The 144,179-nt window shown below is 37.0% G+C and overlaps 9 protein-coding genes, 1 long non-coding RNA gene, 2 other non-coding genes and 2 pseudogenes across 14 annotated transcripts in view; 6 read left to right on the top strand and 8 right to left on the bottom strand.

Moving 5' to 3' along the window:
- The window catches only part of LOC137731706 (uncharacterized), a 2,068-nt gene extending 1,675 nt beyond the window's left edge, over positions 1-393 (top strand). The window contains exon 2 of the mRNA XM_068470893.2: positions 1-393. This exon is cut by the window's left edge and continues 914 nt beyond it. Coding sequence (XP_068326994.2) covers positions 1-163 — 163 coding nt within the window. The 3' untranslated portion in view covers positions 164-393.
- A 1,025-nt stretch (positions 394-1,418) lies between these two features.
- Positions 1,419-2,710, bottom strand: LOC137730657 (membrane protein PM19L). Its single transcript, XM_068469629.2, has 3 exons — positions 2,477-2,710; positions 2,029-2,206; positions 1,419-1,929 (listed from the first exon to the last, which is right to left on the bottom strand). Exons 1-3 carry the CDS (start codon positions 2,604-2,606, stop codon positions 1,698-1,700), a joined length of 540 nt encoding a protein of 179 aa, XP_068325730.2. The 5' UTR covers positions 2,607-2,710; the 3' UTR covers positions 1,419-1,697.
- A 25,607-nt stretch (positions 2,711-28,317) lies between these two features.
- Positions 28,318-35,389, top strand: LOC137731730 (histone-lysine N-methyltransferase family member SUVH9-like). Its single transcript, XM_068470923.2, has 2 exons — positions 28,318-30,743; positions 34,887-35,389. The coding sequence occupies exon 1, from the start codon at positions 28,632-28,634 to the stop codon at positions 30,681-30,683; it is 2,052 nt and encodes a 683-aa protein (XP_068327024.2). The 5' UTR covers positions 28,318-28,631; the 3' UTR covers positions 30,684-30,743; positions 34,887-35,389.
- A 138-nt stretch (positions 35,390-35,527) lies between these two features.
- On the bottom strand, positions 35,528-38,692 carry LOC137731731 (uncharacterized). 3 transcript variants are annotated; one of them, XM_088687751.1, is made up of 5 exons: positions 38,391-38,690; positions 36,460-36,530; positions 36,062-36,197; positions 35,852-35,921; positions 35,528-35,754 (listed from the first exon to the last, which is right to left on the bottom strand). In XM_088687751.1, exons 1-4 carry the CDS (start codon positions 38,545-38,547, stop codon positions 35,890-35,892), a joined length of 396 nt encoding a protein of 131 aa, XP_088543877.1. In that variant the 5' UTR covers positions 38,548-38,690; the 3' UTR covers positions 35,528-35,754; positions 35,852-35,889. The 3 variants fall into 3 exon arrangements, with proteins under 3 accessions (XP_088543877.1, XP_068327026.2, XP_068327025.2); XM_068470925.2 differs by lacking the exon at positions 35,852-35,921 and having other exon boundaries at positions 38,391-38,687; XM_068470924.2 differs by lacking the exons at positions 35,528-35,754; positions 35,852-35,921 and having other exon boundaries at positions 35,946-36,197; positions 38,391-38,692.
- A 2,890-nt stretch (positions 38,693-41,582) lies between these two features.
- Positions 41,583-42,774, bottom strand: LOC137732481 (transcription factor MYB101). Its single transcript, XM_068471795.2, has 3 exons — positions 42,441-42,774; positions 42,197-42,326; positions 41,583-42,110 (listed from the first exon to the last, which is right to left on the bottom strand). Exons 1-3 carry the CDS (start codon positions 42,601-42,603, stop codon positions 41,684-41,686), a joined length of 720 nt encoding a protein of 239 aa, XP_068327896.2. The 5' UTR covers positions 42,604-42,774; the 3' UTR covers positions 41,583-41,683.
- Positions 42,775-49,210: 6,436 nt separating this feature from the next.
- On the bottom strand, positions 49,211-51,762 carry LOC137731842 (uncharacterized). Its single transcript, XR_015957755.1, has 3 exons — positions 51,048-51,762; positions 50,480-50,643; positions 49,211-50,370 (listed from the first exon to the last, which is right to left on the bottom strand). It is a non-coding gene; the product is annotated as an uncharacterized LOC137731842 (transcript).
- A 1,854-nt stretch (positions 51,763-53,616) lies between these two features.
- On the top strand, positions 53,617-59,015 carry LOC137731843 (glutamyl-tRNA(Gln) amidotransferase subunit B, chloroplastic/mitochondrial). Its single transcript, XM_088687667.1, has 9 exons — positions 53,617-53,844; positions 54,239-54,905; positions 55,247-55,455; positions 56,187-56,327; positions 56,414-56,617; positions 57,111-57,308; positions 57,385-57,453; positions 58,313-58,429; positions 58,543-59,015. Exons 2-9 carry the CDS (start codon positions 54,275-54,277, stop codon positions 58,621-58,623), a joined length of 1,650 nt encoding a protein of 549 aa, XP_088543793.1. The 5' UTR covers positions 53,617-53,844; positions 54,239-54,274; the 3' UTR covers positions 58,624-59,015.
- A 25-nt stretch (positions 59,016-59,040) lies between these two features.
- LOC137732772 (F-box/kelch-repeat protein KIB1-like) lies at positions 59,041-60,330 on the bottom strand. The gene has a single exon (XM_068472046.2). It carries the CDS (start codon positions 60,328-60,330, stop codon positions 59,041-59,043), a length of 1,290 nt encoding a protein of 429 aa, XP_068328147.2.
- Positions 60,331-60,801: 471 nt separating this feature from the next.
- Positions 60,802-61,752, top strand: LOC137732771 (mitogen-activated protein kinase kinase 9 pseudogene; annotated as a pseudogene).
- A 2,352-nt stretch (positions 61,753-64,104) lies between these two features.
- On the bottom strand, positions 64,105-64,793 carry LOC148690045 (uncharacterized). Its single transcript, XR_015957657.1, has 3 exons — positions 64,657-64,793; positions 64,363-64,430; positions 64,105-64,294 (listed from the first exon to the last, which is right to left on the bottom strand). It is a non-coding gene; the product is annotated as an uncharacterized LOC148690045 (long non-coding RNA).
- A 20,541-nt stretch (positions 64,794-85,334) lies between these two features.
- LOC137732769 (uncharacterized) lies at positions 85,335-91,694 on the bottom strand (annotated as a pseudogene).
- A 10,325-nt stretch (positions 91,695-102,019) lies between these two features.
- On the bottom strand, positions 102,020-102,101 carry TRNAS-AGA (transfer RNA serine (anticodon AGA)). Its single transcript has one exon. It is a non-coding gene; the product is annotated as a tRNA-Ser (tRNA).
- Positions 102,102-103,222: 1,121 nt separating this feature from the next.
- Positions 103,223-104,282, top strand: LOC137730716 (uncharacterized). Its single transcript, XM_068469676.2, has 2 exons — positions 103,223-103,620; positions 104,117-104,282. The coding sequence occupies exons 1-2, from the start codon at positions 103,238-103,240 to the stop codon at positions 104,280-104,282; spliced, it is 549 nt and encodes a 182-aa protein (XP_068325777.2). The 5' UTR covers positions 103,223-103,237.
- Positions 104,283-119,813: 15,531 nt separating this feature from the next.
- LOC148690044 (uncharacterized) lies at positions 119,814-120,377 on the top strand. The gene has a single exon (XM_088687443.1). It carries the CDS (start codon positions 119,814-119,816, stop codon positions 120,375-120,377), a length of 564 nt encoding a protein of 187 aa, XP_088543569.1.
- Positions 120,378-144,179: the final 23,802 nt, after the last annotated feature.

Here is a 144,179-nt window from a genome sequence, read left to right as displayed (position 1 = left end):
TGAAACCACAGAGAAGATGAAAGCAGATAAACAGAAGAAGAGATCAGATAATATATCACAGAAAAAGCAAGAGAAGATAAACCGGAAAATCGCAAAAAGAGAGAAAAAGCTCATGCGGCCAGGGTTTGAAGGTCGCAAGGAAGGTTTCATCACCGAAGGTTAAGCATAGTATGGCGTCGTTGTGTGCCTATTTCGGAAAGAATTAGTTTAAGCATCATGTAAAAGTTGAGGGGAAGTTGATTTGAGGCGTTCTGTTCTTAACAGAGCCAGCCCTTTTCTTCTCCTCTAAGTTTTGATTTCCTTCTATTTGTCATTTGTACTTTGAACTGGTTACTGCTTAAGAGCTGATTTTTTATAGATGAATGTGATTCAAGGAAAATTACTCTTCGCTAATTACTCTTGCCATCTGATGTTCTATGCAAACACGTTTTTTATTTTTCCTTATACAACAATATATTTATACGAAGGAGAAGGGGAATAAATTAATATCGAACTCTGATCATAGTTTGGGGGAAGGACTTGTGAAAAATGAGAGAAAATTGGGCTATAATTCATAATTGTCCTGTTTCTGGGCTTAGTATAAATTTCGTTAATCACAACGCTCATAAGCTTCATAAGCTTCTAGGTTATGAATGACTTCATAATCCCTTGAGGGAAGAAAAACTAGGGTATAGAGAGAGAAACTTTACCACATGTTTGGGGGACTTCAATTGACGTCTATAATCTATTACATAAGTCCATTTATCTGAATATTCAAGGATAAAATCCCAAATTCTTTTCCCTTTTTCTCAAGGAAAATACACAACTCAAAATGATGCTCTAGCTTTGGAGTTGATAATGAAACTATATGGGTTTAGGGACTATCTCGTACCGAACTGGCTTTAATAACTAAGCTGAATTAGTTTGACGTGAACTAAACTGTAATAAAATTGTGAAATGTCTGGTGGAGTGTCTATTTAACAATGCGGAAGTCTACTTCCTTACATTTAAGCCCTTGTCAAGGAGAAAACTTGATCAATCGAAAATAGAATTTTGCGACTCCATGTATCAATTGAAACATGAAACTCTTGCTTTAATCCAATTAGATTTGGACACATGTCCAAATAATTAAAATTGTAAACACAAATTTTACACATGTTTAAATTTAATTGGGCTAAATTTTCAACAGCCAAGTATTGTTCATCGGAGAAGGATTGGGATGAGGATTTCCAAATCCCTTTTCCTCTTTTAACGCAATGGATGTTTGGGTGACTTTTCGGGCGCAACGACAGCAACCTTTTTTGTTTTTGCTCTTTCTTCTCGTTCTTTTTGTTTCTCTTTATCTTTTTTCCCCTTCTTTTGATCCCAATCAAATGATGATCCAGATCGGACGATACATAATTTCTCTACTCAGAGAGGTTTACGAACACAAACTTAAATTAATTTGAAAGGATGTTAACCATGCGTTGATTAATTAAAAACCATGCATACATTATACACATGATGTACACGACGTCGTACAAACATGCGCACAACACACCACTTGGGTTACTGACCACATCCCCTAACCTATCCAACCCACAAAACCACAAAGTAAAAACTTAAAATTCCCCATTAAATTATGAAACACAAACCCCCTTTCCCAAAAGGGAAGGGGAAACGAAATCCACATTAAATTATGTGGGAGTCGCGCTGCTACGATATCCCTAGCTATGTCCTTAAACAACCCTAGACGCAGGGACTCCTCCAGTTGTGCCCTTGTGTATCGGATCGCCGGCAGCCGGGTAGTCGGTGTCACGGTAGCCCGGGCCATACTTGCTGCTGAAGACACCCGCATGAAGCAGCAAGAGGTACAATAGCTGAGTGAATGTCAAGACTATTACGAAAGCCTCCAAGAGCCTCAGCCTCCATCCTCTAAACCCTCCAATGCTTATCTGCTTGCATGCCAGCCTGTTGACAAACACCACGATTATCATCCGATTGATCTCAATATAAACGATATTAAGTGTGCTTAAGTGCTATGTGATCAAGTCAGATTCTGAGATTTACCCAAAGGCCAGTGCCGTGAGAGCCCATGCCACGATGGCTGATGATCCTGCTGCAGCTAGGCTATCACTCCTCCAAGCTCTGATGTGGTTTGCTCCGGCCAGCTTTGATGCTATGCCCATCACTCCAGCCAATATGGAGAATATCAAAAAGAACATTGTTGCACCATTTCCTCCAAAACCTGAGCAAAATTTTTACACCGAGTTTAATTTCAAAAAACGAATATAAAAAATTAAATTACTACTAGTTCTCAACTTTTTACAAAGACGATATTCAAAACTTATCAATAAAGAACTAATCCACTCTAGTCTATAGAGAACGGGGTAGTCGAAGACTCAGACTGTCCTAGCCAACTGGCCAAAGTTGGGTTGGCAATTAACTAGGCGTTAAAATCACCAGTAAACAAGAAAACCCACAAATCAAAAGAGAGGTAGTTGATGAAAAAACATACTAGGGTGATTGGTCTGGCCATTGATGAACCTGTTGAGACACCAACTAGCAAAACCGACAACGATCAAATACATGATCAAGTTCAGAAACAGCAATGGAGCTGCCACGTTCCTTCCCACAGTCTGAGCCATCGATCTCTCCCTCAAATTTCACAACCACAAAGAAAAAACAGCAACAGTTCAAACAGCAAGCAGCTAGCTCTCACCCTTTGATAATGAAGTAGTAGTTGTAGTTCCTGGTAAGAACAAGGAGGTTGGCCTAGCTCTATATAGAAGCGGCAACCGATGTCAATGGTGTTTGGACATGCATGCGATACGTGTAAAGCAGTCAGATATGCATGTGGATCATTGGTTAACAGCTTAACAGGTGGTGGGACACGTGTCTTGATTTAGCCACTCTACTTCCCATGAAACCCTCTTTCTCTTCCCAGCTTCAAAACATTAAACAAACGGTGCATTATCCACAACACCATAGATATTTCTAGCACACATCTCAGCTACACTGCATAGCCATGTCAAACACCCTTGTGGGCCCACCAATCAACGGTGGAGATCATGATCTCCATGCATCGACGGCTGTGATGATGAATGTTTCAAAATAAAGCCATTGTGGTATGGGGTACTTATAAGAGCAAGCCCATCGCGGGCAGTTACTCGGGGGACGGAGGAGAGAAAAGGGGCCCGAGCCCCGTGGATCGGCTCCAACATGGGCAAGCCCGAGTGAAGGTGGAGGCCCGAGCTCCAGGCTCGTGGAGAATTGCCAGCTCGAGAGCCTGAGGCCTTGTGACGCCAGCGCTGACGTCAGCTTGGCGTAAGGTCTTATTTAATTTTTTTTCTGTCAGGTGCGTGCACCCTACTCGCACGTGGGGGCGCGTCGCCGACACAAAATCAGAAAAAAAATTTGCTTTTTCAGTTACCGTTGGGAAGCCACGTGGCTTCCCACGGTCCGTTCGATCTCAACGGATATTTAATTTGGACCGTTCGATCTCAACGGTAAAAAAAAAAAAAGAAGTCTTATTTAATATCCACCGTTCGATCTAAAGATCAATGGTGGATATTAATATGTTTTATAAATAAAAAAATAAAAGAAAAAAATAGTTTTAAAATTAAGAAAAGTTATCATTGTGACACATGGCACAATCTGGAGTGTTGAAATTCTAATTTTTTTTATATCCAACGGTAGAGATTAATTAATTGAATAAAAATTTAAAAAAAATTGTAAAAAATTGTAAAAAATTTAAAAAAAAAAATTGTTTTTACTTTTCTATAAATAACTTCTCATTATCATCTACCTTACACAACAATTTCATATTTTCTCAACTACTTTCAATCACATTCCTTTCTTTGTCTCAAAGTTTCAATCCATTTTTTTTCAACAAAATGACCACTGGTGCAGGTACGAATTAGTTGCTTCTTGAAGATGTTGCGTTGTGTACTAGCTGGGTTGAAGTTACTCATAGTTCGCTTACGGGTAATGAGATGCAGTTGCGAGAAATGTGGAGTCTTATTCATACCAATTCTTCCTCTTCCTGATCGAGTTCCCACATCATCCTTGAGGAAGAAGAAGACATTGTAAGAAAGAAACAGAAACTATGAATAATGATACAGATTTTTGTGAAGAAGAAAACATAAACTATGAATAATGATAGAGATGTTTTTGTGTAGAAGGAAGCAGAAACTATGAATAATGATAGAGATCTTGAGAAAATTGGTGTGAGATTTGTGAGGATAGATGGTGGATTCAGAAAGGATTAGGTTGTACATAATGCCACGTGGCATGTCGTCATTCGTTAACAATCTGATGGAAATCTATCCTCAAAGATTGTAAACAGATTATGACACATGGCGCGACGTGATTGGTTAATAATCTTATCAGAAATCCATCACCAATAATTGTATTTTCGGATAATGACACGTGGCATAACGAGTACGATTAAAAAATTTATCGGAAATCCATCCCCAATAATTGTCTTTTCGGATTTTATGACAAGTGGTGCAACGACAACGATTAAAAATCTTATTCGAAATTACAAATAAAATTATTTTGTATTATTTAATAATATTTCGGATAATGACACGTGGCGCAACGAGAACGATTAAAAATCTTATCCGATATTACAATTAAAATTATTTTGTATTATTTTATAAATAAATAAAATACTAATATTTTATTGCCTATTGCCAGGGCTATTGAAGTGTAACGATGGAGATGCAAATGCTATTGCCAGGGCTATTACTTTTCATTAAAGGCAGTTACTGTTCATAAGGTGGATTGAATAGTGCATAGCCTGGGGGGAGGGCTCCAACGCTGGAGTTGCTCTAAGATACTCATACTTCTGATCATCACAACTCCATATAGAAGGAGTTACAAACTATTTTTTTTTTATTTTTCAAATTTTTAGTAACCGTAAACTGTATCAAAATTTTGATTTTTTTGAGCTCTTCACTTGTGGCGCAGGTGCAAAATGTAGCTGAAATGATGTGCAGATTTAAATTCAAAAGTTGCAGATTAAAGAAAGTAGACAAGAATTTTCAACTAAAGTTGTAAATGCAATAGTTAAGAATGCACGTACATAGACTTGACTAGGCAGAAATCACTAATCAAGATATATGAAAATGCAAGTTTGAAATGCAAATGCACGAAATAAACCTGCCAAAGGAGAGAGAGGCTTGAATACTTTTAAGATCAAGAAATCAAGATTCAAAGATAATATGCCACCAATCACAGGACTCTGAATTCCGTTTCTGGAACTCTGTTGCTGCACTGAATCATCATATTTTGGAAGTAGATTTTTATTTTTTGGTTCTCTGTGCTTTGCGGTTTTGTGTACAGATTTAGCTGAACATGGGGAAATCACAGCTGGTGTTCCTGGAAAAGCTGATGCCAAGTGAGCTTCCGTTTTTATTTTGCCGTTTTGCTGTGAATTTCTTCAATTTTCGTGATTTGATTGGTGATCTCAATATGAACCCGTCAGTTTTGAATTTTGGTACATTGAATTACAAAAGCTAATGAATCCCATGCTTAAGTTGTTTTATTTCAACATCTGTTCAACTTATTGAAATCCTGTGATCAGTTTTTTCCCCTGAAAACTTTGTGATCAATTTAATCCTGTTAGAACATGTAATATTTCTTTGTTCAAAATAGATAAATTTTCAATTTTGGTTAGTTGGTGGGGCATTTGGAGTGCTTAGCTAAAGGTTAAATTTCTTGGGATGCCTCTTTTAAAAGCAAAAGGAGAGATTGAAGCACTTTGTGCCCATTTAAATGGCGACAATCATGTAGATGTTTTCATTACGTTTGACAGTGATGCGTACCTCTTTGAGGCTAAATGCGTAATAAAAAATTTTCGATCTAATTCCAAACTAAGTATTAATGTCTTAGTAAGTTTAACTGTCCTCGACTTGAGCAATTGTTTCTGCTTTTTCATATTTAACTTTTATTCTTTTCAATTCATATCTCTTCTCTTGCCAGTTCTCAGGGCTTGTTATATTTTTAGGCACTAAGAGAATCTCATCGGTATGCAGGAACCAATTGAATGGCACTATATGTCAGATATCGAAGAGGAACTACTCGATTGCTCCCTCTCTTTTGGCTGAAAATGACCATGATGTCAAACGTTTAGTGAAGATGAGATAAATAGGTATGATACTAACTGGTTTTACACATGGTTTCTTTTTTGCTTAAAATGTTTTTGGAAAAAAAAAAAAATTAAAGATCACATTTCATGCAGGTTAGGTGAAATAGGCAGTGGTGATGCTTCTGTCTTTCAAGGTGGTATGTAATTTGTGAATGATAGGGTACCCAGTTGGATGAGAGCCCATTAAAGACAAAATTTTCTCATTGTTTTTTTTTTCTTTTTGTGGGCATCCCAGCAGCAAAAGAGCTCATTTCAAGTCAACTCAGTTGGTGACGGCTGCATAAAAGTTAGAGAGGTTCAAATGTAGTTGCTCTTCATGTTATATGGTACACTGATCAAATCACTCGAATTCCCTTATTTTATATATATAGTCGTTGTTAGCACTGACATCATATTCAATTTTTTGTGTCTATCCCCTTTTTTGTCTTTCTTTTGTTTATATGTTTTTTTTTTCTTTTGCTGAATTATTACTCTTTGAATTGTTTTGAGGATACTTAATAGTTCAAATGTTGTCAGTGAGCTTTTACGTGCATTTTTTGTTTGGTTCTTTTTTCAATTGCACTTTTGTGTGCATTTTTTGCTTGTAAGAAGTATCTTGGCATAACCCAATTTTTACATGAATCTAAGTTTTTCAAGAATAGCAAAGGAGAGAAAGGTGTTTGTTGTGTTTGGTGTAAAATTAATTTTTTTGTATTCCAATTATCTAGATGATGAATTGGTTTTTTTTTGTTTTTTGCCTAATCGGATAAATGGTTCCTGTGGTGATAGGGTAATTGGAAGATAACCCTCGTGGTAAAAAAATAAGGATTTAAACCCTCGTGGTGTAATCTGTTAGCAAATTTAATCCAAAAATGAATTTTCCGTTAAATTCAGGGATAAAAATGTACTTTGACGTGTGCCTTGTTCTTTCTCATCTCTATGCTCTCTCTGTAATTTGTGTTTGAGCAGCCATGTGAGTTTGAGTGATGAGAATGAGTATGAGAATGGTGGGAGTGGACATTACCGATGGGAAGCCAAAGTCTTGAATCAACTCAAGGAAAAGCTGGCAAGGATTGAGTTCATGTGGTTGTTTCGGAGGAACATGACTGGGTTTTCCTAGGGATTTATGATGGATTTAATGGCCCTGATGCTTCTGATTACTTGCTTTCCAATTACTTTGCTGTGCACAAAGAACTCAAAGGTTGCGTATGAATCAAAATCCAACCACTAACCATAGATCCACATTTTCTGCCAGAATAACACTGAATCCTCACTTAAAAACTTTAACAAAAAAAAAAAGAAAGAAAAATTACTATACCAAAATGAATCATTTACTTCATGATTTCCATAGATTGAAATCAAGAGAGATGGCCATAAAACCAACAACTACGACTACTCGAAACACTCGAAACAAGTTTTTGATTCATAGAAACCAAGACTTAATTAAGCAAAAACCAAACAGACCAGCAGCATATGCAGAGAGATGGTGAAGTGGAAATGACTAGTTCAACCCTTGTTAAGGCACTCCCTCGTGAAATGGTCGAACTCAGCGCACTGGTAGAAGCCTCCAGAAGCACCTCCGCCTCCCATCGAGTAATGTCCACTCCCACCATTCTCGTTCTCATTCTCATCACACAAACTCACATGGCTGCTTAAACACAAATTACAGAGAGAGCAGAGAGATGAGAAAGAAGAAGGCACATGCCAAAGTACATTTTTATCCCTGCATTTAACTGACATTTAACGGAAAATTTACTTTTGGATTAAATTTGCTAACAAATTACACCACAAGGGTTTAAATCCTAATTTTTTTATCACGAGGGTTATCTTCCGATTTCCTTATCACCACAAGGACCATTTATCCGATTAGCCTTTTTTTTTTCTTTTTTTCTATCAGCATTTATTTTTGTGTTGTGTGATTAGCGGTTATGCATAATACTATTTACAATGTGTGCATTTTTAGTATTGATAGTAATGTTATAAATAATTAGATGGCACGAATGTTGTATGAATCTTGATATATTTTACAAATAATTTGTATTTAAATTATCTAGATGAGGTTGAATAGCGAAAGGCGAAATGTACACTTAACTGGAAGAAAGATTGTGTGACATAGATCCAGGTTGCGAATTTGTATGCTCATGTGGAAAAATGCTCTGTTGGTCGGACGACATTGACTTAACTAATGGACATGGACAGAAGACATGGTACGGTAAGTATAGTAAATCTTCTGTCCGTGTTATTATGCAGTTGTCGGTTCTTTTCTTGGTCCTAGGCATACCATCTTATCATTATCTATCTTAAAATAATAACAAAGTTTCCATTGCACTATAAATAATGACCTTTATGGGATTTTCGGAACTATCCTTAGAACAATAGTTTAGGATATCCGTTGTACTACTGATGCAAATATGAAGTACAACATTTTTCTTACGTATTAGACCGAATTGGTTGGAGCATGACGCAAGTGTCAGTACAGCTGGATTTTTATTTGCTCAAACACAAATTTTGTGCATACCTTCTTGTTGTTTTATACAAAAATTACTGGATTTATTTATCCTAAATTCACTGTTGTTGTTAATAATTGTACCTGTTAACGTATATACTATGAGCTTGTAAGAACAATATTACATAGAGAATTTAGAGAGAGAGAGAGAGAGAGAGAGAGAGAGAGAGAGAGAGAGAGAGAGAGATGTTTTATGTATTGATGACTTAACAAAGAAGTTATTACATGAATGAGGTATTTATACAACTCACAAGATTCTACTACAGTAACTGCCTATCTAGGATTTAGACAAGTGTCAACATCTCAAGTGCATTATCTCTATCATCGCCCCCCCCCCCCCCCCCCCCACAAACTCATGCTTTGATAGCCCAAGCATGAGATTGCTGCAATGAAGTGTGAACAAAGGTGCACTAAGTCCCTTAGTCAAGATATCGGCAAACTGCTCCTTGGAAGACACAAACTGCACTTGAAGTTTGTTTGAAGCCACTCTTTCGTGAACAAAATGTACATCAATCTCGATGTGTTTAGTCCGTTGATGTTGTATGGGATTGAAGGACAATGCTATTACAGAGAGATTGTCACAAAATAACGCAGGTGGTGATGATACTGTGATTTGCAGAAAACTCAGAATCTATTGAATCCAATCAAGTTTAGCTACAATTGTAGAGAGGGCCCGATATTCAGCCTCAGTAGAAGACCGTGAAACTGTTTGTTGCTTTTTAGAAGACCATGATATAGGATTGCTGCCTAAAAACACCACTAAACCAGTAGCGGACCTCCTGTCATTAGGGTCAACTGCCCAATCAGCATCACTAAAAGCCTTTAGGGTCAAGTCTCCTCGAGAATAGGTAATACCACACTCTTTAGTTCCTTTCAAATAACTCAAGATTCTTTTAACAGTAGTCCAGTGAGAAACCATGAGATATTGCATAAATTGACATACCTGATGCACAGAGAATGCAATATCAGGTCTAGTGAATGTGAGATACTATAAAGCACGTACAACACTCCTATATAAACCAGGATTTGAATATGGTTCTCCATCATCCTTCAGTAATCAATTATAAGGCAAGCAAGGTGTGTCACAGGATTTGGATTCAAACATTTCTGTTTTCTGCAATAAATCAGTAACATACTTGTGCTGAGACAAGAACAAACCAGTGGAAGTTGTAGTGATTTGAATACCAAGAAAGAAATGGAGAGGACCTAAGTCCTTGATATCAAACTCAGAAGTCAAATCAGAAATCACTTGTCGAATGGCCTGAGATGCAGTACCTGTTATGATAATGTCATCCACATAGAGTAGGAGAATGACAATATTAGATCCCACAGGTTTCACAAAAAAGGAAGAATCCGAGCAAGTGTTCTTGAACCCCAATTTAGGTAAAAATGTGGTAAACCGTTCATTCCATGCATGTGGAGCCTGTTTTAGGCCATAGAGAGATTTATGCAGTTTACATACTAGGTGAGGATTAGTAGAGTCCTCAAAACTAGGTGGTTGGGCCATATATACCTCCTTTTGAAGTATGTCACGTAGGAAAGCATTCTTGACATTAAGTTGCCGGAGAGACTAATTGAAATGAGCAGCAAGTGCAAGAACAATCCGCATTGTGGTAGGTTTAACCACAAGACTAAATGTATCATAGTAAACAATGCCAGGTTCCTGACTAAATCATTTGGTTACCAATCGGACTTTATGTCATGCGATAGACCCATCAGAATGTCTTTTGATTTTAAAAATCCATTTGCAACCAACAAGATTCTTGTCCAGTGGCAGTGGAACTCCAGGTATTATGAGTATACAATGCCCTAATCTCTTATGTCATACCCTGTAACCACACTGAACTTTTAAGAGCAATTTTGTAACTGAGAGGTTCAGTTTGAGACAAGTCACTCTCATTGGAAACTGATAAGAATGCCTTTTTCTTGATAATGCCACTTTTGCTTCGTGTCTGCATAAGATGCAGATTGAGAAGAGGAATATCCAATACTACTTGAAGATTGTTAGGATTATAGTCAAGTGCCATAGGGATATGAAAAAAATCACTTGTTGCACTAATAATGGACTAAGAGGAAGCAGGAAGAATGGACAATGATGTATCAGATGGAGGGCTACTATGAGGTGGTGATCTGGGAGAAGAGGCATTGGAATGAATGTGCATTGGTGAATCAGATATAGGGCCAGGAGATGATAGTACTGGGGATGGGAAGACAGATGAATCAGGTGACATTACCACATTATCATAAGTAACAACTGGTGTTTAACTCACAAGTTGTGTAATAATAGGAATGACCTGTGACTTTGTGGTTATCAATAAGTCTGTGTAAGAAAATTCCTTTTCAAAAAAGACCATATGTCTAGATACATATATTATGTGCCTAGATACTTCAAAACACATAAACCCTTTATATTTGGATGCATACCCCAAAAGACACATTTAATGGCTTTGATTTGAAGCTTAGAGGTATTGTAAGGTTTAAAAAGTGGATAACAAGCACAACCAAAAGTTCTCAAATGAGAGAGAATTGGAACACAACCAAATAACAGTTCAAATGGAGATTTATTTGATAAATTGGGTGTAGGCATTCGGTTAATAAGATATATGGCAGTTTGATAGGCAAAAGACCAGAATTGAGAAGACAATTTTGCAGTTTGTAACAAAGTAATGGTAGTTTCAATTACATGCCTATGTTTTCTCTCAGCTACCTCATTATGTTCAGGTGTATGAGGACAAGATTTTTGATGGACAACACCTCTATCTGACAGAAAAGACTGCAGTTTATTGGAAATGTACTCAACCCCTCCATCACTTTGCAGAATTTTAACCTTGGAATTAAATTAAGTGAGTACATATGAATAAAAGGAAATGAATGTGGCACAAAGGTCAGATTTATTTATTAAAGGAAATATCCAGCAATATCTGGTACAATCATCAATGAAAGTGGCATAGTATCTAAACCTATCTACTCAAGTACATGGTGCAGGACCCCAAAGGTCACTGTGTACAATCTCAAATGGTACTACAGACTTATTGACAGTAGACTGAAAGGGTAATTTGCAAAACTTTCCTTCTAAGCAACTCTGACATATACTAGGATTAGACTCTTTAGTACATGCCAGGTGTGATTTTTGTAACATAAGAGAGACAATGGAATTGGATGGATGCCCTAACCTATTATGTCAGGTAGTTGAATTGACAAGTTGACCAAGTAAAGCTTTGTGTTGTACAACTGGTTAATTGGTTGCAGAACAAGGATGAGCTAGGGAGGGGATTGGATAGAGTCCATTATTGCACAGTCCTTTGTATAATAGCCTCCCCTGTGGCCTTGTCCTGAATCCAGAAACAAAAGGCATAAAAAATGAGCCAACAATTATTATCCAAGCATATTCTATGTACAGAAAGAAGGTTCTGTGTAAGCTTGGGAACATACAACATAGAATTCAGCTTAATTGGGTGCACAGAGGGTTTTAAAATAATGCTACCAACATGAGAAACAGGCAAACCTTCACTATTTGCTTTCTGAATGGTTTCATTAGAGGTGTATGGTGATGCCAAAAAGAGATTGTTGAGATCTGCAGTCATATGATTTATTGCACCAATCAGTTAACCAAATCTTAGGAATGGATTAAGATACAATCTATGATGATGGCTGAGAAACCACTGTATGCATAGCTTGCATAGGTGGAGAGAAAGCTTGAAATTGATTACCTGATAACTGAGAATGATGAGAAAATCCTTGTGGAGAATAAGACTGCATATGAGAAGACTAGGAAGTGGAACCAGCTCCAATGAAATTGGGACCTTTCTCATTGTAGAAACAAAACCAGGTACTATGATTAAACCTGCCACAGATTTGACACTTGGGTTTCTCGGGTGGTTTAGATCCACAAAAAGCTGCAGAATGACCATCAACATTGCACAGTTGACAAGTAAGCATTATTGGAGCAGAGGGGCTGGATGAGTATTGGTTGGGAAACTGACCAAGTACACCAAGAGATGGTGTTTGCAAAATATGTGTCTAAGTAGGATAGTATGATCTTGGTTGAAAAGAACGAGCATTTTGATTAAACCTGCCCTTGCCCTTATTCCTATTGTTATGGAATTGCTTAAATCCACCAGATATAAAACCAAATTGTGTAGGCCATTTCTGAGAAGAATTGGGATGATTAGCCACCATAGCAGTCATAAAAGGTGAATTCATATTGGACTTAATGACAACTTCCTCAACAAGCAATTGAGACCTGAATTCCTTTAAGGAAATAACATTCTCTCTTCCTCTTATAACAGTTCTAAAGGTATTGTATTCTACTGGTAATGTATTAAGTGCAAGAATAACAATATCTTCATTAGCAAAGTACACCCCAGCAGTAGAAAGATAGTCTCTGGCCTCCTTAATCCTTTGCAAGTACTGAGCAATAGAATTAGATCCCTTTTTAATGGTTTGAAGGTTAGACTTCATTTGAAATATGCTAGCTTTAGAAACAGTGGAAAACTGCTCCTTCAATCGAGTCCACAAATCTTTAGAACTAGTGCTGCCAATAGCACATGACATAGATACAGGAGATAATGTAGCTATAATAAGCTACATAAGTGCCCTATCATGCATCATCCAAACTAAATATGCATCATAATCAGTGGAAGAAGAGGAATTCAAAGAATTCACACCAGATTCTCCAGTCTCTAAGGAAATTCGAGATGGACAAGGATAAGATCCATCCACAAATCCCATAATTCCATTACTTTCCAACAATAATTACATTTGGAAGTGCCAATTCAGATAGTTCGTATCATCAAGTTTAACATGTATAGATGTAGAAATTGAAGACACAAGTGCAGTTATAGGGGATTGAAATATCTGTAATTGAGAAGAAGTAACCATTTTTCCCTTGAAAAGATAGAGATGTTTCATGTATTGATGACTTAACAAAGAAGTTATTACATGAATGAGGTATTTATACAACTCACAAGATTCTACTACAATAACTGCCTATCTAGGATTTAGACAAATGTCAACATCTCAAGTGCATTATCTCAAGTGCATGTAAAGATTGGATACTCTGAGGAGTCACTCTTCTATATCTGGTGAAGATGAATTACAATAATGCATGAAATTAAGTGGCCATGACATTTAAGGAAGAACTTATACTTCTGCCACAAGCTAGGTGCTTATCTAAAACATATATAATTACTTACATAAGTTGATTGTCTCTATTTCAACTTAGCATCATTCTTAATGTTCAATTGCCTGGAAAGGGTTCTTGAAGTTGTATTTTGGAATTAGTTTTCTTGATTCAGAAAAAAAAAAAAAAAAAAAAAAAGGTCAATAATTACCTGCCTACACTCCACATGTATGTAAATAGTATTGCTTATCATATATATTTTTACATTATACAGTTTTGAAAAGAATTACCCTATAACCTTCCCCCTGATCTTAAGCCTATGCTTATGTGGTTATACATATTTGAAGGCAATAAATTCAGACATGCAAGATTGTGAGATCAAACCCCAAGAAAAAAGCTGGAGCAAGGATCCAGATCACAAAGGGGCCAAGGCAGAGTCATGAGATCCCCCAAGGAGCAACTTGAGGAAAGTGTCGATCAGAACTTTTGTATAGAACAATTTTTCAAATGTATTAAGTGTAAATAGTAATGTTTTGAAACACAATCTTTTATATCTTGCAAACATAATCTTTTATGCAATTTTCAATTGCAAACGTAATTTTTCATACAATTTTCAATTCCGCAGCAACGTGCGGGCAAAATTTTCTGGTGCAAAACTAGATTCCACTTCAACGTCTCTCACCTCTTTCTAAAGCTTGCAAAAGTTGTGGTAATTTGGTATATGTCAAAACAATTGTTTCCAAACATAGTGGACATCGTGTTAATTTTATTCCAACTTAAACATCGATTGTATGAAATTACATGTTCACCAATAATTCTATCTAATTTTGTAACTGATGTCATTATTGTCTTCGTTTAACAAGTTTTTAAAATTTGTGCACCAGGCAAGAATTTGAGGATTAAAGGTGAAACTACCACTAAAATTCACCCAAAAAATTTGTCCTACAGCAAAAGAACACGAATGCCATAATACGTATAATGTATAGATGAAGCTCACATATTGTTTGTGTGAATAATTAAGGTGGTTGCATAGGAAAGAGAACTTTTTTTCCCTAAACAGAAAAATGAACGTTTTCATTTTTGAATGTAACAGCCAAGTTTTGGGAGTATTTTAATGAAAATAAAGAAACATATATGAGAAATGCTAAGGCGATTCTCAAAAGTGGGACTCTTTATGGACTTTTTACCTCCTCATGTTTTTTGTACAATGTTTTATAATTTGAGATAGGAATTAACATTAAACTGTGAGGTGATAGAAAGTCTAAGGAGAGTGTTACTTTAAGAAAGTCTACTTAGCATTTCTCAGTACATATTGATAATTCCATTTTTTTTGTTTTCCACTCATTTTTTTATGGGAAAAAGCACCCTCTTTCTCTATTAAATATACGTATAACAATCGAAATTATTTTTTCATTTAATGTATAATAATTATGACACAACCTAATGAGGAAATTACAACTAGTATTTAGATGAAAGGGGTGTACACTGACTGATCAACATTTGCTATGCCGTGGTAAAAAAATTATACAAAACAAAAGTCAATAACCCCACCTATTAGCTCAATAATCTCAACAAATTTGTTTGGTCAAACGATAGATTTTGTTATATTAAATGTTGGATTAACCATCAATAAGATTTGAACCCAGATCGTCATGCAAAAGCTCAATTTCTTTCCACCACTGTAATAAAGGGCCACTTGCTAATCTCAACAAATTAAAATCCAAATCACAACTACAAAGGTTGGTTTGCTTTAGCTTTTGCAAATTACCTACATAAGATAAAATTATTGATACCAATTTCTTATGCGCCACTGAATGAACCCATAGCCTATATATACCAACCAGACAGAATAATAAAGGGAGTTTTAACGAAAAGGGTCTGACACTATTCATTCTTAATGAAAATGACATTTTGTGTATGAAAAGTCTATAATGGATCAAGCTCTTTTCTTTATTTACTCTTATGCCATTATTTCATTATTGTAGTGGGATCCACAATGATGTTGACATTTATGTCTCATCAAAATACATTATTTTGCATGATGCTATTCAACTTATGCTAATTTGCTGCCAGTGTTTCATGCTTCCATCATGTTGTCGATGTTGTGCAGCTCTTCTTCTATCAAATTGTTCCAGTACTGTTCATCGCCTTCTATTAGCTCTACCTCTCTTTTTCTATCTACTTTTACTTTGTAGTACATTTTTGTTGTTTTTTCTTTGAAATTTTGAGGCTTCCAATAGGGCTGATGACTGATCATTGTCTTACTGTAAATGTACATTTCTTCTTCTTCTGCTACTAACACCATATCATGTCTAAAATCTTCAAACTCATCTAAGGCTAACATTTGGATTTCTCAGAATTTTAGAATATTTTTGTATGAAGGAGTCCACCTTTGTGAGGAGATAGGGGATAGTCTGAAGGACTCCTTATTAATCATGGTTATATGTCTAACTTTCTCCTTATGCATATGTACATACCAATCTGGAGGATTACTAATAAAACTTATGCAAATTTCTTTCCACATTTCCAAATAATCTTCTGCTACTTTTATAAGTTTTTCAAGAAATGATTCTAGTTGAGAAATATGGTTAATGAATATTTTATCAAGATAGCAAAACTCTAATAGTAAGGTAGGGGTAACTTCTACCACATTATGCTTTTTCTGATGCTCATAACTAAAATGTCATGGTTTAAAATCTCTTATGTTAATCCTGACCACAGCTATGTTAACCTCTGGTTTACAAATACAATTCTCTATACTATCACAAAAACATAGTGGATACATCTTTGTAATAGTATACATCCCTGGTTTTGGATCAAAGATGGATTGATACAAAGCATATTGTAACTGTAATTGTAACTCTTTCATGGACTGTGATGCTCTGCTCATAATCTCATTTTACATATCTAGTGGCATTATTCTTAATTTTGCGTTTGAATTTTTTTTTTCTAATAGGATATTATCTATTATTAAGTCTAAAGATATATTCCTAAAAATACTTTCATATCTTTCATGTTTTTCTTCTTTACTCAGATGCTGATGCTACTCATTATTTTGATGCTGCTTCATTTCAATGTCTTCTTGTAAGAGCTCAATCTTAATCTCTTCTATGAACTCATTAGCCTCTTATTCTATGGGTTTAAAAACCTCTTTTTCTTTATTCTTATGCTGATCAGTTTCCAAACCTATTTTCAATTCTCTTTTCAGAGTGTTACTTGCCTTCTGGTGCATTCTAAATTGGAGTTCTTGGTTCATTTTGGTAAACTTACTAAGTAAGGACTTATGATTTCTAGAAATGATTTGAAGATTATGCTCAAGAGAATGAATATGATGCTGGCTTTGATGGATACTAAAATTAAAACTATTAAACTTTTGTTCTAAGGCTCTTTCATGACCTAACCTCATGTTTAGCTGTTTGATTTGAATATTCCAAAAATTATCTAGGAGAACCTGTTATCTATCAGAAAGACCTGGTATTCTTGATCTATACCTCAGAGTTGGATTTTTGATTCCTTCAACAATATTGCTATTAAAGTTGAAAGTTGGTACTGGTGATGATGCTGGTCTGCTTATGCTATTTTGGAATCCATTAAATGGTGGAGGTCTATGGTACATCATTATGCTATTGAAGTGTGCTATTCTACGTTGTGGTCTTATGCCAATTGAGGATGATGGTCCACGATATTCCATTCATGTTCAACAAATTAATCTTGATAAGATATCAACTAATGTATTGTCATTACCTTTTATATGTTCAAAAATTGGTTTAAAACCATTTCCAGTAATTGAATCAATAAAATTAACCCATCTTCGGGCTGCCTGTTTATTAGGATGTATTTTATTATAATGAGGAACTATATTTTGACAATCAGTTCTAATCATAAATACTTCATTATCTAAAAATAAAGAAAATGCCTCAAGTGAGTTAATTATTCCTAAAATTTCTAAATCCGTTGACAGTAATCTTGATCGTACATCACTAAATTTTCCTGTTGAATATTTACAAACTTGTTCGTCAGACTTTGGAGACTCCTTATGCTTTTTCTGGTATAGTATACATGCCTATCCTAATGATGAAGCATATGTTTCAACTATTTTGTAACTATCATTTAATGGTAATGTTAATGACTTAAGTTTAATAATTTCTTTCTTTATATTTTGAACTAATTTAATATCTTCACTATTAAAATACTTTTGTCGAGTTTTGCTAGTTTTACTGCGTAATACTACTATTTTTCTTCCTAAATTAGGGATAAAATTTCTTGCATAATTTAACAGTCTTAAAAATGCTTGTAACTGTTTTTTATCTTCCAACTTATCTGGAAATTCTAAAACCTTTTTAGCTATATGATCTTGTAATTGTATTGTACCTGACTTGATATACATTCCTAAAAGTTCTATATCTTGTTTTTCTAATGATATTTTATTTTTGCTAATCATAATTCCATTATTGATAAATTCTTGTAAAACTATCTCTAAGTGCTTTCTATGTACATTTCTATTTTTTCTATGTATTAAGATATCATCTACATAAACACTACAAAATTTATCATATATTCTTGAAAATTTGGTGTATCTTTCTTTGAAAGATTGATGAAACATTTTTAAGTCCAAATGGCATAACAAGCTACTCAAAATGTCATTCTGAACACGTAAAAGTTATCCACCCAATTGATTCTTCTACTAATCGTATTTGCCAAAATCCTGATTTACAATCAAATTTCCTAAAATATTTGCTCTCTTGAATTTTATTTATAAGCTCATTCTTATTTGGTAACTTATAACTATCTTCATATGTATTATCATTTAATCTCTTGTAATTATAAACTATTCTAACCTTACCTCTCTTTAGTGCTGAATGTTTTCTTACAATAAATGCCGATGATCTATGTTTAGACTTAGAGGGTCTAATTACTTTTAAATTTAACAACTCTTTAATTTGTTACTCAAATTCTTATTTATCTATTAAACTACAAGGCATGTCAACTGTCTTAATGGTTAAATCTGGATTAATTATATCTAATTTTGCTATTATTTTATTTTTACTCTAATGTAACTGTGGGTCTTCTCCTATAATTCTAGTTTGTTCTACTAATTGTAACAATTCTTCTAAACTCTTTAGTCTATCTAGCTGTAATATTTCCATACGGTTTCCTTCTTCTAAAATCGAATATTCATGTTCAAATATTTCTTCATCAAACTCTTCTATATTATTATCCTCATCATTTTCTTTTGAGCTTTCCAAATAATAACTATCTTGACTACTAGATTCTTCTATACTTATACTTTTGTATGCTTATACAGTATTACTTTGGTCAGTTATTGTAATACGTCTTTCGAAAAATATTATGTTAGGATTTATAAATAAAAAAACCTTGCAAAATTTTCAAAAAATTTAAACCTAAAATGAATGGTTATGATCCTACTAGTGAAACAAATGTTAATAATAAATTAAATTGTTGTTTTTCTACTTTAATGGACTCGTTATTAATACAGTGTGTTAAATAAACTGGTCTATCATCAAACTGCATTATTCTTACTGCTTTTGCTAATTTTTGTCTATATTTTTCTGGAACTAATTCTTCTCTTATAACACTCTTTGTACTCCCTGTATCTATCATAGCTAGTGTTTGTATCTTATGTTCTTTTGCTAATTCTATTTCACAATTTATGATAATTAAAGAGCTATTTTTTGGCTTTTCTATACTATGAACAATATTTCCTAATATTTCAGTACTTTCTTGTGATTCTGCTGAATTAATTCTAATAACCTATTACTATAACACTTTTCACACAATATTGAATATATATTATAATATTTATTGGGAAGCATTATTAGCACTCCAAAAATCTCATTCTACACTCCTCACAAGTGTATTTTTCTTTCTAAATATAAAAAGTTTGGAGTGTAGAATGAGAATTTTGAAGTGTCAATAACAATTCTCTATTTATTTGCAACTAATTTACTACACTTATGACATTTTCTGGCCAACCTAAATTAATGTATTTATATTCTTCTTCATGTTGTTTTTCTATGAATGTACACATATACTCTTCTAAATCACTATTTGTGCTACTTGAATCTTCTGAATCTGAATCTATCATATTTATACTCTCTATACTATAAGTACTCTCATTATCATTTAAATTATCTAAACTATATATTGACTGTATATCTTCATCTTCTTCTAACTTAAACAACTCCATCAAATGTACTTTATCTCTCAGCTGGTTACCTAATTTTGGACATTTAGGTCTAATGTGTCTAGCTTCTACACATGAATAATATTTACAACTACTCTTATCTTTTGGCACTTTATATTTTCTAATCCAAGGTTTACCACTTCTTTTCCTAGATTGTTTTGGAATATATTTTCTCTTCCTAGATGTTCTTGAAGGTCTTATTATGAAATTCTTATGCTATTTGTAGGGTTTATATGACTTATATTTCTTTTTGTATATTTTCTTATGCTTATTTTTCTTATGGCAACCATACTGCTAAGGTAAATCTATATTTACAACTCATGTAAAATTGCTTTCTAATCTGTCTCTTAACTTTTATTTGCTACACTCTTGTCTAAGTATATCATATATATATGTTGAATTCTAGATCCTATTGCAATACTATTTTTCTTTGGATGCTTTTGTCATTCATTCCAAATTTTTTCTCCTATGGTCCTTTTATTTTTGTCATATAAGTATCTAATAAATTAGTATCACTAATTCTACCGGTTCTTCCTAAGTATTTAAAGAAATATGTTGTATACTTAGCTATATACTGTAAATCACAAATTTGTAATTGTTCTAAATTTCTAATTGCTCTTATTTGTTCTTGTTCACTTCTGCCATCTAACCTATTATGATCTAAAAATTCTTGTTTAATCAAAGTAACAAAACCATCAATATTAAAATGTGTTTTGGCTGCCTGATGTTGTTCTGGATTTTGAATTTTCCATGATTGGAAATAATCAAAGACTAAGCCATCTAAAGTATGTTCAAAATAATCTAACATATTTTGTGAATTACTAAAATCTAACATTAATGCTACATATACGCAACCATTTTCCTATCTTTCAATTGTTCTCTCCCAATCTTGTGGATTTACGTTATCTAAGTTTAATATATTTCTTGTTATATTAATTTGTTCTAACCTTCTCAAGTATGATATCCTATTTTTTCTAGATGGTTTTATCATATTTTCTTCTATGTAATCTACCTTTGCTTTTTCATTATATTGTTCATTTGTTGGTCTAAAAAATTGTTGATCAGATCTACTTGCGTGTCCTGGATTTTCTACTCCTAATGTACTACTTTCTTCTACTGTATTACATTCTTCGTTCAATTCTAATAAATTATTATATTCATTTGATCCTAAAATATGTTCCATTCCTATTTCTAAAATTAATTTTTTCATCTCTTCATATGAAATTCTATGTAGTCCTAAATCATATGTCTTATATTTTTCTAAGTACTCTTCTTCATCTAAATGATCAATATCTTCTATAAGCTTATCTACAATATGATCAAAATTTTGCTCAACTAAATTAATATCTAAATTTTCAAAAGACGTATGAATACTCTCATTTTCCATCTCACCTTCATCCTCTTCTATTTTTTCTAGTTGCTTGTAATTACTAAACCTAATTGTTGCTTGACCTGCACTAGTTTCATATATTTGTGCTTTATCTGGTTTGTAAATTAGGTAATGTTCACTGAGTTTCTTCTAAAAAAAACTATTATCTACGGGTTTTGCTTCTATCATATTTACATGTTTACTACCAAATGTTTGAACTAAATTTTGAAATTCTAAATTAAACTTATGATTATATCTATCAGACATTTTACCAATATACATTAAGCTAATACACAAATTTTTATACTCTCCTTTCATATTATAATTTTTTGTTCTTATACTTACTTTAATATATTTACTAAATTCATTCATTGTCATAACATAATTTAGAATACATCCTATGACTGCTAAGTTTGAACTTAAGTCTACTTTAGTTGTTGCTATTACTGCTTGTTGGTGATTATCCCATCTATCACCATGTATATATATACACACACACACTAAAGCTTTTGTGCCTACTTGTGCTCTAGTTAATCCTACTATTCCAATTAATATTGTTCCTACATGAATTTGACTATATTGTGATTTTCTCAAATGAGTAATTGCTTGTTTACTAATTAAATTAAAAGTAACTTTTTTTATCAATACAGCTAACTTCATGTTGACTGATGCTGCTTACAATTCTGCTTCTATGTTCAAATAAACCTAATTGATACAAATTATATTTATTTTGCTGTGTTCTCTCAAAACCTCTTCTAATAAATTCTTGTGCTTCTTCTTCATTTGGATAAATATATTCAGCTCTACCTACTTCTTTTCCTTTACTCTTAAAGAGTTCCATTTTTATTATCAAAATGATCTATCTTAGGTCTTCTAATATTATTATTTGCACTTAAAGTTAAATTTTCTAATTTTTCTAACAAAGATGGTTGAAGTGATAAAGATGTGTTATGTAAAACTTGGTTTATTTCTGCTATTTGTTCTTCAACTTGGTCTAATTTTCAGCCAAACTTAAAACTAATTGAATAATTAAATTATTTTGCCTAATGGGAATATTACTAATAATCTATCTATTTTATTATGCAATTTATCTACTTGTTCACTCAACTCTTTTTGCACTAATTGAATTTTTTGAACTTCTAATTTTAGCTGCTTAACTATTTCTAATGATCTAACTTCTAGTTGCTTAGGCTTACTATCTATGAAGTCAATAAGCTCTTTTATCTCTCCTTTGCTAGGAAACCTTTGAATATTTTTATTATTATCTTCTAATTGAGATGTAATATAATCTAGATTTTGTCTAATTGTTTTTATGGAATTTTTCTGAAAATGTTCTACCAACTGGTGTAACAAATGATTATCCAAATTATTTTCTAATTTTACATTTTCTGCTTGACTAATAATAAAATCTACAATACTATTGGCTTGTGGATTTTCTTCACTGTGCAAAATATAATTATGCTTTCTCAATGGAAAATAACAAACTAAACTATTTTGGTCTAAGGTTATTTTTCTTTTTTTGAGGTTCACTAATTTCTAAATTAAGATAATATTTCATAAACTATAGTTTACCTTTCTCTAGAGTTACGGCTAACTGGTTTATTAGAAACTCTCTTCTTTTTTTTTCTCAAGGTCTCTAAAGTTTGATATGTTGCTCTTTTTGCTTCTAAAACTTTATGCTGCACTTCTATGTTATTATATTTACAAATAAATGAAGGATGTTCAAGATAAGCAAGATAAAACTTTTGCTTCTTCAAAGTCCTGCTAATTCTTTTGGATATGTATGCTAATCTTCTCTTTATGCTAGTTATAGTTGGGTGCCTGAGACAATAAATACTTGGTGGTTATGGTTGACAATGTCTACAAGGACAATAATATATGATGTTCTTACAAAATAAACAAGTGTGATATCAGTTGTATCAACGACTTCCGTCCTCAAGGTATTTTACTATTATAATTATACTATTAAAATGCTAAACTTGGCTCTGATACCAGATTCGCAAAGCATACCCACTTAAATAGTTGGATGACCATTATAACAACTAGACATAAAACCTTGCACATACAACTCGACATGTTTCAGCATGACGACCATTCACAATGCAGGTATAAAGCCTTAACGGCTGAACTCAAAGGTACAAAGAACTTAAATGTACCTTGGTTAATGTCCAGTTATTTGTATGACAAACATTCAATTATAACAGAGTGCTCGAACAAAGTATGATCGTCAGTTTAGCAGATTAATAATATAACTACAATAGTGTTTTCCTGTTTTGGACTAGAAGTCTATTTAAACAAACACGCTAAAGAAAGAAAAGAAAACTTACTTAAGACTTGGAGATTGCTTGAATATGTACATTTGAACTTTTATTGATATATTGAATGTTTACAAAGAAAGTGTTTACAAGGATGCTATGAAGGCTACAAATGAAGATGGTGTGAGTATATGGTGAGAGTAGGGTGTTCAGGTGTTGAAATGGTTTGTGTTGAGGTTGTGGTTACAATGAATAGAATTTCTCCTTATATACACTAAATGAGGATACTAGCATACAAAATTCTTTACAATTGAATGGTGTGCATTATCTTCCATTTTTTTGGCACTGTTTCTGAATCTGTAAACATTGTTTCTGATTTTGACGGGATCTTCTCTTTTCTTTCTTTTGCTTTGATAAAGGCCATGTGAACCCATGTGAATCCTCCTGCATGGTTTGTCTCCTGGAGCCCATGCCCTTACTTTATCATTTTGCATTCAATTGTTACCTAAAGGTTTTCAAGGGTTGCTACATGTTTTGTTTCCCTGGAGCCCTCCTTTGTCATCTTTCTTATGCCCATTTTGGGTATTATCAAAAAATTCTGTTCTGATAATTAAAAGGAAAGTTTTTTGGGGGTTTTGGTTAGTTTTCCAAATAATCAAAGACTCTCACAAGGGACGTCTTAGAAATTTTCTTAAATTCTGCGGTGCAAAAATTAAGGGCCAAGTAACTAGCCACTTTCTGTGCATCCTAAAAATTGGGGAATGCGGTTAAAATAAAACAACATGAATCAACCACTACAAAGGAACATGAAGTGAGATAATGGGACTTGCAGCCCCAGCTTTTTATGCCTATAAAAGGCCTAGAATCCCATCATAATAGGTGGAGAAAAAGAGAGAGGTATGAGATCGTTCTATATTTTATACACATTCTAAACAAAGACTAACTTGAGCGTCGAAGTGTTTTCTTACAGATCCCATGTGCTCTCATTGATGGCGAGTGATGGTGCCTAAAGTTTCTCAATGTGTTCAAGATTACTTGTTGGTGGAGTATTAGAGTACCCAAAATTTTTCGCGCCAATAGTTGGAGTCGTCGTGGAAACTTTATGAAAAGTCATCTTGAGAAGCAATAGATATTGTCATGGTATTGGATTCAGTTTAAATCAACATGTAGAAAACCCTTGATGTGGTTGACAACCAATTGAGTGGGGGCACAGGCTAACACTAATATTTATGGAGAAGAAGAAACTACATATAACATGGAATTTTCAAATTCTTTTGCACCAATTGGATTGGCGGCAGAGGGATGCACTAGGATAATCCTTCAAAAGATTCGATTTATTTATTAATTTTTTGTAGAGGCGGATTAGGCGAGATTAGCTCTTTGTCAACCGTCGCGTGCGAGGCACCAACCCTCTCTCAAAGGAGAAAAGACCGTTGCACCCAGAAACCCCCCGCCCGTCCCCCCTCTACAAGATTTTATTAATAATAAGAAGTAAAAAGAAAAAGAAAAACAAACAGATGGACTAGGCCAATACCCGCTAAAACCAATTAACGAAAATGATATGGACTAGTTTAAGATTGCTTAGCTTCTGTCACCTGAAATTGATTTCCCATAATTCAGCTGCTTCTATTTCATTCCCAAAATCCCTCTTCCATAGCAACAATTTGCTGCTTATGAGCTCGAATGGAAGAATGGAAGCCCGACACAGTCTATTCTATAAGACGCAGCAGCAAAATCGGGTACCAAGTCCCACCACGTAAAGTTATTATTCATTGCACCAAAATTAGCAAAAGTATCCGCCAACACAATTCCCTTCCCTGAAAATATGCGAAAAACGCAAATGCAAGCGAGCAATATGCCATAAACAATTTGCCCAAGAAACTTTAAGAAACCATGGAACATCCATGGAGTGAGCTGATATTAGGCTGATGACATGCATAGAATCTGTCTCTAACCAACAATCTTTGCAACAATTGCACTTAGATAAGAAGACGAGGATACAAACGCTCCTAAAAAAAGACCACTGAACTCCTGAAAATAGTGTTCTGGACACAATGAACTCCTTGTCTAACAATCGTGGCGTAAAAAACAAAGCGGATAATCTGAGCATTTTAGAATTCCTTTCGGCACTGATATGGTGCCGAGTTGATGAGGCTTTAGCCTTAAGAGAATTAACATTGAAGAGAGAATTTGAGAAGTAGCAGGGGTACAAGAACGCATTGTTTGTGAAACCAGCAGTTAGGGTGGCTTAAAAAGTTCAAAGCAGAAGACAAGCTCAAGCAGGTGAATGTGTATGGTGGAAGACAATTTAGAGACAAATAGGCATTAGCTGCAGCGTTGCTCCAACCAATTAGACCACCTGAAGCCCGTGTCGTCATTTTTGAATCCAGAATGGGGGCACAAATTAAAGCCTCTAAACCGATAAGAATTCTTAGATCCTCTCCTTTATGATTCATCATTACAGCTCTTCATGCGATAATACCGAATAAGCGCAGTGTTCAAATCATTTTCACGAGGAACTAAATGCATGGATTGCTATGTCATGTTTTGTTTATAGAAGTAACGAGTTAATGCTTTGTAGCAACACAAATGCTTCTTTTTATCTATAAAAATTTACTAGCTTCTCATGAGCTTATTGATATTAAGACCGATAGGGAAATGCTTTTTTCGTAATGATATCATTATGCGTCGACCCTCAAGAGTCAGGGGAACATTTTTTTGCTTCATTCTCCAATTAGACAATCTCACTATTATAATTTCAATCATCAGTGCTGCTCTATTTTGCCAATTACAACCAGACTTTGTTGACTATCCACACAACTTTACTATGGGACTTGGATCAAGACATGTCTTGCACGGTGCTCAAATTCATTTCATAAGAATTCTAAGATAATTATATGTAGACACAAATGCAATCTTAGTCTAGGGGCATCTTAGCCCCTTCATCGAACTATCGTCATTCTATGATGGCTAGTGCACATCCCTTTGTTGCATATGAATTATTCGCATGGTGAGACAAGCCACGACTTACTTGAAATACCAGATTTATCAAGCTGTTACATCTTGCTTGTGGCAAATCTCATATGAAAATATTTAACTTCTCATGAATCGAGGGCAACCACTATTCAAATGAGGAGAATTATTATGCATTGTATTTTGTTCAACAAACTAATTATATTATTTTATTGCTTACAATTAAACTTTTGCTTAGTCATTGACAGACGGTAGCAAATCATTGTATTTGGACTTTGGAGGCATGTTAGCATTGCACAAATTCATAGTTGAGGATCACAAAATTGTGGGCTGAAGACCTAGAACGAAATAAATTCTGAAGGCTTGATATTGAGGGTTGAGGACCTTAGATCGAATTATGGCCAAAGCCCAAGACCGAGGGTTGAAAACCCAAAACCCATGGTCGAATAGCTAAAGGTTAAATTATGACCGTATGATCATAGCGGAAGGTTAAATTATGACCGTGCGATTGTAACAAAAGGTTAAATTATGGCCGTGTGATCGCATACGAAGGCTAAATTATGATCGTGTGATCGTAACCAAAGGCTAAATGATGATCGTATGATCGTGTGATCATAGTCGAATATTAAATAATAACCGTGTGATCATAACCAAAGGCCAAATTATGACCAACTGATCGTGGCTGAAGGATAACATACGACTGTGTGAAAGTAACCAAAGGCTAAACTATGATCATAGCCACATGCTAAACTCATGATAATATTTCAAGTCACATGATTTTTTGCAAGAGAAATATTTTTCCTCTATAAACTAAGATGATTCGTGTTTGCAGAGAAAAAAAAGGGGCATATGTGGTGCAAGCATTAAGAGCCAAGTAACTAGCCATTTTTCATGCATACTAAAAATTGGGGAGTGCGGCTAAAATAAAGCAACATGAATCAACCACTACTAAGGAACATAAAGTGAGATAATGAAACTTGGAGCCCAAGCTTTTTATGACTATAGAAGGCCTAGAATCCCACCAGAACCAGGGGGAGAAAAAGAGAGGCATGAGATCGTTCTATATTTTATCAACATCCTGAACAAAGATTGACTTGAGCATCGAAGTGTTTTTGTACAAGTCCCCTCCACTCTCATTGATAGCGAGGGAAGATGGTGTCTAAGGTTTCTCAATGTGTTCAAGATTAATTGTTAGTTGAGAATTGGAGTACCCAAAATTTTCCACGCCAACACACTCCTCTTACATTTAGCATTCATATTATATAAAACAAAAAAGAATTAAGGGGTCTATATAAGAAAATGAATGTAGAACGAGAAGTGTGTGAAATCACTATCTATCTTGAAGATAACCTTGATGTATTTTTTTGTGGTAAGCTTGATGGGTTTGAGGTGGTTCTCAACATTAAACCGTTGATACTTTACGTGTAAATTGAATAAATGTCAAAGTAATGAACTGTAGTGTGACACAATTATAACCTCACAAATAGTCAAATTGACCATAAACCTAAATGATGTGTATAATACTCAATCTAATATTTAATATTGACAACTTGGTTCAATTTTGATATAAAATTACAAATTAGCCAACTATGTTTAAAAGAGTAACATATAATAAGATAAACGTTCACAAGAGCTTTCTTCTCTTGAACAACTACCATTTCATCTTTATTTTATGGTAATTTTATTTTATCTACGATAATATTTTACACGTATATAACATGCTCTGAAAGTGCTAGAACGATCTCAATAGGACCCATAGATGATGATGTAACACATGTACGCGGTCCATATTTTTTGTGCGAATGGTCCATATGCTGGCCTAAAGCGTTAGCATCCAATGCTAACATAAATTGCAACAAATTTTGGGTGAGAGGGGCAATTCCGTAAAGCAAAAGTCAGTTTCATCCAATTTCCTACCAAAACTGGATGTAAAAAATTTGACAAAAAGGTTACATTTCAAAATCCGCCATGAAAGTAGCTCCTCCAAATTTCTCAGCAGAACCCTAAACAAACAAAAGGGACACCCACCGCAGCCACAGTCTTCCATGCCCAACCTCTACAACCACCACACTCTCCTCCCACTCAGACCCACTTCATTTCAGCTGACGAAATGGGCTCTCTCATCCCAATTATAGACCTCAACAACCTCCCTGAATCCCCCGCCGGCTCCACCCCAAACACCGCCAACTCCGCCGTAGCCTTGAAAGTCCCCAAAATCGAACCAAAGCTCGAACCTTTCGACGAACCACTCGATACCCACCTGCCACAACTGCCCCAACTGCCTCCAGAACCCTTCATTCCCACACCTACCCCCAACTCTCTCTCTAATTCCCAAATTACCCCATTCTCCGACCTGAACCACACCCCTGTATCTGAATCCTCCGCCGCACCTTCCGACCAGGAGAATGTGTACTCGGAGTTCCATCGAATTTCCGAGCTTTTCCGGACAGCTTTTGCTAAAGGGCTCCGGAGTATGGCCGACGGCGAGGTCGAAGTTTTGGACCCGGATGCGCGAGCAATTGTGCCGGTTCCTCAAGAAACCCAGCTATCAGAGGCCGTCGTTGCGCGGCGGAAATACCCCAAGCGGTCCTCCGAGCTCGTCCGGGTCACCGATCTCAACATCGAGGACCAGAGGTACTTCCGTGACGTGGTGAGGAAAACCCGAATGCTATATGACTCGATTCGAATACTATCAGTGGCAGCGGAGGAGAAGCGGAACCCGGGAAACGGGAAGCGAGTCCGAGGCGACTTGCAGGCCGCCACGGCGCTCAGGGATCGTGGGCTGTGGCTCAATCGCGATAAAAGGATCGTGGGTTCGATTCCCGGGGTCTACGTTGGCGATCTCTTTTTTTTCCGCATGGAGTTGTGTGTGGTTGGTTTACATGGCCAAGTCCAAGCTGGGATTGACTATCTTCCGGCGAGCCAGAGCTCGAATCATGAGCCAATTGCAACCAGCATTATCGTTTCGGGTGGCTATGAGGACGACGAGGATGCCGGCGATGTGATTATCTACACCGGTCATGGAGGACAGGACAAGTTTAATAAGCAATGTGCTCACCAGAAGCTGGAAGGTGGGAATTTGGCATTGGAGAGGAGCATGCATTATGGGATTGAAGTGAGAGTTATCCGAGGAGTCAAATGCCAAGGTGGTATTTCGCAGAAGGTTTATGTTTATGATGGCTTGTATAGAATATTTGATTGTTGGTTTGATGTTGGCAAGTCGGGGTTTGGTGTTTATAAGTTTAAACTTCTGAGAATAGAAGGGCAAGGTGAGATGGGTAGCGCTATTCTTAAGTTTGCGGCTAGTCTGAGGACTAACCCCTTGTCTGTGAGGCAGTCAGGTTATCTCAGTCTGGATATTTCTAATAAGAAGGAGAATGTTCCAGTTTTGCTTTTCAATGACATTGATTCTGATCAGGACCCCATTTACTATGAGTATCTTGCGACAACTGTGTTTCCAACACAAGTGTTTCATCAGTCTGGGAAGGGAACCGGGTGTGATTGTATTGACAGTTGTTTTGGTAATTGCTTTTGTGCTATGAAAAATGGAGGCGAGTTTGCTTATGATGACAATGGGTGTCTTTTGAGAGGGAAGCCTGTGGTTTTTGAGTGTGGGCCCTTCTGCCATTGTCCCCCAAATTGCCGGAATCGTGTCACGCAAAAAGGTATGAGAAATAGACTGGAAGTGTTTAGGTCAAGGGAAACAGGTTGGGGAGTTAGGTCATTGAACTTGATACATGCTGGTGCCTTTATATGTGAGTATACAGGGGTTATTCTCACTAGGGAAATGGCTCAAATATTTGCAATGAATGGTGATACCTTGGTTTATCCACATCGGTTTTCTGATAGATGGACTGAATGGGGAGATTTATCTCAGATAGATCCTGGTTATGTACGTCCAACTTATCCTTCGATCCCACCATTGGATTTTGCTATGGATGTATCCAAAATGAGAAATGTTGCTTGTTATATGAGCCACAGTTCCACTCCGAATGTTATGGTGCAGTTTGTACTGTATGATCACAATAATGTGATGTTTCCTCATCTCATGCTATTTGCAATGGAGAACATCCCTCCTATGAGGGAGTTGAGCCTTGATTATGGGGTGGCTACTGTGTCTGAGGCTGATGAATGGACAGGGAAACTTGCTATCTGTAACTAATTTTGATGGGGTGATGATATTTAAATCATGCAGACAGTTACGGGAGTAAGACATACTGAGGTAAAACCAACTCCTTTCTCAGTAAAAGCATTCGTATCTTTCTTATTTTATGGTTATGCGTCAGATCAGCTTGCCCTGTGTTTCTGTGCTTTGTTGTAGCTCTTGTTCAAACTTCGATGTCACCTTGTCACCTATTTATTGGTGATGGGTGTGTAATTCTTTGTGCAATGATATACTCTAGTAATCATATGATGATGCGTACTATTAGGAGGAAGGGAAGGGGCCTTTATTATTTCTCTGTGATGGAGGTGATTTGTCTTGTTACATATAAAAGCTAGTCATGCTAATCTGTGTACTTAGGATTCACCTTTTCTGTTTGCGTTTCTTTGGAGCACGGTTGTTCATTAATTTGTATTGTAGGGTAATATCATGATTCATGGGCCATGATTCTGGCTGTAAATTATACTCACAGGTTTTGTTTTATAATATTTTGAATGCTCAAGGATTTTCTTATAATATTCTGAATGCTCGAGGAACAAAAGTTGCTCAATCTCTTTCTTTATTGCTTCTTGTATGTGTCTGGCATAGTGCTTTTAATTTTGTTGCATTAGAAATTGGTGTTTGGACAGTTGCGGGGAATCTAGTTAGTGCTGTATAAATTTTTTACTAGAACAGTTTTTCACCAACATTTAGTTTTGACTGCTGCAGTATGACACTTTCAGTATCAGATATTTCCCATTGCTGTTCATGACCCAAAGGAAACAAATATTCACCAACCCCCTTTTGGGTTACGATGAAAGGGATTTGAACCCTTGACCTAGCCTAATCCTAACCCATTTCCCGACCCTCTCTCACGACTTGGGCTAACCCCAACGGAATAAAATTTCTGTATTAGTAAAACACAACTATTTGGGTTTATGTCTTAGATATTTCTCTCCCGCCGATAAGTTTCAGCTAGAAGGTTTATCGAATGTACTTAATCTCAGTGGCCGTGGATTCCACTGCTTTGTATTTACTAATTCTTGTCGAATTATGCTTTGCAATAGCAAGACATTTAGTTTAGGATGGCAGACTTGTGTTCGATTTTTAGAAGAGTTAAATAATTTGCTTTTCAGTCCTGATTAGTGGTACTCTCTTTGGTACATTCAAACACATTAAATTAAATATTTTGCCCCCAAAATTATATAGTTTTCAACACACAATGGTAATGACACTATTCCGATATTTTATTTTGCTAGGGTTGTAAGTATTTGGTGCCTCTAGTAATTGACCCATTGCTTTGCATTTGAGTCTTCATGTCATTCTATTATTAATGAGCTCGGATAGAACAATATGGGGTATGGGTATTGAGTGCACTTTTGGGTTCTGAAACCATTTGGGTTGGAGTTCATATGTGAGATATGCAACCCGAGTATTTATTGTGGAATAATTGTACCTTGAAGCAATTGTAGGAGAAACTTTTAAAGAAGATAATTTTGTTAGCAAAATCTTGTACTCTTAATTTCACTTTGTATTGTAAACGTAATACTTATTATTGACGAAAGGAAAGTGCGATCAAAGTCCACATGGTATACAACCCCCCACCTAAAATACAAACCCACCCACCCCAACCCTGAAGAGAGTGGGTCCATACAAACTGCAATGAAAGTAAGACTGCACTTCCCTATCCCTTGAACGGAGAAAGAAGGGGGTCACTAAATATATAGCCTCGTCCAATGTAACTGAAGCCCAAAATGATACGGCCTAATATATAGCCTCATCCAATGTACTTGGAATCAATTATCCAGCACATAGGAGAAAGCCAGCAAATAGGAGAAAGAAACTATTTGATTAGTGCAGTATTTCTAGTATTTTCTGAAGTGGAGTTTGGTACAGGGAAAGGTAAAAGGGATTCATGTTGAATAGATTTGTGAAAGTCCATTGAAGGGGAAATGCAGTGGTCTACCTATTAGTTATGGTTGAATTTAATAAAGGGAAATAATTTGTGGATACTTGAAATTTACGTTCTTTACCTATGAAATTTGAGTTAATTTAACCATCCTGGAGCTTTAATTGATTGACGGGAACAATACTGAATCATACTTCTTGCTTAGATACACTCTAGAAGCATCAGATTAGTGTTAGATAGCTGTACATTATATCTATCTAACTCCTACTTGTGTTTGTTTAAAAAGTTGCGGTGTAAAGACAAAAAGTGCTTTAGCATGTTTAAAAAGTTGGAAGGCAGAACACAATAAGACTCATGACATTGAGCAGCTGTGGTGTTTGTTTGGGGTATTTTGAAGTTATTTACTTAAGTTGTGCAAATTAATGCTAGGCTGCAACTAAATGTAAACTTACTAAATGTGCATCGGGATTTGGGGAAAGGGTACATGTATGGATTTGCCCATAGAATAACCTTGAAATTCTTTGGAAAATATCCTTTGGCTGCTTCAAAATGTACCAATTAGTATTCAGTTTCCTTTTTCGGTTACTAGTATTCAGTTTCTTTCATCAATGCTATATGCTAGTTTAATATATGTGTGTGTGTCTCTACATATACAAGGAAAAAGGATGCCCATAGTTCGTGAAAAGTGTGAACTTAAGTCACCCTGCAATTAATTTTTAATGATTCCGACTGTTACGTCCTCTTTCAATGGATTACCCTTTAAAAAGTTTAGTGAAATAGGAAACCATTTAGTTATCTAAGTATGATAAAATAGATAAACGAACACAACGTTTCTGATAAACATTGAAATGTTGATGATGATAATCAAATGGCTAACAATTTCTGATTTGGGTAAGTTTTTGTAGAGATGAGATTTGGAGCTTTTCTCATTGAGATTAATGATAGGTTTCATGTACATGAAAATTATACAAGTTCGCTCTGTATTCCCTGCACGTGTCATATCAATTAAAAGAAACAGTGATGTCCTCACACCTCTGCACCAACACCTTAGTTACAGATAACATCTTGTCATCTGAATTGGCTTAACCAAATCATTAAACCCAAATCTGAAAGTCTTGCTTGTGATATTTTGCCTGTGGTAGGAAATTAGGAATCAATGTCAGATTCATGTTTCTCTGTGACAAAGTCATTACTATTAAAATTAAAGTTCTGTAAAGTTTTTGAGGATTATAATAGAGTGTGGGTAGCGGAACTATGGGGTAGAGTAAGATACTGGGCAGCCCTCTGGGCTTCAGTTTCAAATGAGTTCAGGGATAATTCTCTTTCTCATATAGTGTGGGATTTGTTAGCAGCCGTAAAGTTGAGGTTATGTTACTTGTAAATAGATCTACTAGAGAGGTCTTAGCTAGTTTTGCTAGATGGTGGATTTCTTATCCACTATTTTGTAATTCATGTTATTATTTTAGTAAAGTGATCGTTTCTTCTTAAAAATAAAAAAAAAGTTCTGTATAGTTCATTGCAATGGACTAGAATATGCAAGAACTTATTAAATTCTTGTTGTTTGTTAAAACTGATTTCTTTCCTGTATTTTTTTTTTCAAAACCAATCCATTGTTTAGGTTTGTCAAGCTATAAAATCTTTTGCAAGTGAGGTTCCAAATTGTGTTTCATTACAAGACGATAACATTCAGTTGGCTGCACTGCAGATAGTGAATACAGACACACGTGAGTGCACACACATAACTTGTTCCAGGGACCAGGTGCACGTCTTTTTTTAAATTTTCCAATTTATTGAATATGGATAAAGTGAGGGAGCCGTGCGAATCATTCTATGTGAGATAATGACGTGTTTAGAAAGGGAAGTTTTAGTAGAGTTCAATAAATTGAGCAGCTTCTTGGAGTTCTCTTTTGTTTAATGCTGCAGTTCTATATCTATTTATTGTAAATAATTTGAACCAAAACTTTTCAAATGGAAATGTATTCTGTCGGCTGAAAAATGAACTAAATATTGTATCTAGTGACTATTTCTGTAGTATTTCCCTGCTTTTTAAGTTGTAAATAATTCATTAATTTCTGTATATGATACATTGTGCATACTTGAAATCTTACCGGCCTGTACCGTTTGTGTAACAGGATCTGAACCCATTAGTCGGTTCTCTGTTCGATATTATTTTCTATTATCTTGTTATGCGGGTGTATACATAGAAAACGATGTTACTGGATGTGTTTGGTCATTGTTACGTACTCACGATTGCATTCAAAATTTAGGATAGCCAATGGTCTTTGGAGCTCTCTAATAGTTTCCTTATTCTGCAGGTGGCAGTCAGACTACATTGTTGTGGTATCTGGCTTCCTAATTTTCTGGTCCATGAATGTCTCTTCACAAGTAGATGCCGAAAGTGTAAATTTTTCAATCAGATTATCCAAAAGCATTGACGTGGCTCATGTACATGGCAATTGAAGTCGCGAGCTGGTGAAAAAAAGAACTGAAAACTCGCTGACCGAGCCACCATATGCTGCTGTGATGATTTGCTCAGACATTTTAGGCATTTGCCTGTTTCGCGGACATTTCGGACCAAGTCTTCATACACGCAACTGATAGTAGGCATCTTTTGGTTCGGTAAGTTTGTAAGCACAAATGTACTAATCTTCCGTACTTGCAGCGTTGTATATGTTGTCACAGACCGAAATAGCTAAACTTTGTACAGAATTGTATAATTAGTGCCTGCACGTATCACGTATGTTTGGATAGATCGGTTTTCTTTAATTCCTTGATTAATTCATTTGTAATGGAACATGAAGTATTGCGGATTTCACGTTACTTGAAAGCATGCATAAACTGCTGCATTCATGTAAGTTGTATACTTGAAGCAACCGGCACGTCTGAAGAAATTACGTGCCGTTGTGCTGCCTAAAACTCCCATGTCGATGGACAAATTACGAAGGTAAATACAACATTGGTAAAACTTTTGTATCATCATATATTTAACACCTTGTTTGTTATGCAAGCAGAGTTGTAATATTTAACACCTTATTTCGGGATGACTTGGTATCCCAATTTCAGTATAAAGTGAACAATACTTTGTGAAGTACATGGCTCAGGCCTGAGTTGCGAGCGTTCCATTTTTCTCTAGTTGACGTCGTCTTGCTCGTTCCATCTTTCGTTTACGCCACTCTTCCAGGGCTGCAGAACATTATGTATATCGGTAAAATCTAGTTAATAACAATACCAAATAATTTGACAATTTTAATGAAATATTTGCTGCAAGGCTAATATTTACACGAGAAACCATAACCATTGAATCCATCTGCTCTAATGTTACAAGGAGTGAAGGACGTTTGATGAGTTCTCTGAAAGATTGGTTCACATCCAACTTAAAATGCGAGCAACTATCTGATTTTCATAAACAATAGCGGACGCACACAAGTAACATACAAGAACGACAGCCGTTTCAGAGCTTCACAATGAACAAAATATGACATAGTTTCACCTTTGAAGCTGGTTGCATCATTAACATAATGCAGATCCTTCAATCTCTTGGAAAGGTCAACTGCAACGGTCTGCCTTGTGTCTTTCTCTTTAGCTGTTTCTGGTTTTTCATATGCTTCTTGTTGGATTTCCTTCACCTGAAAAGGGAAGAAATTAAAAGAGCATTCAATGGTACACAAAACCATGAATTGCACGAGGTTTACTATTTGCTTGATATCGAAAAAAAAAAAAAAAAAAAAAAACAAGAAGTTCCAGTTTCAATTGAAAGTGCACTTAGCATCAGACAGGCAAGCAGTCAAACATTGGTTCAGTTTGTACATGGGCTCCCTCCATTTCATTTGTGAATAGCAGAAGAATTATAACCGACGCATAATAGTTCTAACACTGAATCAAACTTACTCTTTTTATCAGTTCCAAGGGTCGCATAGCAAAACGAATTTCTTCAGATTCTCTTACATACCTAAGTGCAGCTGCGCACACACAGGAAAAAGACTAAAGCAAACCAACTTAAAGTCAAGAATATATCATAATCATATTAGAGCATCATCGGGATTCAACGTGAAAACGGAGTGCCGGCTGTTGACTACCTGACGCACATGAAAAAACAATACTTTCACAGGTTTATGATTATAGTATATTTAACCTGATATAACGAACGCATCATAGTTTAACAACACCATACTGCTTAAATCAAAACTGTATCTTTTAGTCACTCAAATACAGGTCTCATGCTATTATAATGCTTCGTTAATGAAACGCCTTCACAATGACCACTTGGACCACTTTTCCATTAGAATTTACTCATTATTATCATCAAGTTAAAACCCATCATCCAGTCTTGAACCAGGGTCATATACATGTAAAGGGAAAATTAAAAAAGAAAACCTACAAGGTGTACGTCACCAGTTGCACAATTTTAATCCTAAGATTTTAATTGATTTCAAGTTGTATACATCCAAGAGCTTACTGGATTTTGAATTGTATACTGAGCTCTATTGATGCAGGCCAAGGACTAAAGGCGTTATTGCATAAAATTACTGGCAGCTGGGATTTAAGTTTTATAATATAATACATGCATTTTTAGAGTTATAATGCATGTATCTAGCTTTAAATTTGTGGCTTATGGAATTCCTAGGTTAATGACATTTTATGAAATCATTTAGTTTTTTAGGAGTTATATTGTAAGCCTTTATTTTTTATGTCTTTTCATATTTTTCACCTTAACTTGTATTTGTAAAGAAGAAGGGGAGAAGTTGTTTGAATTATCATATTGATATTTGAGTTGTAAACTCGTTTTTATGTGCCCGTCTCTTTGTAAGAGTCTGCTGCTTTGTTCTTTCTAGTGTCTATGTTGTAGGCTGGTACTAGAACCAAAGTTTATAGGGTTTTCAGACCTCTCCTCGCACTAGGAGATAGTGGACCCTACCTATCCATTCTATCTATCATTTTAATTCATTTCTGTCCGCTGCGCCCTGCATCAGTCCCTTTGCCATCTAGGGATGCGAGTTGATTGGTGAGACCACATGGATCATTCCCACAGTTAAAATGCTAAAGGAAATGGCACTATAATCAGTAGTAGGTGGTTTAAGCCTAAATCGCAGAAATTTGACCTGAAAAAGTGAGTAATGAAGTACAAGTAACAGCCTATGATCATGTTTCGAGGAAACAAACACGGGCACACCACTATGAAATATATTTCTACAGGACAGCTAAATGACCCCTCTAAAATACATTTACCTTAGGAGTTCGGACAAGTAGACAAGATAATCCAAGGTCTTCACTGATCTAAACAAAGTGTAAAATTCTACAAACTCTTCTCCAAGAAAGCAAGATAAACTTGGAAGGATTTTGACTTTCAGTTCGACTATTAAATTTCATGGCTTTTCAGTTTTCAATAACCTCCATATGCGATTTAATTTTCAAAACTGAAGCTGGTCCGATCCAGACTAGGAAGATAACCTCACAACATTGCAACTTAAAGATAAAGTCCAAAAAAACCAACTGTGAACTGTACTAAAATACTAAATTTCAAGCACATTCGGAACCTTCGATCACAAAACTCTCAAGCCTAAAATATTAAATTTCAAGCACATTCGGAACCTTCGAAGATCAACATAAAGCTGCACCAACAAGATCACATTACAATTAAACCACTAAACCCCACATTAGAAATCCTAATTCCCTAACCTCAAACGAAATGGGTCACCAATCCAATCAACAACAAGAAGCAAATGATGGTTAGCAAGAAAAAACCAGAAAATTTTCAAAAAGTGAGAAAATTTAGATAAAGAAAACCCATTGCCAGCTTGTAGAGAGAGAGAGAGGGAAACCTGAATTGAGGTGAGAGGCGGAAAGTTCGGAGCGAGAAGAAGCAGAGGAAAGAAAGCCCTGAAGCAGTAGAAGCGCCGTAATCAGGTTGAGCAAGCACATCATTATGGTGGCGATCCTGAACGAGAGCCTCGGCAGCCATGATTGCTGTCCCTCCATCGGATTTTTGTTTGCAGTCTCTTTTGGTAATTAGCTGCCGATTGAGCTGGTACAAATTAGTAGGCAGAGAGAGAGAGGACAGAGAGAGACGAATAGGGTTGATTTGGTATGAGATCCCAAACTGAAAATGAGATTCTCCAAACCAAAAATTTTTGGTATGGAAATTTGAAGACTAATCTCAACTAAAATTTTGGTATTCTCAATTTTTTGGATTCTTAAAATATTTTTGGTATTTTGTGATGGTTTGGTATTTCTAAATTTCATACAATTTGAAATAGCAATCATTCATACCAAGTTAAATTAACATGCAACTAAAATAAAATAAGTAACAAACCCAAAATAAAATAAAAAATAAGTTATAAATTTAACATGTTCGAAAACTAACAATACAATTTTTTGATTTTGTGTTGAAGAAATAGATACATTTGTTGGAGGTTCATACCGGTAGATGTGGCGATAAAGGGATATAGATACTACTTGTAGACCACACTAATTATATTGCTACTAGTAGTTAGCAACAATTCAACTGTATAATAATATACATACATATATATGATTTATTTTCGGATATGGAATTACCGAAAGATTGAGTAAACAATGCCGAATCTCGTACTGAAATTTTAGGATCAATTCGGTATTTTATCCCAAAAATTTTGAAAATTTTGGTTTGGGATCAGGATTTTTTTGGTTTGGTTCAGAATTTTCGGAAATTTTTTCCAGCCCAGAGACGAAGATCAACAAAAAGAGAGCGGGGTCTCCGGCATAATTGTGACTCCAAATTTGTCCTTGACCGTTCACTTTCACTTGATTTCTACTCAAAGTCAACCAATTCCAAATTAGAGGTAGGTCCTTTGTTTTGAGACAGGAAAAATATGAAAACAAAATTAAGAATGAGGAATGTGTGATTGTCTAAATCATTTGTAGCTTGTATTTAGGATAATATAAGATCTTTTCTTTTTAGGATTGTATTTTTGCAATGCAAGGAATTCTTATTGATTTACTATAAATAAGGTACTGTTTGGTACGTGGGACGGGACGGAACAGAGTGGGACAAGACGTTCCGTCTCACGTTTGGTGCGCCTAAAACAGGTGGAACGAGCTGTTCCACGGGACGAGTTTTGGGTGAATTTTCGTTCCACCTCACCTCCCTAGAACGACTCGTTCCACATCCGTGGAACACAAAATTATAACCCCTTCATCTTCAATCACAGGAGTACCACGTTTCAATTATTCTTATGTAATTAAATTTTGATTTTATTGAGTTGATATACTTGTATTGATTTAATCTATTTTTTATGTTGAAACGAGATACAACATGCTTTGAAGATGGAAATCCAAAATCCGAAGGAGGAACTCCTAGAAACCCTAAACCCTAATTTAGGCCTTTGCTTGGCGGAACTTGGGTGGTTCGTCAGGCAAACATTTACACAATACACGCCATTTTTTCCCTTGGCCCCAAAATGTTACCTTACATATGTACTCTTGCCCTGTGAAAAAATTTCGTTGTGCAAAGCCTTGGGCAAAACCCTAAATGTTGACCAAATTTCCCGACCAACATAAATTTTCTTCTAGTAAACAAAAACGACCCAACTAAATATGGTTTGTCGGGCAAATAGTATTTTCTAGGGGTGGGTTCAAAAAACTGAAAACTGAAAAAAAAAACCAAACCAAACATCGAACTGAAACTGAAAAATCAAAAACCTAAAAAAAAACTAAATCAAAAAAGAAAAAATTGAACCAAACCTTATTGGTTCGGTTTCGATTTGGAGGTTCGGAAACCGAACCAAACAGAATTGAATCCCTTTACACTGTATGAATGTATGCCCATGATGTTTCTTTTGTGAAACTTTGTTGCCAAGTTTTAAACTAAGCCTAGGGCTTTTTCAAGGAGCATACTTGGTTCAATTAGGGAGGATATTTGATTGGTTATAGAGGAAAGTTTTGGAACGCTTTGGAATTTGGAAGAATTTCTCTAATTGTTTGCTATTTGAAGGTGATCATTTTTCTTTGCAAATGACGTTGTTGATAGAATACGATTGATTTATATAATCTTGTATATATACAGCTACCTTCCCACTTTCCTCATTTTTTTATTATTAGTCTACTGATGCAAGCTACTTTTCTTAATTCCATATTAAAAAATATCAAGTTTTATAAAATATAAAAACAGAAATCATACCGAAACCGAACCGAAATTTTGGTTCGGTTTTGATTTTGGTAAAAAATTGAACCAAATGAAACCGAACCCACCCCTATTTTCTGATAGTAAAATCCAGCCATCCACTGAAATGGTGCATCCCATTCTTCGGTGCATTATGAAATTTTTATAGTCATTTGGCTATTGAACTGTCAACTCACTTGGGTATGACACAATCCAAGTTATTGAACAAACTATAATCAAACTAAGCGAAGCATTATAGGTATTGTGGCAGTATGTTCGTCCATTTGCATCCAAATTCGAACTGTACTTTTAAATATCAAAGTTGTAAAAAGAAAAAGGAAAAATAGTGAAATCGGAGTGGGAATCGTATTTGTCCATATAAATTGAAATGAAAACCAGTTCTTATCTTGGAACAAGACCTTTGTGGTAATAAATCATACAGTAAGATTGCATTTGTCCCAAATCATTACTTAAAATAGCATAAGAAATATAAAGACAAAAATGTCACGAGAAGCTTGATATGACCAAGGTAGTACTAGTACACAAAAGTTTTGAAGACGGCATGGATACTCATGCAACTCAAAGTACAAATGCGTTTTTGATTGAGCAAATGACTTATTGTGTTGTTTAGTATTTTTCCCTTTTTCGATTTTTCATAGATTTTTTTTAATGGGCCGGGGTATGCCTACACTACAAATTACGTCACCATAGTAGAGCGACCATAATTAGGTATCAAACTCATTGTAAATGTATATCGTTCTTGCATCTATGAGATCGAACCTTAGATCTTTTTCAATCAAAGATAACTGATACTATCATGCTTTGAAAGGCGGAAAAGGGTTTATGGAAAATTACATCTCCATGCGAAAACCAGTTAAATTAAACAACTTCCGATTAATCAAAATTGTGTTGCAGCATGCCTGCACCAACTTAAACCCTTATTTGACAGAAGTGGAAAAACCCTAGTTGTGAGAACTAGCTTTGCCTGGTGGTGTTAATAAAGTTTGCATGGACATCATTTAAGTTCCACAAACCATCCCACAGAAAATTGACCTCATTGCTGGAGGCAGCTTCAGGCATAGACACATTGACAATATTGTCATCGAGCATGGAATAGAAGAAGCCTTGCTCCTGATGATGATCAGCTGCGTGAGGCCAATATAAAGGCAGTTTAGTCTCATTTTCGTCCAATGAGGACATGATTCTTTTCACTTCTTGATCCACTTGCAAATTTTGTTGTTGTTGCTGCTGATTATGGGGTTTATGTCTCCTTAAGAGGCGGGTTTTGGCCCTTTCGGAGGCATCAGAAGGTGCTTTCGCCTTTTTCTTGAAATGAGTCCTCCAGTAGTTCTTGATCTCATTGTCAGTCCTTCCAGGCAAACTTCGTGCAATTGTCGACCACCTGATTTTTTTAACACAGAAGTTCAGCCTTGTAGCAAATAATAAGCTCACTGAGTTTAAAAAGGATCGATAAAACTAAATATTGACCTGTTTCCCCATCTAGCATGTAGGTCTAGAATGATGCTCTCTTCATGAGGAGTTATGTGCCCCCTCTTAAGTTCTGGCCTCAAATAGTTCACCCACCTCAATCTGCAGCTCTTTCCATTCCTTTTCAGCCCTATACAACAACGGATCAAACAAACATTTTTATTAGGGTTTGTGGGGAGAGAGAGAGAGAGAGAGAGAGAGAGAGAGAGAGAGAGAGAGAGAGAGAGAGAGAGAAGTTGCATACCTGCAAGCCTAGCCACAGAGTTCCATCTGCCTTCACCATGAAGCCTCACATGCTCAATGAGCAATCCATCTTCCTCAGCAGTCCAAGGTCCCTTTCTCCAAGCCTCATCTTCTATCATCCCCCAACCCCTATGATGTCCTCCTGCCATCATCCCCAAGTACATTTGTGAAGAAATCACAACTTACTGCTTTAACCTTTAAAGTTTGTGTCTTCAAATCCTATGGAACCTATGCTTTATGCTTGTTGTATGTTTATAGAATTGCAGCATTAGTCCCTATACTTTCTTCCATCAGTCAATTTGCTGTCATTTTCAAATCCTCCCCATGACAAAAACACTCTGCCACGCCTTTTCCATTTGTGATTTGTAAAGATTGTTCCTTGATTTCTTTTGTCACTTTATAATCTTATATCCCCACCTTTCTGATTTAACTTAACACCATACAATTCACTAAAATATTGTGCTAGCGACATTGACTGACGCGCTTATGTGCCTAACAGGATACCAAAAGTATGCTATCGTTTTGGGTGACACATTCTAGTAAGGATCTAAATATTTAGTTTAAGTTATTGGATGCTAAGTGAGACGAAAGAGAAAAAAAGAATACCATGGCTTTAAGACACGTACATACAGAACTTGTGCATGTTAGGACAAGAAGAACTAGACGCTAAGCATAGCCTAACAAATTTTACTGTAGAAATAAGTGGGTGGTGGAATTTTTTGAACTTGAACCAATGGATTTTACCAGGTGTTGGATCAGCTTCCCTTTTAAGGAGATTTGTTCCAATTAGCCACTGAAAATTAGAATTAAATATAATCTGCTGATGCCATTAGAATTCTAAGGTATTATATTGATGGTTGTGGAGCGTCATCGAAGGGGACACCTAGTGCTTTTTATTATACAATTGAAATGATATTGTTATGGATCAACTTCAATTTTCATTGATAATGCCAGAGCAAATACAAGATTTGGAACTGAAAAACTAAACTCCATAGAGGGTTTATACAATTACATAGATCTAATTAACAAGTAATGAAACAACGCCACTAACTTTGCAATCTAGTAGTGTTTCTTTTAATTGTAAGTGAGAAGTTTCAAATCCAACTCACATACATGAAATGACAAGTTCGACACTAATATTATTCTATTAAAAGGTAATAAAACAACACTAAATAGAAGCCACACATCATGGATGAAAAATGATTTGATTGAGCTTAAAACACTAGTGACGATAAATACGTCACGCATAATAAAGAATTTCTCTTAAAACTAATATAATTTGCGTTCTATCGATATGAGGCTCAACAAACACTAACATAATATGATGCATCACGTTGTTGCAGGTGAACCCTACCGAATCAAAATCTCAGATTCTTTGATTAATTAACATTTCTAGAAATGCTAATCCGTGTTTGGTACGGATAATCAAGAAAGGCGAAACACCTTAAGCTAGAGTAATGTGATGTGGGTTTATTAATTATTGTACTGGACCACTGCCCTTTTGTTGTTAGTGTATCATTCCAAAGCAGATTAGGATAGAATTTAGGGCATGACGTGGGGTTACTAAAGCCATAATTTTTCACCCAAGAGAGTTTCTAGAAACAATGTAATTATGTTGTTGCCTTTTGAAAACTTAGTGAGTTTGTCATGATCTGTATCTAGTTGTGCTCCACTTATTTATTTATGGATAGAGATGATATCACAAGTGTTTATAAAACTCATGTGGGTCCTTGATATTGTTTGTAGGGTTGAAATTTCACTAGGAAGAAAGCTAATTAGTGTTAGTGAGTCTAATTACTTTGAGTTTTTATTTTGGTGAAAGAGGAAATGAAACCATAATTAGTATGATTATACAAATGTTAATTAAGATATGAAGTTATACGATTGTACGTCAATAAACCAAGATTCAAAGATATGGAATCCATGCAAGTGGTCTTGTATGATTGTCTTTACACAGTGCTTGTATCATAGTATACCATGTAGAAATATTAGAGAGATGGACCGTATGACTCACTTCTAACAACACCGATATTGTCTCCAACTTGATAATTACACCTGCACAATCCGTCAGGTGTAGGGTTTTATCACAAAAGGTTTCGGTGTTAGTTAGAGTGGGGTTAGTATATTTAAACTATTACTTTTCTTTTTGTATGACCGATGTGGGATTCAACACGCCCCCTCACGTGGGACCCAATTAGTGGGTCACACGTGGGAGATCCACACATCAGCAACCACGCGGAGCCAAGAGGACTCCCCCTACACGCGGGGCCAAGGGACTCACCGTCATCGCGCAGGGTCAAGGGGACCCACACATCACGTGGCAGTACAGTACGGGCCCACTTTCTGGCTCTGATACCATGCTAATTAGAGCTTATCTTTGGGGCTTAATTTTCTGATGTCATTCTTCTCACTAAGGCGGAAAATATATAATGTACAAGAGTGATTTACAAGGAAAGAAATAAACATCAAATTACCTGATTACAATCTGAGTATAAGGACTCAAAAAAAGGTAACTAAACTAATTACAAAAAGTTAACTCTCCAACACTCCCCTTCAAGTTGGTGCATAAATGTCGTTTACGCCCAACTTTATAAGAGAGTTGTAGAATGCATGACTTGCAATAGCTTTGGTTAAGATATCCGCTAATTGATCATCTGACTTTACGAATGGGAATTGAATAATATTCACATCCAACTTCTCCTTAATGAAGTGTCTGTCAACTTCCGCGTGTTTTGTGTGATCATATTGAATTGAGTTGTGAGATATCGATAGCGGCTTTATTATCACAAAATAAATCTAAGGCTGAATTCGAAAGATACCCAAGTTCACCAAGTAACCTCTGAAGCAATAATAGTTCACATACTCCTTTTGCCATACCCCTGTATTCCGCCTCTGCACTTGATAAAGCAACCACTTTCTGTTTCTTACTCCACCAAGTCACTAAGTTTCCTCCCACAAATGTAAAGTAACCAGATGTGGACCGACGATCAGTAATGTTGCCTGCCCAATCTGCATCGGTGTAACCCTCTATTTGGCAATGATCATTCTTGGAAAACATGATACCTCTACCTGGTGAGGACTTCAGGTATCGTAGGATGCGTTCAACTGCACCCATATGTGCCTCACTCGGAGAATGCATAAATTGACTAACAACACTTACTGCGTATGCAATATCAGGCCTGGTGTGAGATAAATAAATTAACCTCCCAACTAACCTTTGATAACGATCTTTGTTAGTGGGAACTTGATCAGGGTGCACGACAAGATGGTGATTTTGGACTATAGGGGTGTCAGCCGATTTACAATCAAGCATTCCGGTTTCAGCTAACAAGTCAAGAACATATTTTCTTTGAGATAGAAATATACCCTATTTAAATTGAGCTACTTCTATACAGAAATATTTCAATCCACCAAGATCTTTCATCTCGAACTTAGTTGCTAAGTAATCTTTCAGCCTTGAGATTTCCTCTTTATCATCACCTGTAATAATCATATCATCCACATAAATAATAAGTGCCGTCAATTTACCCATTCGACGTTTCAAGAAAAATGTATGATCAGAATTGCTCTTCTTGAACCCATAGTCCCTTATAGCCATCCAAAACCTACCAAACCATGCCCGAGGTGATTGTTTCAATCCATACAATGCCTTATTCAACTTACACACCAGTCCGGGTTGTGAAACCGATGCATAACCAGGTGGAATATCCATATACACTTCTTCTTTAAGATTACCATGTAAGAAAGCATTTTTCACATCAAATTGCTGTAATGGCCAATCCAAGTTAGCCGCTAACGAAAGTAACACTCTTACCGTATTAATCTTTTCTACCAGAGCAAATGTTTCTGTAAAATCAACACCATACGTCTGAGTGTATCCTTTGGCCACCCATCGTGCTTTGTATCGTTCAATCGACCCATCAGCTTTGTACCTGATGGTGTACACCTATCGACATCCCACTCTCTTCTTTCCTCGGGGTAGCAGAACTAAATCCCATGTTTGATTTTTCTGAAGTGCATCCATTTCTTCCTCCATTGCCTTGGTCCATTGATCATCAGATAGTGCCTCCTTCAATGAACTTAGTGTGCTATCATTGGATATTTGTTGTACAAAAGCTTTGTCGGGTTCTGATAATTTATGTGATGACACATAGTTGACAATGGGATATTTAGAGCATGTCGTTGTTTCCAGTGAATATCGATTGGGTGGCTTTCCCCGGTTGTGCCTAAAAGGTAACTGATAATTCGAAACATCAGATACATCAATAGGGATAGTAGATCTTACCTTAGGAATATTCTCTGGAGTATGGTCATCTGGTGGTGCTATATTTTGAGACGAGGGAAGAGTAGTATCAATAGAAGTTCAAGATCGACAAGTGGCAGCACTGTTGCCGTGGGTGAGCACGGCACTGCAGTGTCTGCCGCTAGTTCTGTGGGCAGCGATGCTGCTTCTGTTGGCTGGGCTGGCAGTGCAGCCACTGCAGGCTCGATTAATAGTGGTAATGGAAGATCAGTGGTAGCAACAACCATGGTCCAAACCTGCTCGTCATGCAGTGTCTCCCCCTGAAGAGGAGGTTTGGAAGAAGCTGAAGAGTAATACATCTCAGACTCGGAAAAAGTAACATCCATGGTAGTATACAACGATACCCTTTCTAATGTAATCCATAACCCATGAAAACACACCAGAGAGCACATGGGTCAAGTTTTGCCCGTTGATTTTTATGTAGATGAACAAAGGCAACACATCCAAAAACTTGCGGTGGGAGCACCAAAACGGACGGTAGAGGCACGAATGTAGCAAGAACTTGCAAAGGTGTAAGAAAATTCAATACTTTGGATGGCATACGGTTGATAAGGTAAGCGGCAGTCTGAAGAGCAACATCCCAAGAGGAGCGGGGAATATCTGCCCCAATCAATAACGATCGAGTTGTTTCTAATAGATGACGATTTTTGCACTCAACCACCCCATTCTGTTGAGGAGTCTAAGGACAAGTAGTCTCGTGGAGGATTCCGTGATTAGTTAAATAATGTGTAAAATCATTATTAACATATTCACCACCATTATCAGAACGCAAAATCCGGATTTTAGTAGAAAACTGTGTCAGAACCATGGTGTGGAATGTCTTAAATGCCAGCAACACATCACTTTTATGCTTAAGAAGGTATAACCATGTCATCCGTCTGCAATCATCTATGAACGTTACAAACCACCTAATACTAGATGAAGTAGTAATAGGAGATGGTCCCCAAACATCCGAATGAACAAGACCAAAAGGAATATCACTTTTATTAGAATTCAACGGATAAGAGACACGGTGACTTTTGGCAAGTACGCAAGTGTCACATTTAAAAGTTTGAAACCGAACAACCAACAAATAAATCTGGAAACATATGCTGTAAATAACTGAAAGACGGATGACCCAAACGGTGATGCCATAACCATATCTGACGCCGTTTGTGATCAACGGCTCTTTGGGCGAGATTGACCCGTCCTGTACTGACATCGTCCACAAAATAGAGATCCCCCCTCTTAGTACCACGACCAATTATCTCATTCGTGAGAATATCCTGAATAAGACAAAATTTCGGATACATAGTACACAACAATTCAATTGCTCAGTAGCTTGGCTAGGAGACATTAATTTATGCTTTAGTGAAGGTACAAGTAGTGTATGTGGCAAAGAGAGGGTAGGCGTGAGGCGGACAGTGCCAGCACTAGTTACTGGTGAGGTGACACCATTAGCATTAGTAATATTTCGTCGAAGTGGAACAGTATCACAAGATAAATTAGTGGGGTCATAGGTCATATGATATGTGGCACCGAAGTTAATAATCCAATCGGACTGAGTATCACAATTATTCATATTAAAAGCATAACCATAGTTACCTGAGGACTCCGGAGGCATGTCGGAAGAACTCGAAACAGGAGGATTCATGGTAGGGTCTGTTAAGGCAGTAGTGTTTACGGTTGTAGTGTTTAGTATAGGGGTAGGATCGGTTAGGATGAAATTCTTTCCACCATGGAGTGCTGGTAGGTTCTTCATGGAAGGGCCGAGTTTGCTTGAGGGAACGGGTAGAGCAGAAATCCTAGGATCTCTGCTATGATACCATGTAAAAATATCAGAGAGATAGGCCATACGACCCACTTCCAATAACACCGATATTGTCCCCAACTTGGTAATTACCACCTGTACAATTCGTCAGGTGTGGGGTTTTATCACAAAAAGTCTCGGCATTAGTTAGAGTTGGGTTAGGATATTTAAACTATTACTTTTCTATTTTTATGACCAATGTGGGATTCAACAGTTTTTGCTAGAAAAAAAAACTTCCATAAGGCTTATTCCTGCTACATGACATCGGTGCTAAATGATAATACAGTTCAGTTAGAAGTTAGTATATTTATATTTGATGAGAACAAGAGTACACATCACCCACTTTTAATGATACTTTCATTTAACAAGTCTCATGACATGAACAACACTGCATAAGATTTTCTTTTTTTTCGATAGTAACTATGACTATGTTGAATTTTTGATAAGTGAATTTAAGAATTACTTACAATTCAATATACTATCTAGCCTCGTAACACATGACAATCTTTTAACATAGTAGTGATGCTCATCACCTAATCTTTTGACATCCATAAAGTGGATATGAATCTTCAAGATTTGTGACCGATGTATTTCTTTGTTCATCTTTGCCTTTCAACTATGGATGCTTACATCTAAATCGTAGAAAACTTGGCAAATGAAAATCATGCCTGGGAAAAAATTGGGCACAAGACAATTAAGAGCTTAGACAGAACCAAAAGCAAATGGCTACGTATAGGTTACAATGAAATCAAGATAATGTGTATAATATCAGATCAGATGCTATGACTGATGACAAACAACAGCCTTGCAAGACAAGTCATCATTTACAATCCAAATACCCAATTCTTGAAGCCGCTTCTGAACTAAATCTGAAGCCGTATCACTAGACCAAAATACCATCTGTTTTCCATCCCCCAATGATTGATTAACATTACTGTAATCGATCTTGAGACCGAAGCTTGTCTCGTCGAGACTCTTGACCTTCACACCCTTCTGTTCCAAAAGCTTTGTCATTATGAAACCAAAACTTATGCTCTGCCTTTTAACTAGCAACGAGTTCGCCATCGTTGCAAATTTGGATATAAAATCATCACCATCAACATTCTGAGCGAAAGATCTCCTGGCAAAGAAAAGTTCCGAGCTCTTCCCTATGTAGAAATCGTATGAGGGATCATACTCAACAAAAAGGTCACTACTGACAGGAAGCATGTTGCCGTCCACCACCCAGGCATTGTACCTAGATTCTAAACACTTTCTTAATACATAGGCCTTGATCATTTCCGCATGTGAATCTTGGAGAGACATCAATTTGTAAGCTCCTACACTCTTCAGAAACTGGTTTGTACCAATCACCGGATATCCTCTTCTTGCCAGATCAAACACGAAATCAGATTCGGGGCCAACAAGTACATAGTGCCATATATTTAGCCTCTCAAAGTGGCAGAACAAGTTCCTTATTGCCAGCTCGGATACCCCAAATAGGCTCACTATGATAACAGTGTCATGTTTCTGCACAGAATTAAGAACAGACCCGAGTTCATCAAAGCTCTCAACAACTGTGTCGGGAAATATTTCTCTGAAACAAAAATCATACCACTTAAGATCACTCAACGGTTGCATATCCCAAAAATCCGAATCAAGAGAACTTTCATACAGTATATGGGAATCAGGCCCAGCTGTTTTCCCATAATTAACACCAGCATCCCTGTGAGAGACACTAAGCGCTCTCTCTTGCAAAAAATTGGTGTAGATATTAAAGTAGCCACGAGTATGAACGAATTTAATGAACCAAGGTGTCCATATCTTCTCTCCCATCTTTTTATACCACCCTGTCGTCACCTGCACATGAATTTATCATCTCAACTGCGGAATGAGCGAGATAATAAAAAGTTAAAATTAGAAAAGAAAAAAAAATCTAGAAATCGAATTTTTAGAAGTAATAAAGTACCATGCCATCAAGAAATGGCTTAATGCCTTTTGCCTTGTGATTGTCATACCACACCCTGAACTCTTTCCAAGGTTTAGGAAAGAGAAGCTGACCCCAAGTGCCAACTAGTTGGTACAAGAAGAGTCGTGTTGTGTCATTCATTTGTAGTTTGTTCCCGTGTTTACCTATAAGCAAACAACAAATCAAATAAAAGTAATCCACTTCTAGTTTGCTACCCATAAGCCAACAACAAATCGAATAAATAGGTTCTCCGTTTCTTTTCCATTTGTTTTCATGAATAAAAATGAAAAAGAAATATGGCAAGCTACAAATTCATTCAAATCCCAATATTCCAAAACTGAAATATAAATTTGATTTTTCTTTGCCTAATACAATCATGCAAACGAGTATCTTACAACATTCTTGGATAATCCACACCAACAAGATCAGAATCAGGTATCAGACAATGCTTAAAGTAGAAGAAATCCAGTACTAGTACTAACCATAAACCCTTTTACATTTTCCTTTTTGGGCAACTAAATTAGAAAAAAGAAAAATAACAGACAAAGAAAACAAAACAGGATGGTACCTGGGACAAACCTTGGTCGCTGCAGCGATGCCCCGTAGATGTAGGGACGATAGTTAGAGGCATTGTAATAGTAATTCACGATCAGACTTGTCAGAAACTTGTAATACAGCGGTGAGACCTCCAAGTCATCTTCCACAACAAAAGTGAACTCGTTGTCAGAGTTGGGCCACCAGGCCTCCAACCATTGGGCCTGCAGGCCGACATTTGCAGTCCGGTAATGGACAAGTTTGCTCCCAAATTTCCACTCAAACTCATCTACAAACTCCAAAATCCGACGCGACTCCTGCAACTTTTGATCAATGTTTGAACTTGAAGGGGCATCCCCGAGGGCAAAATGGTCAACGTAGACGTGGAGATGGACCTCGTCAGTGAGGTAGTTGGCGGCAGCAAGGGAACGTAGGCAGCGAGCTACCGAGTCAAGCCGATTGAAGGTGAGGACCTTGATGATGAAGGTGAAATTTAGGGTTAGGGCTTGGGGGTGAGTGGGGGAGAGAGGAGTGGTAATAGGAGAAGAAGATGGAGAGGATGGAAAGAGACAAGAGGAGGAGTGGGAGGAAGTGTCTCTTCGGTCCCACCATTTTTGTAGGGCTAGAGCCTAGATCTGGGATTTGAAAGTAAAGAAGGGCATTGTTTTTACATTGAAGATGTTCAAATAGCTTTGATGATGTTCAAATAGTTTTTACATTGAAGGTGTTCATATCTTCTCTCCATCTTGGTGTACCTGCACATAAAGTTCACATCTTAACTGAGTAATAATACTAACATTGGTTTTGGGTTCGATTTGCAATAAAATTTAACTATCTAATAAAAAATTTCACATTAAAAATAGGAAGTGAATAAAATAATTTTAACTGTTTTTATTTTTGTTGGATTGAAATATTAACTGTTGAAAAATTAACAGTGAAGTTCATAACAAAACTTTTCGTTTCGACCAAGTTTATAAAATGCTATCCATTATATCAATCGAAATGTCAATTTGTTCCCTGTATAAATTTCCCTACAATCACATCAAATTCCTGAACCAAAAATACATACAAATCTATAACACTGTCAAAACTCATGAGTTAACAAACAAATGTGAATTCAGAGTTGTTTGCATAAAAAGTTCAAAACCTATAAAAACACAAACTGAAATTCTATTAAGCATATGTCCAATTTGGATGCGGATATAGTCTTCTTGTTTAACTCCGATCTCGCATAAGTATCATATTTACAACTATATGATACTTAAAAAGAACACTCATGTTCTCAATCTCTGTATCTGAAACTAACACAACCAAGAAACAAAAATCATAATGCAAATTCAACTAAATAAATGTGGTTAACCAATATTGTCAATCCAACAAACACTAGATTCCATATACATGTTAGTAAAACGCATGTTTTCAGCTCTTAGTCTCCGTTTAATTTTTCATATTTTTATAGCATATGGGCACAAGTTAGTGACAGGCAACAAGATGGTCGAGCCTCCCAAAATGTAATACAAAATTCTGTGACGTAAACGCGGCTGAAAGCTTTACAAATGCATGAGAAACATGCGACCGGAGAGAGGCAATAACGTCTTGAATAATAGATCAAGACAACATATTAAAGCAAGAATTTATGAGTACAACAAAAAATTGGTTCTTTAGTACGTGGTTTCCCTGAACATTGGTTCGAAAAGCACTGTCTAAACAAAACATTACACACAAGTACAGAAGAAAAACCAAATGCACATTAATTTGTACAATTCAAGGAAATGTACAAACCGAATCAATTTTCCAACATGGGAGTACTTCTCAAATCGTGTTGTGGGTTCTCTTTGTTCTAGAAGAAATTGTACATAATGCAATTAGCATCGTTGTCCGACGTTGCCACCAGTTAACCATCCGACAGACACCAAAACCAGTTAAGCATCAGACACACTGACACACACACGCACCATCTATATAAAACACTGCAGAACAACAGAACAAACAATATATGCACACTGTTGTCCACAATTTAAAGAAACTCTACAACTCAAATCGATTTTCGGACAACGTACTGCTGATCAAATTCTGGGTTCTCCTTGTTCCAAAAGAAATTAATGATTTAACCCAAAAATAAATAAATAAATAACCCAAAAATACCAAAAGAAACTCACTTGCCTGTTACTGAGATGCGAGATTGATCCGGATACAGCTGTGAGAAGGAGGGTGAGAGATCCAGAGGGCGACGAAAATCAGAGACGGGGGTGGTGGCGTTTGGAAGGTTTGGAAGGAGACATGGTGATGGTTGTCGCATGTCAACATTATTAAAATACAATCACGGAATCACGGGAATATAAAATGTTCACGTGATTTAAACGTGACTGTACTAAAGAGAAAAGAATAGGAAAACACCATTCAGGGCAAACAATCTGCCTCCGCTCGCAAGTCGCCAGAGAGAGAAAGCTTTGCGACTGTTAGTAAAGATCCAATCCAACGGTGGAGTGGATGTGTGATTAACGCCCACCCAATAATCCTACGGTAGAAACGAACCTCATTTTTTATGGTGATCGCAATTATCCCATGTTTCATATCCCCGACCTCTTCTCTCGCCCACCACACGATCCTATTTTAGCCACTCCACTTGGTCACTCACTCCTTGCCATCCGCCATTGTTGCCTCCCCTTACCTCTCTTAATGCAACTGCTTCCGCCTCCTTCTTCCTCTGTCGACCCTACTCTTCTTCTTCTTCTTCTTCCTCTTGTTTAAGCAGCTGTGAGAGCTGCTCCAACTGTCCAACCGCGAGTCTGAACTCTGAACCAACCTATAACTTCTTCGACGAAGCACAGGTAAGTCTTCCCTTTTCCTCATTTGAATTCTGTTGTTGCCTTTCAAATTGTAATATATTACAATGAACACCCTTTTTTGCATTTTGTGTTGTGTTCTTGGGATAATTGTGATGCCCATCAGTTGTTTGATGGATTGTCTCCGTGGGAAAATCTTGCCTTTTGGCGAAACTGGAACTGAGTTTTGTGTTTGTGTTTGATGGCTTAAATTGGATTATGATGTGCTTTGTTTTCGAATATATTGTTCGAATAGGCGAATGGCACGGTTAGAAACCTAGGATTATATATTACTCCTGAAAAATATTACTTTCATTCAGTTGTAGCTGTTACAGTTAACTTAGACTCGTAGTCTTGCTTTTCAACTAATTCATGCGTTTCTTAATGGTTGGGAAGACAGCCCTTGCATTGTTTGATATCGAGCTGGGTTACGAAGATGGCTTCCACGATCTTTAGAAGCCTTCATACGAACCCTTGTTTGCTCCATCCAACTGCACTACTTAGAAGAAAAGATGTCATTTTGTATTGCACAATGAGAAGTGCACAAACCCAGACAGCCGCTACACAAGATAAGGTTAAGCCACAAGTGAAAGTAGCACCGAATATTCAGAACAAAACACTCGAGAAAGCCTCAAAGGACTATGAAGCAGTCATAGGTATAGAAACTCATGTCCAGCTCAACACTCTTACCAAGGCCTTTTGTAGTTGCCCGTATAATTATGGCTCTCCACCTAACACTAGCGTCTGCCCCGTATGCATGGGTCTGCCTGGTGCTTTACCCGTTTTGAACATGAAGGTCATTGAATCTGCAATTAAAGTCGGGCTTTCACTCAATTGCAAATTGTCATTCAACTCAAAGTTTGATAGGAAACAGTACTTTTACCCGGACCTTCCGAAGGGTTACCAAATATCACAGTTTGATGTTCCAATTGCCACCGGTGGCTACATTGATGTGGATCTTCCTTTGGAGTATGGTGGCGGGCATAGGAAATTCGGCATTACAAGAGTTCACATGGAAGAGGATGCAGGGAAGCTGCTTCATTCAGAAGGTGGAAGTTACTCACAGGAAAGTACCTTTCTTTTCATACTTTTAAATCAACATTGTTCTACATCTTATAAGTTATAAAATAGAGAACCACATTCTGTTTTTTTATTTTTTTTTCTCTGTGGAATTTCTTTATTTCCTATTTTCTTTTATTTGTTGTACTACTTTAAAGGTTTAATTAGATTCGTGTTGTGTTACGGATACTGCGTAAATTCAGTTTTGTATGTCCTTTGAATTTACTGTGGAATAACAATTACTATTTATGCATATATAGAAATCTACTTCTCATAGTTATGTAAGGTTATGAGAGGCTGAGGTTAACACTATCACTTTTCTGGATACTGTTTGTTTATTTCATGCAGGTTGATTTAAACAGAGCCGGGGTGCCCTTGCTTGAGATTGTTTCTGAACCTGATATGAGAACTGGTATTGAAGCTGCAGAATATGCTGCAGAATTACAGAGGTTGGTTCGGTACTTGGGAGTGAGTAATGGGAATATGCAAGAAGGTTCACTTCGTTGTGATGTGAATATCTCTGTTCGACCAATTGGGCACATAGAGTTTGGGACAAAGGTAAGTAGTTACTTTACACATTTTCTGTTTTTTTTTTTTTTTTTTTTTTTTTTCACAATTACAAATCTAGTATAAAGAGAAACACGGGAAAAAAAGAGAGAACAAAGAACTGGGGTGATTTACCAAAATTTCAAAATTTCAGCTATGGAAACTGATTGAAACTGCTGGTAGGTTCTTGGAATAAAGTAGAATTTGTTCTTTGCAAATAGTCCGTACTTTTATAAAGTTTTAAAGGAAATGCCGATTTTTTAGAAAAAGGTAGAATGATATTGGTACTTCTCAATGCATTCTCATTTGTTTCTCAAATTAAAGATGCCTTATTTCTAAAAGTTTCCTGCATTGAAGAATATCCACAGAATGTTATAATTTTTTTACCCTCTGGTGACATCTTCTCAGAAAGGAAGCATTTTGTGTTTCACAAAGATCTTACCTGAATGACATAATGAGTTATGGAAAATACTTTTTAACATAAAGAAACACACTATTAAATAGGTTATGTCAAGCCTTTATATCATCACTGTCAAAGTCACGGCCTTGGATTAGAAATCCACAGTTATAGCATGTACACAACCACTCACCTTAAGAAAGACAGAAGGACTGGAAGAAGGAAAAAAATGTTGCAATGTAAACTGACTGTAATGACTATTTTTCTCTTTGGCCAATTTTTGCTGTAGTACAATTATATATTGTTTTCAGGGACTGATGTAATTCTTCCTATTACATATTGGCAGGTGGAGATAAAAAATTTGAATTCATTTTCCTCTGTGAGCAGGGCAATAGATTATGAAATCTCCAGGCAGGTGCTTCTTCATAGTCAAGGCGAGGACAAAGAAATTGTACAGGAAACTCGTCTATGGGAAGAAGGAGCTCAGGTGATAGCACCTTTATCATCCTTATTGTGTAAAACGTTCCTCTGTGTCCAGCTACGTGCTTCTGTTAACTTTAATGTGCTGTTCAGAAAACAATTACAATGAGAAAGAAAGAAGGACTTGCTGATTACCGATATTTCCCAGAACCAGACCTTCCAGGAGTTTTCCTCACCCAAGACTATGTTGGTGGTATTCGTAATACATTGCCTGAACTTCCAGAAACGAAGCGTCGGAGATATGAAAAGATGGGTCTGAGTATGCAGGATGTTCTTTTTCTGGCCAACGACGTAAACGTAAGTTCTCTGGAATATTGTTCTGAATGCTTTCTCTGTCTTGGAGTTGCTTTAAATTTCTAGAATTTGAGAGTTAAAGGAAGAAACAGAAGTAGAAATTATGAATGCTTGCTCTGTTGGGAGTTGCTCTATATTCCTGAGCTCACATAATTCACACAAAGAAAGAAAGAAAGAAAGATCAGAAGAAAAATTAATATTTACTTACAATGCTAGCAATTGTACCTGGCGGGTTTGATGTCTGGCCATCTTTCTCTTGAGTGTCTATCAGTCTCTTACTGTGTTTTAAACCAGATGTTTTTAGTGTCAATGGCTGGTTCCCTTTTGAAATTGCTAAGAAAAACCTTTAGTTAGTCATTTCATCAGTTCAATGTTCAAGTGGTTGATGATTATCTAAATGGCATGATATGCATGCCTATTATTTTTGTTTTTGTCTTAAAAAATGGCATCATATGTAAGATATGAAGCGGGGCTGATTGCTTTATGTATACCATAGGTTGCAGAGTTTTTTGATACTACTATTACAAAGGGTGCTGATGTGAAGCTAGCTACCAACTGGATAATGGGTGATATTGCTGCCTACATGAAAAATGAAAAATTGACCATCAATGAGATTAAGCTTAGCCCCAAAGAGTTGGCTGAGTTAATAGCTTCCATAAAAGATGGGACTATTAGTGGGAAAATAGGAAAAGAGGTAACGGGTTTTCTTTTCTTCTTTCGGACTACATTTACAATTTTATGTATTTCTAAAAGATCAATGGAATTTGCAGATACTGTTTGAGCTTCTAGCCAAGGGTGGTACTGTGAAGGGGCTGATTGAAGAAAAAGATTTAGTACAGGCAAGTTCACTTTATTACCAGGCTTGTTATTTTTAAGGGAGTTTTAACTAAACACTTCCAGTACTGTTCACTTTTATAGAAAAACCACATTTTTACCTTTTTTGGTACTATTCACTACACCTTTGTTTGTCCTTTTTCCTTAAAACTAAAGTTTTTTTGGACTTTTCGTTAGTTTTCCTTATTTTTAAATGGTCAGATGTTTGAGGTGTGATTCATTCTTATAATTGTCTAAATTTTTTGGTCCTATTATAATTGTCTGTCTTGACTTTGAAACTTAATTGCCCTTATATCCGATGTTCATTAATTTTATCTGATTCTCCGATCCTATGCTAGATTAAAAATGTGCCGAAGGTTGAGCACCTTCTCAAGCATCATGGGCCTTAGCCTAATATAGCATTCATTCTTTTTTTTTTTGTGTTAACTTCAACATCGTCGCAATATTTCTAAAAAATAACAGTGTCGTCTAGATTCTGGATTATTTCCCGCTTACCAGATTGGTAAAATTGGTGGTATTGTATCTTATTTTTGGCATGTTTCGCAGATGTTATCTAGTTTCAGAGGTCAAACGACATTATTTTGATTTGTTTATTTGCCCCTACTTTATGTGAGTTAAAGTAAGGATAACACTGGAGATTCAAATACAATATAACAATTCATCTCACCCTAAAATAACTCATTGATCCTACTAATTTGTCTGCTTAGTTTCCAATTAGAGAGTATTTATGTTGGATGATGTCATAAAATTTATGCACAGCTGCATGCAGCCAATCAAACAGTGAAATAAAATCATCTTACGATGATAATATGGTTTAGAAGTTCGTAACAAATTAAGGGTCCTCTAATGACGTGTTTGTAACAGATAGTAGATCCTGCTGAGATTGAAAAAATGGTAGAAAAGGTGGTGTCGGAGAATCCAAAGCAGCTGGAACAATATCGTGGTGGAAAAACTAAACTGCAAGGTTATTTTGCTGGGCAGGTAAAATTTTGTGAAACAGTAATCCATATGCTCCGTTTTTAAGTCACGATTAAGCTATTAATAGTGTTTCTTAAGTTGAGTGAGATGGTTTTGAACATTTTAACCCTTTGCAGGTAATGAAGCTATCAAAAGGAAAAGCAAATCCAGGACTCCTAAACAAGATCCTTTTAGAGAAATTAAACGCCAAAAGCTGATAAAGTTCCAGATGATGCAATATCGTGGCCATCAATCGCAAACAAGCATTGTCAAAATCAAATGAATTCACTCAAGCTGAAGCGTTTTGACATTTTGTGGCCTCCAGTTTATCTTGCTTACGGTAGAAGCATATTTTGCAGCTACTGCTGAACCAGTAGTCAGCAGCCGCTTGAGATTGTTTACGTGCCTCATCCCGAGTATGGAATGAAGGTTACCTGGAGAATGTAGAAATGATTGGCTTCTATTTTTATACTTCCTGCTGTTGTTTGGTTGCTCTACATGCTAGAAAGCTGGATAGAGAAACATTGACTTGTAACATCACCCTCTTCCAGTAATTTTGGTGTTCAAATATTAATTTATATATAAAAGAAATGAGATCGATTACATAACACATCCATTTTGTGTACCATCTACTTTCACCATGGGTTAGGAACTATCCAAAAGGGTGGTGGATCAACTCTCCACTTCTCAAATTGGTAAATTGGCTTCACAACTTTGTTGCCGATGTTGTATATTCCTACATCATGACCACCATAACGATTGTCGTCAACACTGCCGGCGTTGAAATTGATCTCGTCCCATCGATCGTCCGTGAAGTAAATTGAGTTTTCTTCGCATTCTAGAAAATCGGGAGTCGATAATGACATTGATTGATTCCCGCCCAGAAATAAAGCTCGACCGCGCAAAGATTCAACTTTCTCCCACTTATTGGCTGTGAAATTCAACTTGAGGATATAAAACTGCAATGTTCTGTAGGGACAGAAGTAACCATACTCATCTAGATCCCCCTCAAGAATAGCCGTGCCCTCATGGTTGACAAAGTTGCCGATAACTCGCCCCACGGACAATATCTCACCCAAAGACTCCACCAAGTAAGTCTGAGTAGAATATTTGTCCTTGGAAAAGTCCTTAATTATATGATTTACGTTTTCTAGCTCTAAATATGGTTGATGAAGATTCATAGTTTTGATGGGAGTAGAGGAGTTGTTGAAGTCCCTCCACACTTCGACCGAGCCATCCCCCGCCAATGCATACAACTTCTCCTTGTGAAAAATAACATCACAATATTCTCCATGCACACCTTCTAAGCCTCTCCATCTGCTGCCCTCCTCCCCGTACTTACAAAATCCAAGTTTTGAAGATAACACACCATAAATTATCACAACAACAAAGTTGCCGTTGCAAGAAGGGTCGGAGGAGAGAATAGCTTTGCAAATAAAAGTCATGCGCAATTGTTCAATGATGTCAGGATTGCTGGTGCAATTTTGCAGAGACCAAATTTTTGGGAGTTGAATTCTACGCCGTGAAACGGGATTGAGAAGATGTGGGACTGCGTTGTTGTCCATGATCACCAGCCAACCGTGTGATGAACCAACACACCAATCATCATGACATTCTTGTAACAGGTTCTTGACAGTGTAAACTTCATCTTCTTTAAGGCTGTAGAAACAACGAGTGCTAATATCGTTGTGAACGTTTTCTTGATCACTAGGGAGCATTAGCCATGGAGAAGTCTGCGGAAACGATGTGGCATAATAACATTTCATGGCTTGATTCCAAGAAGAACAAACGGATTTAAATCGAAGCATGTCAAGGAAGGAGAGATTTTTCATTATTAACTCTAATATTTCAGATCGGAGGTCAGACCAATTTGGCGATGTTGTTCTTCTCTCTATGTGGCGACGGTGGTATACTTTTCCGAACATTGTTGAATGAATGGTCACGACGCTTTGTAAAGAGTGAACCGAAAGAGCAGACCCCACATATTATATAATGGACTTGAGTTTGGGGAATCCAGTTTGGGTTCGGAAACCAAACAAATTCAGGACTGTTTTAGGATCTAGGAATACTAGTCAAGGATGCATTAGGAAATTAGCTAGTTCCGAGTATCCTGCTAAAATTACTACTCATTTTAGGAAGGGTTGTGCCATCCACATAGCCCTATTTGCTTCTCACATAGTTTTTGTTAACTTACGTCCTTTGATCATCATCAATTCATTTTGATCCGACGGCTGAAAATTAAGAGGGTGTGTGAAAAGTAAAAAAGGATGTGTGGATATCACACCCCTTTAGGAAAACTATATATATCAAAGCCCTAGCTACTCAATGGCCATAATCCATAAACCTTGCTACGTACTCGAAACCCTACGACCTAGTTACTCAAAACTCTACTCACCATGGCTCTCATTCGAGGTCGGCAACTGAAGTCCTTGGCCCCTCTCTCCGTGCATGTGCACCGCCCATGTTTCTCTCTTCCCGTCCATCCTCCCGTACTGACGACAGCCACCAACCACTCCTCCACTTCAATCTCCGCTGCTGATCTCGAGACACTCGAACTCCTCGGCCAAGGTAATGGGGGCAAGGTCTACAAGGTTCGCCACAAGCAGACTTCCAGTACCTACGCTCTCAAACTCGTCAGCAACCATTCAGACCCCACGGTCAGGTGTAATCTCTTCCGCGAGATTGAGATCCTCCGCTGCACCGACTCTTCCCACATTGTCCGCTGTGAAGCCTTCTTTGAACAGCCCTTGGGAGACATCAAAATCCTCATGGAGTTCATGGACTCCGGCAGCCTCGAAACTTTACTCAAAGACAATGGCACCTTCTCCGAGGCCAAGCTTGCCCACGTGGCCCGTCAAGTGCTCAGCGGCCTGAACTATCTCCATACCCACAACATCGCTCACCGTGACATCAAGCCCGCCAATATTTTGGTGAACAGTAACATGGAATTAAAGATCGCCGACTTTGGTATCAGCAAGATCATGTCCTTAACCTCGGACGGCGCCTGCAGTTCTCCTGTCGGTACTTTCGCTTACATGAGCCCCGAAAGATTCAACAAGGAGAATTGTGGTGGCACTTACAGTGGCTACGCCAGTGACATATGGAGTTTCGGCCTGACCATCATGGAGCTCTACGTGGGTCGCTATCCACTCTTGCCCCAAGGCCAGAGTCCCGACTGGCCCTCCTTGATGTTAGCCATATGTTTTGGAGAGCCGCCGAGCTTGCCGGAGGGCGCTTCGCAGGAATTCAAGAGTTTTATTGAGGCTTGCTTGCAGAAGGAAGTCGGAAAGAGGTGGACTGCGGGTCAGTTGTTGAAGCATCCCTTCCTTTCCGATGTTGGTTTTTGAACGTTAATTTCTGTTGTACATTGATTGATTGATTCCCACGGAAAACCGAAATCCGATGAAACATAATTTTTTATGCTCCCATCCTTTTCTTATGCAATATTACGCAAAAAAAAAAAAAAAAAAAAAAAAAAAGTGTTGGACCAAATCATTTGCTTTGCACTCAAGTTTAAATTGCATTTTTGTATAGGGTAATGACTAATTTTTTTTAGACAAAATTTGCAAACCATGTGATGTACGTCGCCAATAAAAAATAACATGTTAATCAACACTTAAGTAGTAAACTACCAATCATCAACAACCACGTTATATGGTTCAAATAGATGCTATTCCTAGCATTACCATTATGTACCATCTCTCTCATTGGCCCCATAGAAGTAATGTCCACCAATATATGTTGATCCATCTCTAAAACAAAAATTGTACAAGTATGATATAAAAAATATAATAAGACTAGCATGTTTGTTTAACTATTGTTTTATGGAAAAAAAGGATGGCCAGAGAAAACAAAAGTAGAGAAGGATAAAATATCAAATGCGGATGTCTTCCTGCAGAATAATGAGGTTTTGGATAAATTATGTATAAAGATTACAATACATAAGGATTTGACAACACCCTAGATAGGTGTTTTCCTGCGAGAAGTATGCGGCACTTGACACTTGTGCAGGATAAGAGGAAACATGCACAGAGCGCTATTAAAGCAATGTGTAGCCGTTACATTACTCCTCTTATTTGTTATTCCGGAGGAATGTTAGCTATGTTTTCCTCTTGCTTTTTCTTATTTGCTTTATCCATTTAATGGATGCCATCTTAAGTTATTTTACACCTAAATGTATGTATCAATTGTGTTTAAAACTTTTCTTTTCTCCTTTTACTAGTGTCCCTAATTAACTCCCATATGACAACCAAATCATTAAATTATCCACTAAAATTTGACAAATCTATATATTTTAATTTTTAATATTATCTTTTGTACAAGTTTCACTTTTGGACTCTCATTTTTATTTTTGTTTATTTTTTTCTTCTAACATTATATTCAACAGAAAGTATTGTATTCAAACTTACGACATACACATGAAACATTGTTCCATCGAGCTCGATATCTTTCTTTTCAAAATCTTGAACATGCTGACACTAAGTGGGGAACTCTACACCCTAAGTAGTGGCTATAGTTGGTCTTAAACCATAAGTCATGACCATCCTTCCTCGTTTCTTTTTCAGAATAACATGTTGATAATCCAACTCTACTTGAAAAAACTTAACAAAAATAGAAAAGAAGCATATATATATATATATATAAAGTAAAATTATTAATTAAAATAATTAGATCTGTCAAATTTTGGTGAATAATTTAATGATTTATTTGACATATAGGATTTTTAATTAGTAGATGGAGAAGAAACAAGTTTTAAACACAACTAATACATAGGCAAGTGGCCCTTTTCCACAGTGGTGTAAATGAGTTGAGTCCTTGCATGACGGCATAGGTTCAAACCCCGTCGGTGGCACAACTAATACATAGATTTAGGTGTCACATAAATTAACATGGCATTGATTGAGTTAGAAAGGCAAATGAAGAGAAATGTAAAAAGGATAACCTCCTGTTGAGCCGGCACCACTTCCAAATAGGGAAACAATTCAAATGTTAAAACAAATTGTGTTAATGAGGATTATACACTTTTTTTTTCCTCTTTCTACACACCCTTGTTTAATTATGTTCACTATTTCGTTTCGTTTATTCAATGTTATGGTTATAAATAAAGAGAAATGTGTAAAAGGAAAAAACATTGCGTGGTTATCATTTCTCTTAATTTGTTGTCTAATAATATGGTCTTTGAAACCCTTGGAGGTTAGATATATGTAGATTTCATTTTTTTTTCTTTTAAAAAAATGATAAACACAAACTATTTTTCTCCTTCTGCACACTTTCATTATTAAGTGGATATTGTTTATGTTTGATTTATTCAATTTAATAAATAAATAAGAGTATGTGAGAGGCTAAAAAATATGAGTGAACTATGTTAAGTTTATGTTTTTCTTCCAATTATCTTCAACCTTGTTTAGGTTGCAGGACTTTTACTCGGATACCTAACAAAAAAAAAAAAAAAAAAAAAAACCTTTTCTAAACGAAAATAATTAGTCGGGCAAAATAATTTTTCGTCACCTTAGGTTTTGACTGACAACAATTCGTTACGGAAAGTTTGTGGCGGAAAACGCGTAACACAAAATTTTACTTGACAAAAATAAAAAAATCATTTGGCAAAACTACTTTGCCCGACCAAACTCTTTCATTTGGCAAAGTTTTATTTTATGAAAGGCTTTCGAAAATCATTTACCAATATATGTTGATCCATACTCAACCTATGTTCACCTGAAAGGCTTTCGAAATGACATCGTCATGAAGGGCAACATGGTTTCAGCAATTGCAGCACCTGTGCAACCTCGGCCCAACCAATTCCGCCATCGAAAATCGAGATTACTACGAACGAACAGACCCCTTAAAGCCAAAATATACAAAATCAAGACCCTCTCCTTACAAAGCATCCTGCAATCAGCATAACTTCTTAGCAAAAAATCAAAATTACAAAAATTCAAGAGTAACAAAATGCTTACCTTTTTAAACCAAAAGATATTGGTCTATATGATTTTGGATGGATATCAACTAATCTTGTATGCAATTTCTGTTGACAGAACAAAACAGGACAGTGATTACGTGTAGAATCAAACAACTTAAGCCAATGATTAAGAGCAGTAATGGTGATTAGTTAAGCCAATAATTGCACAAAAACCCAACTTCAAAAATCACCACAAGATCAGAAACAAGGTAAAACTAAATCACAATAATTGGAAATGAATCGTGGCTTAAAAATAAAACCCAGAATTTAAAAAGTGAAAGAATTATTTCACCTTGTCCTTTCCCAAAGGCTCTCAGTTGCAAGTGTTGAACTAGAAGTAAATTAGGAGAGAAGAGAAGGAGAAGGAAATGAGGAGAGGAGAAAAGGGGGGAGGAAGGGGGAAGGGAGAAGGCACCGCCAAAGAAGTGATGGAGAGGTCTTATTTTGGAAAATTTTCATTACTCTTGGTTAAAACCAACATAAACATTTTTTAAAATATAAACTGACAGAAAAAAAAGGCGGCAAAAATCCCCCCAAAATTTTAAATTCCCCCCCCCCCACCAAAATTTTGTTACGATTTTAAAAAATAAAATAATAATTATTGGGTTTAATAAATAAATAAATAATATGTATTTAAATAGAATACGTTTTTAAAAATTAAATAAATAATTGTTTGGTTTAATAGATGATAACCGATGTAAAATATGCAATAAAGAAACAAAAAGATAATTGTACAATGAAAATGTCATCACACAAACTAAATATTGTCTAATTAATACTTAAAAAACATAAATAAAAATTTAGCACAAATTACTTTTCCCACTTCAAAATTTAGGCAAATTTAACAGAGATATGCATTCTACGAAACTAGTTTCAATGATCTAACCATCAAACTTGTTTGTAGATCCTACAAGATCGCATATGTAAAAAATCGCAAAAAAAAAAAAAAAACATTCAGAGATTAGGTAATGGAACAAAAGTTTTTTACGGTTATAAATGAAAAATCACAATTTAACGGTTATTTTAGCTCCAGTTTTGATGATTTTTTTACAGCTACACTCCTCAATCCTATAAGAATGTAATGAATGATTTCGATCTTCAATTTAAAATATTTACACTAGTGGATACCACAAAATCTTATTTTATACTTAATGGAAGTATAATATTAACTATAAATGTTTGTTTAATCTACCGTTTTGATGCAATATGCATTCTACGAAACTTTTTTCAATGATCCAACTGTCAAACTTATTTGTACACACTCTAAGATTGCATACATAAAAAATCGTAAAAAACAAACATTCAGAGATTAGGTAACGGAACAAAAGTTTTTGACGGTTATAAACAAAAAATCACAATTTAACGGTTATTTTAGCTCCGATTTTAATGATTTTTGCAATGAATAAATTTGATCTTCAATTTAAAATATTTACACTAGTGGATACCATAAAATCTTATTTTATATATATAGGAGTATAACATTAACTCTTAAGTGTTTATTTAATCTACCGTTTTGACACGATACACATTCTATAAAACTTTTTTCAATGATCTAACAGTCAAATTTGTTTGTACACACTCCGAGATCGCATACGTAAAAATCGTAAAAAATAAACGTTCAGAGATTAGGTAACGGAACAAAAGTTTTCGATGGTTATAAACGAAAAATCACAATTTAATGGTTATTTTAGCTCCGATTTTGATGATTTTTTTATAGCTACACTCCTCAACCCTATAAGAATGCAATGAATGAATTTGATGATCTTCAGTTTAAAATATTTGCACTAGCGGATAAATCTTATTTTATTCTTAATGGAAGTATAACATTAACTCTTAAGAGTTTGTTAAATCTATGAATTTGATAGGATATGCATTCTACGAAACTAGTTTCAATGATCTAACTGGGAAATATGTTTGTATATACTCCAAGATAGCATGTGTAAAAATTCACAAAAAAAAAAAAAAAAACATTCAGAGATTAGGTAACTGGACCATGAGTGGAAAAAAAAAAAAACATTCAAAGATTATTTTGGCGGCCACACTAAATATCCGCCAAAAATTTATGTCGGATATAACCGACATGATTGCATTGTTATCCGACACTAACTAAATTTATGTCGGATATAACCGACATGATTGCATTGTTATCCGACACTAACTGAATGATGTGTTAGATATATTTTATCCGACATAATGGCTTATTAAACCGTCACCATTATCCGACACCTAAAGCTAATATTGTAGTAGTGGCATAACACAATGTTTAATAGTAGGACACATCTGCTAAACTAAGCAAAAACTATTTGAACTAGGGGAATGACATAGGTACACCATGGCGTCCTGTGCCAATTAAATAAGAATATGTGGGCAAAAGGTTACACAAATCTGTATTTCTTTGCTACATGATGCCATCTTTACAGTATACTTGTGTCATGTAAGTCCTCTTCGAACCAAATCACAATTCATTAATTTACAAACAAAACATTACAAAAGCTCATCTTGATTAAATGTGTAGCCCAAGTTAAAGCAAATATTATGGTACATAATTAAGTAAAAAAGCACATAATACAAACAACACAAAACTTTGTGTGAGCTAAATGGGCGACAAAGATCATATATAATTGAAATTTGAGTTAAATGCACCAAACTCAAAGCAAGCTTAATGTATTAAATGTACTTAATAGTACATTGAAGGATTAAACATCATAATAAATGGATACCTACCAAACTATTAAATGTACTTAATAGTACAATGAAGGATTAATCAATATAACGTTTTAAAATAATAAAATAGTCAATTTCTGTTGGTTATAACCGCCATCATTAACTTAAAAACCACCAGGATATGTTAAAAATATTTTAAAAAAAGAATTCAAAAATAGTGGCGGTTATAACCGACAATATTTCATTGTTATCTGACACTAAATATCCGCTAGGAATTTATGTCGGATATAACCGACATGATTTCATTGTTATCCGACACTAACTAAATAATGTGTCGGATATCTTTTATCCAATATAATAACTAATTAATGACACTTGAACAACATGACTTCCTTCCGGTTTATGTATAACAACTAAACCACACTTATAATTATCTATTTAGTTCAGGCAAGTTCACTTTATAATTACCAGGCTTGTTATTTTTATATGGTCAGATGTGTGAGATGTGATTCTTTCTTATAATTATCTATTGTTTTGGTCCGATTAAAATTGTGTCCCCACTTTTAAACTATAATTGCCGCTATATGCGACGTTCAGTAGTTTTATCTGATTCTCTGATCCTGTGATAGATTTAAAATGTGCAGAAGTTGAGCACCTTCTCAACCATCCTGTGCCTTAGCCTAATATAGCATTCATTCCTTTTTTTGTGTCAACTTCAACACCTATCACCACAATATTTCTAAAAATAACATAGTGTCGTCTAGACTCTGGATTATTTCCAGCTTACCAGATTGTTAAAATTGGTGGTTTTGCATCTTATTTTTGGGATGTTTCGCAGATGTTTTCGAGTTTCAGACGTCAAAAGACATTATTTTGATTTGTTTATGTGCCCCTACTTAATGTGATGAGTTAAAGTTGGGATAACAGTGGAGATTCAAATACAATATATAATTCATCCCAACCTAAAATAACTGATGGATCCTACTAATTTGTCGACTTAGTTTCCAACTAGAGAGTACTTTTGTTAGGTGATGTATTATAAAATTTAACAGCCAATCAAACAGTGAAATAATATCATCTTATGATGATAATATTGTATAGAACTTCGTAACAAATTAAGGGTCCTCTAGTGACTTGGGTTTGTAACAGATAGTAGATCCTAGCTACTGGCTGAGATTGAAAAAATGGTAGAAAAGGTGGTGTCGGAGAATCGAAAGCAGCTGGAACAATGTCGTGGCGGAAAAACTAAACTGCAAGGTTATTTTGCTGGGCAGGTAAAATTTTGTGAAACTGTAATCCATATGCTCCGTTTTTAAATCATGATTAAGCTATTAATAGTGTTTCGTAAGTTGAGTGAGATGGTTTTGGACATTCTAACCCTTGCAGGTAATGAAACTATCAAAAGGAAAAGCAAATCAATGGCTCCTAAACAAGATCCCTTCAGAGAAAGTTAAACGCCAAAAGCTGATAAAGTTCCAGATGATGCAATATCGTGGCCATCAATGGCAAACCAGCATTGTTAAAATCAAATGAATTCACTCAAGCTGAAGCGTTTTTGACATTTTGTGGCCTCAAGTACGATAGAGATATGTTGTAACAATAAGATTGTGACAAGTGTCACAATCTTAGAGAGGTAGTTAGTTTGTTAGAAGTGTTATGAATTGTATAAATACCAAGCAGGGATGAAGACAGAGATTTGTATGAGCGGAGGCATCCTCAAACAACAAAGTCACAATTAAAAATCTCAAGAATTTATTGAACAAAATACTAATATATTAATCCATAAAGTTTTTCATACAACATATTACAATATTCCTCGAATCATTTTCATGTTTTGAAAGCGTTGCATAACAATATCATTACCAATACCATTAAATCTCTTTCTATAAAAATAATCATTTTATCATTCATCCATTGATCTCTAAATTAGAAAGCTAAATTCTAAATTGAAATGCCAAAAACAAATTAATGAAGTAACGTCATATAAAATACATTGTGGAGTAAAATTCTTGTGTTGAATTTTGATAATTGATTACTTGAACTCCAACTATCTGTAACACTCCAAATTCAATTGAGTTTTGGTTGAATGAAAGGGGAGGGAAAATTTGGAGAAGTTGAGGACTGGAATTGCTTTGCTGTACGTGGTGGGATGAGTTTTGTGTGCATTAACGACCTAGGGTTAGAAAAACAAGGAGGCACAATTAAATTAATTGTTAATTAAATTATCATCAGGTAGGGCATTTGGGATCCAAAATGGTAGACTAGTTTAGGGCTGGTTCTTGAGAACTGGAACGCAACCATACATTTTTTTTGAATGAGTGGGGGCATCTGCCCCTAGGCCTACACTAGCTCCGTCCTTGATATACCAAGTCAATGTACTTTCTTAATCATCAAGAAATTAATACAAGAAAGCTTAAGGATCTCTCTCTCTCTCCCCCCTTTCTCTCTGATATTCTCTCTCTCCTTCTTTCTCTCTCTAACCATAAATTTATGTAGATTGACATGGTATCAATTGCCATTGCTCGCGCTTGATCTTCATTCCTTTCCTGCTTCCGCTACTCAAGATTCTTACTTTGACTACCTCTGCGATCGACAATTGAAGGTTTGATCGACTCGATTTCCTCTTCTCCACAATCTAGGGTTTTGTGGTGTTCTGAATTGACATTTGCAATCTCAGTTCTTCTTCTAGTTTCTTTGATATATACATAACAAGTGTTTGACATTTTCTCGCACTCAGCCTTTTGGTGCAATTAGAAAATGTGCCCGTACTTTGCTGCGGGGATTTGAATGTATTAGTCGCAACATGCATGAATAGTTTCCACACAAAGCAACTAAAAATATGTTGTAGCACCTAAGAACCAATGAACAATTGTGACATCTTACTCATGTGAGACAGGCCAATCCCTATTTCAAATCCCTATTGAACAAAAGTCCTATTTCTTCTTCAAATTGAATCACCATCATTGATCAAGCAATTAAACATTCCTACAGGCAAATAATTGACTCAAGAGTTGAGCAGATATATAAGGATTGGAAAAAGGGGAAGCAAATAAACTATATAATTTAACAAAAGGAAAGGTCAACTCAACTCTTCGAATTAAACTATATATCTAATTTACCAAAAAACTTAAATTTACAGTTTACCTGATACAAGCACTTAATTTTTCTATTTAAAACTTACCCATTCTTGATAAGTAAAATATAGCTCAAGCTTAATTTATTAACAACTTAATGCATTTCAAAAGTATTTTCTGTTGTGGCGAGAAGGAGAAGTTACAACCAACCCGCCTTTACTTTTTACTTTTTGCAAATGCATATGTATAGTTTACTTGCACCCTCGTACCAAGTGTCTTGAGCTGTTACCTATCCTCCACATGTAGCAGTTTTCCTCCTCAGCATGGGAACCTCTTCTGCACGACTGGACTACAGAGAGGGAGAAAAACATTATTAGGAAAACACATTAAACTCAAAACCATCACACTAAAGATATTTTCAAACAAATCATAATCCATGTCACACGAAGTGCATCCAACTCAAAGGCAAGACTAAGCAAACACAAAAAATGTATAAAAACCCAAGAAAAGTAGAAGTGTAACAATATTGTTATGCATTTGTAATTATTCTCACATATAACAACCATAAGAATTTGATGATCTTGTTACTCAAGCTCCAAGGAAAAATGAAATAAAATTCAATGATTAAAATTAATCCTTATGTAAATGTATTCCCCACATCTATATCATTCAAGTACAACGAAATTCAACGGTTTCAACAAAAAAAAAAAAAAAAAAAAAAATCCTCATGGACTTGAGTTCAAAACATTCAAGTACAACGTAATTGAAACTTGTGCAAGTTCCATGAAAACATAACATACAAACAAAATTCAAAGTAGAAAGAAAAACTTGGACATGAGAACCGAAACTAATATTTGTAAGGGGTATAGTTTACTCACATTATCGTACTTTCTTTCTCTCACTATCACATTCCCACCCACCGAATCGAAGATCCGCACGAATGGGTGACATTCTCACTCACAATTTTTCTCTTCTCTCCCTATTGTATAAACACATTGCACCATAAAATGGCTCTACATGAGAGAGAGAGAGAGAGAGAGAGAGAGAGAGAGAGAGAGAGCACAAAGTCATAAATCTTGAAACATTCCAACGTTACTAAAGCTGTAGTACATAGTGAGCACCAATGATACCGCACCAGTCCAAAGAGCATATCACTCACCAGCTAATCTCGCTTGAAATGATGGGAAAGAACCTTCATTGATCTTCAATCCATTGAGATAACCCAAATGAATAAGAGAAAAACACACGGGACAAAGAACCAGAGAAGCAGAAACAAAGTTCTATGCACAAAAATTTTGTGCAAGTAAAAAAACATCTAGTTGTACTGAGACTTGAATGATCCATGTTTTGTAATATAACTTAAACCCAACCATGAATTTACAAAAATTTTACGTAGAATTATTAACATAACTCAGAAAAAAAGACTCAACTTTGCAATTAAATTTCTTACATAACTTAAACTCGACAATTTTAACTAATTAGATTCATCCGCAAAATAGATTTTAACATAATTTCAGAGAGTTTCTTCTAACCAAGTAAACCATTACTCAACAAAAAAACATGTAGACAAAGCTCTTATCAAAATCACAATATTGTAATGAACGGGAAGTTCAAAATAATCTCAGCTAGGCACTTTTCCAATACGAAGGAAAAATCTACTTTATAAGAACTTAACTTAATAAACGAAACCATCAATTTAGTCACCTAAAATTCATAAACAACATAGAAAACAACTCCAGATCCTCAAGTTTACACATATATGAGCAAAAGGTCAAGTTTTTACAAAACACTCATCCCACAACATGAAAAAGCAGATTGAAAAATTTAATTTTTGTATAAAAATAAGCCAAAGGTTCAATTTTTACAGACATTGTCATTTTATACACAATAAGAACACCTAACCCAAACAATAACCAAAGATGTGTATCTGAATTAAGTAGGCAGATGCTTTGCAAGGCTTTCTTCAATATCATGTAATATTCCCTTTTCATCTTTCCTATATGATACAATAAATTGTTCAAATTCAGATGTAAATAAGAGAATCTGCCACTATACTATTAGGGTGCGTTTGTTTGGGCTCCTTAACCCTCACTGGACTGGATTGGACTACACATTAGTGCAGTCCTGTGTTTGTTACTTACACGGACTAAGTTTAATGGGATAAAACCGGACTCGCGTGGACTATATCCGTCACTAGGAGGTCTTAGCGAGACCCCCCAAATACCATGGGATTGCTAAGACCTCGCCTGCTCGCTTCGCCAACATCACCTACACCCACCAACCCAGAACTGCAGAGAACCTAGAATCCAGAATCAAGTTATCTCGTTTCGAATTGTGGAGAACCCAGAATTGCCAGTTCTTCGTCTGCTCGTTCGAATCGCGGAGAACCCAAAGCCCAGAACCCAGATCTTTGTCTGATGAGCTTGGCTGTTCCCTTCTCTTTCTAGAAATGGACGGTTTTCTCTCTGCCTCACCACCAACACTACCCCCTTCTTTCTCACTCGCACTCGTCTTCTTCCTTCACTTTCTTGCACAACCCAAAATTTCCCTCTAAGGCTCAAGAAATGGGTTGTTTTCAGTTCCAGGGAGGAGCCAAAGCTCAACCCTTTGGACCAAATGGAGCTCAAGTTCGTCGATTTGCAGATCCGATGATCGATGAAGCCTCTGCAAATTGAAAAAAAAAAATGGGGATTTTTATGGGTTTGATTTGAAGAGAAAAGTAAATTAAAAGAAGATAAATATGGGTTTGAATTCAAGAGAAAGTAAATGAAAAGAAGAGAAGATATGGGTTTTATTTTTTCTGGTTTGAGTTTAGCAAATCTGGGCGTGAAGAACCAGAGCAAATGAACAAAGCAAAAAAAAGAGACAGGGGAGAGAGAGTCAAATAAAAATAGGTGTAATTTGTTTATTTTTTTTAAGATAAAAAAGTGTATTAATAATAGTAAAATATTTTAGTCTGTGATTTAGTCCGATAGTACACCAAACACTTCATTATTCTTATCCAGCTTAGTCCAAGCCAAGACAGTCTAGCTTAGTCCCGGAAGTTAGTCCAGTTCGAAATAGTCCGATGCAACAAACGCACCCTTACAGTTGCTAGTCCTGAACAATAATGCAAGTGTAGCTTCTCTCAGTCGAGAACTTCATCAAATAGACTATAATAAAATCTAATGTAATATGTCAAAAATTAAAATAAAAATAAAAAAAACAAAAAGGAAAGCGATCATTTGAAGGCACTGTAATGCTTTTGCCATCGTACATTGGCAGCATTTAATTGATGCATGTATTGTTCAATGAAATCATTTGCTTGGCTAAAAAAGTTAAAATACAATAAACACAATGATATCCAATTTATGAGAAATCATGTAGAAGCAAATGTAAATGATAATGGAATCATGATTGCGAATGAGAAACACAAACCTGCCAAAAAGAAAACCCATTATAGCGTGCAAAGTACTTGCATCGTATTTTTTTTTATTGCATCATCCATTTCGCAACACATTAAAAAAACATTGTGTGGAAAAGCTTTGCTATGACGATTAGGTTTTGCGAAAAATAATACGAAAAAAATAAAGAAACAATTACTAAAAAGACATAATAATGGCCTACTAATAACAAAATACACTCTTCAACAATGCACACAAACATGTGAGTTGAAATTTTGAAACATTCGACAACAAAAAGAAAGAAGCGCAAAATTAGAAGAAAAGAAAGAGATGCTCACTCAAAAAGAAAGAAGAAATAATACCAGGCTTCTTCTCTTCGGCATCCAAGATTCCATCGCTTACTCCTTCTTCAACCTTAAATATATTTAAAATACAAAATGAAAAAACCCCAAAAGAAATCATGACATAGAATTAAATCATCCAAGTAAAATTAGACCATGGACACAAAATGAAATGAAAGCAGCATAATTTGACTTAATCAGTGAAAAAAATTATAGATCTAGAGAAAAAAATTACCCAAAGTTCCACTCAGCACAAACATAGGAAAAATAAAAGCCAAAATCATCGATATAGAGTAAAAAATTACCCAAAGTTCCACTCAGCACAAATATAAGGGCCAATGCGAAGGTGAGCATAGAGTCCTGCCTTTTCTCTTACCAATCAACTTGTAAGTATAATTGGCATATCCCTTATTGTATTTACAATTGACTAATTTCTAGCCACATGTTATACCTTATCCCCATTTCCTACATGCGAATACAAGTATTCATGGTGTCCTTCAATTTTCCCTTGATAGGCAGAGTTATTCCCACCATATCGTTGCAAGCATTCTTCTCAATATGCTTGGGATCAGTAATGTCTCTGATTTTCGGCCACTCTTCTCTACTAGTCTCGGTCCTTCTCTAAATTTGAGGCTATTCAACTTAGGCAATAGCTCATCTCCAGATCATTCTCTTGGTCTAGGACAAACTTTGTTTTCCCATCAAATGCTTTAGGCTTGCTATGCAACTAGTGATCCCAGGGAAGCCTTCTTTGATGACTTACGTAGCATACCTTTCCAGCGTACCAAAAGGACGAGGTATGCTACTTCGGCCACTCGTGATCCCATTGTGCTTATTTTTAGAGAATTTAGTCATCACAACAAATTGATATACGATTGATCATCCCCTCATACGTCTGGTAATGATCATATCTCATTCATAAGTGCACTTTCTATGTTGCAGTTTGTGATTGAAGCAACTATTTTTTATCATAAAAAATTTGGTAGCATCAACCTAGGGTTCCCCAAGTGCACGACGTATGTATTATGAACAAATATCTAGTATGCACTCTAAGAACGTTACAGGGACACAACCGAATTTTCATGATTGAAACTTAGCCACGTTAATCACAAACCCCTCAACACATATTAGTGCACTCCTGGACTGTTCGAAATGCACATTTCAAGAAGCAGTTAGGTTGTGAAGACGCATATTGTGTCTATACACGCACATCCAAAAGACTTTCAAACAGGTCTTAGTTTTTTTTGGAATATATTATACAAATTAAATCAACACAATTAACTTCATATAAATGGTTATGAAATTTTAACAATTTTTCTAGGTTAATGCTACGCAAATTAAATTCACCTAAGCTACATATGTTTTAATAACACGCAAACTCAAATTTTCACAAAACCAACAATTTCAACAAACACACACACACACAGATATATGTATCACAATTGAATAAAGGAAGTTTTAACAATACACTACCGGTACTGTTCATTTTTAATGAAAAACCACATTTTTACCTTTCCCCGGTACTATTCACTACACCTTTATATGTCTTTTTTCATTAAAACTAAACTTTTTTTGGACTTTTTATTAGTTTTCCTTTGAATAAATTTAAACTTACTAAAAATAAATTAAGAGACAAATACATACCTTTTAATTTTATTGCAATCAAATCACAAACCTACAACAAACAAAACTAATTAATTTTACACAATTGAACAAATAAAAAAAACTGACCTGAAATCAATTGCGAGACTGAAAGATGAGAGGAGATATAGGTGATGAGGTGGGTGTGAGTATCGGAGAGAGTTTTGTATTGAGAGTTGTGAAACCCCATCCTTAATTTGTTGTATTGTCGTATTGTCAGACTTATGAAATTACCGAATTAACCTTGAGTTGACTTTTGTTGACCGTCTCATTGTGACACGTATTACAATTTTTCTTAGTTCATTCGTATCGTACTCATTGCCACGAATGCATAGGCGTGAATGAAGTCGAATTTGGAGTTATAACAAAGATTTTACGTATCGAAATGTCAAACGTTTTTCGGATATTTTGTATTTCGTCTTTAGTGACATTGTTTTGTGAGCCACTAGGGCCCACATGTTTCCCCTTGTACCTGTGAGTCCCCCTCCCCATTTTTTGAAAATATCAGGCTCTCCCTCTCTCTATAAACACTCTCACTCTCTTAAACTTTATCCCTCACCTCTCGGCCCTCTTCTTGCTATCTCAAAAACTACCCTCCCCGAGGGTACTACACCTACAACAACAACAACATCAACGACATCACCACCACCACCTCCTCCTTGGTTGAAACCACAGACTCAAAACGAACAAGGAACGCCCCCCCCCCCCCAAAAAAAAAAACACCTCCTCTATCACTGCACAGTGGAGTTGCATTGTTCACCGAGTTTTGCCGATGAGTTTTCACGTTCTCTGGCCAAGATAAGCCTCAAACCTTGTCCAAAAGTGTAGATTGTGTCTTGATGTATGTTTGGATGTAGTTTTGAGAAGTTTTGGTGATGTTTGGACGTAGGAATCACACGAGGAAAGCTTCCCCAGTTTTCTGGCAACATCTGCCACTTTTGAGGTCTTTTCTGGTTAAACCACGATGAGTTAGCCATTGTGCAAAGTACCATTCTCTTCATCTCATCGAGAAGTATGATCTTCATTTTTGAATCACTCGATTTTGTTGAGTATTGAAAAAGTTATGAACGTGTAAAGTTTACCCAGTTTCCAACGAGTTTCCTAGTTTTCCCGCGGACCATTCACCTTTCAAGCTATGTTTCATCCATCTTTGGCAACCACTGGGCTTTCAAATAGGTATAATCTTGTTCTAAACTTTGCTAGCTTTGTTTTGATATATAATGGGTCGAATTTGGTTAAGAAATGAGTGAGTTACGATGCTTTTAAAATTGCCTATACTTCCAACCCAAAACCCAGTTTCCGGTGAGCTCCAACAGCTTGGCTCAGCTCAACTCGACTCAGCTTGGTTCGACTGAATCAACCGTTGACTTCTGATTAGCGTGGACCATTGACCTGACCGTTGACTTTTCATAATTGACCATTGACCAGTCAACGTTGACTTTTCGGGTTTCGGCCGGGAGATTAATTAGACGTCCTAAATCCGATTTCTTTGTCCATTTTCCCAAATTCAATCATTTGAGTAAATTTTTATTAATTGGTCCTTTTATTTGCTTAGGTGCGTTTGTTAGTGGCATTTTTGTCCTCCCTAGTTCGAATGGCTCTTCGGGGACGAAATATCTGTGAGTGGATCCCTTCCAAAATGCATGATTTTACTATTAGAATTACATACATGAAAATCATGATTTAATGGTTATGTTTTATGAAACATTTGTGAGTAAATTGGTTTTACGCTTTATGAAATACCATGCTTCACTAAATTTATGCTTATCGAGATATTCATGAATATGATTTAAGATATGATGTTTGAGCTATTGAGCTCTGTTGAGATATATACATATATTATGGAAGTAATATGTTTATGTTTTGATGTGCTTATTTAATGGTTACTCATACGATCTGCCTACGGATGAATGATACTGCCTACGGGTGAATGATACTGCCTATAGGCAAATGATACAGCCTTCAGGCAAATGAAGATTTAGTCCTGCCCAATTGATATCCTTATATGGCTTCAGTCGGGTAATGTAAGGCTTACGGGTGAAGGATACTGCCTTCAGGCGATTTTTATACCACTACTAAGCCCACTTTATATGATATATGTTTTATGAAAGGTTTCATGACACGCTAGGGTGTTCGGAAAACTTATTACATATTATGCTATTGAGTTTTCATAAACTTTGGGGGTTAGTATGTTGATGAATAACTATTTTAGTATTACATATATATAAACTTGGTCCACTTATGTTTTGTTTTACACCCCCTCTGGACTTAGAATCGAGGTGCATAATCCCAGCATCAAGGCACTCCCGCATTGTTATCTTTGAGTCCTCTCAGTGTAGGACCCTTTTCTTTGTAATCTTAATTAGTAGTATGCTCTGAACATGTCATGCGTCATCCCCATTATTTGGTTGGCAGTTGAATATAATTATTTTGTAAAGGTTGTATTTGAATATTACATTGTGTAGTTATGTGCGAAATTTTTATGTATGTTTTACATGTTCTTAGCATATGCATTCATAAATGGCTTGCATCACCCTCGGGTGTCAGCCAGCACGTGGCCATCCCGTTGTCCTTCGGATACCAGGATCGAGCGTGTTAAATTTGTATCGGAGCCGAGTTGTTCAGAGCATACTTAGGATCTTTTATTATTGTAGTAGTGTGTCGGTCTTGACATCATTTGGATGTCATGGTTTTAGGATTTAATGCCTTTTGACACAGTTGTGTAAACCTTTTTCTATTTGAATTGTCACATCGTATTTGAAGCACAAAATTCGTGTCTGGATTATGCCTTAGCAGTGACGAATTGTAGTGATGAATGGCTCATTAATAGACTGATACACTATGACATGCGTTCCCTAGGAATGGCAGGCAGAGTCGTATCTACTTATGAGTATTGTAAAACAAAGATATCTTAGTGGTATGAGTAGGAGGTCTGAAACAGTGAAGTTACTCTACGACATGCACTCCCTAGGAATGGCGGGCAGAGTCATATCTATATGGAATTTGCTCTAAACATACCACTTCGAAATGTTCCTATCTACGGTGATTGGGGTCATGCTTGAACATTTGAATAAGGAAAAGTCTAAGTTCCTGCTTATCAGATTACTTTAGACTACCAATCAAGTCAAGTTCGCGCTCAACCATCTCTACTTATGCTGTGATATAAAATAGCACACAAACTTAGACCATTTTTGTAAGATCCCACATCACCCAGGGGTGAGGATCCTATAAGCCTTATATGTATATTCCCATCTTTACCTAGCACGAGGCCTTTGGGAGCTCACTGGCTTCGGGTTCTGTAGGAACTCCAAAGTTAAGCGAGTTCGGGCAAGAGTATTCCTAGGATGGGTGACCCACTGGGAAGTTCTCGTGTGAGTTCCTAGAAACAAAACTGTGAGGGCGTGGTCGGGAGCCAAAGCGGACAATATCAAGCTACGGTGGAGTCGAGCCCGGGATGTGGTGGGGGCTTGGGCAGGGATGTGATAATTTGGTATCAGAGCCAATCCCTGGCCGGAAGTGTGCCGACGAAGACGTCGGGCTCCTAAAGGGGGTGGATTGTAAGATCCCACATCACCCAGGGGTGAAGATCCTGTAAGCCTTATATGTATATTCCTATCTCTACCTAGCATGAGGCCTTTTGGGAGCTCATTGGTTTCGGGTTCCGTAAGAACTCTGAAGTTAAGCGAGTTCAGGCGAGAGCATTCCTAAGATGGGTGACCCACTGGGAAGTTCTCGTGTGAGTTCTCAGAAACAAAATCGTGAGGGCGTGGTCGGGGGCCAAAGCGGACAATATCGTGCTACGGTGGAGTCGAGCCTGGGATGTGGTGGGGGCTCGGGCAGGGATGTGATACTTTTTATGTAGTTGTAGTATGAACAAGTAGGGATCGTTATAGGTCGGGGATTAAAAGGGATGCTAATCGACTCAATTTTAATATCTAAAACACTAAACTAGAGTCAAAAATAGAAAACTAGACTCTAATGACTCAAAACAAGCAAATTGACTCAAAACAGAAACTAAGGATGATTTTGGACGAATTTTTAACTTAACTTTGACTCAAAACACTAAAAGAAACAAATTTGAACAGGCTCTAACTAAGTAAACACGAAATATTAAAAGGGGGATTGGTTTTGACGAATTTAAAACTTAAACAAACAAGTTGCAGAAACAAAGTAAATTGATACGAATTTGGGTGAATTGATGGGTGATAGGCTAGCTAGAGGGTTCTTCTCCACACATGACACATATGCATACAAATCGATTTCCAATTATTATTCCAACAAACCATGAATGACAATGCCCCAAATTAATTATGAACTGCACAAATTAAATCTCAGATTTCTCTAATTTCATTGAATTGGACTCAGCGATTCAATCAAATTATTCTTATCAAGCTCCCTACATGCACAACATAATAGAGATACATATCAAAGATCATTAAGTTCTATGAAAATCATAAGCATTGACAAGACATTCGTAATTATGAAAAGCATGATACTCTTGCCAGGAATTTACTTAACACGATCGTGACTAGCGACCTCCATTACTTGCAAATATAAGTTCATAACGATGAGGTGAAAATCCCTTATATTTTAGCATCAAATTTATGCATGCAAACTAAGTATGCATCCTTAATCAACATACAAGAATAAGTTATCAATCGAACAGATAAGTAAATCACATTCATGTTTTACGAAACAATAATTGGATGAAATCAATTCATATCACATATATGTTCATTGCTTTGAATTCTCCTCTAGCCAAAACGAGTTTAGCTCCTCATGTTCGCACTTAAACAAAGATAACTTAAATTAAACATTGAAAACAAACGATAGAATACACCTAAGAATGTTCCAACAATCCAAACTTGAATGGTAGACACGGCTCCAAGGGTCTCTCCTCCTTTCTCCTTGCAAGGTTGCGGCACAAGGGATTTCTGTGTATGATGGATGAATCTTACGAATTGTGTAGTGTTAGGGATGAATGGTTATCCTTTTGTACGACAGAAACATATTTATTTCAAAGGGAGAAGGACACGGCATTAATTAAATTTTGGGAAAGATTTGCACTCCAAATCCACAAGGAAAAAGGCTAATTAAAATCGGAATCCAAGATGGAAAAGGGAAAGAAGATGCGGCAGGATCCTCGAGGGAAAGGGAAAGGGAGTGCACGGCAAGGAAAGGTCTTTTAGAAGGAAAAGGTGCGGCACCCTAGTAGAATTAGGATTAAGCCTTCTAGAATCATATATTTCGGTGTCCTAATATAATTAGGGACCCCCCTAGCAGCTGGAACTTAAGTGGTGAAGGATTAGGATTGGCTAAGGCAAAATAAGGTAGTTTGGCTCATGTTTCCTTCTTTAGCATATTCTTAGCCCTTCTTGAACTTCAAATTCGTCCATCCATCTTGCTCCATGAATGTGTTATCCATTCCAAGCCCAAAAATACTCTAAAATGCTCCAAATTGCCTTTTCTTGCCACTTTAGCCAATTGAACCTACAAACACACGAAAATAGCTTAAATCACTATAATAAATAGAAACTAACTCACTATATATAAGAAAATAGGCTAACAAAGTCGCATAAATATGCTCCTATCAACTTACCATAAAATCAAGTTAGGTACTTACACGTATTCTTGCATCAAAGTTACGCATTCAATCCAGCTATCTTGTACTCTAGATTTGATGGAGTTATTTTGATCCTTAAATTCTTGAGTGTTGTTTTAGCCTTTTCGCTGAATCCGAGGGAAATTTTTCATGAATCAACTCGCTTAGGCTTTGTGAATCACATTGTTTGTTTTTTTTGGAGTGTGCCGTCACTATTGTACCGTGTTGTGATGTGTGTTCCACTTCTAAGTCTGGTGTGCCGTCATTATTGTCCAGTATTGCAATTCGTTCTCAGATTATCGGATAGTCTAAACAAGCTATCTAGACCTGGAAGATGTGTTGTGTTCATTCATTTTGTGGTTTCAGCATAATTAGAATTTGCACCGACCTCCATTGAAGTTGTTTATGACGACATTTATTATTTTCGGTTTAGGTATGGCACTATTTGAGACATAGTATGAGAGATTCTATAGGCAACACTTCTTAGATAGAAGAGTATTGTGAACTGGTATTCGAAAGATCGAAATTATGATGAGGGAAACTGTGTGCTTCAGATGAAGTCACCTTAGAGTTGGACAAAATGGTAATTTTGCACCCTTGGAAACTTACTACTTGTTTATTGAGACAACAATGTGTTCTCGATATTGCGGGCAGCAGACTGTAATATCGATGGCTTATTAGTTGAGTTCACTAAGCAAGTAGGCAAGTAGGTTGTATATGTGAAGTGAGATAAAAAATTAGCTATGTGGGATCCAGTGGCGATTATCGACCGACATGATAAATCATTGAGAATCAAGGTCATCCCGTTGGTAAAGGTGTTGTGGAGGAACCACATAGTCGAGGAAGCGACGTGGGAAATGGAAGAACTGAGGAGGAGCCAGTATCTGTACTTGTTTATTTGAGGTTGTAAATTTCGAGGTCCAAATTCTCTGAAGGGGGTAGATTGTGAAACCTTGTCCTTAATTTGTTGTATTGTCATATTGTCGGACTTATAAAATTACCAAATTACCCTTGAGTTGACTTACGTTGACCGTCTCATTGTGACACATATTACTATTTTCCTTAGTTCATTCATATCGTACTCATCGCCACAAATGCATAGGTGCGAATGGAGTCGAATTTGGAGTTATAACGAAGATTTTACATATCGAATCATTGAACGTTTTTTGGATAATTTGTGTTTCGTCTTTAGTGACATTGCTTTGTGAGCCACTAGGGCCCACATGTTTCCCCTTGTACCAGTGAGTCCCATCCCCTTTTCTGAAAATATCAAGCTATCCCTTTCTCTATAAACACTCTCACTTTCTCAAACTCTCTCCCTCACATTTTGCCCCTCCCTTTCCCCTCTAAAAAACTAACCTCCTCGAGGGTACTACACCTACAACAACATCAACGACACCACCACCACCACCACCTCCTTCTTGGTTGAAACCACGAACTCAGAATGAACAAGGAACCTTCTAAACACCTCATCCATCGCAGCACAGTGCAATTGCACTGTTCACCAAGTTGTTCGATGAGTTTTCACGTTGAACGATGAAGGTAAGCCTTGAACCTCATCCAAAAGTTGTAGATCGTGTCTTGGTGTATGTTTGGATGTACTTTTGAGAAGTTTTGGTGATGTTTGGACGTAGGAATCTCACAGGGAAAGCTTCCCCAATTTTTCAGCGAGGACCGCCACTTTCGAGGCATTTTTCGGTCAAACCACGGCAAATTGGCCATTGTGGAAGATACCATTCTTTTCATCTCATCGAGAAGTATGATTGTCATTTTTGAATCGCTTGATTTCGTTGAGTATTGAAGAAGTTATGAATCTTGTAAAGTTTACCCTGTTTCCGGCAAGTTTCCCAGTTTTCCCGCGAACCGGTCACTTTTCAGGCCATTTTCCAGCTATCTCATGCAACCGCTGGGCTATCTTGTTCTACGCTTTCCTAGCTTCGTTTTGATATATTATGGATCGAATTTGGTTAAGAAATAAGTGAGTTAAGAAACTTTGAAAATTGTCCAAACTTCCAGCCAAATACCCAGTTTCCAGTGAGCTCCGGCACCTTGGCTCGGCTTGGCTTGGCTAAGTTGGCCATTGACTGCTTGCCAGCCTTGACCGTTGACCTAACCGTTGACTTATGACCGTTGACCCTTTAACGTTGACTTTTGGGTTGACTTTTTCGAGTTTCAACCGGGAACCCTCCTAGACTAATTTTGACGTCCTGAATCTGATTCTGACGTCCGTTTTCCGAAATTCAATCGTTTGAGTAAAGTTCTAATAATTGGTCCCTTTATGTGCTAAGGTGTGTTTGTTAGTGGCGTTTCCGTCCTCCCTAGTTCGAACGGCTCTTCGGTGGCGGATTATCTGTGAGTGGACCCCTTTCACAATGCATGATTTTACTATTTTAAATGCATACATGAAAATCATGATTTAATGGCTACGTTTTATGAAACGTTTATGAGTAAATTGGTTTTACGCTTTATGAAATACCATGCTTCACTGGATTTATGTTTATCGAGATATTCATGAATATGATTTAAGATATGATGTTTGAGCTATTGAGCTCCGTTGAGATATATACATATATTTTGGAAGTATTATGTTCATATTTTATGTGCTTATTTAGTGGTTACTCATAGGATTTATCAACGGACGAATGATACTGCCTTCAGGTGAATGAAGATTTAGTCCTGCCTACGGGCGATTGATATCCTTATATGGCTTCAGTCGGGTGATGTAGGGCCTACAAGTGAAGTAGCCTTTGAGCTATTTTGATACCAGTACTAAGCCCACTTTATATGATATATGTTTTATGAAAGGTTTTATGACCCGCTATGGTTTTCAGAAAACCTATTATGTATTATGCTGTTGAGTTTTCATAAACTTTGGGGGTTAGTACATTGATGAATAACTGTTTTAGTATTACATATATATAAACTTGGTACACTCATGTTCCTTAGGACTTAGAATCGAGGCGTACAATCACAACGTCATGGTACTCCCGCATCGGTATCTTTGAGTCATCTCGGTGTACGACCCCTTTCTTTGTAATCTTATTTAGTAGTATGCTCTAAACATGTCATGCATCATCACCATTATTTTGTTGGCAGTTGAATATTATTATATTATTTTGTAAAGGTTGTATTTGAATATTACATTGTGTAGTTATGCGCGAAATTTTTATGTATGTTTTACATGTTTTTAGCATATGCATTCATAAATGGCTTGTGTTACCCTCAAGTGTCGGCCAGCACGCGGCCATCCTATTGTCCTTCAAACATTGGGATCGGGACGTGTCAAGAGTAGTGGTGTGGGGGAAGAAGAAGAAAAAAAAAAAGAGAAGGATAGACAAGACACAAACCTTTTTAATGAGTAAGGTTTTGCCCAACGAAAGAGTTCGTCGAGCAACAATTGGGTCAGTGGTTTTTTTTTTTTTTTTTTTTTTTTTTTTTAACAGGTCTTGTAAGCCTTTGCCCAACGGTTAACAAAGTTCGCTCGACAAAGGTCGGGCAAAGTACATTAACTTGATGAACTCTAATTTTGTTGGGCAATTCTAACACCATACGCACCAATTTTTACCTATGTTGCCAAAACGTTGTCCGATGAATATTACCTTACCCTACGAAATTTCTTCGTCACACAAAGACTATCAAAACCCTAAATGTTGACTAGGTTTGCTCGACCACCATATTTTTTTGTCCGGTAAAGTCACTTAAACCGACAAAATGTGGTTCGTTGGGCAAAAATTTGGTCTAGCAAATGGTAATTTCTGGTAGTGAAAGCTAGGTTTGATTATATAGTCGAGGAACAATTTGTTTTCGGATGCATAAATTGAATTTTGACTGCCAAAAAGCTGCGGGAGAGTTAAAATGTCTGGATGAGATTGTTTTATTTACGGGCGGAAATAAATTAATGTCGTCCTCCACACCGACTTTTCCAGAATGTGAAGCGAACTCAATCTCTCCTCAATGTAGTCATGCAAAGGTTGGATTGTATAGGTTAAAAGCTAACTTGAGAAGCCATTTCATCATTAAAAAATTGCAGCATAATTCCAAGAAGAACAAAATGGCATACATTTTAGGACAAGTACTTCATAAATAGACAATGTATATATATAGTCTAGTTCAGACATCATGATAACAAAATTAAACTGCATGTTGCTTCAAAGTTCAAACCAAATATCTAAATTCCATTCAAGCCTATCTTTTGCCTTTTTATCCTCTCAAGGGCACCCGGAAGGCCATCAACGTCTTTATATTTAGTAACGCTAGCAACATTTTCACCCCCGTGCTTTTCGGTCTCTTCTCTTGTTAGCCAAATATCCGTAGACAATAGGATATGGCAACTGTGTCTTGCTTGCAGAGACACTTCTTTTAATTCGAAGCATATTTTGGTAGGTATCTCTGTTTCCATGTTGCGCCTCAAACTGGTGCCATTTGTTCCAGAAATCCTCATCAGATCGTGGATATGAAAACTGCAATGCATATTCATTATTGAACGAGCACGATCAATTTGTCCATGGTTCATCTCAAGCACAATTAACTTCAAACGCATCGTCTTCAATACTTCTTCTGGAAGACCTGATTCTATTGCTTTATTATATATCTCCCTTGTTTTGTGGTTGCCCTCCATCTCAACTGTCCATGCTATATAGACTTCATAGACGCTTAATTTCTCAGGGTATGGAACTGTCTTCGTTGCTTCATCATAAATCTCTATAACCCACCTTGGTCGACCATAATCCTCCTCCAACTTTGCAAACTGAAGATACAAAGGTTTCTTCGCATCAGCATGGGCTTCTTTAATAACATCCTCAAATATCCCTCATGCTCGTTCCAATTTTGTCTTCCCATATCTCTGCACAAATTTAGAGAGATATGTAACCCATATGTCTTTGGCACGTGGGTACTTAAATAATTTGGTACCTCTTTCATATACCTTGAACGAATCTTCAAAATACTTGTGATTTTCCAGAAGCAATGCATAATTGATTATGATTAGCGGTGTTCTACTTTCAAATCCAATATCCTCCCACAAACTGCCCGAGTGGACTCTAATGTGCCCAGAATCTCCTCCAAGTACACATAAAAAGTCCAAACTCTCAAGGATTTGTGTAGTTGCATCTGAACTGGTTCATTCGGCCATCAGCAGCCACTTTTCGTTTGACCTCACGCGATGGCTCTGCCGTTGCCCTCCTCATCAGTTCCAAAGCTTGTTTGGAATTCTTATGCCTCAATTGCAATATCCCTATGGTTCTTATACATCTTTAGCTAAAGCAACCCACAAAGTACGAGGCTTCCCAACTGCTTTCATTAGACCAACTGTCCTCACAACCTCATTGTAAGTAAGTATCTGCCTCTGAGGATTCCCCTCGAAGAGCTTCACTCTTCGGTTCCACTGCTCTACATTATGCGGATTTTGAAGTAAAGCAACGTTGTTTGGCAATACAGGTATTCTATCCATGATTATTTTCCAATTGAGCCAGCCTCAAATCTAAATCCTTATCTTCCTGAACCCAAAACCCATCAAGTACTTACCAAATTCAGCAATAGATGAAATTGTATCACAGTGAACAACTTTTTCTTCTCCTTTCTCTTCGTTCTCTTCATCAATGAAATCCACATCCTCCTTCGTATGGGAAATCATGCTATCTTCAAACTCCGCATAGGAATTGAAAATTACACCAAAATCTCTCACTGTTACCACACTAGCCATACCCTCCTCAAATATATCTCTCACCTTCTCCTGCATATTCTTCCTAACGTAATACTTCGCGAGCGAGGTCTATAACCGACCCGCTTCATCCCTAAATTTCCTAATCCCAACCCTAATTAAAGCATCCACATCGAACCCTGAAACCTCGTTAACGTGCTTAACAAGCAAATCACACAATTCCAATCACAACCCTTGTTTCGTTGTCCCTTTCACCGAATTAAACTGATCATCATTCAACACTACAGAAAGCTTCCCAGCTGCCTATTGCCATCAACATGGGTAGGGTCAAATTTCACATACTGGAGTAAGGGTAAACGGCCGTTTGACCCCTTGAACTATTTGAAATTAACCCCCTGAACTATGTTTTTAGTAAATTAACCATCTGAACTATTTGAAATCAGCCAATTGACTCATTTTCGGTAGATTCCATCCACTATTTCGTCAAATTCAAAAGAAAATTAGTCTTTCCTTCATCAATTCTTATTTGTCAACTATAACCACCAATGAACTTATGACATTTGAAAACAAAATAATGTATAATGACAATGGGGGATGGTCCATCATGTAAACCCTTAGTTTTTTTTTTTTAATTTTTTTTTATGTTTTCTCATTATGCTATATGTTTTTGAATTATTTTGTGTCCATGTGTCAAAATTTTATTAGTGGTTATAGCTGACAAGTAACAATTGATGATAAAATAACTAATTTGCCCTTGAATTTGACGAAATTGATTTCGCAATATAACGACAAGGGGTTAATTGACTGATTTTAAATAGTTCATAGGGTTAATTGATTGATTTTAAATAGTTCAAGGGGTCAATTTCAACTGGGGTGGCATTTCAGGCGTCAAATCGTAATTTACCCCTAGAATAAACCTTAATGGCTATCTCGATTGGGACACCCTTTTGACCAACAAAAGGGAGGTAAAGTTCCCAGACGCAGTCATGTTGTGTCACGAGAAGAGAACGGAGGGCCTAATCATGTTGGAATATTTAGATTGACGGGCCTAGAGGACCCGCTCTAACAACACCAATACTGTCCCAACTTGGCAATTACCACTAGGGGTGGTTCGGTATGGGATACCGAACCGAAAGTAGTATCCCAAATCCCAAATCGAAATCTTTTGGGACGGGAATTTGAAGACCAATCCCAAACCAAATTTTCGGGAATCCCGAAATATTTTCGAGATTTTGGGACAAATCGGGAATCCCAAATTAAAATATGAAATTATGAATTATTCTTCAAATATATAATTTAAGAATACATTCATGAACTAGGAATGCCATTTCATTCACACTACCATTTAATCAAATATTGGCATGCTTGATTGTTTTTATCATAGTCAAAATTCAAATTAATTAAACCCTTTTGGCAATCTGTTGAGAGACAAAAGAATCAAACCTTCTGAAATCATCAACCATGACAGCAGCAATAATAAAATCCAAATGAATATCAAACAGAACATGAAAAATATGCAAGGTGCAAGGCATTCCAGTTTGCAGAGCATGAATTAGAAACTACTAGCATCAATTATAAAAGAATAATATATAATATATACGTATAAATATATATATTAATTAATAATATATAATTTCGGTTTGGTATGGGATTCCCGAAATATTGAGAAGTCAATCCCAAATCCCGTACCAAAATTTCGGGATCGGTTCGGGATAGCATCCCAAAAATTTCGGGTATTTTGGTTTGGGATCGGGATTTTTTCGATTCGGTTTGGGATTTTCGGGAATTTTTTCCACCCCTAATTACCACGTGTCCAATCCGTCAGGTGTGAAGTTTTATCACAAAAAACCTCGGTATTAGTTAGAGTGAGGTAATCATATTTAAAGTCATCATTGTTGGTTTCCCCCACTGATGTGGGATAGCCAACAAATCAAACGTCTGGCGAGTCTAAGTGAGTAATTTCTGGTCCGTCAGGTATTTGCAGATACAAAATCAAATCCTAGGAAATTTTTGCATCGTCGCAATTGCTCTTTCGAATGTATAGTTCAGGGTTTGGTGCTACGAGTAAGTGATGGGTAGGTTTTGAACGAGATCAAGCCATTCGCGGAGGCAAGTGTGCCAAAGTTTGTAGCATTTCGGCAGCGCCTTGAGGGCTCGCTCGTAGATTCTAAACCGCTTTTGTATGGAACTTTGGGTTGGGATGTTAGGGAGCACAACCATGGCTTGAGGCTGAAGGCGTTGTGGAGAAGCTCTTCTACGTAGAGAATATCTTCTTAGGATGGGCAGTGTAGCAGTGCAGCATTGTTGAATTTGTTGTTGGTCTCTGTGTTTGGGGTTTGTAGAGAGAAAAATAAACTTTGCGCTCCAAATTGAAATCAGAGATCGGTTTTTTTTTATTTTTTTATTTTTTTTATTTTGAAGGGAAACGATAGCGTTTTATTGAGAAAGCAAAAATTAAACAACATTATATAGGGCCTTCCCAAATCTCATTTGAAGGCTTATTATACCAAAAGACATCAAGACAAGAAACAACAGCCAACTTGGCCATACCATGTGCTGCAACATTAGCAGTGCAACGTACATAACAAACCTTAGAATCCATAAAGACCCTCAAAAGAGCATGGATATCCTCCACCATAAGATCCAAAAGTGAAGATCCCTGGACATGATTGCCAATAGCCTGAACCACCTGTAATGAATCACTTTCCATAATTATTCGAGCCAAATTCCGATCCATAGCCCAATGGATACCCTCACGAACAACAAGCATTACCACCATATTAGGGTTCAGTGCAGGGGAAATTTTGCGAAAAAAACCTCCAACATAGCTAACCATCAATGTTAATTTTCATCCACCCAGAAAGACTTCACCGTGACTTGGAGAGGGCAGGAAGAAATACCAGACTTAGTTTTCACAAACTCTGCCATCTGTAATTTAACAACGTGAGAAACTAGAGCCAGATTACTTCTTTGATTCTCCCATAACAGCAAGTTCTTAGCACGCCAAATTTCTTGTATAGTCATGAACAGCAAGTCCACTTGGGTTTTGGGTAAATGATCCACACAAAGAGACAACCAATCACACATTGACCCTTGAACCGAGAGCCTAGAATCCAACCTTAAACGAGAGTAAGCATAAACCTCACGAGCGAATGGACAATCTTTAAACAAGTGTAGCACCGACTCCGGAGATGAACTACAAAAGAGACATATATTGTCCACAACAACCCCCCGGGTTTCCAAATTCGCATGAGTCAGCAAAATTTCCCAGCAAGCCCTCCAATTGCACATCTTAGCTTTACCAGGTATAGTCGCCTTCCATATAGCCTTCCACACCAATGCTCCTCTCGAGTTAGGTTGCGAGGACGAAGCCTCAAAGTGACGATTAAACGTAATTTTATAGGCACTCTTTACAGAAAACAAACCTTTCGTATCGTAATGCTATATTAGCTTATCAGATGGAAGCCTGCAACTCAATGGAATAGCTAGAATCAATGCAGCCTCATCAGGAGGAAATAAGGCATGATCAAGTTACAATTCCACGATGCTGATTCTACCACAATCAAATCTTGAACATATTCACTCCATCAACTGGAAGAGAAGGCATGAGAGGTGGAAAAAGATGGGGACAATGAAGCCAACTATTGTGCCATATCCTAATCGAGCTACCATTACCCACCCATTAACGAGACCCATTTTCCAGAATTAAACGTCCTTCTATAATGCCCCTCCAACACACAAAAGGGGACAAGCCAAGTGACGCTTGCCAGAAAGAATTATGAGGAAAATACTTGGCCTTCAACAGTCAAGACGCCAATGAATTTGGATTTTGAACCAAACGCCACCCTTGTTTGGCAAAAAGTGCAAGATTGAAATCATACAACGACCGAAATCCAAGACCTCTTCCTCTTTGGGACGACACATGTTCTCCCAAGACATCCAGTGAATATGACGGAAGTCTTCACTATCACCCCACCAGAATCGACATAGAATACACTGAAGATCCTCACAAAAGGATTTTGGAAGAAGAAAGCAATTCATTAAGTAAATTGGAAGAGACTAGCCAACAACCTTGATAAGAATCTCCTTTCCAGGTGCACTGAGTAATTTTGCTTTCCAGCCTTTCAACTTCTTCCATAGACGGTCCTTAATATAGGAAAATTTTTCCGAGCGATTCCACCAAAGAACGATAGAGAGATCAAGATACCGATCCTGCATATCCACCCTTTTGACACCTAAATAAGCAATCATTTGATCCTAAACATCTTACCTAATATTAGGTGAAAAAGAGACCGCACACTTCCAAAAATTTACGCATTGTCCCGACGCCACCTTATAGAGCTGCAAGATTTGTTTTAGAAACCAACAATCCTTAAAGGATGCTTTCATAAACAAAAAACTATCATCGACAGATAGTAGCTGCATTATACTCGGCGCTTCACGACAAATGGACACTCCGGGCAATCAAACTAGTAAGACCCTCAACACAAAGAAGGAATAAATAAGGGAAGAGAGGGTCCCTTTGCCTAAGGCCTCGAGAGGGAGAAATATACCTAGTAGCAGCACCATTAACCAGAAAAGAGTACATAACTGAACTGACACAAGTCATGACCAAATCAGTCCACCGAAGATCAAAGCCAAGTGTCAGCATAATTTGTTTAAGAACGCACCACTCCACACGGTCATATGCCTTGCTCACATCAAGCTTCAAGGCTAAAAAACCCCGTTTAGCCCGGCGGAGATTGTGTAGATAGTGACCCAACTCAGAAGCAACAAGGGAATTATCAGAAATTGAGCGTCTTGGGATAAAAGCACCATGCTGTGTTGAGATAATAGAATCCATCATACCCTTAAGTCGATTAATAATAACTTTAGCCCCAATCTTATAAAGAACATTGCACAGAGCAATACGGCGAAGCTGAGTCATGCTCATTGGTTCTGGGACCTTGGGAATAAGAGAAACCATAGTATAATTGAGTTGCATGAGAATTCGGCTTGAAGATAAGAAGGACTTAACAGTGGCAACCACATCTAAACCAACAATATCCTATAATTTTTTTTATAAAAGAAAAGGGGTAACCCATCAGGCCCCGGGGCCGTATGAGGGTCCATTTGAAATAAAGCATCTTTGATCTCATCATCTAAATAATCAGCACATAACATCTGATTCATCTCTGGAGTGACCCGCTGGGGAACCGTGTTTAGAATTACATCGAATTGAATCTCCCCATTTGATTTGAACAAAGAGGAAAAATATCTTACCACAATCTATTCAATATCTCCAGAAGAAGAAAACCAATTACCATTTTCATTAAATAAATCCTTTATGATATTTTTCCGATGACGATTGGAAGCCTTCTGATCAAAATATCTCGTATTACGATCTCCTTCTCATAGCTAGGTTGCTTTAGACCGTTGCTTCCAGTGAGATTCCTCTTGACCAAAGAGTGATTGCAGCTTACTATAAAGGGAATTGCTAATCTCCCATTCCACCCCATCAAAAAGAATTTGAATTTGGTCACGCAACACCTTAATCTCTTACTGCACCGAGTGTAGAGAATGCTTCCATTTCAATAGCTCAACATGAGTTTCCTTTATCTTCTCACAAACACAATATGAAGGCGTGCCTAAAACATTCTTAGCCCAACCAGTTTCAACCACTAGAGCACAATCATCTTGTTGCAGCCAAGCTTCCTCAAATCGAAATTACCTTCATCATCGAGGACAATGAACCGAGATACTCCGTACTTGAAGTAGGATCAGAATATGGTCAGAGGAAAGGGAAGGAAGATGAATAACCTGAGATCACTTAAATAGTGCATGCCATCCTGAATTGGCTAAACACCTATCCAGTCGGCATTTAGTCATCGAATTAGCCCAAGTAAAAAGATCTCCATCAAAGCCTAGGTCTCTTAAGTTACAAGCGCCCACCACATCTCGAAACCCTTGCATCTGAAAAAGACTACGGACCCTCCCTCTAGATTTTTCCTTAGCCAGCAATACCTCGTTAAAATCACCAAAAATCATCCACGGTAAGGAACTAGCATCCCAAAGTTGTCGAATAAAATCCCAAGAATTCAACCACTCAGAAGTGGCGACATATCCATAAAAGCCAGTGAGATGCTAGGGGGAAAGTCCCCAAACACCTCAATCCCAGCATCAATATGATGCGCAGATGAACTCATCACATTAAGTAATACATCATCAGACCAAAAAAGAACCAGACCTCCTGAGTGACCAATGCTAGGGAACAGAAAAACAATTCTTAAAACGAAGACGACGATGAATGTAGTCCACTCTCTTCCAATTACACTTTGATTCCGAAAGGAAGAGAACTTGGGGAACATACTAGGAAACAAAAATTTCCAGTGCTTAAACTACCGAGTCATTCCCTAAACCGCGGCAGTTCCAGGTTATGCAATTCATGGTGTTTGACGGTGCTGTTTTGACACAGCCACCGCCAATTGAGGAAAGACATGGGAAGGAGATGATAAGACACAGGGACGTTTAGATTGTACCAAATCATCTCCTTCAACAAGGAAGCTAGAACGTTTCACGCCAGATTGAACCTTAGAAGAAGTCGGTCGGCACAATGAAGATCCCCAGCTATCACCATCAACCTGCCACTTGAGACGCCTTGCTGGACAAGACTGAGAAGCATCCAGAGAACCACATATTTGTCTAATAAGAGGGCTAAGATCGGGTTTTTATAGTGATGCACTTGGCAGTCCAAGTTGAATTTGGAAAAAGAAAACCCATAATAACTCAAACTTTTACCCTTATTTGTAACCTTTTTAAAAAAAAAAAAATATATATATATATATATATATAATTACACTTAGAGTATACTTTCAATACTTAATTATATATTGAGACTACACTTTTTAAACGTTTCACGAAAGGACACTTTTTAAACCCGCATAAGATGACATCATGTCTTGTTTTTCCGTTAGAAACAAAGTTACGTATTCTGTTAAATGAGATCGGCAGTGATTTGAATCATTCAAATTATATTTTCATTTCTCTGCTGTTTTTCTTTCTCTCTGAAGTTTATCTGTTCCGATTTATCTCTCGTCATCTCCCTCAATTATCTCTCTCAATAATTTCTATTCAAATCATTCAAGTTTTCTTCGAAGGTAAGTATTTCTCTCTAAATTTTATGTGTTCTGATTTAGATTTTTTGAAGTGTTGTGTGTCTTTGAATTTATTTTGGTTTAGATTTTGAAAGAGTCTTTGATTTTTCAGTTTTTTATTGGTCGCATTGAGTTTTTTTGGATTGTTTTTGTTTTTTGCAGTTACGGTTTTTTTAGTTTTGAAGATTTTGATTCAGTTTTTATTTGATCTAGTGTTTGGCGAAGGTGATTTTTCGTCGTGCTGCTTTTGTTTTTCATTGAAGTTCCATTTGTTTTTTTTTCAGTATAGTTGTCATATATATTTGTTGGAATTGGAATGGATTATGAGTTAAGTATTTGGTGAAGGTTATTAATATTTATGCAACATTAGTTCATAGAATCGTGCAGATTTAGTTGTCATAAGTTTTTTTTTAGGGGGGTCTGGGGGAACCCACTATAAACATTAATAATTTTCAATGTAATACTTGTGCAGCATCAGCTCATAGAATCTTGCAAAATCAGTTGGCATAAGTTTTGGGGTGGAGGTTGGGGGAAACCCCCCCCCCCCCCAAAAAAAAAAACATTTAATAATTTCTAACGTAATACTTGTGTAGCATTAGTCTTATATAATCACAAAGAACCACTTGGGATTGGTTTATTTAAAGGACAATGGATTAGCAACCAGTTAATGGATTATTTAATCATTTTTGCCATTTTGTGTAGCATCTGTGTTACAGATATTTGTGCAACATTAGTGTATACATTTTTTTTTTATTGTCATTTGTGCAACATCAATTTTACATAATATTGTAAGAGTTTCATCATATTTTGGAAGCTTTTTATGCAACATCAATTTTTATTGATTATTAGATTTACATTTTAAAATGCATATATATATATATATATAATTATTTCTGTGTAACATCAGTTTAACTTTATGTTTTTATTTTTTTTAGTGTAGATCATGTTCGCTGTTAAAGTGTTAAAGTGTGTATATGAAAATTGTGCACTGGTTGTGCCGCTTTATCCGCATACTAGTTATGAGGATTTGTGTGGGCAATTAACTTTTAGGTTTCCAAGTTTGTCATTAGGAGGCTTTTTGTTGAAATACTCATTATACTGAGGCGAACCAAACTATTTATTAGAGTGCAATGAAGATATTTAGATTCTTCTACTGGTGAATAATTTGATTTCAAATCTAGTTGTTGATGTTTATGTTCATGCTAAGAAGGAAATGTCTATTGCTCCTACTAGTAGTGTGTCATCTTATTGCCTAAGTGAAGCTAATAGTATTGGAGATGAAAACCAATATTTGGGTAAGTATGGCTCTTATGGACCTCACCATTATGTAACAAATGAGTGACAGAGTTATATTTCTTATGAGGGTCAAAGTTATGAAGATGGTGCGTTTGAGTTTCATAGAAAACTTACACAATACTCTATTGAGATTGGTTTTGATTTCAAGTTCACTAGGAATGATTGTAAGCATGTTACTGCTGTTTACTCAAAGAAACTGTTAGAAGGGTGTCAATGGCATGTTCATGCTGTTGTGCAAGAGCTTAGTGGTTGTTTTATCATTAAAAAATTAAATAATATTCATACTTGCACTAGACATATTCGTCAAAAGGAGAATAAAAGGGTTGGCCCTTCTATTTTGTCCTCTTTGTTGGCTATCAAGGTTCATTCGAATCCATCTATTAAGGTGAAGAGTGTTATGAGAGAAATGAAGGAGAGTTATGGTCTTGATGTTAAATACCATGCAACTTGGCGTGGCAAAGAGATTGCATATAATGAGGTTAATGGTGATGAGGTTCTTTTCTTTGGATATTTGTCTTGGTAGGTTGATGAGTTTTTGCATGCCAAAGATGGATCCTTTTGTGCACTAGAACTTGATATTGATAGTAATTAGTTTGAAAGGTTATTCATATCTTTTGGAGTTTGTGTTAAATGATTCCAATGGTGTATACCAATGTTGTTCCTTGATGGTACGTTTTTGAAACGAAGATAAACCAATACTCTTCTTGGTTGTTGTACTAAAAATACAAATAATGGTAAGTTTTTTCATTGTTATAAATTATAGATTTGTGATATCGTTTTGAATTTCAATATTTATATATTTTGGAGAATCATGTTATTCTTTTTTTGTGTAGATTTGTTTATTAAAGTGCAGCATCAGTTTAATAATTTGCAGCATCTGTTTATTAATGTGGAATGGATTAGGAAGCAATAAACGGTTTATAAATCAAGTTATGGGGGAGGGGTGGTTCCCCCCCCCCCCCCCAAATATATATCAAAGGATTTGAATTTTTTATTAGCATTTGTGCAGCATTAGTTTCTACAAAACTGATTAATGACTTAGCATCACTTACATTAGTAATGTTATGTAACCTATTTTTTGATATAATTATTAATTTTTTTTCTACACAGAGATTTTTCCTGAGTGTTATGGTATTGTTGACATAGAAAATGAAGACAATTGGACGTGGTTTGTTGAACATTTGGCTCAGATATTGAATTACCAAAGAATGAAGATCACATTTATTACCAACCGACATCATGGGCTTTTGAATGCTATTCGAAAGTACTTCCCTACTGCTTCTCATGGTTTCTGCATTATACATATGAAGGAAAATTTAGAGAGGCAATGTGCAGGTAATAAGTTTTTTAAGGATCGGTTGTATGAGTATTTCAAAAATTGTGGATATGCATGTAGTGTTGAAGATTTTGATAGGAATATTGAGAAAATGAGAAGTGTTGGAGGAGATATTTCCAATTCATTTTTAGATGATCTTCCAAAAGAGTATTATTCTATTATATATTTTGGAGGAAATCGATGGGGCGAAATGAGTAATGCAACTGCAGAATCATTTAACGCAATGATTTCTGAAGAGCGTCGGATGCCTATTCTTGATTTGATTGAATCAATTAAGGGAAGGTTGATGGTCATGATGTCTGACAGGAGGCGTGTTTCAGAAAAGTGGTTTTCTTTGTTATGTCCAAAAAGAAGATGATCTTAGAGGTTTTGTTCAAGAAGGTAGTCATTGGATTGTTAGTTGGTCATCTAATGATGTGTTTGAGGTTCGGGGGGATATGAACTCTTTTGTTGTTATGGTGGATCACACCAGTGTTCATTTGTTTAATGGAAGCATAAAAGATTTCCTTGTCCTCATGCTTTGCAAGTTAGTCTGAATGATCATCATGATATTGAGGATTGTGTGGATGACTACTGCAAAGTTTCTTCTTATAAGTTAAGCTATCAGTTTTCTATTGCTCCTGTTAAGCCCCCTCTTACAAGGGGACAAGGTGGTAGACCACGTATTCATCGTTACAAGTCTAAAAATGAGACATAAGGTGTAAGATGTAGTTGTTGTCATCAGATTTCACACCATAACAAGCATCCATGTCAAACTTTAATTTTATTTTTATTTTTATTTTTATTTTTATTTTTTGAGTGTTGGATTTTTTTGTATTATGGAAGTTTGTTATCAGATCAGTTTTTTTGTTATTTTTCGTTCAGAATAAGTTTTTGATCTTATACAGAATCAGGTTATATGTTTTGTATGCAACATAAGTTTTTTGTATTTTGCAATTTTTGGTTCCCCAATTTATGAAGAATCAATTTTTAGCAATTGAGTTCATGTTTTTATAACAAGGAGTTATTGGGAGAAGTTTGTTGTTCCCAAATTTGCAAATTTTCTATCATGTAGAATATCTTTTCACACAAAATACATGTAGAATCATATTTGACATAAAAGTATATGCAGTATTAGCTTTACCTCCAAATTTTCATTTGTTTCTTTATAGATTTTTTCATGTAGAACTGTCAAATCCCACTTCACTACTGTTGGCAAGCGTTTCTCCTTTCCTTCTAATTGTTTGATGATTGTGGTGTGATCACAAATCCAATATTGTAGACAAAATAAAAGTTAGAGATTTGCATATTTTTGTAAAATAAGACAAAAACTGTTTTTTTATTTATTAGTTTTTGTTTACTTACTAGTAAAAGTACAACAACTCCACTAACGGTTGGTTGTTTGTCTCTTTTTCTCTTTTGTGTTCTATCGATTGATTCCATCAAGTATCTTGCTGCTTCCTTGGCCCAGTTGTACTGATTTATGTTATCGATGGAGTTGCAATTCTTGGCCAAAATCCAACGGAGTTTTCCTGTAGAGCTTCCAAGCAGATATAGAATTATAATGCAAGCTTCATCTTGATCCCCTTATATTGTCCCAGTATCAAATGCAACTTTAATTGCTTGTGCAAATTATCTTCTACCGATTCTTGTCATTTCTGAGAAGTATTTATCAACAAATCTATTTTCTTTCGGCTTTGAGATTCATGAGTCTCTTGTTGACTGAGGAGCTTCTCTGCCTCGGTTTGGTATCCCAAATATGCGTTGGATATCATCATCATTTACTTTGCAATATCCATTTTTGAATTTAAACATTCCCTTTTCAGTGTCTACCAATTCACTATATATATGACATCCCAGTCTGATTTCTTCATTTGTAATTCACCTTTTATGTAAGCTTTCACTAGTCTGCCAAAAGGTGACTTATATATGAATGCCAAAACTTTTTGTTTTTCATCAAGCTTTGGCTTGAGCTCTTGTATTAGTCTTGCAAAGGCCAAGAGATTCAGTCTTACTTGAACGTACTTATCATCTGTTACCTGACGCTTTATAGCAGGAGATTTTGGAGCTAATTTCTTTTTTATTGCAAAATGTTTTACTTTTGGCGTTGTCTTCATAAAAAAAAAAAAGAAAAAAAAAGGATAATGAGTATAAATTTTAATCAAATAATATGAAGTCATATAAATGACAAACTATAGATGAAAATGGGCAGATGCTAGGCACACAAGCTAGATGCAGCATCAGTAAGCACACAAACTAGATGCAGCATCACATAGCGCACAAGCTATATATAGCATCACTTAGCGCGTAAGTAGATGCAGTATCACTTAGTGCACAAGTAGATGCAGCATCAATTAGCAAACAAGGTAGATGCAGAATTGGTTGTTAATGCACAATGTAGATGCATAATTGTTTTACCACAAGCTTGATGCAGATTCCTTTTTTTCTTTTTCTACAACATGTTTATTTGCAACACCAATTTACAAACAGAAAGCAGAACCATAATTAATTTACAAAGTGCAGCATCAGTTCAAAGTGCAGCATCGAAGCTAGACGGTTAATGTTTTTGTAAAATCAAGTGTAAAAAACACTTGATAATGCATCCAAAACTTTGATAATGCATTCGTTTTTTACAGAGTTTGAAATATAATCATGCAAAAGGACGATTTTGAATAGTAGGAAAACCTTTGAAGCACTGATCTTTCTGGAAATCTAGTTGAACTTTGTGAATCAATTACTGAAAATCCGGCTTGAAAGTGTCGGAAACTATGGAGATTTTAGGGTTTTTTTTTTTCTTCTAGGGAAGTATCTTTTGTATAATAGGAATTTGAAATGATAGGTTTGGGGAAGATGAAACCGCGGGTATTAAATAAGGGAAAAGGGAAGCTGGTTAGTTTTTATGATTTTTTGTCATGTAGCGGTTAACGTGCCCGTTTATTAACGGTTATAGTTGAGGGGCATGTGCCATAATTTAGTCGGTCCTTTCTTTTTTTGTTTGGGTTTGGTTTTCTGTTATTGGGTTTTTTGTCCCTCCTTGTAATATTTTAGAAGGTGTGGAGTTGTATGAAATATGGTATATGTTTGTGTCTCTACAAGTAAGGCTCCCAAAAAATTAACCTCAAAATAAATAAATAACTTTGAGAAAAAAAAAATAACCAATAAATGTTTTTGCCTCTAATTGTAAAATGACATATAGCTTACCATGTGTCCCGGTCACACTAAAAAATTCTCTTTTAATAAAATAGGTTGTGAGTTTATTTATCTTTTTTAGTGGGAAGATGAGTTTGTCCTTCGAGAATATTGAATCCTGGTCTATCATAATTCTAACCGAGTTATACTTGTCCGTAAAATTCAGTAATCTTTCCCACTGTAAGTAGAGAGTCTTAGATTTTACTCTCAAAAGCCATGTTTGTTGTATGCGTGTATATTTATAAAAGAAATTAAACATAAAACTCGTAAATCTTGTAGCTTTATGTATGAAGATTTAAGGAGAATGGATTCTCCTCAAAGCGAGGATTTGATCCATCTTCATTGGAGACCAAAAGTTAGCCCCAGTGGACCGGTGGTGGGTTTTGTGTACAAACTTGAACCTTCCAAACACTAAGGAGGAGTTCATAAAAAATAAAAAACAAACAATAAGGAGCTTAATTTCTTTCCCTTTGAATTTGTAAATGTGTGAATGAAACTACGGGGTAAAAAGACATAATTTGCAAATTGAGGAAGAAAAATAAAAAAAAACGTCGAGACATATAAATGATAAAACCTTTCAAAGTATTATGTAACCTAAGCTAATGCAAATATGTCACAGTCGTCACTGTATAAGTTAAGAACAAAAGACAATATGTATCGAATTATTAGTAAGAAGTGGTACTTTTTCTATTAAGTTTTCTATGGGATTTGGTTGCACTTGGAGTTAGCCCAACACGTAAATCTCTCCCCGAACATGAAATAAAATAGCAGCAAAACGTGACAAATTTGACCACAAACTTAAGGGACTACAGAAACTAAAGAAAAGTTAAGGGGCCAATAAACAAATTAAGCCAATAATAAAATTATTATTATTTTATTATTATTATTATTTCTCATGCAGTCTATGCATGCATAGAGGAGTACACATATAACATAACTCTGCCACTGGCATCATATTCATCACTTAAATGCATGGTTCAGAGCGATCCAGACGGCTCCTAAAACCATTGCGAAGGCAACCATCAGCGGGAGCGCCGGAGGGTTCAGTGGTCCCATGATTAATGGGCAAAAGAAGATTATAGCAGCCACTGCAAGAAAGAGCAAGACCGACCCAGTATCCATCTTGTTGAAAGGACAACACTGTTTTCTAACAATTAATAGTGACAGCACGTACAGTTGATGGATGATGAGAGATGGTGGTGGCGGTGGGGTGTGTATATATAACGTGTATGGTGTCTGTCTGTGTAGGGATACAATGATTGGAAACGATGCCAATGCCATGCAAATTAATGGTACCCCAGAGAGACTGAGGGTAACGGGAATCGTTGCCTTGGCTACGGTGGGGTGCATCCTGTAACTCGATCACGGTGGTGCCTCGTTGAGTTAGCGTTTAGAGACGCATTCTTTCATGAATTAAATTCTCTCTCTCTCTCTCTCTCTCTCTCTCTCTCTCTCTCTCTCATCTTACTCTCACTTAGCCCAGATTTGTTTGATTAGTTTACAGCACTCTCAGTTTTGTTACTGAAAAAATGTATTGGTTCAAGGAATAAACTTGGTGCGGTTACCTTCATTTCTCTGTCCGTTTTCTTTATAGTTTAGTGGTATGAACTGTCTTCCTTATTGAGTTTTACATTGGTGGAACTTGATTATTATGTATTATTCAATTTGAGTTTTCGAACAGTTTCATGATGCTTTGCTTTTTGTTTGATATCTAATGATCTTGTTTTTGACGCTTTGGCTGTATTACTTTTATTGGATTTCTTTTCTGAATAAGGACTATGACGGTACGACGAATTATATAGGGGATAATTGGATTAAAAATTTTCAAGGATTGTAAGGAAAAACTTCATTGGGAGATTAACTTGAAGTGATATCATGTGTCTTGCGTTTTTTATACTTTGGAGGTTGTAGCATGTGCAGGGGATTTTTTTTTTATTTTTTATTTTTATTTTTTTTTTATAATTTTTTTTATTAGACATGTGCAGGGGGAGGGGCAAAATAACCTCAGTTGTACTTTTCCTCTTTTTTTTTTTTTTTTTTTTTTTTTTTCAAAAAGACTTTCTGTCACGACCCACATCTCAATGGAAGAACATGTAACGCTGGAAGTCTTGTATTTGGATAGTGAAAAAAAAAACCACTTCTCAATGGAAGAACGTGTAACGCTGTCTCTTTCAGACAAAAATATAAAGAAAATTTCAGAAAGACTTTCTATTGCGACCCACATCTCAATGGAAAAACGTGTAACGCTGGAAGTCTTGTATTTGGATAGTGAAAAAAAAAACCACTTCTCAATGGAAGAATGTGTAACGCTGTCTCTTTCAGACAAAAATATAAAGAAAATATTAAGAAGTATAAAAACGTGAGCGGCAGGATTCGAACCTGCGCGGGCAGAGCCCACATGATTTCTAGTCATGCCCGATAACCACTCCGGCACGCTCACCTTTTTGGTTTTGGCTATCGCGTTTAATTATTATTAAGCAGGCTAAATCCATCATTTTAGCTCTCTTTGAAGTCAACTTCACGGCTAAAGTAGCAAATCTGAACGAAAGCCATAACTTCTGGAAGCACACAAGAAAGTTTGTTTTTCAGATTTATTGCCTTGTATTTTTGTTGATTAAATCTTGTTGAGTAGTGTGTTTGTAATGTGAAGAGTACATACCCTTTTGCATTTTGATATTGTAAGCTCCCATTATTTAAAATACATTCTGGATTTTATTCTTTAAAAAAAAAAAAAAAAAAACATAAGAATGCAAGCAGGAAACTTGTTGAGTTGACCACAAATACCTCATTGTGACAATATTTTATTTGTAAAGTAAAAAATGAAAAACGAGGGAAATTACAATAGAGATATGTAGGTGGTTGATAATATTACACTTTTAGAGAAAAACACTGGAAATTCAATATTTTAGAGAAGACTCAACTTATTTGTAACATTAAAGAATTTCATAATTAAAAATCAATCAGAGCATGATAAGTAGATTGATGAGGAAATTTTTATTTCTTTCTCCAATTGAGCTCCTGAAGAGTTTTTCTTTTCCTCATTATTTTCGTATTTTGTGGTTGTTTTTGCGGTTGTTGTTTGTTGGTAAGTAGCTTGTTGCGTTAGTAATAAATATATTTCAAGGTTTATTTTTAGCAAGTGACAGATATTTTCAAGTTGTAACCTTAAAATTGTTGAACTTTAGCGGCTCGAAGCTACTTTAAATCTGAATGCATGCACAGGCGAAGAAAAGAAGAACAACAAACATAACTAAAAGAATATTATTCTGTTTGAAATAAAAGGAAGAAGAAAGTTTTATGTGTTACACGTTTAGCTAACATTTCAATCTCAAATGGTTTCCCTCAGGAACTTCGCTGGAAATTGTCCGGGTCCGGAGGGATGGGTGTAACAGATTCCCCTAATTAATTAATAATAATCATGAACAAGAAACTTCTTACATGCAAAACCCTTTGGGGTTTTCTGGTTGTACGTCGTGGTAGCAGCCGGGGTGGTGGCGGTGGTGGTGACAGATGATGGTAGTGTATCAATACCTGCTGGACATGGACTATGGATGTAATGCATCGCCACGGAGAATAATGGTGGTAGCAGATCCAACACAAGAGTCAGCAGGTGCACTCCAATATGCACTCTCTAAAGCGGTTCTCGAGAACGATGAATTGATCCTCTTCCATATCGAAAACCCTAATTCATGGCGATACACAATAACAACGTTCCTTAGAAGACCTAGGGGCTGCTCCACCACCGCATCTGCAGACGGAAGCTTAGGGAACACGGAGTTTCTTGAAGAAATGAAGAATGCATGCAAACTTGCAAAACCAAAAGTACGTGTGCGGGTTGAGAAGGTGGCACTAATGGAAGGCAAGGACAAAGCAAGTATTATTCTAGATCAAAGCAAGGTTCTTGGGGTGAATGTCCTTGTTATAGGGCAACGACGGAGTCTTTCTACAGTTATCTTAGGGTGTGTTTTCTCATACACTCAAATAATTACATTGCATTTTACAATGAATATCGACGTTGATTGATATACTTACCGTAGCATTGTTTGATTTTTAGTTTTAAGTTGTTTAGGACTGCTTCTAAAATGCCCAAATGTGCGTTTTTGACAACCAAAACCTCTTTTGGGCACAGTTGGTAGCTTCTGGAGAAGCATTTGATGCTTATGCTTCTCCAGGGTTTCTAGAAATACAATTCTAGCAAAAGTATTCATGAGCAGAAATGCTTTTCACAAAAGTAGTCCCCAACGAAAATTAGCCCAAAGATTGTGCTATATATGGATGTATGACCTTTAGTTTGTAAAATGAAAATTACAATTAAGCAGAGAATTAAATTCAAAATTAGAAATTCTTCAACTCCCAAATCTTATGAAAATGCTTATGTGAAGTGCCATAGGAAGATTGATCAGCTTGAATTATTTGGTAATTCTCTCATTTCTTTGTTTTGTGTACATCAAACAGTTACAGGAGGCCTGGAGGTTCCACGCGAGGGACAAAACCAGTAGACACAGCAGAGTATCTGATTGATAAAAGCAGTTACACTTGTGTTGGAGTACAGAAAAAGGGCCAAAATGGAGGCTACCTTCTCAACACAAAGACCCACAAAAACTTCTGGCTTCTGGCTTAACAAGCACTTGAATCACCCGAGAACCACTTGCGCTTTCCATCTTAGATGCTTTTCTATTCCTCTGCTGCATTCGGTTAGCGATCATTTTTTGTTGGGACGGCAGGATCAGATCGAATTGACAAGTTTAGTTCGCTGAATGGGTTGACGTCTAGACATGATGAGCTTAATGCTTGTGGTCCAATTTCTTGGTGGATAGGGTGTTGGTTTTTACCTAGCTATGCATTCCGAGTTCAAAACTCCTCACCACCCCCCCCTGGCCCCCCCAAAAAAAAAAAAATAATAGTTTTGTACTCTCCCCCTCCCCTTAATAATAGTAAAATTTTTGGAAAAAAAAAATCTGTATTTGTTGTTCTGATTTTGGTTGGTTAAGGAGTGAGCCATCTATATATGAAATTGTTCAATTCCAAATGCAGAAAAATAGGTTTGTACATATGTAACAATGATTGGCTCCTGTAAACCAACATGAAAAATGTTTATAGAACCAAATTGATGAGATAGCAGTGTCTTTTCTCTCTAAAACAAAGTTGTGCTCTAAACAATAAGGAACCATTTATCGTTGTGCATACGCTTCGCTATATGATCTGCATTGTCGAAAACTTGCTATTGTAGTTCATAAGTCATAAGGTTCTACTCAAGGAAACTCAGTACCAGAAAAACTGTAATATAAAAAGATGACCATAAGCCAACAAAGCCTCCTGCTTTGCAAGGGTTATTAGCAGTCCCACATCGGTAGAGGTAAAGAAAAGCAATGACCTCAAATAGGATTACTCCACTTTAACTAATATCGAGACATTTTGTGATAAAACCACACACCTGACGGATTGGGCGGGTGGTAAAATTGGAGACAGTATCGGTATAGTTAGAGTGGGACCCTCCGGGGCTGTCGATCTAAAAAAATTCCAACATAGTATCAGAGTCCATGGTCACCGGCCTGTGCAAGCCAAAGGCTTGTCACCAAGAAGTGTGGGCTTGGAAACAAGCTTGGACTCTTAACATAGAGTTGGCCTCTGAGTTCTTAAGATTCACTTCCTGAAAAAGATTGAAAATAAGTCTAAACTCGATTGGAGCCGACTTCTAAGTTTCAATTGCCGTTGTGTGGATCTTCACGTGCGAACCACTAAATGAGTTTACACATGAGGAGGCATGTTAGCAGTCCCACATTGGTGGGGGTAAAGAAAAGCAATTACTTTAAATAGGATTACCCCACTCTAACTAATACCAAGGCCTTTTATGGTAAAATCTCATACCTAACGAATTGGACAAGTGGTAAAGTTGATGACAGTATCGGTATCTTTAAAGTAGGGTCCCCAGGCCCATCGATCTAAAATAATTCCAACAAGGGTTGGGGGCAAACATCTATAATACGTAATCTTACCCTTACTTTACAAATAGACTGCTTTCCACGACTCGAACCCGTGACCTTTCGGTCATAAAGGAAAATGTCTTGTGTCGCAGATTGGGTAAAAAAAGGAAAATCAGATAAATAACAACTGTAATATATTACAAGTGCCAGCAGAATTTCACCTCCTGACAAAGACGATAAGTGGAGCAACACAATAAAAACAAAATTGTTGCAGCCACTGCTACTGCATACATATACACTTGTACAGGTTCAAGGAATGCCAATCACCTCTCCATTTTCCTTACTAAAAGAACCTTGTACAAAAAGAAATCAGCAGAATTATCCGCAAACCGCCGCACCACCTAACGAAAGATTAGATGTGCCGAAATTCCTATGCTTACCATCAGCCACTTGGTCAGATGGAATCCTTGATTAGGGAAGCTGGTTGATGAGATGAGTCTACAATTGGCAAGCCAAGCGCTTTTCTGGGAGAGATGTTTCAATGTGACCGGTACATGAGGTGGTATACCACGTGTCATTATACAAATGGTAGGATTTGTATTTTAAAAAGTTAATAACTTAAAAAATAAAATTTCCCACCACTTACATAAAAACACGTGGCGTACCACCTGTGTTCCCGTCACAATGAAAATTTTCTGCTTCCCTGGACAGTGAAATAAAGGTAACTGGCGTTCTGCATCCTTCCTTTGAACAATGTGCATGGACTCCGCCCTCCAAATCATCCGTCTATGAAACCAATATTTAGCACAAGAAAACGTTCTATAATAAACAAGCGTCATTCATTAGGATTTTTACCACCTACAAATGTAGGAATAATACTTAAAAATACTTGCAAGAGAACAAGATTATAATATTAATGACTCAAGTAAGGTCATTTTTCACAGATAATTTATGTTAAAATTACATTTTAATTAATTACTTAAACAAAATTTAGGAAAGATTGATATTGTAATTTAAAATAATAAAAACGAATTTAAATAAAAACACTAAGTAAATCAGCAATATGGTAAAAAGAGTAAATGACACATTTTCGGAAGATTAAATTTAAAAGACACTAGGGTTTCGCCGTCACCTTAACAATCCTTTATAGTTTTACCAAATACTTATGAATTACACATGCAAGCGCAACTTTGAAGGTTAGATTTTCCTAATGCATATTCTACTTGTGCATCCGTCTGTGGCATTCAAATCAAATGTAAACATGCATAACTCATTACGCTTTGTGAAACCCCTTTGAAAAACCATGCAATGCTTAAGACGTACCAGTCGCCCTAATTGAAATTACAATTATTAACCACAAGAACCATTCCTCAATTTCCAGGTGGCATTCTAACAGAAATTACATCCAATTACTTATCTAAACATCCTAATGGTGATCAAGCATTAAGGCATAAAGACTGTTTAAACACAATGATTAATAATTCAAAATATGCATGCATAATATCATAAGCTATAAATAAAGACTACATATTCATGATAAGGCTCGTAGTCTAGAACAAGCAATGGTCCCCGTGATTCCAAGGCCATGTAATTAGCTTCTGATTTCTCCTCTTTCTTATTATGGACAGCCTAACATTTTCATATATATATATATATATATTTTACTAGTGCAATTCATTGAACTGCGTCAACGATGGTTAACATATATAATAGATTTCTTGCTGACTAAGAAACCATCGTTTGGGTGTGTATTAATTTTCAGAGTGCCGGCAGGAGAGCATTGAAGACGATAGAAGTGCTTCTGGCCTTGGGAAATATCTTTGCTGCCACTCAGTGTACCATCTTGTGAAGATCTTCAACCAATTATCATACCAAGTTCGATCAACTTGGCAGTTTTAATCAAACCAAGCTTCCTCAGTTACCCATTATTCCCATTCACTCACAGAACAAGATCACGCTCACATTCTCACCATGGCCTTTGGTCTCACCATAAAACTCATCTCTGCTTATGCTCTTGTAAGTCTCCTTCTTGCTTGTAGTTTGCCCGCCAGTTTAATGGGCGGGAAACAAATTCATAGATACACTATCAAAAGGAAATGAATTGTGATGTATCTTAAGTAATGCTTGATAAGCACATCACCAATCAGGCCACAACTCTCGCTCGATAAATCTCAATCTCATAAGTTCTTGTAAACTGGATATTGAAAGAGCAATACTAAATTCAAGGGAATCAATTCAAGCCATTCTCCTTCTTGACAACTTACTTTCTGCATATTCTGTTTTCTATCTCCTGCATGTTTTGTTTATCTGAATGGAATCAGAACAATAATAGTGGCCTGATTGGTAATACGCTTATCAATGCTTTGATCGATATCGACGATATATATTCGAAATGTGGAGACGTGTGCGTTCACCCCCTAAATTAGTCATGGGCCTCACAGCCATACTGGGCATTTACTTGAACAAGGAATTGGTGGTTGCGAGTGTGCCACTACTAGATGCGGCTAGTAGACGGATTTGAATGATTGAGATTTCGTCTGAATTCTAAACAAGAGATTGCACCATTGAGTGGGAATGGCTCAAATCAAGGTTCTTTCTTTGCCTTAAAGATAAGGACTTTACTTATGTGGAGAAATGGAACAACATGCAAATGACAAGTTTGCTAGAAGTGTAAATAACAGAGGAAAGTGAATGACTGGTAATGTAAATTGCTTGTAATTTAAATGACAGAAAATGTAGATGTACAGAAATGTAATTGATAATACAAGGAATTCAATACTACTTGGAAGAATAGCAAAGCTTTAAAAGGAAATAAATTGCTTGTAATTTAAATGACAAGAAATGTAGATGTACAAAAATGTAATCGATAATACAAGGAATTCAATACTACTCGGAAGAATAGCAAAGCTTTAAAAGGAAATATAAGGCTTTTGCAGAATTGAAGTATTAAAAACACTACTACGAAACCCTTTATTAGTGTCGCTATGATAACCGACAAGAAACGTATATTACTGTCAAATATTAAGCAAAATCCGACAAAAAGTGGATGCAATGATGGATATAATAAGCGACAGAATTGTCAACGTCAGGAAATGAATTTTCAGACAGAAATTGTGTCGGATATAACTGATAAGAATATATTAATAATGAATAAATAAAAGTATTCTGTCACATCCCGACCCGGGCGGATCACTTCCCGAGCCCGCTCGACCACCATAGCACGATATTGTCCGCTTTGGGCTTACCATTCCCTCACGGTTTTGTTTTTGGGAACTCACGAGCAACTTCCCAGTGGGTCACCCATCATGGGATTGCTCTAGACCCCTTCTCGCTTAACTTCGAAGTTCCCATGGAACCCGAAGCCAGTGAGCTCCCAAAAGGGCTCATGCTAGTAGGGATGAGAATATACATTTAAGGATCACTCCCCTGCGCGATATGGGATGTCACAATCCACCCCCCTTAGGGGCCCGACGTCCTCGTCGGCACACTCGCGACCAGGGTTAGGCTCTGATACCAAATTGTCACATCCCAGCCCGGGGCGGATCACTTCCTGAGCCCGCTCCACCACCATAACACGATATTGTCCGCTTTGGGCTTACCATCCCTCACGGTTTTGTTTTTGGGAACTCACGAGCAACTTCCCAGTGGGTCACTCATCATAGGATTGCTCTAGACCCCTTCTCGCTTAACTTCGAAGTTCCCATGGAACCCGAAGCCAATGAGCTCCCAAAAGGCCTCGTGCTAGTAGGGATAGGAATATACATTTAAGGATCACTCCTCTGCGCGATGTGGGATGTCACAATTCTTTGTCGGATAAAACCGACAAAAAATACTCTAAAACCGACAGAACTTGTGTCGGATATAACCGACAGAGAATTTATTAATAACGAATAAATAAGAGCATTCTCTGTCAGATAAAACTGATAGAAAATATATTAATAATAAAAAAATATAAACCACTTTCTGAATCATTTCTTTCCCTTTCAAGTTGGCATCCCCTGCATTCACTGCATTTTCCAGCTTTGAGATGTGCAATGTTCCTCTAAGGTACACCATATCCCTTGCCAAAAGGATCAAAAATAGGAATCCAGATATCCGTACATATGCCTTATGTTATATTGTAGCAAGCAGGGGTATGTTCAGTCCCAGATTCTATATACAGAGACTCGTCATCGGGACTCATGGATACACCGGATATCTTCCCAAAGAAATCAATCTCTTGCCACACTTTTTAATCTGCCTTTGTGCTATATATATGCACAAAATCTGCAGGTTTCGCGACCACCATGAGCTGACCATTTGATGAAAAGCGAATTGACCTAGCAGCACCCAAGTTATTCTTCAGAACAGCAACTGGCAATGAAAGATTTCTTATGTTCCAGACTCGAGAAGTCTTGTCCTGGTTTCCGGTGGCAAATATGCGACCATCAGGATGCCATGTTGACGCAAAAGAGTAATCCAGATGACCAACGACCTTAGCAATAATCTGGAATGACAAAAAAAAAAGAAAATAGAGTTGCATATAGTTATTAAACAATTCCATCCAATTGAAAAGATAAGCAGTTGCCAATTTCATCAGGAATTTAAAACACAAACTGAACATAATACAAATAATTTAAAACATACTGGTTTCGGAATGTTGCTTCTCGAATTGTTCATCCATGGTGACTGAAGCGAGAAGGAGAAAGAAATGAGGAGAGGTGAAAAGGGGGAAGGAAGGGGGAAGGGAGAAGGCATTGGTGCAAGGAAGAGATGGAGGGATTTTATTTTGGAAAATTTTCATCACTGTCGATTAAAACCAACAAAAACATTTTTTAAAATAAAAACCAACAAAAAGTTTTCATTACTATCAGTTATAATCGACAGGAAAAAAAAATGGCGGCAAAAATCCGCCCAAAAATTCTCTCCCAAAATTTTGTTATGATTTAAAAAAATAAAATAATTATTATTTGGTTTAATAAATAAATAAATAATATGTATTTAAATAGAATACGTTTTTAAAAATTAAATAAATAATTGTTTGGTTTAATAGATAATAACCCATGTAAAATATGCGATAAAGAAACAAAAAGATAATTGTACAATGAAAATTTCATCATACAAACTAAATGTTGTCTAATCAATACTAAAAAAACTTAAATTAAAATTTAGCACAAATTACTTTTCCCACTTCAAAATTTAGGCAAATTTAACGGAGATATGCATTCTACGAAACTAGTTTCCATGATCTAACTATCAAACTTGTTTGTAGATACTACAAGATCGCATACGTAAAAAATTGAAAAAAAAAAATTCAGAGATTAGGTAACGAAACAAAAGTTTTCAATGGTTATAAACGAAAAATCACAATTTAATGGTTATTTTAGCTCTGGTTTTGATGATTTTTTATAGCTACACTCCTCGATCCTATAAGAATGCAATGAATGAATTCGATCTTCAATTTAAAATATTTACGCTAGTGGATACCACAAAATCTTATTTTATACTTAATGGAAGTATAATATTAACTCAAGTATTTGTTTAATCTACCATTTTGACGCGATATGCATTCTACAAAACTTTTTTCAACGATCAAACCGCCAAACTTATTTGTACACACTCCGAGATTGTATACATAAAAAATCGTAAAATATTCAGAGATTACGTAACGGAACAAAAGTTTTCGACGGTTATAAATGAAAAATCACAATTTAACAGTTACTTTAGCTCTGATTTTAATGATTTTTTACAACTACACTCCTCAACCCTATAAGAATGTAATGAATAAATTTGATCTTTAATTTAAAATATTTACACTAGTGGATACCACAAAATCTTATTTTATACTTAATGGAAGTATAACATTAACTCTTAAGTGTTTATTTAATCTACCGTTTTGACGCGATACACATTTTACAAAACTTTTTTCAATATCTAACCGTCAAACTTGTTTGTACACACTCCGAGATCGCATAAGTAAAAAATCACAAAAAACAAACATTCAGAGATTAGGTAACAGAACAAAAGTTTTCGATGGTTATAAACGAAAAATCACAATTTAACAGTTATTTTAGCTCCGATTTTGATGATTTTTTATAGCTACTCTCCTCGACCCTATAAGAATGCATTGACCGAATTCGATCTTCAATTTAAAATATTTACACTAGTGAGTATAACATTAACTCTAAGTGTTTGTTTAATCTACTGTTTTGATGCGATATGCATTCTACGAAACGTTTTTGAACGATCCAACCAACAAACTTGTTTGTACATACTCCGAGATCGCATACGTAAAAAATCACAAAAAATAAAAAATAAAAATAAAGAAAAAACATTCAGAGATTAGGTAATGTAACAAAAGTTTTCAATGGTTATAAACGAAAAATCACAATTTAACGATTATTTTAGCTCTGATTTTGATGATTTTTTACAGCTACACTCTTCAACCCTATAAGAATGCAATGAATGAATTCGATCTTTAATTTAAAGTATTTACACTAGTGGATAAATCTTATTTTATACATAATGAAAGTATAACATTAACTCTTAAGTGTTTGTTATATCTATCAATTTGATAGGATATGCATTCTATGAAACTAGTTTCAACGATCCAACTGTCAAATATGTTTGCATATACTTCGAGACAGCATGTGTAAAAAATCGCAAAAAAAAAAAAAAAAAAAAAAAAAAGAATTTAGAGATTAGGTAACGGGGCCATGAGTGAAAAAAAAAAAACATTCAGAGATTATTCTGGCGGCTGCCCAAAATTTTTCTTTGTTCGTCTCGGTTATATCCAACAGGGCTATGAGTGAAAAAAAAATAATAATAATAAAATAGTCAATTTCTGTCGGTTATAACCGGTACCATTAACTTAAAAACCGCCGGAATATGTTAAAAATATTTATAAAAAAAAAAGAATTCAAAAATACTGACGGTTATAATAATTTTATGGCGGTTGCATCCGACACTAAATATCCGCCAAGAATTTATGTCAGATATAACCGATAGGATTTCATTGTTATTCGACACTAACTGAATGATGTGTCGGATATCCTCTATTTAACATAATGGCTTATTAAATCACCACCATCATCCAACACCTAAAGTTAATATTGTAGTAGTGAAAGGGTGCATAGTTTGAACTGAGATGAATTGTTTGATTGATTGGTTGAGTGTCCATAATCATTTTGCCTTGACTTCTTTATATAGAGAATTGAGAGAACCCCTTTGTTGAGGACATTGAATATGTTCAGAGAAGCTCCATTGCCAACTTGCATATGAAGCAAGTTGGTTTTCCACCACATGTACATTAATCCCACTTGCAATGAATTAATATTTAAAACAACCAAGTTGACTTCTTTCCTCCACATGTCCTTCTCCCAAGTCTGCCAACATCTTTACTTGTAATAAAGTCACCGCTTCAAACCATGTGGAGAAACATTCCCACGTGCAACTTTTAGTCTATTTGTAGATTAAACCCCCAAAATGTCATGTTTTGGCTTTAAACCCAAATAAGTAAAATTATGCATATTTTAGGTGCAAACAATGTGCTTGTGTGGTGGATCTATTAGGTCGATCAAGAGACCTTGATCAAACATTAGATTTGATCAAAACTATATATGCTAGTAGGAACCCTGTCCAAGTGTTTGGGGCAAACTAAGCAAATCAGCTCAAAGCAACATTACGATAAAATAATAATAATAATAATAATAATAAATAAGTAATATTATTTAACCACACCAAACTGATACACTCTCTAATAGACAAATATAAGCTCCATCTAACATGTTCACCTATATTGGAGAGTTTATCTGTAAATGTGTGAATTTTGTGTGTTTTGTGTGTTTAAAACACATATCACTTAATAAACAATTATGACACAAATCAAATTAAAACTTGATTAATCTGCACAAAATCAGTCGTCATGTGCTAGAGAAGTATCAAGTTCTATCATAAAAAGTGCTCACACTTTGAAGAAAACAATCGTATCAAGTTCTCCTAAACATGAGCTTATTCAAATAAACTAGCAGAAAGATTTCCCCTCCCACTTCTGCCAGATGCCAACAATGAACAAGTACTGGTGAAGAAAAAGATACCGAAGCGCTTAAACAAAACAAATCATCGAGAAATATAGTGTAAGAGCGTAAACCAATTCCTCGATACCCAAAATGGTCTGCTCTCCAGTGCAAAAGGATAAACTAATTGCTCTCCAGTGCGAGAGGGTAAACCAATTCCCCGACACTCATATGGGTCTGCTCTCCAACGCGAGAGGATAAACTAATTGTTCTCCAATGCGAGAGGGTAAACCAATTCCCTGACACCCATATGGGTTTTACTCTCCAATGCGAGAGGATAAACTAATTGCTCTCCAGTGCGAAAGGATAAACTAATTGTTCTTCAGTGCGAGAGGGTAAACCAATTCCCCGACACCCATATGGGTTTGCTCTCCAGTGTGAAAGGATAAACTAATTGCTCTCCAGTGCGAGAGGGTAAACTAATTGCTCTCCATTGTGATAGGGTAAACTAAATCCTCAACACCCATCTGGGTAAGCTCTTCAGTGCGAAAAGGCCATATAGCCCAAAAGATCAAATGCTTGAAGATCAACTATGCAACAAATGGTTAGGGGACAGCAACCACTTTTACACTTAACAGTTTGCTGATCCGACACTTCATCTTCAACAACTCTGATCTTGGCAGCTCCATCCTTGACTGCTCCATCTACGGTAGCTGAGAAATCAAACTCAAGCAGTTTCCTCATTTTTGGCAAGCAGCCCAGATGTGGCAGCCCAAACCGTTGCCCATGCCACGCCACTTCCTCGGCCCATGCTGAGCCAATCCTTGACTTCAATCAAGCCGAGAAACATAAGCAATGGCCCATGCCAAACCACCTCCTTGGCCTTGCCAAGCCGACTTTTAGCCCCTGCCAGCCGACATGTCGTACCACCCTGACGGTTGCCCTGCGACAACACTATCCACGAAGAAGACAAGAAAAATGAAATTTTTCTTACATGAGTGCGGCACGGAGAAAACGAAGAAAGCAACGAAAGATGGTCCTTTGCACATGCAAGATGTAGAAGATTGCTAGAGGAGGGTGAACAAATATCCTCTAAGCTCTCTCTCTCTCTCTTTTGTAGGGTAGAATAATTCGCTCTTCAAAGTTGATTTAATAACCTACTTAAGGTGGACTTAAATAGGCTTTGAGAGAAATTTATTTTCCTTTCCTAGAAGGATCTAATTTCCTATTAAAGAGGGAATCTACATCAAAATAGGAAACAGTCCAAAATTTCCTAAAGTAAGAAAATCTCTACACCTGTTGTCCTTTTCTGCGAGCAGCCCAACAGGTGTGGGGGTATTTGTGGAGCCAAAAATAATCACAAGGCGACACATGGATTTTTGGATAGAAGAGGACAAAAATACCCTTGAGGCATACCGGGACTCCTACACACGAGCAGCGAGCAATCATCCCTCAACCAAGTCAAAAGTGCCCAATATAGGTAACAAATTCAAAACTATTTCATCCACCTTCATCCTATACTCTCCACAAGGTAATTATTCCATAACTCCCAAAACATTTCTTCTAAATTATGTTAATTAGTCAATTAATGGATTTATTACTTAATTAATCTATTAATGGCTAATTAACTACAAATTACACCCAAAAAATGCCACAAATGGCCGATCCCTATTCTCCTAATAGGGCCGGTCATATCCGTATAAATAGCTCTCCATTCTCTCAAAAAACTACTTCCAAGTCTCTTGCAAAAATCTACAAAATTCTCCAAACACTCTTCCCTCAAAATTCTAACTTTGGCATCGGAGGTTCTTCAGCCAAAGCCTCCCCACATTCATCATGGGTGCGTGAGGCTTTTTGGCCTTGACCAAAGGTGTGATTTGTTTTGTAGGCGCAATTTTGTCCAAGAAGGGGAAGGCGGAAATTTGCATCCACAGGAAGGGCCCCCAATTTTTAGGCGGAGTTAGGCAGGTGTGGACGAGGATGGACGGGAGCTATGCGGGCTTATATGTAAAAGCCGAAATTTGGAAATCTTTTGTTGCAGGGTTGGCCTCGCACGAGGAAGAAGACAACTATATTCCCAACATCATTTTAATTGCATGATTTTACTTAAGATGGTCCCACCATATTTTTTTTATATCTGCACGTCTTCTCCCCTTTAAATAGTCCCCACCATCTTATTTTTACTTTTTGCTTCTCTCTTAATCATCACCTTTATGTTTATTTTTATGGGGCTTTATTACCCTATTTTATGTCATTATTATGTACCTAAAGGGCTAAAACTCTCACCTTTTTGAAAAATGACATTATTAAATGTTCAAATTAATTAGTTTATATAATATATAATAAATTATTCAAATCGTTTCGTCCGTCTAGGCGCGTATACGAAAATTAGTATCCTCTTCACTCTAGTATTTTTCCTAGTTGTAAGATGTTGTCTCTGTAATCCAACCATTCATTCATTTATTGAATGTAATAAGTAACATTGTAACAATAGAAAAATGATTGGAATTTGGCATACTGGGTAGGGACTTCTCTTTCGGTTTGAATTGGTTGAAAAATTAGATTATGTAAACTTAATAAGTGCATTTGCATCTAAAAATGCGAGATGGGTAATATACTAATATTTGAGTAATGTTTGTATATCTTTGTTCTTTTGATATTAATTTTTAATGATATTAGATGTAGAAATAGACTTTTCATGTATTTTGTGAATTTTTTTTACACATGTCAATGTACAAAGGGTCGGGAGTCAGAAACTCTAGAACCCTATTTCAAAGGCTCGCCTAGGACCCTCAAATTCTCAGCGCCGGCCTTGGTTGTATCATGGATATTGTACCAACGATAGGAATTGTTGATAGAGTGAAACCGCACCAACCAAAAAAATATATGATAAAATCAAGAATCTGGTCCATAGGTTTATTCAGAGCAGTTAGCAGCGTAACTTAGATTTTGGGAATGACGACTACCAAATAATTAGAGAAGAAGTGAACGGGAAGAAGACGTAGGGTTTTTTTTTTCAAAAAGAATTTTTGTTGATAATAAGCGTCCATGAGTTGTAGTCTTATCTAACTACATAATCCAACGTGTTATGGTTGTAGTTGGAGACATTTATCTCCATCTCTGGTATATTTCTTAATTTCTTTTTTGAAATATGTGAGGATAATTCGGGTATGAAAAATTTGATTCGTGTAAGCCATGTCCAGTCCGAATATCTGACCTCCATCCCTCCCTCTCATTTATTTCGATAAGTTGGAGAAATTGTCTGCTCACTTTTTTATTTTGATTCTTGCATATCATAGTCGTGGAAATTGTCTGCTCAATCATCTTTTCTTCCTAATTTGGAGAAAATCTGGATTTGCATATCATAGTCGTGGTGGATCAAATATCTATTTTTGTTAAGTCTCACTCATACATGTATGACAAGATGGTCGCAACATCAGAATCAGATGCATTTGTTCGTGAGCATGTTAGGAAGCCTGGCTCACTTCCACTTTTATATTCAAGCACATAGTATTAAAGGTTCGTTTCGAATCTTGCTGTCGCTGTATTAGCTCAATTTTCTGACTCCTAGAGGAAGTTTGAGTTACTGCTGTTGCCGAAACAAGGGTCGGTGACACATAAGTTTGTTTTTTCTACTTTCCAGTAATGATTTAAGTGAAAAATGAGGTAGTAGCCGCTTACAATGGTCTTCGATCTTCTTTGTCAGAATTAAAAGTTGATGTTCATGTCAAAACGGGGCAAACATTTTATTTCCAAGGGTGGTTTTTGTCTTAAGGATGAAGGCTCACATCATAGTTAAAGTTTTAGGGAGCATTCAATTTGACCAGCTCGACATTGCCAAAAATGGATAGCTCATATCATTGCAGAAATTCACTCAAATATTTGCGCAGTTGAAGAGGATATTTCAAGAATTTAGTACTGGTTCGGTACTGAAGTGTTTTTATAAAAAGTGGGTATAAAAAAAAGCTGAGCTCAAAAAATATTTGGTAAACACTTAAAAACAGCTTATTTTCACAGTTTTTGGTGAAAAAAGCTGAAAACGTGAAGCACCAAAAATGAGTTTATTCTTACAGCAAAGTAAAAACCGTTTTTTTTTTCAACTGCAGCGCCTTTCATTGCCATGGACAGAAAAAGTTCAAGAACCATATCGGGATTGACACGGTTCTGAAGATTATCGGTAATCCTGCACTGCAGAATTGCAAAATTGTAGTCATGCCTTGTAAATTTTTATTTATTTTTGTTTTATTAAAAGAGGGCGGTATATTATATAACGTGGGATAGGTAAGTTTTTCTCCTTGTTTACAGCCTCACTTTCACCTTTGGCCATCGTTGAATTCCTCAATAGATCTTCAAACACAATGAACCAAACAATCAACTACACAACGATCATGTGGAGCTGAATGTCAAAAAAATGAAAATAAAAAAATAAAATAAAATAAAATAAAATAAAAACAAATCTAATTCTTACATTTCATTGAAACAAATGTACCACTCAGTAGAAATAACCCGCATTCCTTTGGCACTATTTTTAAGTGTGATTGTTACATCACCTGCCAGTTGGCCTACCAATAAAGCTAGCCTAATCTAACTTCGTTACTTCCGAACATGTTTTCATTTTTATAAGTACCCTTTTTTTTTTCTTCTTTTTTAATCAAACTTTTTATAAGTACTCTTTACTCTGACTTGTTTTCTTATTGCAAAGATAATCTTTGCAAAATTCATTCTAGTACATTTGGTAAGAACTTAGAATTGTTTTGGATAGAAATTTTCGAAATAACTTTGTAACAAAAACGAGTGCGTATAATCTCAATGACAATAATTTCTAGCTTACTGAGGAAAGCAGCTACGGGATCATTGGCTTCCATTCCATAGCAAGCACTCAAATTCCACATCTGACAGTGTCTGACACAAGGGATTAACATCTAATTCTATGTAAAGAAAAGAGATCATTGGATTCCTTATCGTATATGGTAGACAAAAAAAGGGTTCTACTGGTTTTCACTTTTCAGCGGTATATTGATAGATTCTTTCCACTAGGTCACTTCTCATAAAAATAAAAAAATAAAAAAAATAAAACACTCCAAAACTGATTCAAGTTCAAAATTTTCTACATTGCCTGGTCTATTTTTACCTATTTCTGCAAACCTTTTTAGCTATCCTTGTCAATTCTTCAGGCATTACCTTATTATTCTATAAATCTGCACTAGAACCCATCCCCAAGACGACATGTTCTCGCGATTTCATTTGACTTTGGATGGCATGAATTGATTATAGTTTAGAGGACTATGAGCTGCGGCATTTTAATAAAACAATGACCAGATTCAGCAACTGAAGCTTGGATATATCGAAAATGAAGTGAAATCAGCACGAACATGTCAATAAGTAACAAGAAGCAACCCATGACATCACAACAAGAATCAGGAAAATTTTGTTCTTTTACTTCAACTGATGAGGGCGAACCTTGGTGCAACGAAAATGTTGCTCCTTTGTGATGAAAAGGTCACAGGTTAGAGTCATGGAAACAGCCTCTCCGCAAAGTAAGAGTAATGATGCGTAAAATAGACGTTCCCCCCAATTCTTGCAAAGCGGTGAGCCTTGTTGGCCTAGGGTTGCCCATTTTACTTCCACGGATGAATTCCAACAAAGTACATGTATGATTTCAATCTCACAATTCATGTATTATTGCACATATCTTCTACTTTGTTACAATGAATAGGATAAGGAAAAAAAAAAAAGGTTTATCCAAATGAGTGTGTAATCCAGCTAGCTAAACCAGATCACTTAGAGCAACTCCACCCCTAAAAAACATGCGCCAGCACCCAGCTCATTTAATCCACTCAGTGAACAGTGATATAGCTCAATGAACAGTGATAGGCCAAATGTATCTCCACCCCTAAAAAATAAAATAAATAAATAAAATAGTTTTAATTTCAGATAGGATTTTTAACCAATCTCGTCATGCCATGTGTCATTATCCGAACGTATTATTTTGTGAATAGATTTTCAACCAATCCTGATGCGCCTCGTGTCACTATTTGTTTACAATAATTTAGCCAAGATTTCGATAACATTTTCAACCAATCACGTAGTGCCACATGGCATTGTCCACAACCTCATCCTTTCTTTTTTTGTCCATATAAACTCTACATCCCTACATCCATCCTCACACCAAACTTAATCCTTCTTTTTAGCTCAGAATCATTCTTCATCGTTTTCAAATCTTGAGTTCTTACAATGTCTTCTTCAAGGAGAGTATATAAACAACTTGAGGAGCAACACAAAAGATTGTTGGCACAACAGGAAGAATTGGTTAATCTCGAGGAAGGTGGAGGTGGAGATAAGGCTTTCGCAATGGAGGAGGATGAGGATGATGACCATAGAAGGCAAAGGGCCTCACATTCCCGTCGTGTCATGGAAGTTGTGGGTCAGAAAGCCAAACCCAGACGTGCCGCAAACTTCGATAGAAAAAGGGAAAAACGAGGTAAAGATCTCTTGGAGCAAAAAATTACGGCTGCCTTACAAATGCTTACATATGGAGTATCTGCAGATCAAGTGGATAAGATCACGAGGATGGGAAAAACAACTGTTCTGGAGTCCCTGATGCGGTTTTGCTCTACAATTGAAGTGCTCTACACCAATGAGTACCTCGGAAAACCCATGCCAAGGGACATGGGAAGGCTTCTGAGGAAAGGTGAGATGCGAGGTTTCCCTGACATGATTGGAAGCATCGAATGCATGCACTGGACTTGGAAAAATTATCCAAGTGCGTGGCAAGGAGCTTATGGCGACAGAAAATGAGCCAAAAGTATCATTTTGGAAGTGGTGACTTCATTTGATACATGGATTTGGCATTTTTTATTGGTGTTCGAGGAGCTCAGAATGACCTAAATGTCTTTGCCCAATCTCCAGTGTTCGACGAACTGCTGCAAGGAAAAGTGCCGAGATGCACATATTGGGTTAATGGTCATAAATATGAAAGACCATACTACCTTGCAGACATCATTTACCCAAGGTGGTCAACGTTTGTCAAAACAGTCTCACATCTATAGAGTGAAAAAGAAAAACACTTCGCAAAATGTCAAAAGGGATGTAGGAAGGATGTGGAGCGTTATTTTGGTAATCTGAAAGCTCGTTGGGCGATTGTCAGGGCTACTGCTAGAATGTTTGATGTCGAGGCTCTTCGATCCATCATGATGACGTGTATTATTCTCCACAACATGATTGTGGAAGATCAGTATGATTATGATGTCGTCGATGAATACGAGCCGGATACGATGAACAACTCAAGAACAAGTATCTACTATGCTCATGACCGGACTGAAGATCTCGTGCAACACGAGCTGTTAGAATGGGATGGACATTACAATGAATTGATCGTTGAGCAGTACACTTCAGTGCAAGAGCCATACTGGCACAAAAGCTGCTAGAATGACTTGATTGAGCACCAGTGGGGATTGCAACAAAAGATAATTAAAATGAGCTTTCGATTGAAGAATAAAGTGTATTTTTTTAAGTTTATGTAATTTTATTTAGTGTGTGTTTTTTTAGGTTTATTTGGTAAGGTTATGTAATTTTATTGGCGTTTTTTTTTTTTTTTTTTTTTTTTTTAGTTTATTTGGTGGATTTATGTAATCTTATTTGATGTGTTTAAATAAAGTTCCAGAAATAGATTTGAAATTACATAAAGTTTTAAAAAATAAATAAGAAATTACACAAAGTACTAATAATAAATAAGAAATTACATCTATTAATAAAAAGAAAGACGAAATTACATAAAGTACTAAGAATTAAGACGAAATTAAATAAAGTACTACAAATAAATACGAAATTATACAAGTGGTGCTAGGATCTTCGTTGCTAGGATCTATGTAGCTAGAACCCCCTCGACTTGTTTCCGCATCTCTTGCATGCCTCCTTCGCACTACATCTCTTTTTTCCGAAGTCCAAAAATATTTTGAATTTGAAGACAGTCCTACTAGAGGCTTGTTCATAGTGTCACAATCTGCTTGAACCATCATTTCTTCTCTAAGCATCTCATTTTCTCGATAAAGTGCTTCTCTAATCATCTCGTTCTCTCGATAAAGTATTCTCTTTGTCTCTCAACCGCCGCATCACGTCTCTCAGTAGCTGCTAATATTGTTGCCATAACAGCAGCTTTTTTCTCATCTCTAGCTAATTCCCGCGCCATGTTCAGTTCACCTTGGCGAGCAAGTTTGCCCATATATTTAGTGTAGTCAGAACTACCTTTTTTCTTTGATGCCTTTTTACAGTAAGGCCTGAGGGATTGACGAGTCGGTTGGGTCTCCGACACTTCTTCTGGCATCCATTCCGTCTCTTCAAATGTGTCGCATTCTTGTTCGGCTGTGTCTGCCTCTGGCGAACTTTGTAGACCCATGCCGTGCATGACAACTTCTGGACCGGTTGCCACAATTCTGTATTTGGGGCAATCTTTGACAATTTGCCAACATTCCCATTTGCTGAGTGATTTGTTGTGGTTCTTCACATTGTAGAATGCTTGTGCTTGTAGTGTCTATAAATGTGGAATAAGACAGGACTATAAAATGTGGGTGTAACAGAAATAAATAAATTAAAATATTGATGCGGGTGGAATGCATATAAATAAATAAAAATATTGTCACCTGATCCGCTAAACTTGTCCCACTACGTAGATTACCAGAAGCATGAGAGATGGCGTTTTTCCAACAAGTAAAGGATACGTTGAGTTTTTTCCAACGACCTTGAAGACGTTGACTACTTCTGGTGTCTTTTCCATGTACATCGCAAAATGATTTCGTAATTTTACTACACATTTCTCGCTTATCCATCTCATTACCTGTAATCAGGTCATGAATAGTGTGAACCCAGCATTCACACAAAGTAAGATCTTCGATGACCTTTCACGTAGTCATTTTTTCCTCTAAAAAATTATATGAAAGCTTTGGTAAAAATTGTTGAAAATATTGAAATGTGGTGTGAGGTGGAATATGAGGATTAGATATTTATAGGAAAAATAAATAAATTTTTTTAAATTTTTTCTATATTTTTTAACAATTTTTTTTATCAATTTTAATTTAGGTAATTAATCTGGACCGTTGGATTTGGAAAAGATTTAAATCCAACAACCTATACCTTGACAAGTGGCCAACGGTCATAATTCTAACCGTTATGCCTTTTTTTTTATTTTTTATTTTTTTAATTTCTGGCTGAAAAACATGGACCGTTGATCTCTGGATTGAACGGCCCAGATCAAGCCATGTTATTTGCCGTTAGGTTTCAAATTTAATATTTTTTGACCGTTGGATATCCAACGGTCCTGAAATCTAGCCGTTGGAAATCCAACGGCTGAGGACTGGCCACGTGGCCTCCCATCATATAGGTTTAGTGCGCATGTGCAAGCAAGCCCACCTCTGTTTTGTTGTTGGCGACGCACGCCCAATCGCTCGTCCTTCCCACACGCCTGGTGCAAAAAAATTATAAAAGGCCGTCAGACGTCATGCTGAGTCAGATAGGCCATCCCTTCCCTTTGTCGATTATAGGCTGGCCTGTGGCCTGGCTTGGGCTGGGTGCCAGCCTAAAGGGCTGGGGTGGAGCAAATAAACGGGATGCAGGTCCATTTTTTGGACTGGGTGCTAGCCTAAAGGGTTGGGGTACAACTACTCTTATAACACTGATACCAATCAGGCCATGAGTACTTTGTACAAAACGAATCTACGAAAAGGGTACAATATAAGACTCAAAGAAAGAAACAACCTAAGAATGAGATCACTGTGACTGAGTTGAGTATATGTGACTTTCCAACTTTAAGAAACTAACAATCCTCTCACTATTTGATAGCAGCTACAGTAATTTTGAGTCGCTCACCTTAATTTCATAACAAGAAAGAAAAAAAGAATCAACAGATGGGCGTTTTTTTTTTTTTTTTTGTCAAAAATAGATGGGCATTCACTAATCCTAAAAGTCCATAGGCAAAAATCAAAGATATAAAATCATTTCTAAAATGAAGATAAAACTTCCACTACAAGAAAAAAACCATTTCGCAACACTTTTATTTTGCGACCAGCGGAGATTTGGTTGTCAATTCATTGTATTGGCGACCAGCTGAGAATTGGCCGCCTTTCGTTATTTTGGCAACCAAATTATTTAGTTGCTGGAAAGTAAATACATACGGTACAAATTGAAACTATTGGCGGCGAAGAGTTATCTTGTACAGTGAGGCCTACCCAAAAAATGCCTTATAGTCTCAAGCCTATTTTGTGAGAAGTATGAGCATATTTTGTGCATGATTCATCGTGCACCTACAAATGAACAACAATGAAAAAAGGTTGGTCTTTTGGCCATTTAAAGGGATATTGTAAGTTTGTGAGAAAACTGAACAATTTTACTCTGCTATTTTGGGTCTCATTATTCTATATTCACATTCGTTAGATTAGAAGTAAATCTTCATATGAAATATTGGAGAAAACCTAATGCTTGGATCCGACAACTTGGTCATGTATTCCGTAACCGATACTGTACCTCTGAACAAGAAAAATGTTAAGTTGTATTGCATTCCATAGCTCTCTCACACTATCTCTCTTTTTCTAACTCTCTTCCTGTCTCTTTCTTTCTCTCTATCTTTCTCTCTATCTCGAATGAAGCTTCCCAATCTGTGGAAGGATTTTGAGTAATTGAAGGAAGTGGGGAATTTGATATGGTAAACAATTGAAGGGAGTTTTGGCAAGAAGCAGAAAGGGAATGCTCAAATGGGGTTTTGGCGGCAGTTGCAGCGGTCAGAGATGGAGCGGCGAATAAAAGGTAGAAAGATCTTGGCGATGCTCTTTGGGTTTTTGAGGGGTTTTTAGGTTTTGGTGGATTGTTTCCTCTTGAATTATTTCCCTCGTCATTGTTTCCCTGATTGTTCAGGGGGTCATCATTGGGGGACGCTTGGGGGAGGGGGGACTGTTTCCTAGATTTTTTTTCCGGATTAGGCATGGAACAGCACACAGAGAAACTTATTGTTACACAACATAGAAAAAAAAAAAAAAAAAAACAAGTACAGAAAACTGCAAACAGTGCACCAATTCTCAGCCTTCTATACGGATTAACCCCTATCACCAAGAATGCCTTGAAAGGGCAGAAACTACCGTTGAACATACTGTACTAACAACCATTATGATTGCCTCTATGCACAAAATTTTTTATTGGCATGATGCTGAACCTATGAAGATGTTGAATTGCATTCTCTAGTTCTCTCTTTCTCAAACTCTCTCTTTCTAACTTTGTTTCTCTCTCTTTAGGTCTACTTTGAAAGAAGTTTCCCGTTGGAATTATAGGGAGTTACGAAATCTGGAAAAATAATTAAATTTGTAACCTATGTAGAAATATAGCACCTTTGAAGTTTATAATAATTATAACTAAAAGTTGATATGAAAATATTAATATACCCTTAAAATGAAGTCAATCAAAATGAAATTGAGGATCGTCTCCCTCTACACCTCCAATCTCGTCTCCTTCTAAAAAATAGATATTAATTATGGTGCTTTTTCTTCGGCATTGTCATCTCCCTCCTCTTGTTGGTCGTCCATGTTTACATCACCGCGCTCTGGAACTTGGCTCGCATGGTCTCCGTGCTCAAGCATGTCTACGAGTTCGCCACCATGGAGAAGAGCTATGAGCTACTCAAGGGAGGGTTGGTATAACCTTCGTGCTCATTTTCGGGTACTTGACCATATGCGGGTTGTCGGTGCTATTTGCGGGTCAGGTGTGGTGCATGGCAGGGAGGATTATGGGGCTTTTGTGAGGATTGTGGTTGGCGGGTGTTCTGGTGATTGTGAATTTGTTGGATTGCTACTGCAGAATTTGTTTTACTACGTCGACAAAAATGGAGATAAATTCATCAAATTTACACTCGATCCTCCTCATTTGGGAAATTTGAAAAAATAACCAAATTTTAGACCTCATATAGATTTATAGCTATCATTTTAATTTTATGATAATTATAACCAAAACTTGATATAAGCATAAACCAAATTGCCTATGCCATCAGATCCGTGGAGGAAGCCAAACCCCGAACTAAGAAAGTAGACACCAAATCCAAGTCCCCTTCACAAACCCCTACAAATATATACAAACAAAGTATCTTATGGATAGAAAGTGAGGCTAAGGGTATATAAAATACCCTTATTGTGGTGTAGGCTGCATAACACTTGGCCTCGATGGGGATCTAGCATGGCGGTTTAGGGAGGAGAAGTGAGGGATGAAAGTGAATCTGGTATCCAACTTCTTATTGGAACCTGTAAATGTGAGCACAAGATGGAGTGGGGATGAAATATCATGGTTAAGCAGGAGGGAGTAAGGAAAAGTAAATAACAATAAACAATAAAAGGTGGCAAAGAACACCATATAAGGGGCATGAAGCCCAAATGTGAGACAAGCTCAGGGGTATTTAAGACCAAGCTCAAAGGAAACTAAGATAAAACTCATAAGAGAACCGAAATAAAAGAAAGAAATAAGACTGGAAGGGGGGGAAAGGATAAAGAAGATGAGAGGGGAGGAAAAGAAGGAGAGGGCAATGTAGAACAGTGGGAAAGAGGAGGAAAAGAGGGAGGAAGGGAGTATCAGGCTGCCACCTACCTTGAGCAAGAGCAAGGGGTAGCTGCTAAAACTTCGATCTAGGTTGGGTTTTTGCAGCAGCACAGAGAGAGTTTAGACAGAGATTGGTTAGCAGTCACCTCTATCATCTCCATTTCCTGGGCCACCACCTCCATTGTTTCCAGGGGGGTTTTTAGAGACCTCATGATCTTGAATAGCATACACACCGCTATAGGCAAACACAAGGCAGTAAAGCCAACCGAGAAGACGATATCTTTACTTCCCAACATTGCCATGTTGAAGGCTTGAAACCATTAATGGTGGATGAAACCTTCAAAGAAACGGTCCCATCTTCACCATCGAAATGGTGGCAGGTTTAAAATTTTAGGAATGACTATAATTAAAGTTTGTTGTTGGTTTTTATTTGAACAATGAATGATAATGTTTCTTTTATGTGTCTTTGGTTGAAACTTTGGTATTCCCTTGTAATCTTATTCTACACTATTTGGTTTAGCTTTTTTGTGTGGATTATGATGCGCAAAGTAGAATTTGAACTAATATTTATTGAGGTTGTTTGGTATAAAATTTGAAAAATATTGCAAACTAAGGTGTTATAAGATTGAAATTAATAAAGTTGAGCAAACCCAAATCCAACCCAAGAGAACCCAAACCCAATTAAACCTTAACTCGGACAAGCCCAACTCCAATAAATGTTGGTTTAGGGGTGGGTTCACCATTTAACGCGTCTAACTTGCTCGAGTTGCATCCTGAGTGCAATATATGACATACAACTCTGTAATCTGGAATTCAATAAAAATAAATTCTAAGAAAATCAAGGACACTGATTACAAATATTTCTCCCTCAAATAGAGATTATATATATTGTGTGAAAAGTTAAGGTTCTGTTGATCCTAAAAACTACCAAGCCTACATGGCGCGCGGGCCGAGTAACTAATAAGCTAACTACGTCCTTCAGTTGTGTGCGGGGCATGCCAACTAGTCAACCAAGTTCAACCGGAGAGTAAAATATATTGATGTGGCGTTGGGCGCACTACTGACTTCTTGATCTTACGACTGCGGCCGAGAAAGGAACACGCCTCGGCCTTTGGGTTCTAGAGCCTAAAGAAAAGGCTGCTAGTTTCTTCGAAGTTCACAAATCGTCGGCGTCGGGTTCGATCTCAGTAATTATATTCGTGAGAGTATAAGTATGCCAAATTGGCACTAAATTGCACGGACACAAATACTCGACAGAGATAAATGTCTTGATTGTAAATGTTGTTTGGCCGTCATAATGCCGAACTCTAAAATGTACTTGCAAATATCCAATCATAAAACTCGACTTTCAATATGCCAAGCCTAGTAACCTAGTAACACCTCACTTCGCCGAAAAGACTGATGAGATGACCTCTACCAACAAGGACTCGAACATCCTTGTTAACCAAGACTTGGATAAATAACCAGTCAGACTCGAAGCAATGTTGTCTATCCAAACTGAAGGTGCTCCTCGGTCGGCTGATTCTACGACTCCAATGTTGTCTATCCAAACTGAAAATGTCGCCGGTTACCTTCACAGTGTTGTTTATCCAAACTGAAGATGTGTTGGCGAGAAGAAAGGGGAAAAGGAAAAATCTCAGGGTTGTTGAGAAGCTTTGTGCAGGACAATTTGTGTGTTGATTTGAAGGGCTTTGAATGATGCTCTCCCCTTTTTATTTATAGCAGCAAACCCCTTATAACCGAACTAGAGATTCACTTGGATTAGAACTCTTCAACCCAATCTTATCAGGTTTTGGCCAATCCTAACCCCTATAGGACTTTGAACCAAGCTCTTTAACAAACCAAATTCATCCCCTGTTTCGAAGCATCCTCAGCTTTAAGACTCCTTGTTGCACTAGGTTCGACTACCTCACCCTTTATCTACACCAATCTTCTCCGTAATAGGATTCGACCGACGTTGATTGGACGGCCAATAACAAGATTCTAGATGAATTTTACTGGGCCGAGAACGACTCTATGCTTGGCCCAAAATATTATTTTGGGCCCAAACATTGCCCCCTTCCTTCTGAGGTCTTCGCCCTATAATTCCTAGACGAGCCTCGAGCTTGAAAAAGCGATTTATTGCCAAAGAATAAACCCTTAGCATATTCCCTCTAGAAAGCCAGAGAACATTGCAAGCCATGAATACTCCAACCACCCAGACGCATTTATTAAGCACAATCTCTTACCCCTATCAGTTTTCTGAAAACGCTATAAAACTTAACACGTGGTAGTTTCTCATTGCGACTGTCCATCTTCAATAATGCGTACCCCACATTCGAGGTATGTGGACGTTGAAATGTCTCTTCGTCATAAAACTCATCGTTACACACAATCGTGCAACTTTAATTTGGGTGCTTTTTGGCCTCTTCACCTAGATTTTAAAAGATCTGTTATGATTATGAAATTCTTTGATCGGATTTGCCCTTCATCTCTTAAACCTAAACAAGTTGATCTTCTCCCTTAATTGCCTATAAATACTCTGCCCAGATTCATTTGACCTTTCACGCTTTCAACTTTCATCAATTCTTGCCAGTTTGCTCTCAACCCAGAAAAAGAAACCAAACTTCGAAACCCAGAAAAACCTTCAAACCTTCATCAATGGCCTCCAATACTTTCATTACCAAGCTCACCGAGGAATGCAACAAATGCCAAGACTTCATCGATCGAAATGCTATCAAAACCTCTGATTTGATGGTGATTCAAACACCTTCCACCAGATTCTAGGACCACTATTTAAGGACGACATCCCAGAAACCATCACCGAAATGTTGAAAGCCCACTACCTAAAACCCTTATTCCAATGGTATGATTGGTCGATGTGGGAATCGACCAAACCCTAAGGGCTTGGCCCTCAACCCCCACGACCTAGGCTACTTGGGTCACACGAATGGAGCCAACTTCAGCGATGAATGGAAGACTCTTAGCATCTGCAATGCCATCAAACTTTCAACCCTTGAGATCAAAATGGACCGAAAGCTCCTGATGGCCGCCCTGAGCATCTGGTATTCGGCCATCAATACTATGGTTCTTCCTCTTGGCCCCATTGGTCCAACCATGGTGGATATCACAGCCATACTCGGCACTTCTCCTTCTGGTATCCAAATTGATACCACTCTTTCTCGATATCAATTTAACCTGGATCTGAAAACAGTCTTCAACAAGCATGCCATCGAAGTTTTAACAAAGAAAGATCCAGAGGTGTCAAAAGAAGATGCGCACAAACTACACAAAAATTTCTTCAACTGCAACACATTAATCAGCCACTTTGCTAGCCCAGAGGAGGAGGATCTCAAGAAAGGAAAGCATAAGACCTTCTTGTTTTACTAGTACAATAAATTCATCTTTTGTACCAAGTCGAACAAATGTTTAGTCGAAAATATGCCAGTGGCTGAAGCTCTAGCCAGTGGTCGTGTCCTGGCCCTCAACTTGGCTATCCTCACCAACCTCACTTGGTGTTTGGTTGAGGCCTCTGTTAGGAAAATCGATCCCCACCAGGATGGCCCACTTTAGGTCTTTCAACTCTAGCTGCAGGTTTATTTTTCCACGTTGAGACCAGAGATCCTAAACTTCAACTCTTCTGAAGTGATAGGTCTTCAAATGGCCTCGCACCCCATTCCTACTCAGTCGGCCAAAGACATCTTCAAGTATTTCTTTGGCCTTGAAGATCTGTCAAATGATGAATTTCTTGTCTGCCGCCACCAGAAATATCTATCTTCCATCAACCTCCCCATAACGGCATAAGAAGAAGCAGAGGAAGCTGACCTTCGACAATCCTGGGGGTCGTTTACCCTAGCTTGCGACTTTCCCCTTGGTTGCGATGCTCGACGAGCTAGCCAGGAAGTCTACCATCCCCACTTTATGGCTCATCAATTAGATTATCTTCAGGGTTGTCCTATCCCACTCCTCATTTCTCGCTCACTCTTGAGCCGAGAACACCTCTTCAGCTCCTTAGAAAGGGAATGTAAGGAAGCCGAGTAAGAATATCAAGAGTGATGTACCAAATTCTACCTTCAGCCGAATACTCCAGAGATCCATTATACCAGCACCTTCGCCAATTGGTGGGATGCCTATATCAAGGATTTCTTTGGTGCTTCGGCCGAGGACACTTCAAATAAGCTTTTTGGCGATCGACCAAAAAAGACTTTTGCTCCAAAATCCAAAGAAATGGCTCAAGGTATATATCTTTTATTTCTTTGTTCATTTATTCAAACTTTATTCTGACTCGGGCTTAGCTTTTCCAGGTGGTCACGTAATAAAATGTGCCGATGAGGTTGCGATAGTCACAGCCAAGAAGAAACTCGCTCATCCTCTAAAGAAGGCTACAACTATCGCAGCTCCCTTAGCCAAAAAGACAATTACTTCAACTCCTGTAGTGGCCACTACTGTGCTGCTCGCACCAAGCAAATAGCCTCGCCCGAATATCGAGAGGATTGGTAACGTTGCCTAGCCCCAAAAATGTATCAAGAAAATGGCAAAGAAAGGAAAGCAAGAGATTCATGTTATCTCATGTTAGTATACAAGAGCAACCACTCCTAGTATCCTTATCCCTTCTCTTATTATCCAGGTCTCGGAAAAGGTACCACAAAACCCTTCGGCCTTGACCATGGGCCAAGTGATCGTGGTTCGACCCATCACCCAAGCTAAACCAGTCATCACCTCAGTTGTCAAGGAACTTGCAACTCTGGAGCCGACCGTTGCCTCTACTGATGTCGGCCCAGCAGTTGCTACTCTGAAGAAGGGGGCAACCACGACCGAAAGAAACATTTCCCCTAATCCAAAGAAGAATCCAGTGATTGTCTTAGAGGAAAGGGTATAACAATTTCCTTTAATAATGTTCTCCTTTCATTTTGACTGGATCTCCCGACTAACAAACAATCCTCTTTTATAATCAGGAAAACGAGAGCTAAGTGCCCTTACTAGTAAAGCACCCTCGACGGGTTGAACCACCTACTACGAGTCATTTGCCTCTAGACAAAGGTAAAGGTGTCTCATCCCATCTGGGTGATCTCCAACTGGTGGTCAGGGGGGCTGGCTAGGTCAACCCCCAAGCAGCCGAAGTAGGTCCGGGACATGAAGCTGCACCTTTTGTTGAACCAAAAACAACGGCGGAGATGCAGGTTCATCCCCATGACCAAAACCTCGACATTCCTCCTCAGCATGTCTCTTTGAACTTAGTAAGACATCAACATTTTCTTTTATTAATTTCCTACCTTAGAACTCTAAACCAACAAAAACATTAAATGCTAAGTGCCTATTCGCTCATTTCACCAAAAATTATATGCGCCGAATGGCGTTATTTATATTTCCTGGCCACCCCAATGGCCATCAAATGTAGATAACCTTCATCGACTGCATGAATTGAAAAGCTACCTTAAACACTAGGCTCAGCCATTGAGCTCTGGGTTCGACCAACGAACCAGCAGATATGGCCGAAGTCTCTTCTCGGCAGGACTAAAACAACTTCTTTCTCTGCCATCCTTTTGAATTCTCTTTTCTCTAACAACCATTTTATGTGCAACCTTCATGGGAAGTTGAGCTTGATGCCTTTCTCTCCAGCACTTCAGGGACGACTGGGCCTTTTGCAACCCCGGCCAAGTCTAGCCCCCTTGCCAAGCTACAGGAACTTCTTTCTCTTTCGGCCTCACAAATCCTCCAACATAAAGGCCTTGACTTTGTGGGAGAGTGCTTGAACAACTTTGCAGCCGACGGGTTGCTGCGCAACAAAAGTGTTGTTCATCTGACAATTATCCTGGAAAGAACTCGATAATATTTCACTATTTTTAAAAGGCTCTCCAGACAGAGGACGACCTCAAGGCTACAATGGTCGCTCATGAAGCTAACGGATCAGGGCTCAAGGTGATAAAGGCAAAGAAGGAGAAACTGGATGACCTTGACCGTCAAATCGCCGAACTTCATTGTCAGAAATCGACCGTTGCTTCTGACCTCAAAAAGGATTTTGAGTCAAACAAATCTAAACTGGCAGAGTACACGGCTGGCACGAAGCGAATACAGCAACTAAAGGCTGACAAAAGAACTCGACAGGTCAAGGTTACAATGGGCAAAGTGAAGTGGCTAGAACTGAAGGCCGCTCTTGAAGCTTTTCTTCTTTCGACTCCCTAGGATTTTCTGGTGCCAACTTGTGGGCCGGTCGATTTCTTTTGTAATTTTGTGTGTACAACCGTTGAAAATTAATGAAGCAAAGCCTTCATTCTTGCATCTCCTAAGTGGTTGGATAATATTTCTTTAAGAATTTCCCATTGATCGGCAATTTATGAATTAAACCAATTCAATCCTTGAAGTGGTATGGCCCCTTGCCGAGAACTTTGTGGACGATGAATGGGCCCTCCCAGTTCGGCGACCATGTCCTGAATCTAGGATCCTTAATCCCTACTAGTAACACGGTTTGCCACACTAACTCACCTTCACCGAACATCTTTTGCCTAACTCGTCAATTATAAGCTCATTTAGTAATCGTTTTCTGCACCACTAGTAAGTTATAAACATCGAGCCGAGCTTCCTCCAAATCCTCTAACTCTTGCCTCATGGCTTTACTATACTCGGCACTGAACAAATTGCTTTGTTCAATAACTCGTAACGAGTTTATGCTTAGCTTGACTGGTAGCATCACGTCATGTCCATAAGTTAACGTATATGAGGTCGTCCCTATTGCTGATCGGAGTGAAGTTTGATATGCCTATAATGTGATAGGAGCATATTTATGCGACTTAAATGGCTTGTTCTCGTACATTTACGTTATGTTTCTTTAGTTATTTTAGTACTTTAAGCTATTTTCGTGTGTTTGTAGGTCCAAAGGGCTAAAGGAGCAAAAATATGCATTTTGGAGACTTTTGGAGCACTTTTGGGCTAAGGACGGATAGCTTATGCTTGAAGCCAAAGTGTTGGACGAAATTGAAGACCTAATTGGAGCCAAAATGTTGGAACCTTGTTCTCTTTAGTTTTAGGACATTTAAACCTTTCCTAATCCCAATCATGCCATGCATAACACACATCCATTCTAACACATTGTCATTGCACATGCATTTCCTTCATTAGTTAACCCACATGCACTTATCACTTATCATCACCACATATCATATCACTTAATCACTTATCACTTATCATCACCACTTAACCACTTATCATATCATAACCACATATCATATCACTTATCACTTATCACTTAACATAACATCCATCCACTTCACCTACAACATCCACCCACTTCACCTACAACATCCACTTCACCTACAACATCCACCTACTTCACCTACAACATCCACCTACTTCACCTACAAATGACATAGCCATATGTTCCCTCCACTACTCCTATAAATACCCTTGCATTCATTCATTCATGGACATCTCATTTTCATACACAACACACCACAAACACTTCCATCTTCTCCCTAGCCGTGAGTCTCTCCATTTTCTGCACCATTCCCTTTCCTTTCTCCTCCATTTCTTCCATTTCCATAATCCCCCAATCCATTCAACACACCAACAACATCCCTTAGTCCTTGTGCTACAACGAAGACGAAGAGAAGAGGGCCTAAACGTTCATACAATTCACGTTTGAGTTGTTGGAATGTTTACGCGTTTCTTTGATTTCAATGTTTAAATTCAATTCTCTTTGTTTTGTAATATGAGGAATGGAAGAGAAGAGTGCCTAAACGTTCATACAATTCAAGTTTGAGTTGTTGGAATGTTTAGGTGTTTCTTTGATTTCAAAGTTATGAGGAACTAAACCCCTTTTTGGCTAGGGGTGATTTCAATACCATGATTATTTATGTGATATGAATTGATGAATTCCGGTTATGAACTCTTGATTCGTGAATGTAATTGGCTTAACTATTTGATAATTAACTTATTTGTGTTTGTTGATTGAGGGTCGACACTTAATTAGCATGCATGAATATGTGGCTAAAGTTTAAGGAGGTTTCACATAATCGTTACTAACTTATACTTGAAAGTAGTAAAGGTCGCTTGTCACGATCGCGTTAAGTTTAATTCTTAGCATGAGTAACATGATGTCATAGTTGCAAATGCTTTGTCAATGCTTATGGTTTTCATTATTCTTAATGATCTTCGATTGTATCTCTATTATGATGACATGTAGGGAACTTTTGAGAATGTTTTGGGTTGTCGAATGATGCCATCCAATCCAATAATATAAGGAAAATCTGAGGGTTAACTAGTGATGTCACGGTTAATTTGGGGCATTGTCGTTCATAATTCAATGAATGAATAACTGGAAATTGATTCATATGCATAAATATCATGTGTAGAGAAAGAACCCTTAGCTAGCTTCCCATCCATTCATTTCCGTCAAATCCATATTTACAATTTGTTTTGTTTCCAAGTATTCATTTTAGTTTAAATTCGTCCAAATCCAATTCCCCCCTATTTCGTTGAAGTCTTAGTCTTAATCTTTCTTATTTTTAGTTTTGCTTTCTTCGAGCATTAAATAGTGTTTTATATTGTGTTTTTATGTTTTTAAGTCAATTTAGAAGGTTTTAGCAAGCCCTCCTAATCCCCGGTCTAGAACGATCCCTCACTTATCCATTCTACTACAATTGTCAAACGAGGGTTTAATTTGAGTATCAAGTAAATTTCGCATCAAATTTTGGCGCCGTTGCCGGGGATTAGCAACTTTGCTAATCCCTTGGTTCTTTTTTTTTTTTTTTTGGTTTAGTTGTTTTCGTTTTAGTTTCTAACTTAGTGTTGTTTTCTTTGTTTGTTGTTACTTTTGATATTTGATTTAGTTCTCTTTCTTTGATTTTAGGTACTAGAGAAGTAAGATATGGATTTTGCTAGCATTCAAGCTCAATTGGCAAATCTTACTTCTAAATTGTCGCCGTATGCCGAAAGGACCACAATGCAGAGTGTCCCTACATTTGGTGCTTCATATAGGCAAGGATTTCAAGCCAATCAATGTCCACAAAGAGATTGGAGGGATCATTCAAACTCTATATGGTGGGAAGATCAACAAGTTCAACGTGAAGCATATTGGCAACCATATGAGGAGTTCTATTCAAGACCTATGCAGCCACCACAACTTCATATGCAATATGCTCAATTAAATTCAAGTTCGCCAATAGATTATATTCAAATTCTTAATGAAATAAATTCTTTGGCGCAGGGGTCACAAAATCAAGCCAAGGAGGCTCAACAAGAAGCATATTGGCAACCATATGAGGAATTCAATACAACACCTATGCAGCCACCACAACCTCCCCCACAACAATTCCAATCAAGTTCAAGTATGTCCATGGATAATGATAAAAATTTTCAATTACTAACCTCTTTGACGCAGGACGAACAGAATCAAGACAAGAAGTTGGGTAAATTGGATGAGCAATTTGGGCAGATTATGGAGTTCATGAAACAAATTCAAGAGCAAAGTGAACTTTCCAACTCAACTATTGAAAACTCGAAGGAAGATTTTGAAATCCATAATGCTATCACTTTGGGAAGTGCTATGGAGGTTGGAGCTGACCTAAAAATGTCCAAACATAGCCTAGAAGTGGATGAAGAGCTGCTAATTGAGGAGGAGGAAGAAGAGATGCACACGGCAAGGGTAGAACAACCCTTGCCGCAGCCCCCTAAGCCCTCTAAACCACCCACCACCAGTAAGGACGTCCCAATTCCATGTTATTCTGATGTTATTCCACCCAATGTCCCTTTTCCTAGCAGGTTTTTGATTCCCAACCAAGAAGAGAGTAAAAAGGACATCGTGGAAGCCTTCCCAAAGGTGCAAAATGCTATTCAAATTCTTGGTGCAACACAGCAAGTTTTAGATGGTGTTGAATTCTTCAAAGGACTTTGTACACCAAGAAGAATGATTCAAGAGAAGGTAGTGGCTGGAGAAGATGTAGAAGGCATCAAAGAGGACATATTTGAAACCACAATTCCCAAGGAAGTTGGATTTTATGACACGGGACAAGTAATAACTTTCGAAGGGGTGTTTATTCTGGAGTTCATTTTGGAGCACACAGGTAAGCCGCCTCCCCGAATTTCAATTTTCTTTTATACTAACATGTGGTTAATGATTCAGGCACCCAATCTGGAATTTAAACTATTACCGGATCATTTCAAGTATCACCGCCCATTCAAAGATAAAGTCCATGCCGTTTGATTTTATTTATAAAAAAAAATAAAAAAAAAAAAAAAAGAAAAAAAAAAGATACTAAACATGGAGAAAGGTGGAGCTTCACAAAGGTTGTTTACGTGAAGCCCCACTACGAGGCGCAGAAGCGGAAGGCATGGAAGCAGAAGGCATAGAAGCGGGAGGCATCGAAGCGGGAGGCATCGGAGCTAGAGCATTCCAGGCTTCAATACTTGGCCAAGCGCTGGATGACCCAGGAAAAAGGTGCCTCTGGAGATAAGACGCAAGCCTTTGACGGTCACTGTGAATTCGACCCTCAGATTCTTGCAGCTCATCAAGCTTCCTCTTCATCCCCGACGAATAGTTATTTGCAAGCACATGCAAACTTCTATTCTCATACTTCAGCTGCTGGATCTCCTGCTTGAGACTTTCCACCTCTGCCATCAATGATTCCACCTGACGGGAGCGGGCAAGCAGGCGTTGGCCCATGTTGGACACAGAACTCGCACACTGAACACTAAGTGCGAGGGACTCTTGAACGGCCAACTCATCGGACCGTCCTGACAGCAGCCTACTATCTTTTGGTGTGAGGAGGTTCCTAGCTACTATTGTAGCTGTTGTGGCGTCCTGCATCACAGAGTCTTCACCTGAAAGAGGACCGTTAGAAGAAAAAAAAGAAGGGCGCCATACATTACCTTGACGGGGCGCAACCGGATCGCTGCTGAGACTCAAATCTAAGTTAAGGTTCGATGAGTTTGCCATTTTTTTCAAAAGTGTTCAAAGAGAATGGGTGGATGGAGTAAATTTTCAAAGGGCCGGAGTCGGTTTTCAAGAATGGGAAATCTTCAGAGTGTGTTTGTTGTGGTGATCGATAGCTCAATAAAAAAGCCAAGGCGACGCGTCCACCAATTCAAAAAGCCGGAATTTCCGGCGTAATTTAGGCGACGCTTTCTCAGCTTTTCAGAAGACGTGTTCAACTTTGTCAAAAGAGTTCTTCTTTTCAGACAACACGTGGAGGCCATCATCGCAACTACACATCTTTAGCCGACAAGCGCAAAGTTCGGCGACGCTTTCTCAGCTTTTCAGAAGACGCGTGCAGCTTTGTTAAAAGGAGCCGCATCTGCACTACCACGTGTCGTTCAGAAAGCGAAGGGGCGTCGTTCAGAAATCGAAGGGGTGCCTGCTCAGAAATCGAAGAGGCGTATTCAAAGATCGAAGAGGCGCCACTATTTCAAAGAGCCGGACTTGCGGGATCAAAACGTTTGTCGACAAGGGTAAAAAGTACCACCACTTGATATTATCTCTATATATGTCGACCTTCGTCTTTTATGGCAGGGCAAACCTGAAGAAAATGCCCAACTCTCCCTCACCTCTGAGGGCGCACTCCCAGCAAAGCCTTTCAAAATACTCAATTCTTTCTTCTTCCCCAAAGATGATACCAGATGCCTGGAGTACATATGACCCAAGAGGAAACGGCGGATTGAAGCATGTGCTGATTCATTCACCGCTTCTTCAAAGCAAAGGTATCTCATATCATCAAGGTCAAAAGCAAAAGTATCTCATATCATGCTCTTTCCCTGTCTTTTTCTTTGTCCTTGTTCTTACTTGCATGGCAAAGTAAAAGAAGCAATCAGCCGGCACTTGGAGTCAGTCTTCCGATCTGGAGCCAACTGCCTGGAATCTATTCCTGATTGCTTACCTAGCGTTGCTCTCGAGTAGTCATCTTCAACGGTTGATACACTTCCAGAGAAGGGACCACTCCTGCAAAGATTGAACAAAGAAACAGATAACAGGAGGAAGCTCAGACCTTCGGGGGAAACCAAAAGAACCATCCTGCTGCCCAGTTCAAGAAGTAGCACAAAGGAAAATCAACGATGGGCAGAAACCAGTTCAAGAGTAAGCCTGTGGAATCACAAAGATCAAAGCCTCAATGCAATCACCAAGGAGAAGAGGGAATTTACACTCCATAACCAGATTTGCGTCCCTAAACTCTTCTCTTTGTTAATTACATTCTGCCATGTTTAGTATGTTTAGTTGCTTTTTGTGTGTTTACTTATGTTTTGTGTGAACCATATGCTTAAAACATTGAGGACAATGTTTGATTTAAGTATGGGGGGGGTAACTAAGTATATTTAATGCAAATTCGTGGGATTTTATCACCCATAACTTCAAATGTTGTTCCTTGCTGTTTTAAGGTGTTTTTAAGTTGTTTTAGAGTGTTTTAGTGTGTTTTGTTTTATAATTCGAAAATCCCATAAAAATTTGAAAAATTGTTTTGAAAAACCCAAAAAGAGTTGTTTTAAGAGTCGTTTTTGTGTGTTTGTGTCTTAGGGTACCTTCCAACACAATGATAAGGATTTGGTTTATAATTGCATGACGGTTAGGAAGAGTTATAAACATAGAGAAAAGTTTGATTTACTCTTGGTATATGCTTGGTTATGGTTATAATGTATGACTTCACATGCAATCATAAAAGAAAAAAATTCGTTTTTGTAACATGCTTGAAGGAAGGAACTCAAACAAACGCTACAACCCTGAGAGACTTGAGCCTATAACGTTCTTTGGAGAGTATAATCTGTGATTTCTTGTTTTCTAAAGTCGTTGCATGATCTCATTATTCTTTGCTTGGTTACTACTTAGAAGGCGTTTCATCATATAGTTCCAAATGCTAGAACTCATGCCCATTTCATTCAAAGCATGTTATTGATTTGCATAACACATATTCAAGAAGAAGTTGTGTAGTGACCACCACCATAGCCAAATAGCCTTACTTCCCATACTTCGTATATGTTGTAAGTTTTAACCCCGTTGAGCCTCGTTTTGCCTTTATTCCTTGTTTACCCACATCACCCCTTACCTAGCTTAGAGTAGGACTTTCCTATACCCTTGTTCTTAAAGTTTAGTGAGCATGACTTAAATGAATTCCTTTTGAGTTACATTATGCAAGAAAATGAGTGTGGGGGAGTAAAAGTTCGTTCTTACGTTTATATGTATGTTTTGAGATTCAAAAGAAAAAGAAGAAAAAAAAAAAAAAAAAAAAAAAAAGGAGTGAAAATAAGTAAGAATGAACTCACGAGCGTTGATGGTTGAAGAAAGGGTCCAAAAAGTTGAATATGGCCCTAAGTTTTGTGTGATTTTCCCTTGGGTGTTCAAAGTTGACTTCTGCGTTCTTAAGGGAATTCTAAGTGCCTAATTCAATACTTTGCTCACTATTGCTTTAAGAATGTTTGTTTATCCTTCACCTTTCATTGTTAGCCAATACCCTAGCCCCGTTACTACCCTTTGACTTCTATATTGAGTGTTATGTATTTCAATTGTGGAGTTTGAACTTGGTATGAGCTTATGGTGTCACTGGTTCTCGCGTCTAAGTAGTAGCATTCCATTCATGAGATCATATCTAAACATGCTTATTAACTCCAGAAAATGCTTTCCTTATTATAACATATGTGAGTGTTCGTTTACATGTTTACATCAATCTTCTCACATATACCTAGTGTAGGGTGTGTAGTCAGAAAATCTGTGTGAAAAACGAGAGTACATCTAGTAAGAAATTGAGGGAATTCTCTAAAGGCATGTTACTACATTTGAAATGTGTTTTAATTGCTTAATTGTGAACTAGTATGTGGTGACTATGATTAAGAATGTACTTAAGTTTAAAGATGGCTCAAATCTGTGAGAATAATGATTTTTAACTTGTCATGTGCATTGGAAGTCCCTGATACGATTGTTGGAAGGTGTAGGTTGTGTTTTGTTGAAAGTAGTAAAGGTCGCTTGTCACGATCGCGTTAAGTTTAATTCTTAGCATGAGTAACATGATGTCATAGTTGCAAATGCTTTGTCAATGCTTATGGTTTTCATTATTCTTAATGATCTTCGATTGTATCTCTATTATGATGACATGTAGGGAACTTTTGAGAATGTTTTGGGTTGTCGAATGATGCCATCCAATCCAATAATATAAGGAAAATCTGAGGGTTAACTAGTGATGTCACGGTTAATTTGGGGCATTGTCGTTCATAATTCAATGAAGGAATAACTGGAAATTGATTCATATGCATAAATATCATGTGTAGAGAAAGAACCCTTAGCTAGCTTCCCATCCATTCATTTCCGTCAAATCCATATTTACAATTTGTTTTGTTTCCAAGTATTCATTTTAGTTTAAATTCGTCCAAATCCAATTCCCCCCTATTTCGTTGAAGTCTTAGTCTTAATCTTTCTTATTTTTAGTTCTGCTTTCTTCGAGCATTAAATAGTGTTTTATATTGTGTTTTTATGTTTTTAAGTCAATTTAGAAGGTTTTAGCAAGCCCTCCTAATCCCCGGTCTAGAACGATCCCTCACTTATCCATTCTACTACAATTGTCAAACGAGGGTTTAATTTGAGTATCAAGTAAATTTCGCATCATAATGCCTTGTTTAACTTCAAATGCCATATACCAGGCTTTTCTTTTATCATTTTCTCAAGGATACCAATTAGAACTTTATTACTTGCTTTGGCCTGTCCATTTGCCTATTAGTAATACTGCATGGACTGTTCGAGTCGAATTTTCAAACTTGCTATGTATTCTTTAAACCTATCGACCGTAAAAATCGTGTCGTTGTCCGTTATAATTGTTTATGGTATGCCGAATCTCGTGATATTTTCGTCTACAAAAGTGTAAACCTTTTTAGATGTAAATCAGCATATGATTTTGCTTCGACCAACTTAGTGAAGTAGTCGGTCGCTACAAGTATCCATGCATGATTTGCCGATCTAGAAGACAGTGTAATCTTGCCGATTACATCCATGGGTCATCCTCTGAATGGCCATGGCTTAGTAGCCAAGTGAAGTAATTCGGCCGGGACCCTCTATATGGGGCCATGGATTTGACATTGTACACAACCTCGCGTGTATTCAATACAATCTTTTAACATATTCAGTCAAAAATAACCTTATCGACGGAACAACCAACGTGTTTTACGTTCGGATTAATGAGCCCCGCATATTCCTTCGTGTACCTCTATAATAGCTTGGGCAGCTTCTTTTGGGCCAAGGCACAATAACAACAGACCATCTTCACCTTTCTGGTATAGTTCATTCTAATACATGATGTAATGTGTGACATGTACCATTGTCTTGCGGTCTTGTTTGCCACTGGGATTAACAAGATACTGCATAATTAATCTTTTCCAGTCATCTGGTAATGTCTCGGTCGCACAAATATCTATAGGATCCTCTCATTCTAACAGCGAAGGTAGGGACATAACTTGCGTACGAATTACATGATCATGTTGGAAAATTTGTTGATTAACCAAGGTCGGGTGTAAACGTCGCACCACTAGTATGACCTGGCCCAGTTCGCCTCCTAAGAGTTGTGCTCATGAGGCTATTTGAGCTAACTCGCCTGCGTCAGTATTTTGAACTCGTGAGATGTGTTTGAACGTAATACCTACAAATGATTTGGCTAAATAGCTGATAACCACGATATGGTGCCAGAGTACAACTCATGCAATGAAAAGTCTTATTGAGTTGGTTAATCATAAGTTCTAAATCGCCGAGGACAAGCACGCGGGCTACTTTCAAGTTGTGAAAGACATTAAAGCCAATGATGAGGGCTTCATATTCAGCCTGATTGTTTGTACAGTCAACATCCAACTTGAGAGAAAAATACCATCAGTCGTGATCAAGGGACTGGATGACGATTCCAACACCAGCCGAGGTCGAGGTACTAGAGCTATCAAAATACATCGTCCAATAATTATCACGTGTTTCCACCATGCCAATTTCAACATCATCGCCCCCAAAACCGTATAGAGAAAGATGTTGAACTAAGAAATCGACCAGCGCCTGTCCTTTGACAGCTTTTTGGGCCACATATTGCAAACTAAATTCGGACAGCGCCATTGTCCATTTCCCAATTCGGCCTTTTACTATCGGGCGAGTGAGCATATAGCGAATAACATCTGTCTAGGCGATGACATGAGTAACAGAAGGGAGCATGTAATGCCTGAGTTTAGACGCAACAAAGAACAAAGCCAAACAGAGTTTCTCGGCGGCTAGATAATTTATCTCAGCTGAGTTAAGATTCCGGCTAAGATAAAATATGGCCTACGCCCGTCCAATGCCGTTGTCTTGTGCATGAAGACAACCAATGGATTCCTTAACAGCCGAGATATACAACTTAAGAGGTTTACCGAGCCGAGGTGGCACTAGGATAAGTGGGGTGGTGAGGGAGACCTTGATTTGCGTGAAAGCATCCTGATTTTTTTTGCGCTATTCAAATTTTTCAGAATCCTTAAGTTTCAAGAGCGTGGAAAAAGTCTTCATTTTCCCTGCCGAGTTAGAAATGAAACGGTGAAGGAAATTAATTTTGCCGAGTAAGGATTGTAATTTCTTCTTGGTTATTGAGGGTGGAGCATCAATGATCGCTCAAGCTTTATTCTCATCTACCTCGATGCCACGATGATGTACAAGGAAACCAAAGAAGTTGCATGCCGATACACCAAAGGCATATTTGGCAAGGTACATTTTAAGGCTATGTTAGCGCACACGAAGGAAAGCTCGCCGAAGATCCTCTAAATGTGTTCAATGGCGCTTTGATTTGACCACAACATCATCGATATATACCTCAACGACTGTGCCAATCAAGTCATGAAAAAGGGTAATCATAGCGCATTGATATGTGGCACCAACATTCTTAAGTCCAAAAAGCATGATGACCTATTCGTAGGTCCCAAGTGCCCCGAGGCAACGAAAAGCAGTTTTGTGAATATCAGCCTCAGTAATGAAAATCTGGTTGTACCCAGCATGGTCGTCCATGAAAGATAACATCTCGTGGTTTGCTGCAGCATCGATTAGCAAGTCTAAAATTGGCATTGGATATTCGTCTTTAGGAGTTGCCAAGTTCAAATTACGAAAATCAATGCAAATACATAGAGCACCACTTTTCTTTAAAACTGGGACAATATTCGCCAACCATTCGACGTATCAAGCTGTCCGAATAAAATCAACTTTTAAAAGTCGAACGAGTTCATCTTTTATGCCGAGCTGAACTTCGGTCGAGAATCATCGTGGGGGTTGGCGGAAAGATTTACAACCAACCTTGATTCGTAATTCGTGCTCAACGAGTGTTCGATCCAGACCAGGCATCTCATGGTAACTCCAAGCAAAATAATCTTTAAATTTTTTGGGTAGTTTACAAAGCTCAACTTTCATAGGTTGGGGCAACAGAGAACTAATAAATAAAGGTCGAGGATCATCGGCCGTTCCAATGTTTACTTCGTCCAATGGATCTTTAACTTAGGGCCGACTGTCTTTGAGCTCAGCTTTATCAAGTGACAAGACTAGACCATTGTCTCCTTCGGCAAGGAAATCTACTAAGTTTACGCCAAAATTCGGTTGCTTGGAAATATTATACCAATGAGCCAGAAGGCATTCCACAATGGATGAAACTGCGGCCCGACATCTATCCTATTTGGTATCAAGCATTAGGATCGTCAATTAGGTTAATGAACCCGAGTTTCACCGAATCCTGCTGAACAGTTTCAGCGCCAACTTCGATGGCTTTCTGAACTGAGATCTAAGTCGTCCATCCTTCTTCATTGAAACTTTTTAGGGTGACGTAGGTGACATGATCATCGTAATAACGAGCTTGAAACATATTAGCTTCAAATGGACAATTGTCAGCTGAATGAACTACAACTTATTTGTCGTCCCAGAAGATGAGAACTTGATATAATGACGAGGGGATATAGCCAGTTAGGAGGATCCAGTGATGACCAAGCAGTGCATTATACTCAGTTTTTTAATCGACTATAAAAAATGCAGTCATGTGATTTCAACATGCAATAGTCACCTCTAAAGGAAGCATTCCCTTAGTCTGAGATTTGTCACCGACAAAGCTGCTC

Source organism: Pyrus communis, chromosome 16, assembly GCF_041283825.1.
Source record: "Pyrus communis isolate YQ-2024b chromosome 16, ASM4128382v1, whole genome shotgun sequence".
Taxonomy (NCBI): domain Eukaryota; kingdom Viridiplantae; phylum Streptophyta; class Magnoliopsida; order Rosales; family Rosaceae; genus Pyrus; species Pyrus communis.
This window is presented reverse-complemented; position numbering and strand designations above follow the sequence as displayed.

What these genes read in the sequence shown, in the direction of transcription:
- LOC137730657 (XM_068469629.2), bottom strand. Translation starts at nt 2,606, where the DNA reads ATGGCTCAGACTGTGGGAAGGAACGTGGCAGCTCCATTGCTGTTTCTG. An exon ending in TGGCCAGACCAATCACCCTA is followed by an intron (nt 2,207 to 2,476) that starts GTATGTTTTTTC and finishes AATTTTGCTCAG; the next exon opens with GTTTTGGAGGAAATGGTGCA. An exon ending in CTCACGGCACTGGCCTTTGG is followed by an intron (nt 1,930 to 2,028) that starts GTAAATCTCAGA and finishes GTTTGTCAACAG; the next exon opens with GCTGGCATGCAAGCAGATAA.
- LOC137732481 (XM_068471795.2), bottom strand. Translation starts at nt 42,603, where the DNA reads ATGTACTTGGGGATGATGGCAGGAGGACATCATAGGGGTTGGGGGATG. An exon ending in CTCTGTGGCTAGGCTTGCAG is followed by an intron (nt 42,327 to 42,440) that starts GTATGCAACTTC and finishes GTTGTTGTATAG; the next exon opens with GGCTGAAAAGGAATGGAAAG. An exon ending in CATGCTAGATGGGGAAACAG is followed by an intron (nt 42,111 to 42,196) that starts GTCAATATTTAG and finishes TAAAAAAATCAG; the next exon opens with GTGGTCGACAATTGCACGAA.
- LOC137731731 (XM_068470924.2), bottom strand. Translation starts at nt 38,547, where the DNA reads ATGGAGGGACAGCAATCATGGCTGCCGAGGCTCTCGTTCAGGATCGCC. An exon ending in CGCCTCTCACCTCAATTCAG is followed by an intron (nt 36,531 to 38,390) that starts GTTTCCCTCTCT and finishes GTGTGTGCGCAG; the next exon opens with CTGCACTTAGGTATGTAAGA. An exon ending in CCTTGGAACTGATAAAAAGA is followed by an intron (nt 36,198 to 36,459) that starts GTAAGTTTGATT and finishes TTCCCTTTTCAG; the next exon opens with GTGAAGGAAATCCAACAAGA.
- LOC137730716 (XM_068469676.2), top strand. Translation starts at nt 103,238, where the DNA reads ATGGTGGTAGCAGATCCAACACAAGAGTCAGCAGGTGCACTCCAATAT. An exon ending in CTTTCTACAGTTATCTTAGG is followed by an intron (nt 103,621 to 104,116) that starts GTGTGTTTTCTC and finishes TACATCAAACAG; the next exon opens with TTACAGGAGGCCTGGAGGTT.
- LOC137732772 (XM_068472046.2), bottom strand. Translation starts at nt 60,330, where the DNA reads ATGTTCGGAAAAGTATACCACCGTCGCCACATAGAGAGAAGAACAACA.
- LOC148690044 (XM_088687443.1), top strand. Translation starts at nt 119,814, where the DNA reads ATGTCTTCTTCAAGGAGAGTATATAAACAACTTGAGGAGCAACACAAA.
- LOC137731843 (XM_088687667.1), top strand. Translation starts at nt 54,275, where the DNA reads ATGGCTTCCACGATCTTTAGAAGCCTTCATACGAACCCTTGTTTGCTC. An exon ending in ACATAGAGTTTGGGACAAAG is followed by an intron (nt 55,456 to 56,186) that starts GTAAGTAGTTAC and finishes ACATATTGGCAG; the next exon opens with GTGGAGATAAAAAATTTGAA. An exon ending in AAGGTTATTTTGCTGGGCAG is followed by an intron (nt 58,430 to 58,542) that starts GTAAAATTTTGT and finishes AACCCTTTGCAG; the next exon opens with GTAATGAAGCTATCAAAAGG.
- LOC137731730 (XM_068470923.2), top strand. Translation starts at nt 28,632, where the DNA reads ATGGGCTCTCTCATCCCAATTATAGACCTCAACAACCTCCCTGAATCC.